This window comes from Hibiscus syriacus, unplaced genomic scaffold, assembly GCF_006381635.1.
Source record: "Hibiscus syriacus cultivar Baekdansim isolate YM2019G1 unplaced genomic scaffold, ASM638163v2 tig00110940_pilon, whole genome shotgun sequence".
Taxonomy (NCBI): Eukaryota; Viridiplantae; Streptophyta; class Magnoliopsida; order Malvales; family Malvaceae; genus Hibiscus; species Hibiscus syriacus.
In genome coordinates this window covers 325,948-462,044 of record NW_024062923.1, presented here as the reverse complement: position 1 = coordinate 462,044, position 136,097 = coordinate 325,948, and the positions used below count along the sequence as shown (strand labels likewise).

General features: G+C 34.7%; 12 protein-coding genes, 2 non-coding genes and 5 pseudogenes across 15 annotated transcripts; 9 read left to right on the top strand and 10 right to left on the bottom strand.

The window, feature by feature from the left end:
- Positions 1–2,707: 2,707 nt before the first annotated feature.
- Positions 2,708–8,951, top strand: LOC120147463 (annotated as a pseudogene).
- A 3,049-nt stretch (positions 8,952–12,000) lies between these two features.
- LOC120147618 lies at positions 12,001–15,024 on the bottom strand (annotated as a pseudogene).
- A 4,332-nt stretch (positions 15,025–19,356) lies between these two features.
- LOC120147592 (ethylene-responsive transcription factor ABR1-like) lies at positions 19,357–20,486 on the top strand. Its single transcript, XM_039160926.1, has 2 exons — positions 19,357–19,441; positions 19,484–20,486. The coding sequence occupies exons 1-2, from the start codon at positions 19,392–19,394 to the stop codon at positions 20,397–20,399; spliced, it is 966 nt and encodes a 321-aa protein (XP_039016857.1). The 5' UTR covers positions 19,357–19,391; the 3' UTR covers positions 20,400–20,486.
- Positions 20,487–25,008: 4,522 nt separating this feature from the next.
- Positions 25,009–25,135, top strand: LOC120147776. Its single transcript, XR_005518310.1, has one exon. It is a non-coding gene; the product is annotated as a small nucleolar RNA SNORD14 (small nucleolar RNA).
- Positions 25,136–25,623: 488 nt separating this feature from the next.
- Positions 25,624–25,747, top strand: LOC120147782. Its single transcript, XR_005518315.1, has one exon. It is a non-coding gene; the product is annotated as a small nucleolar RNA SNORD14 (small nucleolar RNA).
- A 1,861-nt stretch (positions 25,748–27,608) lies between these two features.
- On the bottom strand, positions 27,609–28,166 carry LOC120147597. Its single transcript, XM_039160928.1, has 2 exons — positions 28,043–28,166; positions 27,609–27,960 (listed from the first exon to the last, which is right to left on the bottom strand). Exons 1-2 carry the CDS (start codon positions 28,161–28,163, stop codon positions 27,803–27,805), a joined length of 279 nt encoding a protein of 92 aa, XP_039016859.1. The 5' UTR covers positions 28,164–28,166; the 3' UTR covers positions 27,609–27,802.
- Positions 28,167–46,316: 18,150 nt separating this feature from the next.
- On the top strand, positions 46,317–51,829 carry LOC120147462 (annotated as a pseudogene).
- A 1,263-nt stretch (positions 51,830–53,092) lies between these two features.
- Positions 53,093–55,884, bottom strand: LOC120147586 (protein N-lysine methyltransferase METTL21A-like). Its single transcript, XM_039160922.1, has 9 exons — positions 55,694–55,884; positions 55,534–55,600; positions 55,251–55,316; positions 54,566–54,659; positions 54,342–54,458; positions 54,035–54,132; positions 53,835–53,909; positions 53,656–53,748; positions 53,093–53,380 (listed from the first exon to the last, which is right to left on the bottom strand). The coding sequence occupies exons 1-9, from the start codon at positions 55,705–55,707 to the stop codon at positions 53,108–53,110; spliced, it is 897 nt and encodes a 298-aa protein (XP_039016853.1). The 5' UTR covers positions 55,708–55,884; the 3' UTR covers positions 53,093–53,107.
- A 4,653-nt stretch (positions 55,885–60,537) lies between these two features.
- On the bottom strand, positions 60,538–61,410 carry LOC120147461 (E3 ubiquitin-protein ligase RNF144B-like). Its single transcript, XM_039160839.1, has one exon. The coding sequence runs from the start codon at positions 61,408–61,410 to the stop codon at positions 60,538–60,540; it is 873 nt and encodes a 290-aa protein (XP_039016770.1).
- A 6,169-nt stretch (positions 61,411–67,579) lies between these two features.
- Positions 67,580–77,845, top strand: LOC120147705 (1-phosphatidylinositol-3-phosphate 5-kinase FAB1A-like). Of its 2 annotated transcripts, none has more exons than XM_039161018.1 (13): positions 67,580–67,686; positions 67,970–68,061; positions 68,295–69,005; positions 69,206–69,943; positions 70,796–70,949; positions 71,107–71,451; positions 72,031–72,927; positions 73,004–73,335; positions 74,239–74,362; positions 74,450–74,620; positions 74,761–76,251; positions 76,743–77,009; positions 77,315–77,845. In XM_039161018.1, exons 3-13 carry the CDS (start codon positions 68,386–68,388, stop codon positions 77,633–77,635), a joined length of 5,460 nt encoding a protein of 1,819 aa, XP_039016949.1. In that variant the 5' UTR covers positions 67,580–67,686; positions 67,970–68,061; positions 68,295–68,385; the 3' UTR covers positions 77,636–77,845. The 2 variants fall into 2 exon arrangements, with proteins under 2 accessions (XP_039016949.1, XP_039016948.1); XM_039161017.1 differs by having other exon boundaries at positions 74,749–76,251.
- A 1,830-nt stretch (positions 77,846–79,675) lies between these two features.
- On the top strand, positions 79,676–87,167 carry LOC120147707 (conserved oligomeric Golgi complex subunit 3-like). The gene is made up of 25 exons (XM_039161019.1): positions 79,676–79,876; positions 80,283–80,366; positions 80,464–80,571; positions 80,729–80,773; positions 80,866–80,940; positions 81,068–81,163; positions 81,571–81,648; positions 81,835–81,920; positions 82,037–82,103; positions 82,205–82,267; positions 82,370–82,471; positions 82,563–82,667; positions 82,762–82,854; positions 83,093–83,181; positions 83,292–83,511; positions 83,931–84,017; positions 84,888–85,004; positions 85,098–85,130; positions 85,320–85,406; positions 85,491–85,553; positions 85,697–85,813; positions 86,050–86,142; positions 86,291–86,416; positions 86,571–86,671; positions 86,813–87,167. Exons 1-25 carry the CDS (start codon positions 79,787–79,789, stop codon positions 86,940–86,942), a joined length of 2,355 nt encoding a protein of 784 aa, XP_039016950.1. The 5' UTR covers positions 79,676–79,786; the 3' UTR covers positions 86,943–87,167.
- A 1,304-nt stretch (positions 87,168–88,471) lies between these two features.
- LOC120147434 lies at positions 88,472–90,892 on the bottom strand (annotated as a pseudogene).
- Positions 90,893–95,179: 4,287 nt separating this feature from the next.
- On the bottom strand, positions 95,180–97,642 carry LOC120147769 (pectinesterase/pectinesterase inhibitor PPE8B-like). The gene is made up of 3 exons (XM_039161078.1): positions 97,306–97,642; positions 96,048–96,617; positions 95,180–95,922 (listed from the first exon to the last, which is right to left on the bottom strand). Exons 1-3 carry the CDS (start codon positions 97,625–97,627, stop codon positions 95,225–95,227), a joined length of 1,590 nt encoding a protein of 529 aa, XP_039017009.1. The 5' UTR covers positions 97,628–97,642; the 3' UTR covers positions 95,180–95,224.
- A 9,233-nt stretch (positions 97,643–106,875) lies between these two features.
- LOC120147442 lies at positions 106,876–113,157 on the top strand (annotated as a pseudogene).
- A 265-nt stretch (positions 113,158–113,422) lies between these two features.
- On the bottom strand, positions 113,423–128,021 carry LOC120147441. The gene is made up of 7 exons (XM_039160824.1): positions 128,008–128,021; positions 115,254–115,797; positions 115,055–115,152; positions 114,560–114,584; positions 114,134–114,254; positions 113,915–114,049; positions 113,423–113,720 (listed from the first exon to the last, which is right to left on the bottom strand). Exons 2-7 carry the CDS (start codon positions 115,702–115,704, stop codon positions 113,504–113,506), a joined length of 1,047 nt encoding a protein of 348 aa, XP_039016755.1. The 5' UTR covers positions 115,705–115,797; positions 128,008–128,021; the 3' UTR covers positions 113,423–113,503.
- On the bottom strand, positions 117,003–118,806 carry LOC120147439 (glucan endo-1,3-beta-glucosidase 5-like). Its single transcript, XM_039160823.1, has 2 exons — positions 118,454–118,806; positions 117,003–118,316 (listed from the first exon to the last, which is right to left on the bottom strand). The coding sequence occupies exons 1-2, from the start codon at positions 118,795–118,797 to the stop codon at positions 117,182–117,184; spliced, it is 1,479 nt and encodes a 492-aa protein (XP_039016754.1). The 5' UTR covers positions 118,798–118,806; the 3' UTR covers positions 117,003–117,181.
- LOC120147460 lies at positions 125,471–127,440 on the bottom strand. The gene is made up of 2 exons (XM_039160838.1): positions 126,581–127,440; positions 125,471–125,516 (listed from the first exon to the last, which is right to left on the bottom strand). The coding sequence occupies exons 1-2, from the start codon at positions 127,438–127,440 to the stop codon at positions 125,471–125,473; spliced, it is 906 nt and encodes a 301-aa protein (XP_039016769.1).
- Positions 128,022–130,180: 2,159 nt separating the features above from the next.
- LOC120147622 (acyl carrier protein 1, chloroplastic-like) lies at positions 130,181–130,947 on the top strand. The gene is made up of 4 exons (XM_039160948.1): positions 130,181–130,319; positions 130,394–130,510; positions 130,603–130,722; positions 130,812–130,947. The coding sequence occupies exons 1-4, from the start codon at positions 130,218–130,220 to the stop codon at positions 130,929–130,931; spliced, it is 459 nt and encodes a 152-aa protein (XP_039016879.1). The 5' UTR covers positions 130,181–130,217; the 3' UTR covers positions 130,932–130,947.
- Positions 130,948–131,472: 525 nt separating this feature from the next.
- LOC120147663 (protein WHAT'S THIS FACTOR 1 homolog, chloroplastic-like) lies at positions 131,473–133,063 on the bottom strand. The gene has a single exon (XM_039160973.1). The coding sequence runs from the start codon at positions 132,898–132,900 to the stop codon at positions 131,494–131,496; it is 1,407 nt and encodes a 468-aa protein (XP_039016904.1). The 5' UTR covers positions 132,901–133,063; the 3' UTR covers positions 131,473–131,493.
- Positions 133,064–136,097: the final 3,034 nt, after the last annotated feature.

Sequence of the window (136,097 nt, the reverse complement as noted above, 5' to 3'; positions counted from 1 at the left end):
AAATAATATAATTAATAGGATGCGTTTGTTTCACGGAATATAAGATTATCAACGTGAATAAGATTACCGGCGGGAATAAGATTACCGGCGAGAATAAGATTATTGAGAATGTTGTATTTTGTGTTTGGTTTATTTAGCATGAATATAATATTACAATATTTGATTAAAGGAATAAAAGATTATTGGAATGCATATTTTATCAAATTGTCCTTATTATATATTTATTTTTAACAAGTTGAATTCTATTATAATTAATTTATATAAATTCTTTAAAAAATTTAAATTCATAAAAAATATATATAATTTTTTTACAAAATTGAAAAGATAAATAAGTTTAATGAAATGATAAAATTTTATTTTAACCCCTGAATTTCATATAAAAATATAATTATGAATTTTTTGTAAATCTAAAATAGTTTAAGGATAAATTTATAATTCAACCTTCGTATAAATTTTTTTATTCAACGACAGAAAAATGATATTTTGGAAAAAAAAATTAAGAGCATTTTAGTACAAAACGCCGGTAATCCAATAATACTTAAGGTGGCGTTTGGTTCGCATGAATCCCTTGGAATTAGTGGGAGCTAGAATCTAATTCCACCACTTTCCCATGTTTGGTTCAAGTTTTCCAAGGGAATTAAAATCCCTCATAGCTTCAACTTTCTATCAAATGAGTGAAAGTGAATTCCATCCATTCTATGATGGAATTCAATTCCCTTGTTGGAGGGAATTGAAATTGGACCATACTACCCTAATCAATCTTTTGGTAACTTATTCATATACTGAATAAAAATATTTTTTTTATTTCGGGTCGGTGAAACTTTATTTTGGTTGGGTCGGTCGAGTTTTTAAGTGATATTCGTTTTACCTTATATATTTAGGAATAATTACAATAATACCCCTTTATATATAATTTTTGCAATTAAGTCACTATTTTTATTGAATAAAAATAACTTTTTTTATTATTTCGGGTCGGGTTAAGTCGGATTTCTAATTCATATATTCGGGTCGGGTCGGGTGAAAATACCCGACCCGACCCAAAAAATATATTTACTTATATAATTAGGAATAATTACAATATACCCCTATATATATTTTTTCCAATTAAGTCACTGTTTTTATTAAATAAAATTAATTTTTTTTATTATTTCGGGTCGGGTCGGGTTTCTAATTCATATATTCGGTTCGAGTCGGGTGAAACTTTATTTTGGTCGGATAGGGTCTCGGATGGAGGTTCCCTTGTTCTCGGTCGGTCAGATGGACCAAAAACCCACCCTACCCGACCCATGGCCATCCCTAATTGGGATGATTTTAACTTATGATGTATTAGCATGATTTTTATAATTTATTGAAATGAATAATCAATCAATAAAATTAAATTTTAATTTTTTTAAAATTTTGTAATAGATTGCTACATGTAATTTATAAAACAAACTAAAATTAAGCAAAAAAAAAAACAAGAAGGACAATCCTGTCATTTTACATTACTGAAATTAAATTCATCTGACATGTCTACGAACTAAACATAATATGTAATTGGATTTCAATTCAATTCCTGTCAACCAAACATAATATGGAATTGGATTCCAATTCCTGACAGATTCCAATTTCTTCACAGATTCTAATTCCCTCATAAACATTCGAGCGAGCCAAACGCCACCTAAGGGAAGGGGTAATCACATTCTCGATAATATACTCCCAAAATACTATTGTTGGGAATAAAAGATTATAGGGGTTGAGAATGTTTGACAACTAATTGAGAGAATGACATTTCATTCCCCGAGTAATGTGAGATGACTTAAACCAAACACGTCCATAGTAAAAATACGAAGTTTCAATATTTATAATATATAATAAGTTTATAGAAACAATCATTTTAAATATAAGAATATTTAAATTTATAATAATATTTCTATACTTTTAAACTTTATGTAAATTTTAAATAACATAATTAAAAACCATGCTTTATACAAATTAACTATATATTTAGAATAATCCGTACACTTTTAATTTATTGAAACCCAAATATACGTAACATTCTCTCACATTCTTCTTCTTCTTCATGTTCTATTTTTTTTTTTACTTTTACTTTTACTTTAAAGAGTTGTGCAAAACTGAAAAAGAAACCCAAGTACAAAATTTTAGTTTTATTTTCATATAAAAAACTATCCAAAAGCTAAAATAATTAAATCTTTATTATTATAAATTTTAGTTTAGCAAGGAAATCCACTGGACCCCATATCACCTTTGTTACCTTTTTTCTGCTTATAAAATTTCTTTCTCTCTCTAATTAGATGAGTTGTATTATATTCTGTTGTCCATCTCCTTCTTTGTTACGTTACCATATTTCTTCTCTCTCTTTCTCTCTGAAATTGCCATTTTAGGTCGAGACCAAAGCAGCCAACCAGGTCACAGAATACACTTAACTTGTTTCTCAAACAAAACCCACACTCTTTCTCTGCATTTTGTTCCTTTTGCCTTTGCTTTTGTTTTCCCCTCTGTTTAATCATTTGTTTATATCATCAATCAAATTCTTCTCTTTGCCCAGTGGAACTGCTGTTTGGGGTTTCGTGTGATGGGAGGTCAAGGGACCAATTTCCCCCCCCCCCAAGGGAAGTTGGTGGTATTATATTGACTTCATTCTTGAAGAAGAAACCGAGTTTTTCTGAGTTGGATTGTTCTGGGTTTTTTGTTGGGGTATTGAGTTATGGACACTGGAGGTCGTCTCATTGCTGGTTCTCATAACAGAAATGAATTTGTATTGATAAATGCTGATGAAAATGCAAGGGTAGACACTCCAAATCTCACTGGAAAAAAAGCTTTTACATTTTTTGGGCCTTATTTGTTAATTTGACGAATCCTAGTTGCTTATTTACTGCTTTATGAAACAAGTTCGCTCTTTTCTGTGTGTATTCCCAAAAATGTGAAAAAGTGGATCTTTTTTGTTTTATTTTATATGCCGTTCATCGTTCACTAGAAAGGAAGTTAGGGTTTTTAAGGCCAATTTACACGATCTAGTACCTTTGTGTGGCTATTTCTAGCGTTAAATCTCTAATATCCAGTTACTTTTTTGGGGTTTTCTGGAGGATACAAATGTTGACTTGTTCTAGTGTGACTTGATTAATAAACATTTGCATAAATTGGTCAATATTTTGTTGATTTAATTGATGGGTTTTTTCTGTTGTTTTTCATTGTATGATTTCTGGTTTTATTAAGAGTGGTAAGGTTTTTCTTTTGCATTTGAGATTTTTGGTGTTCCTTTTGTATAGATTGGGGGCTACATTTGGAAGAAAAGAATAAGATTCTGTTTCTGGTGTAAATGGTTGTCCATGTCAACTTTTGGATTCAGAAATATCCAAATCCTATGGAAATTGACCAATGTTCTAGTGTGACTTTTAATAAACATTGCTTTTCATTTTTTGATATTGACTTTCTGTTGTCATGATGCTTATAAGATTTTTTCTTTTTTTTTTGGGTTCCTTTTATATCTGGTTTTAAGAATATTGCTGGTGTAAACATGTCTTTTGGATTCTTCAGAAATATCCAAATCCTATGGAAATTGACCAATGGATAGTGTGAATTTATTCATAATACTGATTGAGCTTTTCATTTTTTGGAGATATTGACAAACATGTAATGAAGTAGCTTATAACATTTTAATCTTTTTTTTTCAGGATCCTATGTATATATGGTTAAGTTATTGCAAAACATGAATTAATTCATGTCTTCTTATCTCCGTTTCTCTTGGTCTTGCTTCACATGAGACTGCATCACTCTCGAAAGGAGGAAGGTGGAGGGAATCTGGTTTTGTGATGCTATCAAGATCACATATAGATTATTCGAAGTCAAATAAGATAGAATTTGAGGCAAATTTTGTTTTATCTGCAATTCTATTTATTTGCAAATAACATAGAAGTTATTACTTTTGATTGCTAGCTGGTCAAGTTTTGATGTAATTAACTAGTTAGTTTCTAGTACTTTCAAGCTTTTTTGAGATTCAGTGGAGAGTAAACATCATCAGTGATTTTAGTTTTGCTTGATTTGTTGTCACATTTGATTGCTAAGCGTTGATGGCATTCTTTATGGTGTGGTTTTTACCAGATACGGTCCGTCAAGAATTGAGTGTCCAACATGTCAGATTTGTGGAGATGAGATTGAGCTTACCGCAGATGGGGAGCCGTTTGTTGCCTGCAACGAATGTGCTTTCCCTGTTTGTCGAACCTGCTATGAATATGAGAGAAGAGAGGGAAACCAAGCTGCCCACAGTGCAAAAACCAGATACAAACGAATCAAAGGTGAGATTTTCACTGCAGGTATTTGCTACATTGGCAGCCAAAATACCAGTGTCCCCAACTAAAGATGAAACTGCAGGCAGTCCTAGAGTTGAAGGTGATGAAGAAGAAGATGACATAGATGATCTGGACAATGAGTTTGACTACGGCACTTTGGATCCTCAACAAGTTACTGAGGCTGCTTACTGCACGCCTTAACATTGGCCGTGGTTCCCACCTTAATACTTCTGTAATGCTACACACTCAGAACTAGATTATCCTCCTCCTAGCTCGCAAATTCCTCTCTTGACCTATGGTGAGGAGGTTAGTCCTCGTCTAATCTTTTATTTATATGGATTTCCATATTAGATGCAATTTTTTTACACTGTACTGCAAAGGTAATAGTTGCTATGAGAATGTTTTATTGTTTTAGGGTTGGGAGATTTCGGCTGATCATCATGCTATCATTATAACCTCGAATATGGGTCACGGAAATAGAGTTCATCCAATGAGTTATGCTGATCCATCCGTACTCTGTATGTCATATCCTTCTGTTTGTCACAATTTTAAATAAATTCTCTCTAGTCTTGAACCTTAGCATTCCATTGCTGCAGTGCAACCTAGACCAATGGTTCCTAAGAAAGATATGTTTGGTTATGGAAGTGTCTCGTGGAAGGATCGGATGGGAAGAGTGGAAAAACGGCAGAATGACAAACTTCAGGTAATTAAGCACGAAGGAGGGAGTGATGGTGGAAACTTTGATGGAGACGAGGATGCTGATTTGCCAATGTAAGTGACTGTTTAAAGTATACAATATTAATTTGCTACAAGATTAGTATCTATGAACATTGACAGTTTTCTGGCTGACTTTTCTTTTCCCCTTCTATACTGGGGCATTGTATCCTTTGTATCCATAATGTAGTTGCTTTTTCATCCAAAAACAATGGTTCGTCTTTTCAGGATGGATGAAGGCAGGCAACCACTTTCAAGGAAGCTTCCAATTCCTTCGAGCAAGATAAATCCATACAGAATGATATCATCCTTCGTCTTGCAATTCTTGGCCTCTTTTTCACTATAGACTTCTACACCCAGTCAGAGATGCTTATGGCTTGTGGTTGACTTCTGTGATTTGTGAAATATGGTTTGCTGTTTCATGGATTCTGGATCAATTCCCAAAATGGTACCCTATACGGCGTGAAACATACCTCGATCGACTGTCTTTGAGGTTTGTGGTGTTGCCCATTGCTTTTTATGTTTTGTGTTATGGTTATTGACATGAATTTTGGTTTCACATCCATGTTTAATTTTCCTTCATGCTATTTGAATACGATGCTCCTTTCTTTGCTAATTTTACTTTATGCACAGATATGAGAAAGAGGGAAGCCATCTGAATTGGCTAGTGTAGATGTTTTTGTGAGTACAGTGGATCCAATGAAAGAACCTCCACTGATCACAGCGAACACTTTCTGTCCATCCTCGCCGTTGATTATCCAGTTGATAAAGTCGCATGCTATGTATCAGATGATGGTGCTGCCATGCTCACATTTGAGGCTCTGTCTGAGACATCTGAGTTTGCTAGGAAATGGTTCCTTTCTGTAAAAAATTCAATATTGAGCCCCGTGCTCCAGAGTGGTATTTTTCTCAGAAGATCGACTACCTAAAAGACAAAGTCCATCCAACTTTTGTCAGGGAAAGGCGAGCGATGAAGGTGTGTGACTTCTTGTCATGGATTTTAACATGTATTCTGTTTCATTTATTTGGATTTTGAGTTCTATAATTAATCTGCAGTTTCTAAGTTCCAACCAATCTGAGCTTGTATTTACCAACTATGGTTTTTGCTCCTGATAGCATGCAGAGCTTAATTTATTTTAATATACTATTTGATTATGCAGAGAGAGTATGAAGAATTTAAAGTTAGGATAAATGGATTGGTTGCCACAGCACAGAAGGTTCCGGAGGATGGCTGGACGATGCAGGATGGAACTCCTTGGCCTGGAAACTGTGTTCGTGACCATCCCGGAATGATTCAGGTGAAATGGTGTTACGTCTGACTTGCTGTATGGAACACAACACAATGGATGCATGTTTGGGAAATTGGGTTTATTTATTTTATTTGTGATATGTCAAAGTAGCTTATGAATCATCTTTGACTCCATTTATGTGCAGGTTTTCCTAGGTCACAGTGGTGTTCGTGATGAGGAGGGAAACGAGTTACCTCACCTAGTTTATGTTTCTCGTGAGAAGAGGCCAGGGTTTGAACATCACAAAAAGGCTGGGGCCATGAATGCTTTGGTAAGGCACAAGTTCTTTGATTTTCATGTTTCTTACTCTTTTAGCAGTTAACACTTAACAAATGGTTTCAAACTTATCAACTTTCATTTTTGTACTGAAGATACGAGTCTCGGCCGTTCTCTCAAATGCTCCTTATCTTCTGAACGTTGACTGTGATCACTACATTAACAATAGCAAAGCACTCAGAGAAGCCATGTGTTTCATGATGGATCCACATCAGGAAAGAAAGTTGTTATGTACAGTTTCCTCAAAGATTTGATGGAATTGATCGACATGATAGATACTCGAATCGGAATGTGTGTTCTTTGATGTAAGCTTATTTCATTTGTTCCCTGCTAATTACCTGTCATTTCTTTCGTCTTTCAAAACCTAATCTCGTAAAACTAAACCAGATCACCTAAAAGTTAGATGAATATATGTTGGAACAGGGTGTGTTTTCAGAAGGCAAGCACTTATGGTTATGATGCACCAGTTACCAAGAAGCCTCCTGGCAAGACCTGCAATTGTTTGCCAAAATGGTGCTTCTGTTTGCTGTTGTTCGAGAAAGAACAAGAAACAAAGCAAAAGAAGACAAAGAAATCCAAGCAAAGGGAAGCTTCAAAGCAGATACATGCTCTTGAAAACATTGAAGGAGCTTCAGGTAAGGGTTTACTTACAATTCCATCAATCTACTACGTTTCTATCATGTCTTTTTAACACAACATTCTAAATCAGAAATCTTTGTGCCACTGTCAGAGTCAAACTCTCAGACATCTGAGACGTCACAAATGAAACTGGAGAAGAAATTTGGTCAGTCTCCTGTTTTTGTGGCTTCCACTCTTCTAGAGAATGGTGGAGTTCCTCGAAATGCAAGCCCTGCATCATTACTGAGTGAAGCAATCCAAGTTATAAGTTGCGGTATGAAGAGATAAACCGAATGGGGGAAGGAAGTAAGTAAACTGTGAAAAACCTTAGTATATAATATAGGTAAGTTTGTTATATATTAATCTCACAATCATCAAAATTTCGAACTTGAAAACCAGGTTGGCTGGATATATGGCTCTGTGACTGAGGATATCCTGACTGGATTCAAGATGCACTGTCATGGTTGGCGATCTGTGTACTGCATACCTAAAGACCTGCTTTTAAGGGTTCAGCTCCTATTAACCTCTCAGATCGTCTAAACCAAGTTCTGCGATGGGCTCTTGGATCTGTTGAAATTTTCTTGAGCAGACATTGTCCCATTTGGTATGGATATGGGGGCGGGTTGAAATGGTTGGAGCGATTTTCCTACATAAACTCGGTCGTATATCCATGGACCTCCATTCCCTTGCTTGTTTACTGTACCCTTCCAGCTATTTGTCTCCTTACTGGAAAATTTATTGTTCCTGAGGTAAGAACTCACTTTTATCTTGTTTTATGCTCCATACTTGATTAACGTTTGCATATTTATTTTGAGTTGATATTAAAGCATTGATAACTGCTTATTAATCGACCATGTAACAATATCAGGTCTTGGATAACTTTGAATTATTTCTTTCCCATTTATTTCTTTTTAGGTAGGAATTTTCATTGCTAACCTCGAAAAAAGAGAATTTGAATGTCTTATGTTGAATTCCATCACTTGCAGATTAGCAACTATGCCAGTCTTATATTCATGGCTCTCTTCATATCAATTGCTGCAACTGGTATTCTCGAGATGCAGTGGGGTGGTGTTGGAATCGATGACTGGTGGAGAAATGAGCAATTCTGGGTGATTGGGGGTGTTTCATCGCATCTTTTTGCACTCTTTCAGGGTTTACTAAAGGTTCTGGCCGGTGTCAGCACAAGCTTCACTGTGACCTCCAAAGCATGACGGTGAGTTCTCTGAGCTTTACCTCTTCAAGTGGACATCCTTGCTCATCCCTCCCACCACCTTATTGATCATAAACATAGTCGGCGTCGTGGTCGGTATCTCGGACGCGATCAATAACGGGTATGATTCCTGGGGCCCATTGTTTGGGCGACTATTTTTCGCCCTTTGGGTTATTATCCACCTTTATCCCTTCCTCAAAGGTTTACTGGGGAAACAAGACCGGATGCCAACCATTATATTGGTGTGGTCGATCCTGCTGGCGTCGATCTTGACCCTTATGTGGGTCCGAATAAACCCATTCGTCTCCAAAGACGGCCCCGTATTAGAGATTTGTGGGCTGAATTGCGACGACTAGGAAAGTTGAGATAAAAATAAAGGAGAGAAAGGAGAGGTTTGGCTCTTTTGCAATCTATGTTGTGGAAAAGGGAAGTTGTGTTTTCTTGTAGTGTGGTTATGTTTTCATGATGAAGAGTTAAGGTGTTGTCATGAGAGCAAAGCAGAAATTTTGCTAATAATTATGATTATCACATAGGTTGTAGATAGGACCTCATTGTTCATTGTTTTAGGAGTATTTTTCGTATTCATTTATTAAAGAAATGGGGTGTCGACAAAATTCATTCCCACTTTTTTTTTTTTTTGCTTAAATGTTTGTCTCAATTGTTGTAATGTTTGGTATGGACTCGGGAATTCATCCAATGTAATGCTCATAAATTGAAGTTATGAAACCTTTTTATGTGTTTTAGATACAAATGGATGCTACTTGTTTACACTAGACCAAGATCATCATAATTTACTAGTCTCGAGTCCATTTAAAGTAGGCTGATCGGGCCATTGTCTATTTCATAGTTTATATTAGGGAAGAGCATTTCACCTAGACCTGTCGGGTATCGACTTAGATCCAGTCGAGTTGGGTCGGTTTATTTTGAAATTTTGGATTCGAATTGAATCGATTTTTTTTCCTAATATTTACCTTGGAAATGTAATATATCTATTTAATAAAAATAAAGTAATTCTGTATTACTTGATTCAAACTTAGTGAGGGAACTCTTACTATGATCAAATCCACAGAGAAACGATCTTTAAGCTAATTCCTCATGAAAAACATACATATTGGAGTATCGTATAGCACCAAGCCTTCTTTTAATAGAAAATTTATCATATTAAACAGTGTAACAATATTGACCATATATATGATTTTTTTTTACTCTAATATTGACCACATATGTGCAACAGTTATTTTTAAATATACAATAGGACTGATTCTTCGGGATAATTGAGAGGATTAAGTTTTTATGACAATATATTTAGGTTACTTATCATTCTTAGTCCTTCAAACTCATAACGTTTTAAACTTTTAAATTAGAAATATTTACAATTAAATATTTGATGTTATTGTGTTTTTAAGAAGTCGAGCATAAATAAACTTAAGACATGTTTAAGAAAAGCTAAATCTACGACGTTTCCTTCAATTGAATATTGTCAATGTCTATGAGTCATAATCTCATTCTATGAACCAAAGAACAAAGACCACATACGCACAAACTTTGACAGGACAACGGTGAAAGTAGTCCTCAAATAAAAACCTGATCAATCTAGAACAACCAGCCTTATGATGTTTGATCAATGCACATTACATTTACATTGGCCAAAAGTTTGGATGGCATTCCCTATCAATTTCATTGCTCATTTGGAATGACTAAGTTTACAAGCAAAGAAACAACAAGTTAAGCACAGCTTTAAGGTGTTGTTTTGCTTGCTTCATGATGACAGAGTCTATGGGGAAACTGTCAAACCAACCATAATGTTTCCTCAACTTTATTTGTGTTGCATTTTTTAATCCAATTTAGATTATTTTAGATTTTGGTCGGTTCATATCGGATGGTATTAGAAGGATTCAAATAATATCTAAATATTAAGTTTTTCAATTCCAATGTATTAATTAATTGGATTAAAAGTATACTAGTAAGTATTATATTGAATAAAGAGTCAAGTTCAGATATCAATTTGAATTAAAGGTCAAGTTCAGATATACAACCTAACAAAAAAGAGAAGTTTCAAGTACTAAATTGAATTTTCGAAACAAATTTAGATACCAAAGATGGGAATCTACCAATATATCATATAAATTAATTTTTTATTTAGTCGTGCGATCTTCGTTGAAGACTTCATAGCAATAACGCGGCAGCTTTTTTCTTCCTTTTAGACGTCACACAAGACGAACTCTCAAAACAAGCTCCATGAACTTGGCCAAAGCAACAGAAAGGAAATCAAGCATTGATTTTGCAGTGATGCCGGACTCGGACATGGAAGCAGCGGCTCAACAGCTGATGCAACTCGGCGAAGAAGATAACAGAAATAGCAGCAGCGGCAGCAATAACGACGTTGAAGAAGCAAAGATCAACAGAAAGAGATGTTCTGAACAAAGTCAAGACGAGACCACTTCTGCAATGATCGAAGAGATTTTCGGGAAAGAAGAAGAGATTTTCAGACCTACATTTAAGAAGCGGAGGAGGTATCGGTTACTTGACAGCATTTACAAGGACACAAAGCCTTTGAAGGTTAGATATGGCAAGGATTCCTGTAAAACAACATGACTTGCAGCAGTTTTTGTTTTTTCCAGACATTTTTAGCAGTAAAATTGTGCATATTTGATTGCAGAGAAAAGGGTACTTTTTTAGATGAGTTGAAACTTGAAAGTTGAGCACAGTTTGGCATTAATGGCTGTGTTTTGTGCATTCACCTGCTACTCTTTCTTCCTGTGTAGGGATTAAATTATGATTCTCTGACTCTAGCTGCTTCACTACTTCTACCGCATCTTGGCAATGAAATGTTTCTTTTCCATCAATGTTGTTATTGATGATTTAAACCATGAAGCTAAGCTTGTTAAATGAAGATGAAGATGGATTTTTTTTTATTGTATTGATCTGACACTGTTAACATGGTAACAATTTTCTATATAAAACTTCTTTTACTGACATATACATCATAAGTATTTAAATTTTACGGTTGTAATTATATTTATGATTATGATTGTATTTATTTGAATAGTCTAGGGAATAAAAGATAATATCTATTTAAAATCTTCTTTGATTATCAACAATAATAAACCTTATAGGCAATTTCTCAAACCCAAGACCTGTAGAGAACAACTCTTTTAACCATCGAACATCGTCAAAAGATATATTATAATCTTTTATTGACTAATAAACGATTAGATTATAACAACATATAATAATATTATTTTACTATTTATAAAATTTTAAATAATGAAATTAGACCATCAATATAAAATATAAATAAAACAATTAAATTATATGAAAATTTTGAAATTTCAGAACTGATCGTCCTCGTCCATCTCCGGTCTATCTCTAAACTTATTTATTTTATGTACTATTTTTAACATTTTTATGAATTAGAAAAATTCATAATTTAAGATCTTATTCATTTTTATTAATTTTCTATTATCATATAATTATGTCATGTCTGATATTTATGTATGGTAAGCATACACATTATCCACTAAACTATACAGTTTTAAGTGCCAAGAGGTTAATTTAGAGTTTCATTGAGGGCTATTATCTGGAATTAGCATGCAAACTGCAATTAAGGATAAAAGAATGTACTGCTCTCCTATTCCTGAAAGGTAAACAAAAAAGTAAAAACTGTACAACATTTTCTAGTTTGTGTGTAAAACTGTAAAAAAAATTGTCAGAATTCACAGCAAAAACATTCCCTAAACCACAATTAGGGATCACAAAACTGAAAGCCACCAATGGCATGCTGCTGGACTTCTTAACTTGCTTCGAAACCAAAGATAGCATTACCTTAAACATCACCAACTTTGCGAACAAACAAGCAGAGCAGGCATCCACAATTCAAACAACACACCAACCTCTTAAGCGGCGTTTGCTTGGACTGGTAAGTCTGCCCTGGAATACCTACCACGCCCACGCACGCGACCCCTTCTTCCCCTGCCACGACCACGTCCTGAAAGCATGGTGATGAGCAAATCATATAGTGCCGATGATGTTAGAAGGTACAATACAACAAACCAATAACGATAGAACCTAATATGAAATCATTCCATATCATAATAAAACTAGGTGTCTGCTCTTGGCAGTCGCTTATGATAACCAAATCCTTCCTCTCGAGAACTGCACATTCTTCGTCATACGAATTACATCATTCAAATGATTTTTTTTTTGAAAACATGGTTTAAGGCAAAGACGGTAGATAGTTCACTCCAATAGAAACAGCAAGCTGGCAATGAAATTGGAATGCTGAGCAGGCGTGTTTCCTAGAAGGTAGGTAGTTAGCCTTGATATTATATTTGAAATTCATCTCTTATTCAATAACAAACTAGCAGCAAACAAGTACAGCATACTTCGAACTTTATTCCAAATCACAAACTTACCACGACCTTGGGCTGGGGGTGCATCGGACTCACCATAGTCATAGGACCCTCCTCCAGCACCATAGCCTCGTCCTTGACCCCGGAAAGGGTTACCTCTTCCATGTCCCTGACCTCGGCCACCAATACCACGCCCACTGTCCCAACCATCACCATTGTATCCCCCTACTGCACCATAGTTTCCTGAACACGTCAAAGAGGCAGAACATATTCACCAAGTTATATAAACAGTACACAACATGAAAGAAAAGCAAAAAAATAGGAAGTAATGGATGCAAAGATATACCAAAGATCAATGCAACAATAATACAAAAATAAGACAGTATACAATGGCTGAAGAAAAAGGAAAGTAGATAAGTTATTTTCTCCATGCACAAAAAAAAAGGGAGTCATCGGATGCACCAAGGGAACGGCATTGCTTTGAGATAATTATTCCAAATTCAAGTAGCAAAGGGTAATAAAAAGTTGACATACTCAAACTGAAAACCGTATATGTTATAGTAAGAATACCTCTACCCCTAGATCTTCCTCGACCACTTTGTCCCCTTCCTCGCGTCTCTGGTGGAGTCTCAACAGCTAGATGACATCAAAATATCAGATATTACAAATTCATTCTCTCGTTTATTTTCACCTTCGACGAGTACTTGTTTTCGAAACAAGATTGCTTACCTCCATCTTCAAATTCATTTAATGGTTTCACTTGATCAATGGAAAGAGGAGGTTGATATCTGCATTTTAAGAGTAATTAGATATGACCTAACAAGGACAACGCAAAACCAAAGAATGGGAAAACTCAAATGTATTCAATATTTCTCAAGGAAAGATTGAATAAATAGTATTGAGCAATCCATGTTATATAAGAAAATAAATAGAACTACACAGTCGTAAAATAGAAAGATACAATTCTTCATATGAAGAAAAAAAACAAGGGACAACACATAAATGAATCATAGAATGTCTAAATTCAAAGTCAGAAATTAGACTTCCACCTTTGAAACAACTAAAAATAAGTGGAAGCAGGCATAACTGTTTAAATGTAAATGAAAAATTAGATCTCAGTTTTTTACCCTATAGAGGACACATCCAGGTCCTTCTTTGATAATGTAATAGTGATCATTGACACATGGCGGGTAGTCTCCAGACTGTAATAAAACAGAAAACCAATCAAACATAATTTCTATGCTCAAAACACATGGCAAATGCAAAGGACTTAATAAGCATAAAGGAGTCATTGTTTCATACAGAAGGAGGCCTTCTTCTAGTGGTTCCCACATGTCGGTTATATCAGATGACCAATCGAAGTATTCTGATGAAGATCGGGAATTCTCCTCTGAAGACAGAAACCTTGATATAAATGAAGAAAACGACATGTATATGTATATATACATGTAATTGAGAAGAGAAACAGAGAGAGACATCGTCAAGCTACCTTGATTAGCTCTGCAATCATCACAGTCTTATTAATGGCCCTGCCCATCGCTTTAAGAACAATCTCACCGGAACCTGTCTCCTACATAAAATGTAGAGGGGGAAAAGTCAAATAAAAAACAATTTTATTTTATTTTTAGTACTAACATAGAAATATACTAATGAAGCACTGACTAAACCCCAATTACCACAATATTGTCACTATGAAGCATAAAGTTAAATCTCTACAGATCTAATCCACTTAAAGTACCTATGAATCTCCAAATAAATGGAAAACTTTTCAAACTTAAACATGCTCGTGTCGGATATATATTGTCGCACTCAAGTCAAAGTAACAGAGCTACTCATTCTATAGGAAGGGAAGCATTTCATCCCAACAATTCTATTACAAAAGATAACATATTTATAGCTGAGTAAATCAAAAGTGAAATAATAAAATTAAAAGTTAAAAGAAAGAAGGAAAAGGAAGTTACTTTGAGGAGAGTGGTGGCATAGGTAATAAAATCCTCATTCTGCCTAGTGTTGTTATCCTAATTTCATTTTGGTTTATGGGAATCTCTGCTTTTGGCTTCTCCACCCTCTGATACCGATCCATCTCTCTTTTACAATTTTCTTTTTTCCACTACCAAATCTATAGCAAAAAAAAATTCAATCAAAAGAACACAGAAATCAAAAAAAAGAAATTCTGGGTTTTGTTTGATTTGCCTCAACTATCAGCAAAGAGACTAAGAGAGTGAAACTGGAGCTGGAGCTGGAGCTGGAGCTGGAACTGAAACCATACACCCCCTTTTTTTGGTTCTTTTTTTTTTGTATCTGAAGTTTGAATGGAATAATAAATTTCAAAGTTTTAGTGCTCATGCGATAACGTCGGGTAGCTAGAAACGGTTTTTCTTTTTCTTCTTCTTCTTTTTATATATTAAATATGAGAAGTGAGAAGTAAAAGACAAAAAGTATTGTGACGTCTTTAACGAAATTCAGTTCTACTTCGGTTCCAGATTCGAGAGAGAGTAGGTTTCCCCCCGCCCCTATGTATCGCGATATTTACGCCAAATGGACCACTCTCTCATCTTTCTATAGGTATGTCACTGGTTTTTAAAAGTACTTTTAGGGTAATATTGTGAGAATAATATATATTTTATATTTTTATTTATTTAAATAATATCTAAAACAATTTTATTTAGGAAAGTAAAATCATTTTGATAAAGATTCGTTTTTGTAAAATGTGCTTATTCACGTGATAAAATTTTAGTGGAGTTTTTTAACATTGGTGTCATGATCGTAGGGATGGATAACAAACCCGAATCTAACAAGCTTTTGTTAAATGTATGAGTAGTTATTTGTTGATGTGTTAGGTAGCATGCAGTTAAGCTTAGTTAGTTTGTTAGAAGTTATTTTGTTATAAGAAATATATTTTGTAAATTAGCATTTGAGTGTGAATAAATCAAATGAATTATTTATATTTGTTTTACTTTTAACATGATATCAGAGGTCTAATCGATCCATTTTTCATTCATACGTTTGGGCTTTTGTCTTTTCTGGGCCCTTTGCCAAAATCCGTTTCTTCTTTCTCTTTTTTCCTCGATACTCTTTGCTTTTTCCCCTTCAAGAATGTCGTCACCGACGATGTTACCCTCGATGGATACCACCGTAATCGACTTTAATCATCCTTTGTACCTTCATCCTTCCGATACTCCTGGCACAGTTCTCATTTCGCATCAGCTGTCTAGAATTGACAATTATACGATTTGGAGTCGCTCAATGAGAATTGCACTTCTTGCAAAAAAACAAGTTAAGGTTTATTGACGGTGTTTGTTGCCGTGATGATTTTCCACCTCTTCAAGCTCAATGGGACCATTGTAATGCCCTTGTGATACATTTTCTCCTGTGGTCAAGATGGTAACTATTTTAACTATTTTAGCTATTGCTTCTATTTTTTGTTGGTCATTGTTGTATATGGATGTGTTTAATGCGTTTATGCAAGGGGATCTTTATGAATAGGTTTATATGTTGTCACCATAAGGATTTTTCAGTCAAAGGAAAATGTTGTATGTAGACTGCAAAAGTCCTTGAATGATCTAAAACATGCTTCAGGTAGTGGAACTTAAAGCTCATAGAAGCATTATTATCAGATGGTTATATTCATAGTAAACATGATTACTCATTATTCAATTAAAGGGAGCAAGATAGATGGTTTTGTTATTGGTTTATGTTAATAATCTACTGATAACTCGAAATAGTGACTCTCTAATTATTAAATTGAAGGAGATTTTGAATGTTCATTTTAAAATGAAGGATTTGGGTGAGCTGAAATACTTTTTAGGAATCAAGGTGTCGAGATCTAAGGAATGAATTCTCTTGAATCAAAGAAAATATGCTCTTCAATTAATCAAGGATACTGAGTTGGAGGAAGCAAAAACTATGGCTACCCCATTAGAACAAAATTCGAAGCTAACTTCTTTAGAGTATGCAAAACAATGTAGAACAACATTGAAGATGAATTGTTAGAAGACAAGACAACTTATCAGAGACTTATTGGAAGATTGATCTACCTGACTTACACTAGACCAGACATCACTTATGTAGTGAATTTTCTTAGCCAGTTCATACATCAACCTAAAAGGTCTCACATGGAAGTTGCCTTAAGGGTGATCAAATATATTAAGAGATAATCAGGACATAGTGTTTTGTTAAAGGTTGTTGTTGATTGTCAAGTTTCAGCCTATTGTGACTCATATTGGGCTTCATGTCTAATGACTAAGAAGTTAATTACATGTTTTTGTATCAAATTTGGAGATTCTTTAATCTCATGGGAATCGAAAAAACATAATGTTGTAGTAAAATCTTCAGCAGAGGCAGAATATAGAGGTACGACATTAATTGCATCAGAAATTGTTTGGTTGCAGGGCTTGTTTACATAACTTGGCATGAAGGACTTAAAACTTGTGAAGCTTTATTGTGACAACAAGGCTACACTTCAAATAGTTGTTAACCCTGTATATTATGAGAGGAAAAAACACATAGAAATCGATTGTCATTTTGTAAAAGAGAAAATTCAACAAGGGCTAATTCAAACAGAGCACATCTCAACACACGAGCAGCTAGCAGACGTCACGACAAAGGCACTGGGAAGTCAACAATATTATTATCTGAAGTCCAAGTTGGGTCTTGAAAATATTTTCCAACACTCAATTTGAAGGGGAGTGTTAAATGTACAAGTAGTTATCTGTTGATGTGTTAGTTAGCATGCAATTAAGCTTAGTTAGTTAGTTTGTTAGAAGCTATTTTGTATATAAGAAAGATACTTTATAAATTAACATTTGAGTGTGAATGAATCAGATGAATTCTTTATATTTGTTTTACTTTTAACAGTTTTGACCTGATCCGACCTTATTGAAATCATTTTTTTAAAAAAAATCAAATTCAAGTTGAGTTAGATCAGGTTTTCTAGAGGTTATGTTTGGGTCGAGTTTGGCGTCCTCATACAACCCTAAACCCTAAACCACTAAGCTAAGCCCATGACTTGGTAATGGTTTATAACATTATACATCTAAGTTGTTATAACTAATTACAGAGAAAAAAAGGGAAACTAACATGGTTGTAAAGGGATTCGAATTTGGAAATTTAAAATGGAGTGCAAACACCCTAGTCATTAAACAAAGCTCTATATTCAATTACAATTTATAATATATATATATATATATAATCATTCAATTTAGCTTTTTCTTAAATAATAGGTTTTTATATTTTTAAATTATATGTATTTTTATATATAATTATTAAATTAAATTTTTTAATATTATTGATAATTTCAATTTAATGTAATGATTATATATAAAGGAATTATATTTATAACAATTATTAACTATGTTAAAAACTAAAATTATACTTTGGTTGTATAAAAATAAATATCGTTTAAAATATGAATTCAAGCTTTAATGAAATTAAATTTTCAACTATCAAATTTATTTTAGAAATATTAAATCTACTTTTAAACTTATTGAATTTTATTTTATTTTAAATATGATATTAACTATATTTTAAAAAAATATATATGAAATACATGTATTTATAAACCATTCATTAAATTTTCTTAAATAGTTTTGGTGTTGATATATTCTCTAAAAAAATCAAGATTTGATTCATTTTATTGTTTTATTATAATACAAATAAAATATAATACGCTCTAAGACATTAACTAGATATTAGTGTTGATCCAATAGTTGGAGCACGAAACACCCTAAAAGCCTAAGTTTAATTGCCTCTACTTACAACTTTTCCTTTACATTTGTTTTCCCCAAGCGGGGGGCTTAACCCAGAGGCTCAGGCCTTCCAAGGGAAGCATGATGATGTTGGTTTGATATCCGACGACTGTACATATTATTGTTACATGTGTCATCACTTAATTAGATATAAAATAAAATAAATAATAAAATTTATAAAACATCCTCCAATCTGATAGGGACATATATCATCACTTAATTGAAGATTAAATTTATTAAATTATATTAAATTAAAATTATGATCAAATTGATAGAATGTATAAATATTAAGAATCAAATATATAATTATGTCAATTTTATTAATTACAGCACCAACACTTACATTAAATATTAACGACAAGTGACTTAATTGAATGTATTTAAATAGTTGGATGACATGATTGATAAAATTTCAAAATTGATGGTCAAAATGAAAGATAGTAATAATTAGGTGATCAATGATAAAAGTTACCCTAAAAAATAATCATAAACAAATAATCAGCCCAAAATCCAACCAAGCCCAATTGGTTTCGTAGCTACTAGCTACCATTTATGTCGGCTCAAAAGGGAGGGTATCTTACGCGCAAAACCGACTTTGACGGTTCCCAAGCTGTCCAAAAATCCGGTTCACATTAGAAAATGAAATTTACTGTTTGACTTTCTCATTATCCACTATTCCCAATTTGCCCAGTTGCCACGTCACTCTTTTTTCTTTTTTTAAATAAAGTTTCCATTATAACAATTTTAAAAGAGGCGGTTCCAAGTTTAACCGACTATTCAAGTCCCCTGTTCGGCCGAATTTTGGTAGGCCGACAAACTTCGCCTTTATCGTCTATATAACTGTTTTAAAAAAACTTGATTAAGTTGTGTAAGATATTTCCGAATTTGATACTTTCATGTGTGAGATAGATAAAAAGGTGGCGAACAAGAAAGAGAAAGCGCCCGTTGGGCTCGACGACGTCGACCAAGACTTGCGATGGTTGTTTACTCATCAGCCGATGTTTCGAGAAGAAGGATCTTCGTCGTCGTCAATGCTATCGGAGATTAGTAGGGAAAGGGAGATGTCAGCTATGGTTTCAGCTTTGACCTACGTCGTAACCGGCGACATCCCTGAGCTGCCACCGAATGAAAACTATGGTGATTTCAGTTCTAATACAATTGGTGAAAATACCAATATCTGTGGGAAAAAGAGAGAAAGGGAAGAACAGGAAGGTGGCGGTGTAGGTATGGCGGTGGAGGCAAACGCCCCTGCAAAGTTGGTCCAAATATATGAATACAAAAGCAACGAGAACTGCAAAGAAGAACCGAGGAGGAGATACAGGGGAGTGCGACAGAGGCCATGGGGGAAATGGGCAGCTGAGATAAGAGACCCCTTCAAAGCCGCTAGAGTTTGGTTAGGCACATTCGACACCGCCGAGGCCGCCGCCAGAGCCTACGACGAAGCCGCCCTTCGATTCCGAGGCAACAAAGCCAAGCTCAACTTCCCTGAAAACGCCAAACTCATATCACCCCCTCCACCAATAACACCACTAGCAACCCATTTCTCTGTTCCGTCTCATCACTCGGTTCAACTTCAACCCTTTCGAGCTTCCGGCCAGTATATCGACTATTCTCAGTTTTTGGTTGGTTCCGGCAATGATTTTCCAAGTGGATCACAACAGCAACCGAGATTACAGCATCAATCTATGAACCCCTACGACCAAATGGTTTTGTCAACTTCAGTCGGTTTTGATGAACAATCTTCTTCTTCGACACCGACTTCGTATCCTATCGTTTTCCCAATTCAAACGTCGGGTCAGAACCTCAACTTGGGTAGCGGCAGTCAAGGTGGCGGTGTTGGAGATTTTACGGTGCATGCTTGGCCTTCAGATTCTAGTCATCATAATACGTCAACCTCTAGATAGTGTCTTTCTTACATGATCGGCTATTACTTTATTATTTATTTTTGGCGTTTTCCTCATTCTATTCCAAATTATTAACATATTTATGTTTTTTTGTGATATCATATATATCATAATTTGTACGATAATCATTTGTTGATGAGAATATTGTTTGGTACAAACTATACTCATGATTAAAATAACCTATCAATTTTATATAAAAATAATTTTTTTACAAATTTTAAATATAGTTTTAATTCTATCTAAATGGAAGGGGAGGGAATTTAGGAGAAGGAAGAGAAGTATTCTTAGTAGATTTAATGTTCATCGTTTAAAGAAATACGAGCGAATGAAGATGAGCAGTCTTAGTAGATTTAACATCCATCTTCTAAGGAAATATGGGGGAATAAATATGAACATTTTGACCAACTAATCAAATATACTTGGTTACATAAAAACATTTTTTAAATCTAAACATGACTTTTTAATTATATTTTTTGTAAATATTTTTTAAAATTAGAAGTGTTCAAATTACATCAAGTTCTAGGAAAGGCATATAATTTTAATGATAATTACATGTAATAATTTTTATTTTATTTTTTTAGAATTGGAAGAAATGTTCAAATTATATCAAGTTCTAGAATATGGAGGGCCTGTAACATTTTTAGCCAACAAATCCAAAACCTCCATCGGTGCAGCTTCGAGAACAAAGAAAGAATCAAAGAACGGAAGATTGTTCAGCAAGGCTTAGTTTTGTCAGCTTATCAACAACTTTATTTACTTATCGTGGGATCCAATGAATGTTTGTAGGCCAGCTCTTACTTAGTAGCTTTTGAATGGCTCGAACCAAGGAGCAATGTTCGACAGAAACATCCTCTTCGTTTACTAAGTTCACCATCTGGAGAGAATCCTATTAAACGATTATCTTTTCGTGACCTTGATCCCAAATAATGGTTAGTTCAATGAAGAATCCCCCAAGTTTGGTTTGTAGCGAGGAGCAGTAGCCATTATAACATGTGAATTCAGTGATCCAGTTTCCATCACAGTCACGAATGGATCCTTCGAAAGCGCTGCATGGCGGGGAACAAGCAACAGCACCAAATACATAAATCAATTATAAAATCCATTATAAATATTACAGGTTTACGCAAGTCAAAATAGATTCTAAAAGATTTAACCACACGTAATTTGTAAATAATGGGATTCAAACCTATACATTTAAGTGTTCTAGATTTCATCCTTTATCCACCGGGTCAAAACTTCATTGGCATTTTAGTGATATCATATAAATCATAGATAATGTAAAAATCTACAGGGCAAATCATTGAATAGTCCCTCTACCATCATAAAGTGAGCAAATCAAGTTGCCATACTTTTAAAATGAAATTATGTTGATGAAATTGATACTAACGTGTACGAGTTGTCATATATGGTTTATATTATATAGTTGGTTGGACATCAATTCAATTGATATTATTGTTGATATAATATTTAAAAAGTTGTGAATTTAATTTATGTGTTAAGAGATTATAAATATATTAATTATTATAATCTGCATAAAAGATTATGCCATGTAAAAAACATTATTTTATTATATTTTAGTCAGCATTGTCCGTATCCCACCAAATTTGAATTTGATATAAAAAAATTTCGTCATTGTGATTCTATCTCTCAACGAGTTTAATTTATACTTGAACCATTAAATGATTAAACGAAGAATTCATATGGTTCATACTAAAAAAATTTATGAATGGTTTTTATCAATATTGTTATCAATTTTACCAACTTGCTTCTATTTTAAAAGTACTATAAATTCACATGAACCAAGTTATCTTAGTGGTTACAGAGATGATTGTTATTCTTAGAGGTTACAAGTTTAAACACAATAGACTGCATGGGTATTTTTTAAAACAAATATTATATTGTAATCACCTTAAATTAATAAAAAAAATACAAAAATTTAATTGGTTCATTATTTAATAAAGAGACTTATTTGCTTACTTAATGATACTGGGAGGATTTCCCGTATATTTCGTCATAAATCTACACTATCAGTACTTAAAATATAAATATTAATGGTGAGGCATATTTAGGTATGAGTATGGGATTTGAACTCGACGGGTTCTGGCCTGACCTGATTTGGTCGGGGTTTTGTTTAAAAACAAGGTTCAGGTCGAGGTTAAATTTGGGTTTAGGCTGAAAAAAATACCTGACCCAGTCCAAAAAAATATAATTTTATCTTATATATTTATGAATAATTATAATAATACCCTTCTATATTTTTTTCCAATTAAATCACTGTTTTTATTGAATATTTTTTTATTATTTTGGGTCGGGTAGGATCGGTTTCGGATTTTATCTCAAAAATCGGATCGAGTTCGGGTCGGATGAATGATGTAAAATATTCGGATTGGGTTGGCCAAAACCCGACCCATGCCCATCCCTAGGCATATTGCATTATTACAGGTGAAATTTATACCTAAACCTTAAAAAAATAAGTTTGAAAAAACGTATCATGAATTTTGAAAGGTTGATCTTTATAGATCATAAAACAGACTTGTAGACAGACGAAGCTATAGGAATTGGTAAGCCCTTGGCTATTTCTTTTAAATTCTAAAATTATAACTGTAGATGGTGAAATTGCATTCTATCCTATGATTTTTTTTACAATTTAAAATTATAAACTAAATTAATAATATTTTAACATTTTAAAAACTTATAATTTATTCATGTCAACAAATTTATTAACTTTTTCCCTACTTGGAGGATACCTTAGTTGTAATAAATACAAATTGGCATCTTCACTGTTTCGTACAAGAATCCCCTTTATCTCCAACCAGATTCGTTGCTTTCAAACCAAGTTTTTTTGTTCATATGTAACAGCAAACATGACTTGTCGTAGTTAAAAAAAAGGTACACGTAAAAGCAAGATATCGTAGTTTTGACAAAGAAAGTCAAATCATCTATGGATTCGTTGGAACGAGAGGTTTAGGAATTAGTTACAACCATCTTCTTTTTGCCTTTCATTTCCTTTTGGCGTATCGTGTGACATGCGTATAATAAACCAGGTAGGCTCTAGTGCATATTTAGAAGAAAAGTCAAACGCGTCAACCTCGTATCTTAATTTAACGCTATTTATTCTGGGAAATTTGATCAGATTTTGAGATGGTAATATGATTGTAGTTGTTGGCTTTAGCAGGTTGTGTTCAAATTATAAAGATAAGTTATGTAGAAGTTCAAATTAAATAGAAATAATCAAATATACTTTATCTACTTGGTTACTTTAAAAAAATTACTCAAACGTTTATCCTATTATTCCTTACGTCTCCGCAAAGAGATTTTAATAGTAGGTTTATTTATTTATTGTTTTGTGTGTCAGGGAAAGAGAAATGAAGACGTGGATCAAACGTGGACTGTCCGACCTTACTTGGACCTTTCCTGTTTCGTGTTTTGAGGATTCTAAAGTTCTCTCTCAAATCTTAAAGCTCCATCCCACACTTATCTCCACCTCACTTTCACATTTCACTCCCCTTCCTCTTTTTATCCGACGAAAATGTTTTTATTTATATTCAATTAACAGTTTAACGTTCAGTTGTAGATTTTTTTAACTAATAACGACGAGACATATAAATAGTCAAATGATTATTTTATAATTTTTAATAGTAAATTGACTCAACAAATAATGTTCGATATTTAAATGAAAATTATAATTTTTAATAACCAAGAAATTCAATAAAACAACACCCATCGTTTGTATACTTTACCTTATATTTAATTGAGTATTAGGTGTGTTTTTAAATGCGTAGTATTACGTTAATTTTTTTAAGGTTCCTCCACATAGGGATGGGCATGGGTCGGGTTTTTGATCCACCCGACCCGACCCGAGATCAAGAGAGCCTCCACCCGAGACCCGACTCGACCCAACCAAAACAAGATTTCACCCGACCTGACCCGACCCGAATATATGACATAGAAACCAGACCCGGCCTGAAATAATAAAAAAATTATTTTTATTCAATAAAAATAGTGACTTAATTGAAAAAAAATTATATATAGAGGGGTATTATTGTAATTATCCCTAAATATATAGGTAAAATTATATATTTTTTCGGGTCGGGTCGGATTTTTTCACCCTAAACCTGAACCCGACCAGACCCGAATACAACATAAAAAAATTCCGACCCGACCCTAATTTTTTTTGAAAAAACTCATACCCGATCGGGTCGAAACCGATGGGTCGGGTTTAAATGCCCATCCCTACCTCCACATGTCTTGAGCTTTAATTTTTAAAATTGATTTTATTTTGAAATATTTTTTCACCTTTAATTTTCATTTTGTTTTTCAATGATCTGATCACATGGAAAAAAAGTTCAAAAAGAATGTGTTTAAAGCCCAAACATTTGGGTGTTCCTGGCCCAAGTTTTCCATCAATGATGGAACGAATTGCAGCCGTTCTTATGCGTAAACGGTGAGAAATACCCTAATTTCTTAGAATGGCTAAAACCCTAAACTCGCTCTTTATAAATCCCATCAGCACCTAAACCTTCGTTTTCTCAATTTTTTTCCTTTTCCTTGGTTTTTACTTTCAAATGATTTTGTATTTCGTTTGATAAAGCAGTTGAAAAGAAGAAAGGGTCGATGATGATAAATCCAAAGGCTTGTTTCTCAAAGAACATTCGCAGTGGCCGCCTGAGAGCTTTCGCCTTTCGCCGGGCTCGAGAGCTTCTGCTGTTTCACTACTTCCTTGGATGTCTGAGACTTTTCTTTTATCTCTTTTAATTTATATACATCTATATATACAAGCTGATATTTATTTTATAAATAAATTTATATAAATATATACTTCATAACTTAATCGAAATTTGATGTTCTTGAACAGTTTAATCCTGATTCCAATTGTTTGATGCTTTTGATACTTGATTTTTTTGTTATTGGAAAAGCATTATAAGATTATGTCTTCGTAAATAAAAAGATTAGCAGATTCATTAAGCATCGTATTGATCTTCTTTCTGGGTGTTATTTCTTTTATGTTGTTAAAAATCATTTATTTGTTTAATTAGTTTGGTGCTTTGGGCATTGTTGAAACTTATTTGCATGAAGCTGATTCCTGCTCGGCTGCTCCATTACATGATAAGGGCGAGATTAATTTTTCAACAATTACTATCGATTAAAGTGTAATTGTAATTAAATTTGAATTGCTTTTAGTGTTAAGTGTGAGAAGTTAAGTGCAATGTTGGTATGAGGTTAAGGTCAATGATGATAACTTGAAAGGCTTGTTTCTCATAACATTTGCAGTGGCCGCGTAAGAGCTTTCGCTTTCGTCAAGCTCGAGAGCTAATGCTGCTTCAATCCTTCCTCGGATGTCTGAGGCCTTCTTAGGCTTGTTTGTGTATGTTGTCCTTGTAAGGGCTGCCATTTTCTTTCTTACTCTTAATTGTATCATGTCTCTGTTTTGCTATTTGTCTTAAAACAGATGAAGTACAGCTTTACAGATCATTTCCCCCTCACTGGATTGGACTAGTAATATGATTTGGATTTCAGGAGACCAAACATTTCTTGCTGTTCACATCCTTAATAGAAAGAATCCGAACTCGAGTGGAGCCAAATGTTGTCCGGGTGAAGTGTTGCTCGATAGTCAGTTGTGGTAGAGTGGTCTAGTTTTTGCGCACGTTTTCTCTCTCCCAAATTTGCAGTGCTAACCCCTTTCCTGATACAATTTATAGACAGAATCATAAGTTGAAGAATCCGTAAGCTTTCTCTGAAACTCTTAGAGACGTGCACCTTGTTGGATTCTAATATGGATATGAAGAAATATAATAGTTATCAAGTTTACCAATTCCACTTGGTACAATGTAGGATCACTCTATATATCGATAATCTATAAGAACTTTCTACGATCAATGACCATAAGATATTATGTTTTTTAATCATAGATAGTTCCTTACTATTTTAAAATTTTAAATCTAGTTTCTATATTTTAAGTGCAAAATTAAATTTTTATTTAAAATTCTTAATCTTTTCAGTAATACCTGTTTGATTTTTGTTACTTATTGACCTAGTAACTACAAAAAAGGAAAAATATTTTTCAGTCTTTTTACGTTTATAAGTTTCATAAATCATTGAAAAACTATGAACATCGATGATTGAAAATTTTTTTTAAATATTATGAGTTAAATTGATAAAAAAATATCAATATAAAAGATTAAAAATTTCTTTATCTTTTTTATAGTTGTTGTGTAAAAAAATTAAAAGAAAAAAATTCATAAATAGATGAAAAAGATTCATTATGTTAAAAGAATTTATGTATAAATTAGTTGATTCATTTACTATTTAATGTTTTGCTTTTATTTAGTTAGAGATGGATCTATGCGTGCCGGGACGGCAGTACCTTACAAATTCTAAATTTTTAAATAGTTTAAGTATTTGCTCTATATGATCTAATTTCGTATTTAAAAAAAATTAATTTCAAGCTCTTAAATGTATAATATAACTTTCTAAAAATTTACACCATGTTATAAAATTTTATGTTAGTCCATGTATTGATGGTCTTCAAAAATCAAATTTCAACATTTATAAAATATATATATATATATATTTATAATTTTAACGTTGGTTAATATTTGATATATTTTTATTCATGGATAACATGATAATATATTGTTTAAAATGATATTTAAGTAAATTTAATATTAAAATAATTTTACATATTATCTTCTGTTCAAAGACGGTGCACAAAATTATACTAAGAAAATACGGCAAATTTTCAAGAATGAATTTTCACCATTAACCATTTAAAAAGCAAGCCAACTCCAATCGAATGCTGTAGTTTTTAAAAAGCAAAATCAAATTTATGTTTTTCAAACCATTTTAATCTTATATGCAGTTGAAGCAAGGTTCTTTTGTGACTTATTTTCCAATATTTTTGGGAATTTTTTTCATTAATCGCAATGGGGCGTTGCTGTTTACTGTGATATCTAAGCATAATTATGAGGAGTTCAGTTTACTTTTATTTCTCTAAATTTGTTCTAAAGACGAAGGTTTTGGTGAGCATTCAAGTATCAAGCAGCAGACTTTATGAAAAATCTGGGCTCATCTTCTCCTTTATTTGCTGCTTAATTCATCAATTTCGTGCCACTTGCTGCTGCTGCACCATTTATATTTCGGGTGATTAGAGTTTGATGTTCTGTTTAATGACTGAAACATGTAGGTATTTATACGTATCCATTAAACACAAAAACTGATACAATATCCAAGGCTTCTCCATGCATGGTTATTATTTACAAAAAGAAAAACATAAACCCTAGAGAGTATGTGAATCTGATTCTCTATAAGATGATGATTACCTTGTTTTATCCTTCCTGCTATGTAGAAATGTATATATGAAGTGAGAAAGCAATTACTTGTTTTAATATACAAAAATTTGGTAATTAATTATGGATCGGAGGCTTCCTTGTTGCCGGACTGTAGTCCATAGCTACTAATTCATCAACCTTAGCATGATCTTCTCCATGATTTTCCGTCGCCGTAAGCACTTGATCAACGTGAAGTACTTTCTGAGTTTCCTTAGCCACCGGCATATTTCTTGCTGAAAAACAAAACAAAGAGTTCAGATCCGATCTTCTAAAGGCTAAAGCTTTATAAATTCAATTCGAGATTCAAAACTTTACCTGTAGCTGTTGTAGCGATGAAGAAGAGGGAAAAAGCAACAAGAATAAGATGCTTGCAGGGAACCCTAGCCATGGTTGTTTTTTCTGGTTTGTTTCTGAATATGTTTGCTGTGATAAACATCTTCAAGTTGGATTTGTCTTATATAGAAGCAAAATCTATAGTATATCGACAAGTGGTGAATTAATGGACAATGACATCGAGTTTTGTAGTAATTCTACGTTAGTAATGTGGTCTGTTAGAGTCACCATCAATGTCTCCTGCTGTGTTTGCCATGAAAAAGCTATCATATGTACTCAGTTAATGTAACTACGTACCGATCTATGTGTCATTCCTACTGTTATGATTAAGTAATTTATTTTCTCCTTCGTATTTTAGAACTATGAAAATTAAATATTTTTATGTTTCATGTGGAACTTACCTCGGTTTTTCTTTCTCAATCTGGCGTACTCAACTTGTAGACAGAAACAGGGACCGGGGAACAGGTTATAGAATGCATGGCGTGCTGATTTGTGGACCAAAACATACCTAAGTTGCAACACTTATGGCCCTGCATTGCCAATAGAGTAGCAGTTTCTGAACAAGGCACCAACATAGCAATTGACACTGTTCTTGAATCCTTGCACTGATATAGCAAGCACACATGTAATTAAGGACAACACAACATCCGTCGTTGTTTCATAATTGTAATACATCTTCCGGACCTTCTCCATAAACAACTAATCCGATAATCGTAACCAGGGCCGGTTCTAACTTTTTCTTGGCCCGGTGTAAAATTAAAAAAATTGGACCCTAATTTAAAATAATATTAAAAAATATGCAATATAAAATTTTAATTAATTTTTTATTAAATTAAATGAATATTAATTCATTACAATATTCAAAAATGTCAAAAACATACTTAAGCATATAAATACTTATAAAAAACATTGTCTTCGAGCATTTCTTGGTGCAAAATCATTGATGATAGTGTCAACATCAATGTTTTCCAACATATTTTTCTCAATATATAACATAGCTAGTCCATTCAATCTTTCTTGTGACATTGTTGACCTCAAGTAATTCTTCAATAATTTCAGCTTTGAAAAACTTCTTTCCGCGGATGCTACTGTTACCAGCATTGTTAATAAGATTCGATAAGCAATTGAAACATTAGGATAACAATCTCTAGTTTTAACAAACTCAATAACTTCAAGCGCTGACATGAATACATTTGGCAAAGTCAATTGCAACACTTTATTTAAAAAAAACCATCTGCATCAACATCCGACAAATTATTATGAGAAAAAATAATATTAAAATTATTACAACATTCTTTTAATAAGTCAATAAGAAATAAATTTATGGGCCTTGCTTTTAATTTAGTTTATTAATATTTATGAACCATGCTTTTAATTTAGTATATTAATATATTTTTAACGTTATGATGAGAACAATAAGTTAATAAAAAATAAGTTTATGGGCCCTCTTGTATTAATATAAGAAAGTTGTATATTAATATTTATGAGCCTTATTTTTAATTTAGTATATTAAAATATAATAAATTAATATAAATTAAAATTATGAGCCCTGGGCGGGTGCCCCTCTTGCCCCTGCTCAGAGCCGGCCCTGATCGTAACCTCCAAAATAAGAAGAGTTCTAATAAGGATCCCTCCGTCAATCATAGACTCTAGAGTCTTCTCCTCCGGACATATATTTTCTCTTGACATAACTTTGGTAGACTGATGTGATCTGCTAGAATCAAATCTACTTTTAATCGATCATATATATTCAACCTAATAGCCTAAACGTAACAATCATGATCCTAAGTCTGACACGAGCATCAAGAATCTCTATATAAACCCGCACACTAGACTAATGGGTCTCTTCCTCTCCAAACTTTATGGACCAAGAGATCAGACACCATCTGTAGTTTGTAATTTTCCTTGAAATCAACAACCGGAGCTCCCTACTCAAACTAAAAAGAATGAGTCATCTATAACCGCCACAGTTCAAATATTATCTTCAATAATAAAAGAATTTTTAATCATTTTTGCTGTAATTTATCGGAAGAGAGGGAAAGAATTAAGGTTTAAGCTTCTTACTTAACCATATCATTAAATTAAAATACTAAGCAACAGCTATATTGAAATGTTTAAGTTATTGTACACTAAAATCAATAAAACTGATAAAACCCAACATATTGAATCGAAAACTAACAGTTTGTCTGATTCGATCTCTTGTTCGGTGTATATAACGGACACCGGATGGGACAGCAATCGTTTTCAGAGAGGGGAGGTGATCGACAATTTCATGAAGGAAAAAAATCACGTGAAGGGAGCTCAAGTCATAAGCCGGAGGGGTCCTCCTTGTCTTCAAAATAAAAAACATACGCAAAGCATGATTTATACGGCTAATTAAGGCCTTCAGATGCAGACGTTTATAAGGCAGACTAATGCAGGTTTATCACCAAGGATGGATAGACAGCAGTTGATAGTAATCACTACTCTGATAATTTTAATTTTTTATGTTATTGAAGTATTTTTATATATCTTCCTTCTCTAAAATTTTGTAAATTTTCATTCTAAAATTTTATAAGTTCATCTTTAACATAAAACCATATGTCCGTTCCTATTTATTGTCAATAATGTGAAACAAAATCACCAAGAGTGACTTTTCTCAATAATATGCTTCCGGGAACAACAGCACATGAACTTTAGGTCCATGTTGCTTTCAGGATTTTGTTGTTATAATGAAGCTAAGATTATGTTGATTATTTTCCTTTTCTATTGTAACTAATTTTTCCTGTGTAGATTTTTTTACAACGACATACTAACTTTCCAATATATATGATTAAATATTATTATTCTCTTTTCAAAAAGAAATATTTAACAGGATTTATTTATATTTTTTAAACGCTTATTTTGTATCTGATATGAATTAATGTATCTTACTTCTTTAAAATGGAAGAGATGGGTCTGGTTAAGCCCTACCACCGTTTAAGTTTTTGTTTTTTAAATGGTTGATAACCTACAATAAAAAAAGAAGAAGAGAAAAGATCATCAACCTTTCAATCACGTGACTAAGAAAAGTAAGGATTTTATCAAATTATGAATTTATGATAAGATGTAAATAACAATTTCCACATATATTGTTGACTTGAGAGGGAAAAAAACAAAACTTTGTAATTTTTGATGCACCCAGTAGAGGAGTATGGTCCCCGGCAGTGATTAAAAGCAACGCTTTAAATCAAAATGGTGGATATTGTCAAGATGAGACAAAATAAATGTGAATGGGGCTCCCTTGTGCCCCAAACCATATAACAATCTCCAGTTGTTAGTAGATGAAAATGGAAAGATTGTGATCTTGTCTACTCTAATATAAGATTCAATAATTTTGTTTTACCCTGAATTTTCTCCATACTGTTACTCTTTTTATATCAACATTTTTAGAAAATTCCTTCGTAGTTGTAGTTTGGGGAGAATATCTCCTGTCATAGGGTATTAGGAGCCTTGCACCTCTTAAAAACCCACGATCTTTTGACATTACTTTCAAAAGGCCTATATTATTTGTCAGAGTTAAATCTATAGTTCAACGATCGTATTTATTGAGTATATTAACATGCAAGTAGTCATCATGACCGTTAGGCTGTAAACGAGCCGAGCCGAGTCGAGCTTAAGTATTGTTGAGCTCGACTCGACTCGAAAATTCTGAAATTGAGCTCGGCTCGACTCGAAAACTCGCGAGCTTAAAATTTTAAGCTCGAACTCGAAATCCTGAATTAGAGCTCGTGAACAGCTCGAAAAGGCTTGAAATGAAAGAAAGAAAAATTCTTAAACTTAACTCGATTGAAGTCTCAAACTCGAACTTGAACCTTAAATACATGGAAATCTTACTGTATTTAAAAAATCAATACATAAATGTTAATATTATTAATATTTAAAAAAAATCTTAATATATTATATTTTCGAGCTGCTCACGAGCTTTTCGAGTTGAATATCAAGTAGCTCGCGATTTGTCTCGTTTCATTTACAACCCTAATGACAGTACTCATAACACTGGTACTAAGAATCATTATAAATTTATTGATCTTATTCCCATATGTAATGAGGTGAAGTGGAGGTAAGGTAGTAGGCTGCCCCCAACGGGTTGAGTGCAGCTTCCGTGAAAGACCTCCGACAGTCAGAATTATGAATTGCCCACCGTGGGACTCGATCTCACGACTATAAGGTTAAGAGCCTTGCGCTCTACCAACTGAACTGGACAGACAATTCCTAATAATCATTATAAACCGTTTAAATTAGGGACAAACACATGATATTATATTAGATAATCAACTTTAAAAATTTTAGGAGGGAATGAACCTATAAAATTATAGGAAACGAAAACAAACAATGAAATAAAAATATAAAAAATATATAAAATATATACTAATTTAAATTTTTTAGGGGAGAAATTATCCTCACCTACCCCTTCGACTCTTCTCTACCCTAAATCAAATTTTAAGAAAAAATAATATGAAAGATAGTTATTAAATCTTTAGCACCTCATAAAAATATTCCTCTTAGAATAGCTGTTAATACAAATAACAAAAATTCTGCTATAGCTATTTTTATACATTCAATGTACTCTACAGATTGAGGAATACATAGAGTTGAACATAATAAAATAAGAAATTGAGATTTCGTTGAAATTGTTCATCGTTTCTACTTCTTCCTCTCTTTCCTCATATAAATTCTATTAAGTCAATCATTTATATTAAGGGTAAAGTATAGTAATGGTCACTGAACATTTCTGAAGCTTGCATTTAGGTCCTCAACTTTTAAAACTTGCAATACAGTCCCCTAACATTTATTTTGTTTGCAATATGGTCCCCAACTTAAATCACTGTTAGAAAATTAGGATAAATTATATAAACGGTCATTGAACTTTTCAGGCACTTGAATTTAGGTCCCCAACTTTTAAAACTTGCAAAACAGTCCCCCAATAATTTTATTTTCTTATTAAATATAGATGTATAGAAAATATAAATGATTCAATTTATATTTAAATGTATGAATCATTTATATTTTTGATATATTTTATTTTTCTTGTATAAACTAGTATTTAAAATATGTTTATATTTTAATCAAAATATTTCAATATATGAATAAAAATATATTTATATAAATGTATATTTATATTTAGATGTATAAATAAAAAAATATATTCATATATTAATGTATGAATCATTTATATTTTTTGAATATTTTATTTTTAATAAGAAATTAAAATTATTAATTATATTAGAAATACTCAACTTAAGATTATATATATAATCATGAATTATAAATATGAAAAATATATTTATTAAATTTAGTTTAAAAATATAAAAATCTTAAATTTATTCTTTTAAAATATTGTATCAACTAATATTTAAAAAATATATTAAATCTATCAAACAATTTATCAAATATAATATTTTTTATTGTAAAAAATATAATATTTTCCCATCATTTATTGCTTTCAAATTTTTTGCCGAAGTTCAAATCTCATTATTTCCATTTTCCATTATATTCTTTTTTTCTGGCATTGGTCATACTATTAGTCTATGTATTATTGTATATCTCTTAACACAAACGATGGTGTTAGCTTAGTGGTTCCACCCTGTATCTTTCATTTGCGTGACTCAGGTTTGAGTTTGCCCAAGACCCAAATCTTACTTCTTTGTAACTTAATTTTCTTCTAATTAGGTGGTGACATGTGTCACCAATAACATATATCATGATCATGTGTTAACACATGTCAGATCCTGGTTAAATGATTAATTTATTTAATTTTATTTAATTTAGGACCAAATTGATAGCATATATAAATAATTAGGTGGTGACATGTGTCACCAATGACACGTGTCATGATCATGTGCTAACACATGTCAGATCCTAATTAAATGATTAATTTATTAAATTCTATTTAATTTAGGACCAAATTGATTATATAAATAATTAAGACTGAATGTATAATAATGTCAATTCCTTTTAACTGCCACTTCATCATTTGTATCAATTGGTAATGACTAGTGGCTTAGTTGAAACAGTTAAATAATTATGTTGTATGATTGATAAATTTAAAAGATCGATGACAAAAGTAAAAAGGGCTAGATAGTTAAGTTGTCAACCTAGTAGTTTACACTTTTATTTATACATCAAAATAACATTCTATAAATTTAAAATTCGAATTATTTTCAACCTCTTCTATATCCTAACTACTTTTTTTAATTAAAAAATTTATTCAACAGATAAGAATTATACTATTATATTTATATAAAAAAAAATATGTATCACATGAAATAAGATGAAATTAAATAATAATAAATCTGACATAATTGAATTTAATTGAATTATTTTGGAATTTAGGGTTTAGAATGAAATTGAATTACTTTGGAAATTGGGGTTTAGAATGAAATTGAGGACTGTTTTGCAAGTTTTAAAAGTTGGGGGACCTAAATTCAAGTATCTGAAAAGTTCAATAACCTTTTATATAATTTACCTTAATTTCTAACTGTGGTTTAAGTTGGGGGACCATATTGCAAACGGAATAAATGTTGGGGGACTGTATTGCAAGTTTTAAAAGTTGGGGGACCTAAATGCAAGCTTCAGAAATGTTCAGTGACCATTACTATACTTTACCCTTATATTAATGTTATATTATATCTACGAATTTGACAAAATTATTTTAAATCCGCAACCGTACCCGTATTTTGACGATGCGTCTGAAATGGAACCTCATCAAGCCGAGTCATCGGGGATGAGGGGCTGGCAGCGTGCCAAAGCACAGGCAGGAATTGATTGATAATATGACGTGAAATGATCGTTTTCATTCACAACAGGTGATTGCTCCATTTATGTTGCGGTTTGGCACGACCCCATGCCGTAGGAACCAATGGTTCATCACGTGATTCGTGCACCACCCACGCGCCCTCTCACGCTATGATTGTTAATGCTTGCTTATTGCTCGAGGTTTATATTTTTCAACGATATTTACATCAAAATTATGGTGTCAAAACTTGATAGCAATCACAGTACAATGATTTGATTAATTACTTCACTTTTATTAGTTCCCATACTATTTCATGTATTTTATATAAATCATAAAATTTTAATACATTCAAATTTATAACTTTTTTTTTAAATATTATAATAATAACGATAGTAACTGTATTAATTCAATCAGCATTCAAGACATAATGTTTGGATTTGTGTTCATTCAAACTTACTTTTATATATTTGGTTCAAATAAATATTAATTTAATATGTAAAATTTAATTAAATCGTAATACTATAACAATAGCTTACTTTTATTAAAATGAAGCTACCTTGAAAAAAACAAATGATTATGAAACCACCGTGACAGTTGTTTGTTAACATTATAACGCAGAGTACGAATATAGTCACCCATCACATTCATTGAACTTGTAATGATAACAATTAAAAAAGGATTTAGGTATGTATGTATGTATATATATTGGTTAGATTTATGTATGTATGTGGTTCAGAGAGTGGGCGGGCATGCTTTTAAGTGGTGGGTGAAATGCAAATGGGTATGCTCAGAAGGAGCCCATTTGAAGTGTTTCTTTTATGGTTGGGAATACCAGAGATTTATATGCGTAGTTTGTATTCGTTTTCTTACAACATTCAAATTTTATTTACGGTTATTGGTAGTCTTTTAGTAGTTTAATCTTTTGTTGTAGTTCGTTTATCGGTGCAATCAGATTTATTTATATCTATTTTTTATTCGATTTTTTTGGATGAGTTTTATTTTTTCCCTTGTATGGTCATGATCTCAAATGATTTGTTTATCGTATCAATAATTATAAAAAATATTTTAATTATATGTTTAATGTATGAACCTCATTATAATTTTAAATATTTTATCTTTTTAATTAAACTAACTATTCAATTTACATAAAACATTAATTATTTTATTAACTTTTAATATATTCGAAGAACGGTACATCATAGTACAATGAAGCTCCAAATGTAAAATATTACGCAAATACTTTGCATACCCTGAAATTTATAATAATTCTACATGTAATATTTCATATACGAAGACCCCAATTCGATGAATTAAATTCTTCTGCAAGTTTGCTTCGAATGTAAACAGCACTCGAATTTGATCGATCATGTATAGATCAATAAAGATATAATTTAGGCTAGGAATTGGCCTCAAGTTCAGGGCCTGGCCCATAGGTGATCCCTGATATAGCTTTTGTATCCTACAAAGGAGTGTTAAGATCAAGGAATGTGAGATTCCCATGAGAATGAATCCACATTTCCATGTTTAGTTCGCCGAGAATCTCATTTTCGGTAATGTTTTATTATCAATAGTAGATTTTTTTAGGTATATTACCGGAAATGTCATTACCTCCCTTTCCTTAGGTATTGTTGGATTACCGACGTTTTGGACTAAAATGCCCTTAAATTTTTTTCTTTAAAAAATATCATTATTTTGTCATTGAATAATAAAAATTATACGAAGGTTAAATTACAAATTTATCTTTAAACTATTTTAGATTTATAAAAAAAAATTTATAATTAAAATTTTATATGAAGTTTAGGAGTTAAAATAAAATTTTACCATTTCATTAAACCTTTTTATATTTTCAATTTTGTAATATATATATATATATATATATATATATATATATATATATATATATATATAAATTTGATGAATTTAAATTTTTTAAAGAAAATATATAAATATTTTCAAATTGTTAAAAAATAAATATATAATAAAGACAACTTGGTCAAATATACATCCTAATAATCTTTTATTCCTTTAACCAAACTCAGTAATTTTACATTACTATTAAACCAAACAAACAAAAAATATAACATTATCAGTAATCCTATCATCTGATAATTTTATATTATAACTTATATGTAAACCAAAGGCACCTTAAAGTTTGAACTGATTTGGCAGCATTCGTCTTCGAATTTTGAATATTTTAATTTTTTCCCGAAACAAACACGGCCTTCGAATTCTTTTTCGGAGATACTCAAATTCCCGCCAATACTATTCACCATTTTCAAATTGAGAAAATCGCCTCAGTGACCAAAAAAAAGTTATAATATACGATTTTAACCAACTTTTTTTGGATTTGCCAAAATGACCAACAAATTCGCAACGCGAAATAAAAATCGCAACGCGATCCCCAGAATCGCAAATCAGTTTCCAAAATCGCAACGCGATTCTTGAAAATCGCGATGCGATAGTACATATTCGCATTGCGATTTTCCATAATCGCAACGCGAATATGAAAATCGCAACGCGAACACATAAATCGCAACGCGTATCCGTAAATCGCAACGTGTATCCGTAAATCGCAACGCGTATGGTAAAATAATGCGTATCCGATATCGCAACGCGTATCCGTAAATCGCAACGCGTATCCGTAAACCGCAACGTGTATCCGTAAATCGCAACGCGTATCCGTAAATCGCAATGCGTATCCGTAAATCGCAACGCGTATCCGTAAATCGCAACGATAATCCGTAAATCGCAACGCGTATCCGTAAATCGCAACGATAATCCGTAAATCGCAACGAGAATCTGTAAATCGCAACGATAATCCGTAAATCGCAACGAGAATCTGTAAATCACAACACTGAAATTTTGGGTATATAACACTGAAATCATAAACTAAATCCCTAAATCGCAACTGGAATATAATCCATTCTGTGATTCATATAATCCTGAAGAAGAAAAAGAAGAAGAAAAAGTCCCCGAAGAAAAGAAAATGCCACGGGCGTATAACTGGAATATGCCAGAATTACTTCAGATACCGGAAGAAGAGTTGATAAAGAAAGCAGTTGATTGTTACACAAAAGTTATTCGTATCAAGAAAGATGATTGTTTTGATACAAAGGAAGACTTGAAGATAGCTTTATATACGAATGTGTGGAAGATGGCTATCAACTAAAAGTTACAAATCAAGCAAAGATCGTTTCGAAACAAGGTGTGATTGACAAAAACTGTACGTGGCGTATGATTGCAAAGAGAATAAAAGATTGCAAAATGTTTCAAGTTAGGACTTTTATTGATAAACACATGTTCAAGAACCCAAGTTTTTCCTCACCATAGACAGGCAAAAAGGTGTTGGGTGGTTTTCTGGCTGAGTTAATGTTTTGAATGGCAGGGTATATCGGGGACATGAAATTATGACTGACATGAATGCTCGGTTCAAGATTAGTATATCATATTCTCAAGCTTGGAGAGCCAAATGTTATGCCTTGGAATTGTTGAGGGGTCGCCAGAAGCATCGTTTGCCCAACTGCCGGCTTATTGTCACAATTTAAAGCTGAAAAATCCTGGGTCGGTAACTCATATCAAAACAGATAGAGATGGACGCTTTGAGTTGCTGTTTATCGCCATTGGTGCTACGGTTAGTAAATCAATATAATTTGTTGACTCATTTTTGTTAGTACATGCATTTCACATTTAATGATTATATTTCTTGTGTATATTATTTTGTAGATTCGTTCGTTTATTACTTGCATGCGCCCAGTTATTATAGTTGACGGAGCACATTTGAAAGGTCGATACCTTGGAGTAAACTTATTAGCAGTAGCCATGGATGCTAACAATGGATATTGCCAATAGCTTACGGGGTTGGCAAATCTGAAACCTCTGATTCATGGACATGGTTTATGGGGCATCTTAGGGATTGCATAGGTCCTATTAGCAATCTGACAATCATATCCGATAGGGCAAACTCAATTGACAACGCTGTTAGAAGGTGTTTCCCAGATGCTTTTCATGGACTTTGTGGTGTTCATTTGTATAGAAATCTAAAATCAAGGTCTGCTGGTATAAAAAAGCACAAATGGACATACTGGAAGGATGTAAAAGCTTATCGGAAGTGGATTTCAATAAGCATATAAATTGTTTAAGACGTGTTTTGCCTCAGTGTGCTCAAACACTAGAAGATGTCGGGTTTGAAAGATGGTCAAGAGTACATCAACTTGGAGCAAGATATGGTTTCATGACGTCTAATAGTGCAGAATCAATCAACGCTCTAAGTCGTCATTCCCGGAAATTACCCATTACTATATTAATGGAGTTTTTTTCGAGCCTCTATTCAACAGTGGTACTACAAGAAAAGAAACCATGCAGGTATTATTTCTTTGAATTCGTAACTTATCATATTTATATATTTTACTAAGTATTGTTTATTTAACTTACAGGAACATTGGAACATCGTGTTACACCATGGACTGAAAAAAAGATAACGAAACGTGTTGTGAAGTCAACGTCATGGAGAGTTGAACCATGTTCAAACACTTTGTTTCAAGTACTGGATAATAACTTAAATGGGCTAGTCGATCTAATGCAAAGACGTGTAGTTGTATGAAATGGCAAACATCTGGTTATCCGTGTGGCCATGTTATAAAAGTTGCTCTTCATTTAAACCAAGATGATTCAAGCGCATACGCTATGGATTGCTACACTACAGAAGTTTATCGACAGACTTATGCCGAGATTGTCTACCCTATTCCACATCCTTCTGAGTGGGACATACCAGATGACTTACAAACAGTTTTGCCACCAGCCATGGACAGAAGGCTACCTGGCCGACCAAAAAGTCACGATCGTATACCGTCTAAGGGTGAAGAGAAGAAGAGATCGACATGTAGTCGGTGCAAGGAAAGTGGTCATACAAGGTGACATGTGGATCACCAGTGCCATCAAAATCATCTTTTCCTCTACCAAAATATGGATCCTCATCAAAATCCAAAGCTCATATGGTGTCAAGCAAAAGGCAATCATCTTTAAAATCCCAATCACGATTGGCTTCACCTTTTGAGACTGTTAACTTAGGTGATTTTTAAATGCAAACGTTGTATTATGTGGATTTTATGTGTGAACTTTTAACATTTTCAGTTGAATTAATGACTCAGGCCAACCATTTTGACTTAACCAACTCTTGTTATTCAGTTGTTATCACTATTAGGCATGCATTTGACTATCGCAACACGGAAAATACAATCGCAACGCGAAATGAAAATCCCAACATGAAAATCGCAATGCGGAAATGAAAATCGCAACGAGAGAATCGCAATGCGAAATGAAAATCGCAATGCGAAATGAAAATCGCAACGAGAGAATCGCAATGCGAAATGAAAATCGCAACGACAGAATCGCAATGCGAAATTAAAATCGCAATTAAATCGCAATGCGAAATGAAATCGCAATGCGAAATGAAAATCGCAACGAAAGAATCGCAATGCGAAATGAAAATCGCAATGCGAAATGAAAATCGCAACGAGATAATCGCAATGCGAAATTATAAACGCATTGCGATTTTCATTTCCGCATTGCGATTTTCATTTCGCATTGCGATTCTCTCGTTGCGATTTTCATTTCGCATTGCGATTTTCATTTCGCATTGCGATAGTCATTTTTGCCTTCAACATAATGCAGATTGAAATCAACAAAATCAACCATTACATTTCAATCAATTAAACAAGCACAAATAAGAATTATGTTCACATCAATTACACAAATCAACTTTTACAAATCATCTTTTACAAATCAATTAAACAATCAAAAAATAAGCAATAATTCTTATTTCCGATCATCTACTATTGAATCAACTTTTACAAATCAATTAAACAATCAAAAAACAATCAATTAAACTATTGAATCAACTTTTGCAGCTCGACATCATTTTCACGCAGTTCACTTCTGAGATTAACCTGCAGAAACCAAACATTTGTTCAAACAACACTTTCTACACATCTAAAACCTACAAACAGCAAATTATTGAATTCTAGTTACTTAACCAAACATTTTCAAACCAAAAGTATATAAACTTACCAATTGTTTATGGACATTTTTATAACGCGGATGCAGGTAGGCAGCGTCTCGTATATATCGATTTAGCCATATAATGCCGAAACCACAAGCCTACTGCAGCTTTATCTCTATCGGTGGGAGGTAGATACTTGATGCTTCCGTCTCAAACGCTCCAACGCCAAGCATACGAGAGGACACAATCTCCTTGGCTCCGCTCGTTTGTTGTGGCGCGGTCTCGTCTCTAATAACTAATATTGAGCTTCTTTGGCTTCTTGTTTCCAGAACGAGTCCAATAATTGATCCAAGAATTAGCCAAATGAGAGCTCCATCCTTAATAACATCTCTTAAATCAGCCAATGATATGTAATTTATCATGATGTCATACACTATTGTCTTAAGGGATGGGAGCTGAAGCTCGACGAGAATCCATGTTTACGTTCCAAAACAGGATAAACACCTGCAATCATAAGTAATAATCATTCATTTGCGCACTTATTTCATAAAACCTTTAAACTCAATCTAAAATAAATACTAACCTTATCGACCTCCCACCATGCAGGATAAAGTTTAGCTTGTCCATGCCAAATCAATGATTCTCTCGTGCATTCTTCAAGTGAACGCGTGAAAAGACGTCGGCATTATTGTATATCGTATATTTTTATTTTCTTAAGTTTCTTATTATTAGAAGACGTGTCACCCACGCATCGATATGCTGTTTTACAAAAAAACATATATTAGTGACTTACATAAATTTAAAAAAAAATTAATCAAATTGAAATATAAGAAAAATATAAGACTTACCCCCCATCGAAATAGCCATTGTCTTCGACCCTAATAATACGCCCCACCAGGCCGTTCAAGCAACAAAAAGATATCATCGGTGAGCTTGCATATGTCGTGAAACCCTTGCTCCGCTCATGTAGATAAAAATCACTGCGGTCTTAGCCCAAGGGTGTTATCCAAATTGTGTCCGGTAGTGTTCCCTCTCCTCTTCAGATACCGGTATGGTATGGCCGTAACTCATACGAGAGCCAACTTGAATCCATCATGTCCGGCACGTCAGAGGGTTTCTCAAGAAGCCTACATATGACGCCATGTGATCGGGCTCTTGAATGGTGGGAGGGACCTCTTCAATGATGACAGTGGCCTCTTGAACGGTGGGAGGGGACTCTCGAGGAATGATGGGGGCCTCTTCAACGATAGGAGTGGACTCTTGAGGGATGACAGGCGAGTCGGGCTTCTTGCGGTGTCTTCGCACTATTGGGGTGTACGGAGACTTAATAGCACTGCACGCTGTCTGATGCGTGAACTCCGTCGTGCAAGCTAACCCGACGTAAAGCATCCACTATATCGGGCCGCTAAATAATTAAATACAAAAATCAGTAAATAAACAGACATGATATTTAAACAGTGAAAACAAAGACAAATGTTTCAAACTTGCATTGTATTCACCCAAGTCATTATTCTATCATAGTTCACAATGTATCAGATAACAAAGAAAAATATGTTTCAAACTAATACCTGAAGTTAGTATTTGTCTTTGTTTTGTCTATTGGTTGAAGTATGCAATCCATTCAAGTTTCAATTTGCAGAAGAGAAATAGTTTACTTTCGCAACACGAAACTTAAAATCGCAACGCGAAACCAAAATCGCAACGCGAAATTAAAATCGCAACGACAGAATCGCAATGCGAATGAAAATCGCAACGAAAGAATCGCAACGCGAATGAAAATCGCAATGCGATTTTGGTTTCGCGCGATTTGTCGTTGCTTTTGGTTTCGCGTTGCGATTCTGTCGTTGCGATTTTCATTTCGCGTTGCGATTTTGGTTTCGCGTTGCGATTTTAAGTTTCGTGTTGCGAAAGTAAACTATTTCTTTCTGCAATTGAAACTTGAATGGAATTTACTTTCAACCAAAGACAAAACAAAGACAAATACTATTTCACAGTGTTAAAGAATACACAGTTAGCAGAATTGGCAGCAACCGAACAAATTTACTTTCAACCAAAAGACAAAACAAAGACAAATACTATTTCACAGTGTTAAAGAATACACAGTTTAGCAGAATTGGCAGCAACCGAACAAATTTACTTTCAACCAAAAGACAAAACAAAGACAATACTATTTCACAGTGTTAAAGAATACACAGTTTAGCAGAATTGGCAGCAACCGAACAAATTACTTTCAACCAAAAGACAAACAAAGACAAATATATTTCACAGTGTTAAAGAATACACAGTTTAGCAGAATTGGCACAACCGAACAAATTTACTTTCAACCAAAAGACAAAACAAAGACAAATATTTCACAGTGTTAAAGAATACACAGTTTAGCAGAATTGGCAGCACCGAACAAATTTACTTTCAACCAAAAGACAAAACAAAGACAAATACTATTTCACAGTGTTAAAAATACAAGTTTAGCAGAATTGGCAGCAACCGAATAAATTTACTAAGCAATCTAAGTGAAATGGCTAATCTAAGTGAAATTACGAGTAAATTTATCATTAAGTTAAATATGGAAATCTTAAACTTACCTCGTTGCGTAGAGTATGAACCTCATTCTGCAACGATACTATCATCTCGTAGAGCGGCAACCTCACCACGTAAGTTGACACCTCCACACGCCATGCACCATCGTTATGCGTAGAGTACGATCTCCTCACGCAAGGCATTGACCTCATCAGTAACTCCCTGACTCATCCCGTTGAGGTGGAGGTGGAGAACAGGAGATAGGAGCGTGGCATCTTTGCCGGTCGCCTATCATGAGGTGATGGGGAGAAGAGGCTCGATGATGTGACGGGATAGGTGATGGCTCGTTCTAGAGGTGTATAGTCGGGTCGATCGGGTGATGGCTCTAGGTGAGGTGATGGCTCTCGAATTGGAGGAAGTGGATGCTCATCATCCGTGCCATCAAAAAATTCTGACTAGCTTGCCACCATCAGTGGCAAGCTCTTCCTCCGGGTGTCAGTCTTTGTAATGGAATGTGGCCTCCTAAAATATAAAAACTCAACAAAGTTAAACGTACTATTAATAACTGTTTATATATTATATGAAAGTATGTGTGTTAACTACTTATTTATTGGGCTATGTTAAGTCTTCCCAATCCACAGAGTTTCCTCTTCCAGGAAATAGCCCTGGAATATCATTTGACGTTTTATTGCATATGTACGCTGTTGGGGAAAGCCCGAATATCCAAATCTACAAACAATATAATAACAAAATTAGTAATTGTTAAATAATTAATTATAATTTTAGAAACATTATATAGAAATTCTTACCTTAAAGGCCCAAACAAAGCTGACAAAGTGTATTTGGACCCATCGCCGCAAACTTTGCGGTCATCAAAGGCAGACGACAACTTAGTCCAGGTAGCTTTCCATATATCGAACCCCACGGAAACAGATTCCATGCATTCAGGTCCTCTACCAATATTATTAGCTCCGATGAATAGGTTGTCTGGCCTCTCTGCCTAAAAAGCCGGCATACACAAGTAGTAGAAGGCATACTCGGACACATCGACGTCTTCCATCCGAGTGAAACCAGCTTTTTATTAAATAATTTCTTCAGGTCGTCGACATGTAGGTTCGGCTTCCATTGACTCATCCGAAAAACCCGGGATAACCATGATGGGCGGGCGATATGACGAGTGTACCGGCCTACATCATCGTGTCCGAATCGTAGAGTGATTAAGCAGAACTCCTTCGCCAAAGCAAGTATCGTGGTGGAAAATGAACCATATCTCTCCTCACCACGTTGTATACTGTCGGGTAGATTTGATGTCATGGTCTGAAGCCACAAATGGTCAAATTAGCATCTCCACCGGATGCTGTACTCTCAGCCATGGCCCGAAGCAGGTTTCCTCAAACAATTGTCTTTGAGCAGGTGAAAGCTTCTTTGCAATTGTAGTGGCAGGCTGACTTTATTTCTCAAGGTCATTGAGCCGAAAAAATTTCTACAAAAACAATAAACATACCAAGTTAGATATACCAAAAATACACTGTGAAGATATACCAAAACATAAACATAAAAGTAGTAGTTTATTCTGAAACTAAAATTTGCAACACTGTTTTGTCTTTTGGTTGAAATGAAATCGCAACGAGAGAATCGCAACGCGAGATGACAATCGCAACGAGAGAATCGCAACGCGAAATGACTGTCGCAACGAGAGAATCGCAACGCGAAATGAAAATCGCAATGCGATTTGGTTTCGCGTTGCGATTCTCTCGTTGCGATTTTCATTTCGCGTTGCGATTCTCTCGTTGCGACAGTCATTCTCTCGTTGCGATTTTCATTTATCTCGTTGCGACTCTTCTGCAAATTGAAACTTGAATGGATTGCATTACTTCAACCAAAAGACAGAACAAAGACAAAGACAAATACTAACTTGAAAATCGCAACGAGAGAATAGCAACGCGAAATGAAAATCGCAACGACAGAATCGTAACGCGAAATGAAATCTAAGTGAAATGGTTAATCTATTATTGAAATGACCAGTAAACTTATCATCAGTTTCAATATGAAAAACCTACAATAATGCAACATTTCAAAATAAAAATAATTAAAAAAACTAACCATCGGAGGTTGATTTCCATTTCTGAATATTGTGAGGGATTTCTGACCGTGAATGGTTGTGAGGGATTTCGCCGGAGATGGGGACGGAAATCTTCGGAGATGGGGACGGATTTCTTCGCCGTAGAGAGTGAGAGATGGAGATGGGACTGAGTTGTGATTTTAGGTTTTAGGTTATGAGTTGCGATTACGGGATTTTGTCTTAATATTCTTTTGTAATTTGAAAATAAATACGCGTAGCGATTATAATGGCGCTTTAAATATCGCGTTGCGATTTACGGATACGCGTTGCGATTTTATGTATATCGTTGCGATTTACGGATACGCGTTGCGATATACGGATACGCATTGCGATTTACCCATACGCGTTGCGATTTACGGATACACGTTGCGATTTACGGATACGCGTTGCGATTTATGTGTTCGCGTTGCGATTTTCATATTCGCGTTGCGATTATGGAAAATCGCAATGCGAATTTCTACTATCGCATCGCGATTTTCAAGAATCGCGTTGCGATTTTGGAAACTGATTTGCGATTTCTGGAAACTGATTTGCGATTCTGGGGATCGCGTTGCGATTTTATTTCGCGTTGCGATTTTGTTGGTCATTTTGGCAAATCCAAAAAAAGTTGGTTAAAATCGTATATTATAACTTTTTTTGGTCACTGAGACGATTTTCTCTTATTATTATCATAGGAAGGAGGTGAGGGTCTGGGTCTATTTTGCAACGATGTGATGTTACAAGTAGAGAAGCGACCTCTTCTTCTCCTACTCCTTGCTATCGTTACATTGTAAAAGGAAAAAGCTCTACTTTGGTAATAGGGACAACAAAAATATCATAAAAAGTTTTTTAAGCTGATTCTGATTCTCACTGCATCATTTCCATGCCGGTGAAGGCAGCTGTAGAACGGTAGAGAGAACAAAGAAAAGCCGTGCCTTTTTTGTTGTTTTCCTTCTTCAAAGAATTGGATTTCATTCTCTTTGGTTTGAGTATCTTTGAGGTATGGTGTAATACTAAGGTTGGTTTACTTGGAAAAAAAAACAAAGGTTTTTCTTCTTGCTAAGAAGGTTAAGCAATGACAATGGCATTTCGTTTGGTGTTTTTTGGTTTCTCTTCTGTTTGAATTTGGCTTCGAGGGATTCTGAAGATGGTAAGTTTTACATTCTGCCTTAACTTTAAAAAAAGTGTCTCCTTGTTTATTACTCCATGGCTCTCTATGTTTATTTTCTGGGTTTTGTTTGGGGTCTCTGAAAATGTCAACGTTAACAAGTTGGAACCTTTTTCTTAACATTTACTGGAAGTTGGTCTTGCTTTCTCACTTCAATGGCTGCTGGTTTCGTTTATCATTACAGTTACGGTTCATGCTAAAAGCGACAATATTTTGGTTTAAAACTTTTCATTTTCTCTTTCAAAGGGTTTTGAAGAAAAATTTGATTCTTCACGTACTGTCTGTCTGCATATTTTACAATGGAGCTAACATTCAGTGCTTTTATCTATGCAATGTAATGATGAAGGAACACACTGTTGGATATAAAGAAGTCGTTTAGGGATGTGGACAATGTACTATGACTGGACCGACGCAACTTCTTCAGATTTTGTGTTTGGAGAGGGGTCACCTGCGACAATGTCACCTTCAATGTCGTTGCACTGTAAGTTTCAGACACTTTAATTTGGTGTCATTGTTTTGTTCTTTTTAACTGTCTTTGCCTTTTGTCATTCTTGATGGTAAATTTTTTTTGTTTGATGAACTTTTGATTTCCTTCCTTTCATTCAGCTGATGTTTGTTTATTGTTTGGTTTTTGGCTTTGTAGTAATTTATCAGACTTAAATCTTGATGGGGAAATCTCACCAGCCATTGGAGACCTCAAGGATCTTATTACTCTGTAGTGTTCTTTAACTATTTTTTGTTTGAAAAGAATTTTGTGCATGAGATTTGGATGGATTTGAATTGGGATATGATAGAAATTTTATATTATTCGATCAGCGACCTTAGAGGAAATCAACTGTCTGGACAAATCCCAGATGAGATCTGCGACTGCTCGTCTTTGAAAAGCCTGCTTTAACAGAAAAGAGCTCAAGATTCTGATGTTGTGAATGGTTTTTGATGATGTTCAGTGGCTTGCAAGATGGATTGAACATTGCTTGTGTTATCAGGGACTTGTCCTTTAATGAGTTATATGGAGACATACCGTTTTCGATCTCGAAACTGAAACAACTAGAACTTCTGTAAGTTATGTTCGAAGCATTTCTTACATTAATGTAACAATTGAATTATTGGTTCATTAGATGTATTTGAATTTCTTCTTTTCTAATTGATGTCTAGGATTCTGAAAAACAATCAGTTAGTTGGCCCAATCCCTTCAACTCTGTCACAGATTCCGAACTTGAAAGTTCTGTAAGTTATTTCATATAGTTTCTTAACATCGTTGTATATTTTCATATAGTTTTATTCATTCCTTGACTTATGATATTGGTTCCAGGGACCTGGCACAAAATAGACTGAGTGGCGAAATTCCGAGGCTCATCTATTGGAATGAAGTGTTACAGTATCTGTGAGTGCAAAATGTTGCCACACCCTTTCTTTCTATTGTAAAACAATTCAATTTGAATATTTTTCCCATATAATGATATCATCTCAAGAATTCTTTATCCTGGGTGTTTTTAAATCTTTTCTTTTCTCATTGTTTTAGTGGTTTGCGAGGAAACAATCTAGTTGGCACGCTTTCTCTGGACATCTGCCAGCTAACTGGTCTATGGTACTTGTAAGTTTCCTTCCATTATTGAACATCCTTTGTTATGTCTTTTTACCTTCCCGAAAGTAAGGCCTTTTTCTGATCTAACTTTAAGTTACATTTTTTGAAGTGATGTGAGGAACAACAGTTTGACCGGCAGCATTCCTCAGAATATAGGCAATTGCACTGCCTTCCAGGTCTTGTATGTACTCGTCATCTAGCTCGAGAGGCTAAATGCTTTCAAACATCTAGATCAGTTAACTAAAGAAATCTTTTTTTTTCATGTGATCGGCAGGGATTTTGTCCTACAACCAGCTAACTGGTGAAATTCCATTCAATATTGGGTTCTTGCAAGTAGCTACATTGTATGAGCTGAAATTTCCCATTTGACAAAGACTGTTGCTTAAAAAAGTTTCAGTTTATTAATTGCTCTAATGTTGATTTTTGTGGTTAGATCATTGCAAGGCAATCGTCTTTTGGGGAAGATACCTTCCGTTATTGGTTTGATGCAGGCACTTGCTGTATTGTAAGTGTATTTTGTTTGTAAACTGCACTGAAGTCCGATTCACTATCATTCAAATTCTCTCTTTATTATGTGATAGAAAATCTTATTTCATGTCAATTTCGCAATTGTACTATCCAGGGATTTAAGCTCCAACAAGTTAACTGGACCTATACCTTCAATTTTGGGGAATCTGACCTACACTGAAAAATTGTAAGTTTGTGTTATGAAACTCAAAATACGTTGAAGTAGCTGCTAATGTTTTTCTTGAATGTATTTTGATGGGAATACACCATACACTGCAGATATTTGCACAATAATCAACTGGCTGGATCAATTCCGCCGAAACTGGGTAATATGTCAAAGTTGCACTACTTGTAAGATTACATGGTCTTTGTTTATCTTGCGCATTGCCAGTGCCAATTGGCATCTGCCAAATATTTGTGCCATGTGATATCTAGTTGGCCATGTAACATATTGGTTATCTTGATTTTTTCTTGTACAGGGAACTGAATGATAATCTCCTCACGGGGCATATTCCATCAGAGCTTGGGAAGTTAACAGAATTATATGATTTGTATGTTAGACTTTCCTGGTTGTTGAGTATATGTTTGTTCTTAGTGTGTCGTAAGCACTGATACTTTTTCTTTTACAGGAATGTTGCTAACAACAAGCTTGAGGGACCTATTCCGAGTAATCTTAGCTCATGCACAAATCTCAACAGCCTGTAAGCACCAATCTTATGATTCAAATTCTGTAACTTCCGTTCTTCTAAATTTGAAAACCCTTAAATTTGTTATCTATTGATTGATTTGATGACAGTAATGTGCATGGGAACAAGTTGAATGGAACAATTCCACCAGCTTTCGAGAGATTAGAGAGTATGACTTATCTGTAAGCATCGTTCTTGCTATGTTAATGATTTATTTGGTAACACCAATCCACCAAATGGAGCCTAAATGATTGGTTCAAATGTTCATCATCTGACATATTTTATCCTTTTAATTTCCTTAATCTTTTTCTATGATGAAGCTCATCATGCTAATCACGTCGTCTTACCTCAGGAATCTCTCCTCTAACAATATCAAGGGCTCTATACCAATCGAGCTCTCTCGAATTGGTAATTTAGATACGCTGTAAGTATTAAGTGCCTGAAGGTGTTCTTCTTTTCTCGTTTTATTGGTGTTCTTACTTCTTGTTTGTTTTCTCCAGGGACCTCTCTGACAATGAAATTAGTGGCTCTATTCCTTCACTTGGTGATTTGGAACACCTTCTAAAGTTGAGTATTTATAGAAAACGGGATCTTGTTTAAGTGCTTCGCAGAGATTTTTGTCTTATTAATCTTTCTATTTTATGTAGGAATTTGAGCAGAAATCGTTTGACCGGAGTCATTCCGGAAGAATTTGCTAATCTTAGAAGTGTTATGGAGATGTAAGATAGCTTAAATTTTTTCTTTCATTACTAGACCGATCTTTTCCATTACTAACTTCTTGTCTCATCCTTGTAATCTGTAGAGATCTTTCTTATGATAACCTATCAGGCGTGATTCCTGAGGAGCTCATGCAGCTTCAGAACATGTTCTTATTGTAAGTTGATCTGTTGGCCATTTCTGAACATTTAGGTGCTGCACAGAACATGCATGTGTATATCTTTACAAGTATAGTATATATTTATATGAAACACCAATAGGTGCTGTAAAGAACAATGCGTCTGTATTCTTATAGTCTGATGATTTTGAACTGCCAGGAGACTGGAGAACAATAGTTTGTCGGGAGATGTGATGTCATTAAGCGGCTGCATGAGTCTTACGATCCTGTAAGTTGACGAATGACGATTCACTATATTTTTTTTAATTTTTATTACAGCTTTATTTAACAATAGACGGTAACACTGGCATCATATGACCCTATAAGTCTTCTGAAACCTTGCAGAAATGTCTCCGACAACAACCTTGTTGGTGTTATACCCACCAACAATAACTTTTCAAGATTCTCACCTGACAGGTTTGATTTTCCAATTCGAATTTTGAGCTTATGTATATCTGAGCAGAAAAGCTTGGTTTAGATGCTGTCTTTTCCCTGATAAAAGCTAACTTAGAACTGACCACTGTCTACAGTTTTATCGGAAATCCCGGGCTTTGTGGCTATTGGCTCTCTTCTCCATGCAATGAGTCTCATCCTATAGAGAGGTTAACTTTTTTCATCTATTTTGAAATGATAAGAGTGCCAATATTTTTAATATCAAGTTCTTTGGTTCTATTTAGATGAGTATTCATTTTGCTCCTCACTCGATGCAGTTGTGATATCCAAAGCAGCTATCCTAGGCATTGCTCTTGGTGCCCTTGTGATTCTTCTGATGATCTTGTTCGCCGCATGTCATCCCCAAAATCCTCCGCCTTTTCCAGATGGATCGTTGGATAAACCAGGTGCCTTCTCTTTTTATGCATAAACAAATGCAAGCTTTGACTCGAAGTTTGTCTAAAGATGCTTTATTGACTTATGGACTTGTTAAATGCAGTTACTTACTCGAGGCCAAAGCTAGTGATCCTTCACATGAATATGGCTCTTCATGTTTACGAGGACATCATGAGGATGACCGAGAATTTGAGCGAGAAATATATAATTGGCAATGGTGCATCAAGCACGGTATACAAATGTGTACTTAAGAATTGCAAGCCCGTTGCCATCAAGAGACTCTACTCTCACTGTCCACGGTGCTTAAAAGAGTTTGAGACAGAGCTCGAGACGGTAGGGAGTATTAAGCACAGAAATCTGGTCTGTCTTCAAGGATATTCACTTTCTCCTTCCGGGAACCTTCTTTTCTATGATTACATGGAAAATGGCAGTCTTTGGGATCTCCTCCATGGTTAGTTTTATATCCATCATCTGGTTAGTTTTATATCCATAATCCATCATTTTGATAGGGGGTTTACTTTATTTTGGGTTGATTACATTATGATAGGACGCATAATTTGCCTACCAGATTTTGTCCAAGGCAGCCGACAATGCCGTCATGGAAACCGTCGATCCAGAGATCACTGAGTCATGCAAGGATCTTGGGGCGGCCAAGAAAGTGTTTCAGCTAGCCCTTCTATGCACCAAGAAACACCCGTCGGATCGACCAACGATGCATGAAGTGACACAGGTCCTAGGAAGCCTGTAACCGCCAGACACCACCAACAAAACAGCAAGCGTCGATCCAACTGACACCTCTTCCGTCAGCCAAGGTCACGAGATACAAAGACGAGTGTGTAAATCTCAAGACTCCACACTTGGTCAATTGCCCATCAATGAGCACCTCAGATGCCCAACTGTTCCTAAAGTTTGGAGAGGTCATATCTCATGAACCATCAATGTAGGATCAAAATATTCCGGGTATGAGCAGCAATGAGGAAAATATCATGGGGAAATGTGTATAAAGACATTGTGTTATCTCAATTATTGTAGGTTAGTACCACAAATTAATATGATGGCTGTGTAGATTGTACAGTATGAAATTATGGTGGTAATTTTGTCCTTGTCTCCAATGGGGTCTCTCTGACACGGGCAACTCAGCTTCTGGCTCGGTTGGGCCTGAGTTGCGCAGAGTTGGGTGGGGTTGCAGTTGCAGGTCTCATTATGTGCATGACCAGCAATAATGCACCGAGGAGCCTTAGCTGGGATCTGCCTCTTCTGAACCTTACCACTTATCTGTTGTACATTTTGACTGCTGAAACATCACCATTGATCTGCCTACGTGCCACCATATTATAATTATCTTATTCTTGCGGGTTGTGCTTTAATCCAGCAACCGGACAGGGTCATTTTCAGACCGCAAAATCAGTAACGGTTCCGGTTCGACTATTTCTGAAATTAAAGGAGCCAAATGACCAAGTTTTTCATCCATTTCTCAACTTAATAGCCAAGCAAATAAGTCGTTAAATTTTAAAAAAACTGTAAGGACGTATAGTTGACTTTGTAAAAAAAGGAAAACATTATGGAAGCTTGCTCAGTTTTGTGCTCAAGTCTTCCATATATATATATATATATAACCACTCATGAAAATTCAATGCATATTTATAAAATGCTATTTTACTCTTCAGTACAGTGAGAAGGCACATCACAATTCCAAGGAGAGAACATGAACAATAAAACAAACATAAAATATACCAAAAAGTATACTCTCTATTATGACGTAAATACTGAACTAATGTTAAGTTGTTTACATTTGGGAAAATTTTAGCCCACAACAATACCTGGAACTTTTAAGTTATCTTTACGTCACGTAGAAGTCGGGCAGCCATTGAGCCGTATCTTCTTGCCTCCCATTCACTAAGCTTATCATCGTGGAGTCTTGTCAATGGTAGATTGTCTATCAGAGAACTATTTTCGCGGTTCTTCTCATCTTGACAATACTGGAACTTTAAGTTATCTTTACGTCACGTAGAAGTCGGGCAGCCATTTAGCCGTATCTTCTTGCCTCCCATTCACTAAGCTTATCATCGTGGAGTCTTGTCAATGGTAGATTGTCTATCAGAGAACTATTTTCGCGGTTCTTCTCATCTTGACTGGATTTGCTTGGTTCAACCTCGTTAACTTGGGGGTCAATATCCTGAGCCGTTTTCTCCAGCTTCTCTGTGCTAATGGCACACTCTGCCTTCTCTGCAGAAACCGCAGGGGACTTTTGCTCCATAATGAAGAGTTGAATACTCGGATGTTGGTACTTACTGTCCATCTGCATGAGTAAAAAACTAATCACTTCATGAGTGACAACGAGTTTCACAACAACGAGTTTCGAGAATGGAAGAGTTCAAGATAAGTTTAATTTGAATAATAAAGGACCGCCCTTGAATTGGTCATCGGCATCTCAATACACAAATTTGTTAACCACAAATGATCGTGCCGGTTGTTCATAGTGGCAGTCTCCGGTCCGGGTTAATATCAAGCACCACAGATGGTAAATCTTGTGGCATTCCATTTCAATTTTAAGAAAGTGTATAAATTGTGTACCTTGGCTTTTGGGACAATCTTCACGTCAAAGAAATTTTTCCAGGTTTGAAGCATTTGCTCATGTACACTAGTAGAACGGATCTCATGACCCAACTAAACAGAATATTGGAAAGCAAAAATGAGTACAATCACCGAATAAATCAGTTCCAAAAGAAATTTTGGAAAATGTATAGCAATACCATAATTGTGGTTTTTGGGCCTGATAATGCGATAATCGTTTGTAATAGAGGTTCCACGAGATGCTCCGCATAAACCTTAAAAGGCAAAGAAGCATCAGTCCTATATTTGCAACTATTCTACAGTTTCATGTTACTACAAGAAAACTACAAGAATGACATAAAAAAACTTTCGGAAGAATCTATGCATCTGGAAAACTTACGACATCTGTGCCGATAATGTAGTCAATGGTGGAGCAACAGCTTTTATATATCTTCATTTCCCCAATCCAGCTCCGCAACCTTAATTGATCCAATGAATCTAAACAACACATACTACCACATGAGATAAAAAGAACAATTCTGTCTTATTCCCAATAGCATTGCCAGGTAATTGTCAAATAATTCCACTGCCACTTAAGTCAAATTGTTCGGCCAAGATTCATTATGGCACTTCTGTGGGCAAAGGGAAAAAAAGTGAAAATTAAATGAATCTTGTAAACTAAATTAGAAGAACTAAAAAATCCTCACCTGAATTAGAATTCATCTGCATGATCCTCGAGCTATTGCGTTCTACATTTCTCCTCAACAATGGCACAACCTCGATTTGGTCTGTGGAAACTACATCACATCCTAGCAATGCCATTCCTGGAAACCACAATTGAGATAGATTAAGCAATGTCCGAACAAATAATGCAGTCACAAAAGACTTCCTCCATAACCCGACCACGTACTAATTATACAGAATTACTCACCAAACCCTGCTACTCCACAACCTGCTCCAAGTTCAATAACACGCTTTCCTTTTAGTTTGGATGGGCAAAACCTTCCCTTTCTGCAATTCTTTTCCTAAACAATGAAATAATTCAGCATCGTTAACTACTGTACAGAAAAATAGTCAGAAAAAAAGCCCGAGACATTTAATTTTAATGAAATGAAAGGAAAACCTTGCTCCCAGTTGAGGACAAGATGTTGAAAGAACAGAGAATATGAATTGTGGTCTAGACTATGTTATATTGATTTTCGGCCTTACACAAACTATTTTAAAAATTTTCAGGGAATGTAAGATTGGCAAAATAAGCATGTAACATCTTCAATCTCATACTGAAGAGCTGTGGGGATCTGCAATGTATATATCTAATAACTTGAAGTTATACTTGTGGCCATTTGTGGTATGAAACCTTTGAGCATATCAGGTAACAATGAACAATCCTTCTAACTGGGATACAAGTTTCTACTATCGGTACTAGAACTATAGCCAACATGAAAATGTAATGCTAAGTGTTATTGTTATACCGTCAGAAATTTGGGGTAAAATGAATACAGTAAATTTGGGTATCAACATCGATTTAAACTCAACTCGAACAAAGGCCTCAGTATCAACATTTCGAATATTACAGACGCAGTTAAAAGAGAAACGAAAATGATTGAAACGAATACCAGAAATTTGGCAAACACCATAGATGTGTCCCAAACTGTTGTTCCCAAATGTTTGGAATTAGGATTCTGCCACAATGTAGGAAAGTTTCAGGAGACAATATAGGATAACTACAACTAAAAAACACTACACTATTAAGCTCGCATAGCTGAATCACAGAATCAACAAGCAAGATGCATCACCGACACACATAATTTCAAACAACAATTTATTGCTCAGCCTAGGCAGATAGTTGATTTGACTGAAAAATAAAACCTCCCAAGAGAAGAGATGGAAAAAAATAACCTGAGAGAATTGTAGTTGATGACCCAATACTTCAAAAGTAATTACGGATGTACTTGGAGAGTTCAACCTAACACGAAACATTTGTAAAATGAAATTTAAAAAATCAATATTTATTTCATTATAACAATCGCAGGAAACTAAAGATGAATGGTATGGGCACCTATCAGCCTCCATTTTATCAACGTTTTCGCCCCCAAAGAGAAGCAAAATCCCACCACGCGATCTTTAACTTCAGACGATCTCAAGCTCCCAAATGCTTAATATGAGCTCTTGAATTGACGATCACCGCTGGAATCTAAGTTCCTTTGTTTCTAGGTGCGTGAGCAGGGAAAATCGCAATGCTTTCTTCCATTTACTCCATGGTTATGAAAGAGAAAGGCTTTGTTAAGTAAAGGCCAGACTAAATCAGACCAGTGATTGAACTGAGAAACGATTTGGGTTTCTCAGACCAAATCTCTTCTGGATTATGGGCCATAGAATTTGTGATCTAAAGGTGTCACGTCCAATGACAGTATCGGTTAAAAGATAATTATTAGGTGCCCTTGGAATTAGGGGAATTAGAATACAATTTCATCACTTTTCTATGTTTGGTTTAAGTTTTCCAAGGGAATTGAAATCCCTAATGACTTCAACTTTCCATCAAATGAGGGAAAGTGAATTCTATTCATTCTATGATGGAATTCAATTCCCTTGTTAGAGAGAATTGAAATTTGACAATACTACCATCATCAATCTTTTGGTAACTTATTTATATATTGAATAAAAATATTTTTTTATTTCGGGTCGGGTCGGGTTTCTAATTCATATATTCGGGTCAGGTCGGGTGAAACTTTTTTTTGGTCGGGTCGAGTCGGTTTTTTTAAGTGTGATATTCGGGTTGGGTTGAGTTCGGGTTTAGGGTGAAAAACACCCGACCCAAAAATATATATAATTTTACCTTATATATTTAGGAATAATTACAATAATACCCCTCTATATATAATTTTTTTCAATTAAGTCATTGTTTTTATTGAATAAAAATAATTTTTTTATTATTTCGGGTTGGGTCGGATTTCTAATTCATATATTCGGGTTGGGTCAGGTGAAACTTTATTTTGGTCGGGTTAGGTCGATTTTTTAAACTGTGATATTCGGGTCGGGTTCGGGTTTAGGGTGAAAAATATCCGACCCGACCCAAAAAAAAATATAATTTTACCTTATATATTTAGGAATAATTACAATAATACCCCTCTCTCTATATATTTTTTCCCAATTAAGTCACTATTTTTATTGAATAAAAATAATTTTATTATTATTTCGGGTCGAGTTTCTAATTCACATATTCGGGTCGGGTCGGGTGAAACTTTATTTTGGTCGGGTCGGGTCTCGGATGGAGGTTCCCTTGTTCTCGGGTCGGGTCGGGTGGATCAAAAACCCGACCCATGGCTATCCCTAATTGGGATGATTTTAACTTATGATGTTTATTAGCATGATTTTTATAATTTATTGAAATGAATAATTAATCAATAAAATTAAAATTTAATTTTTAAAATTTTTATAATATATTGCTACATACAATTTATAAAACAAACTAAAATTAAGCAAAAAAAATAAGAAGGGTAATTCTATCATTTTACATTACTGAAATCAAATTCATCTGACATGTCTGCGAACCAAACAGAATATGGAATTGGATTCTAATTCAATTTTCTGCCAACCAAACAGAATATGGAATTGGATTCCAATTCTTGACAGATTCCAATTCCTTCACAGATTCCAATTCCCTCAGAAACATTACAGCGAGCCAAATGTCACCTTAGTCTCTTGATAATTGAACGCTTACACCCTTGACATTTATGGTGCTTCAGATCTTCAAGAAACAACAATAATTCTTTTACCACGAATATCACTTGATTCGTGCTACATGTCTAGATTAGATCAAGTAAGATAATGATATAATTTAGGTTTAATACAAAATAAGTGTTCAAACTATGTCTCAAAAAGCGTTTTAGAGCCTAAAGATTTTTTTTTGCTGAAAATAAGTGCTTAAAATTTTCTTCGTTATAATTTTAGATGCCTAACATTTTCTCTGTTATTATTTTTGGTACCCAGGTATTAATCACCGTTAAAAACCTCGTTAAATGACACATGTTATGTTCAGATAATTTTAAGATTTTCTTTTTTTAAACTTTTTTTAAATTAAAAAAAAACTCCTTCCAACCCCACCCCACCCCACTCCGCCGCATTGTCCTTCCCCTTCTCTTGTGCTCTCCCCATCATTCCCTTCGCCCGTGCTCTCCTAATCAACGCCATGCTTCAATTAATTATATTTAATAATAAATTTGAGTTGAATTTGATAATAAATTTAGGATTATGGTTAGGGATTTATGTATTAGGTTTAAGGATTTATGTTTAGGAATTTATAGATTTAGGTGGATTTGGTGTTCGATCGGTTGCAAAAGTACGAGGGTTTTGTTCGTGGGTGGTTGGCCGATTACACGTCGTTGGGTGTTCGACAGATTGACAGCGTTGATGGTGGCCGACAGTGGCAAAGGAATTAAAATTAATGTTTTAAAAGTTTTGAGTTTTTTTTATTAAGATTTAAAAAAAATTAAGTTTTTTTTTCCAAAAAAATATTTTTATTTTAAATAACAATTCTCAAAATTACTAAAACGTGACACATGTGACTTAACATAGAAAAAATTAGACACATATTATTAGTGAAAAAATCTTAAGGTACTATAACATTTTTCGAGACGTAATTTAATCACTTGTTTTTGTATTAACCCTATAATCTACGTAGTTAATCTCCAGCCAAAATACAAAATTGAGGGAAAATGGAGGCCTCATTAATGGCATCATCTCTGGAGTGGATAATTTGCTTTATCAATCAATTCTCAAAATCAGGCATCACTAACAGCAACCTCTAGGACAACTAACGCACCATGATCACTGTTAAGTTCATTAGGGAAAGCAGGTCATGTGTTATTTCTAGTGCATGAAAGTAGAACATTGTACCTTTGTATTAGGGGAGTAAATGAACATATTGTCCAGTAAATTGTTCGTTAACCGTTTATATAATGTTTGTTTATGTTCGTTTATTAAGCTAAATAAACGAGTATGAACATATTTTTTATGTTCATGAACATAAACGAACAAACACGAACAGAGATGTGTTTAGTTCGTTTATGTTTATTAAGAAACTCGTTTAGAAGCTCACTTATTTCTTTATATTTTGAATATTAGTGAAGGTATATACTAAATTGAATATATTGTGAAATTTGGAGTTTAAACTATGAATTCTAAGAAGTTTAAGCACTAGTTGTGTAGTTTTACCATTTTTCGATTATAACACAAAAAACCTTTTCCTATCACTCTCTTTTCCTTTTATTATAAAGGAACGTGTTTGCGAAAGATAAACGAACATGTTCACTAACCAATCTATTGATAGACTAATCCAGATTGAGTACTGTAAAGGCAAGAGCAGTCCTCCCAATCCAGTTTACTTCATTCGCAATCGTCAGAATTCGAACTCTTAACATTACTTAAGGAACCTAATGCCTCATTTCACTAAACAAACTGATTGATGGTATGAATTCTATTTGTTTGCTTTGCGATTATGTGAATGGAAAATTTTACTTTATTTACTTATGTTTTCATGCATAATGTTAAAATTAGTCTCTATCGTTTATAATAATAGTCATTTTAGCTCTTATTATTTCTTTTGGAACATTTTGACTTCAACGTTTTATTTTAGAATAAAAATGTCTCTAATATTTGATCAAATAATCACTTTGATCCTTTTTTTAGAGTAAAATATAAGATCCATATTTTAGAGCGTTAACCATTTGTTAAGTGAATGATTTTCATCTATAAAGAAATTTTTTGGCCTAAAATAAAATGTTAGGATAAAAAAACTTCAAAAAAAAAAAAAAGAAGCTAAAGTGACAATTTAATAAAATATCAGGGAGCCTTTTTTGATATTATGCCATGTCTCCACCATAACTATCAACAACTGACAAATCTTCCTCAATTTTTATTCAAACTCATTACGCCTACATGATGAGATTATCAAAATAATTTTTTTTTATCTGAACTCATTATCGACGTGAAAAGTTTCAAAAAATATAATTGTTTTATTAGAATTTATCACGCGGGTAATAAATTTTAATAAACAATATATTTTATTAGAACTGTCATGCCCACGTGACGAGTTTCGAATCACTGTAGCAAATGCCGTAAATCTCAAATTAATTTTGGAGATGGCCTAACGAGCCAATTTTTCTATCTGTCATGCCTATTAAGCCAATTTTGTCATACTTTCTCATATTTCACTTATTGTACTTTAAATTTTTTTTCAATTAGGCATTCTCTATTAAAAAAAATATTTATTGTCACCAACAGAGTTGGTCAAGTTGCAAGCAGCTTGATATCGTTTAAGTAATGTCTCAAATTCGAATATTTGTGTATGTAGGAGACTCACCCACCAAAATCGAATATACGACACAGATCGAGTCTAGATTAATCATGATGAAGCCCGAGAACAAAAAAATATATATATATACTTATTGTTTAAAAACGATATGATCCATCTCAACCACCACATGCATCAAGTAATTCAACAATGGTGCTATCCGTCTCAATCACAAATAGTTTATTTTGCAAATGATATTACCCAATGAGGTTCTCACTTAAAAGATCCTGAAATTTTTAACCTTGAAATAGTAAAATTTAAGCTGCTCGACAATAATTTGGTATTACTGTATTTTAATTTTCAGAAATATTTATATTTAATATTTTCTATTAAATTATGCTAATTATACTCATATGGACATTTACCGCAAGTACTACAACTTCACATGTAAGTAATGATAACAATAGTAATAAAGCCATGTGAAGCACTGGAGTTGTTACGTTGGGACGATGAACACATGATTTTATGTTAGGGATGAATTTAAATTTATAAAATTCAAAAGATGAAAACATGCTTTTTAATATAAAAAATACATTAAAAAAATCAGAAATTTATGGTGATTTTAAATTTTTAGAAGACGAATGCCCTGCTGGTCTTCCTCTCGGTCCATAGCAAGCGTGGGTAACGCTGTTAATTGTTCCTCCACAATTGTAACAAAACGCCTTTCCACACCTGCATTTGATATAATTGCAACCAAATGATCTTCCAACGTAGTTTTTGCAGTAAGGGCATCGTTTCCATCTTTTCTTCTTCCCAGCCAAACCAGCAAACAGAGCATCCGGGCCAAGGGGTTCGAGTTTCTGAAACTCGGCGCAGCTGAAACCAGAATGCCAAGGTACCTTGCACAGCACGCAAAACTTCCTCTTGCAAAAAGGACATTTAGATTTCTTGATAACCCTTTCCCCGTCGTTGATCAACAAAACCGAGCAATCATTGTAGGGACAGTAGAATTTCTCGGAGCCGAGGAAAGCAGATTCACAGAGGGAATTTCCCCATCTATTAAACAAAGCCCTCGGTAGAATCCCGCGGCAGAATTCAGGGTCCAAAACCCCTTCGCAATTCAGCTCCGGACATTTAATCGTCGAGCCCGCGTTATCGTCGAGCTTGGACTCGATGTACTTGACGGTGCATTCAGCGCAGTAAACATGGGAACAACCTTTGATGTCAAAACAGTCATACACTGGCTTCGTCTCCGTACAGATGCTGCAATCATAGCCATCGCCATCGTCGTGCATTGATGCTCTTGGAGTGAAAATTTTGTCTTCGTCTTCATCGGTGGATGAGTCTTTTGCAACGGGATCTCTGCATGTGACGCTGTCGAGAAACTTACCCAATTTGCAGCCAATCTTTCTTGTTTTCTGTTTACACAAGAATCGAAGAGAAATCAACTTTGATTTGAGACAAGGGCTTATAGAGATACCCATCGAGACTGGTTTTCTCAGCTCAATCAAAGATGCCAAAGAAAGAAGAGAGAAAAATAGAAGAAAATACAAGGAAATAGTATTTGATATTATACTTCGAGAATCGAGACTCAAGGATTTGTATATTTGTAAAGGAACTAAATACAAATATATATATATATATGGTATAAAACTGTGACAATTATTAAATTATACTTCTACTATAATTTAAATTTAGTTAAAGGATTTTATAAAAAAATGATTAAAGAATTATTGTTAATTTGTTATCCTTTTAGGTTTTCCTAACCCGACCATGAGTAGTAATTATACAGAATTATGTTTAACTCACCCAACCCCATACGAACGAGGGTATATTCATATTCGTTCATTTAACTTTAATCGTGCAAACAAACGAACACGAACAACTAAACGAATCAAATTTCTTGTTCATGTTCGTTCATAAAAAAATTAGTTTGTTTGTATTCGTTCATGTTCGTTCGTTTAAATGATAAACGAACGTAAATGAACACAAACGAACGAACGTGAAATTAATTGGGTTGATATTTGAAAAGCTTTTTTTCCCTTTTCAAATAATTTTAAGATTTATATTTTTTTAATTGACTTGAGTACGAGTTTAATTAATTGAGTATAAAAATATTAATAGGTTTAAGGTTAAAATTTATCAAGTCTTGATATTTCAAAGGGGTTTGGAGAACATAAACGAACGGACATAAACAAACATAAACAAACGAACATAAATGAACATAAATGAACGAGCATAAACGAATAAATTATCGAACGTTCACTAACGTAAATAAACAAACGAGCCTTTTGTTCGTGTTCGTTCATTTAATTAAACGAACTTAGATCTTATAGTTCGTTTAATAAATAAACAAACACTAACAAATGTTCCCCAAACGATTCATTGAACGTTCGATTCATTTACATGCGTACGAGAGGTTGGAGAAAGCCAGATCCACTAGATTCATTCTATAAAGGCTCTTCACCTTTGTGCACCCAATCCTCATACTTGTACGTAGAGTCAGACGCGGGTTGGACTCATCAGGTGGTGCAGGTCCCTAAAGTATGTGCATGATAATCCAATATCGATCCAAATATTCGATACGTCTCTAGGATGGGTACATAAAGAGTACAATTTGGGTACGTATAGAGGACGTTCCATGTTGAAGGGATACAACTGAAACTAATTAGGTACGTTCAGGGTCGTGGCTAGGTTTTCGGGGGCCCTGTACAAATTCTTATAAAGGGGCCTATTTTTTAGATATATTCGATTTTGGGGCAATAATAGTGGCGTTTTTTTTGAAAAAACGTCGCAATAGGTCCATATATAGTGGTGTTTATTAAAAAAACCACCATATATATACTTTTTTGGGATTTTTTGGGCTTATGCAATAATAGTGGCGTTTTTTGAAAAAAACATCGCAATAGATCCATCTATAGTGACGTTTATTAGAAAAACGCCACTATATATATACTTTTTTGAGGGCACTGCACAGTCACGCAGTTTGCGCCGCCAAGCCACGCCCCTGGGTATGTTGTAGAGATTTTTGAAGACGTATCGAAGATGTCGTTTGATTTTCACGCACATACCTATGTTATTTTTGAGTGAATGCATGTAAGCAAACATCTTATGACCGATAAGATTTGTCTCGTTCGAAACAAAATTAGTGTCTGTTAAATGAATTCGATCCATAACACGTAATGTAGCAACAAAAAACTTGCATATACGATTTTCAATCTCGTACCAAATTTTCTACAGATTTCACTCATTGTTTTTCTCTTAGAACAAGAGATTAATCAATATCCAACGTCCCCCAGATGATGCCTTCGCTTTTGCTCAATCTCTGGCCTCTTTAGTGCTTGCCCGCTAGCCTTCGATCGAGGCCTAAGTAGAACAAAAAGTAACATTTTCTTCCTTTTCCTCGTCTTTCACCAGTTTTGGTAAATTTGCCTTTCACATCAGTGAAAATCAAACAGCAGTTTAAGCTAATTTTTATTTTTCTAAAATTTGTTTTCGTGTCGATTTATTTAGTTTCAAATTTATTTATATTTGTTTTATACTCGTTAAGAATTTTAAAATTATTTTTATATTATTTTATTTAAAATTATGAGTGTTCATTCATTTAATATTTATGAACACTAGGGATGTAAACGGCAAAACTTTCGAGATAATGTTCTGGAAGAAATTAATTCACGAGCTAATGCACTCCCAAGATTAATTGCTCAAATAGGGTGAATGAACGTGTTGCATGGCACATGCACGTCCCAACACATAGGTCGCCATGCTTTCCGGGCGACCTTGTAGGTCGCCATGCACTCCGGGCGACCTACCCTTGCTCGCTCGGGATGCCCTCGCATAGATCGCTCGGCTGCCCTCGGATTCCCTCGCATAGCTCGCTCGGCTGCCCTCGCATAGCTCGTTCGGATGGCCTCGGTCGGATGGCCTCGGATGCCCAGCGTGTTGGGACGTGCATGGCACATGCAATCTCTTGTAGCTCACCGGGAAGACATGGCGACCTAGTATGTCGCCCGAAAGGCATGGCGACCTACGACCAACACTGTGGATTTCACCTTATTTGAGCAATTAATCTGGGGAGTGCATTATCTCGTGAATTAATTTTTTCTAGAACATTATCTTAAAAGTTTTGCCGATGTAAGGCAAACTAGCTCAAATTTAACAAATTTGAGCTCGACTCAATATACAAAGCATGATACTCGACTCTAGTTTGATCGAATATCAAAATATACTTAAATTCGATTATAAAAAGTCGAATGTCATTTACATATAAATAAGGACCAATATCAACAACTGACGGATCCTCCTCCATTTCTTAGGTTTCCATCAGCGCTCCAACAGAGCTTGCTTGTTATGACAAAGGGATCATCACAGCTTTGTTGCACTAAAACGGCAAACAATTAGGAAGTATAGGAAAAAAAACCATTTTCACCTATTGTAAATACAGTTCTGTAAGGGAGCCTTGATGATCTTATTCCATCCTGAATGGGTGACTCACCAACTTGCAAAATGCAAATTACTCAAAATTACTCATGATACCTGACGATTCCACTACTAGATCGAAAGATTTAGTTGAGCATTCGTACTTATAAAGTCGTAAGCCACATCTACTGCGAGTATTAAAACTTCACACATAACCAAAACGCAAACTCCTAAGGAGAACGAATGCAGGATCAACAGTGGGCTCCTCCTAGAACAAGAGGATTCAAATTGAACACTGATGGTGGCGTTAACACGCGGACCATGGCAGCATCCGGAGGCGGAGTTTTACGAGATATCAATGGTAACTGGATTGTTGGTTTTTGCAGGAACATTGGCTGCTGCTCGGTCCTTCATGCTGAGTTGTGGGCAGTGCTGCAGCTCGAAGTGGAAGTTGACAGCAAAGAAGCTGTTCGTTTGTTGACAGATCCATTTGCAAATTATGAGACGTAGATCTTAAGAAGGATTCGTGATTACTTTCATCGCCCATGGAATTGGTCGATTAACTACATCCCTCGCACAGCGAACAATTTGGCTGATGCCATGACAAGTATTGGCTCGCAGGAAGACCTGGGATTGCACGAATTCCAGAATCCCCCGAATGATGTTCGTAATCTGCTCACGGCCGACCAAACCAAGCTGAGGAGAAGCACAACACAGTGCTAGCTTTATGCACTTTTTACTTGTTACCAAAAACAATAATAATGGTAATAAAGCCATGTGAAGCATTGGAGTTGTTACGTCTAACGAAGGCAGTTATAGCAAGCGAGGGTAACGCTGCTGATTGGTGTTCCTCCACAATTGTAACAAAAAGCGTTTCCACACCTATATTTGGGTCACGAGTTTTCTTTTGACGGCATGTGTCTGTCCTCGCTCAATTCTTCTCGTGATGGTAGGATGAGACTACAGTTAAGAGAAAATCAAATTTTCATTGGTCTGGTTTGAATATTCTTCTAGTTGTCCTCCTATATATCTGGTGTTCGGAAACGTTGGAGTAATTTATCTTTATATGCCATTACTTCACCTATTTACACTTACTCATCAGGTTGTCACTAGTCGCTCATTGTTATATTTATGATTGTCCTAAATATATATATGATATTGTTTTAAATGATGTCATTTATGGCTAATACATGATAGTATTTATTCTAAAGACTCTAAATCATTTGATAATGAATGCTCATACACTCGTACAAACGATGTGCTTGATCCCGAGACCTTAAGCAACAATAATAATCCCTTAATTACTAAAACTGTCTGGTTCGCACCATAAATCTAAATATAAAATATTACATATATAACTTTGCCAAATTAAATTCAAATAAATTAGTATTATTTCAAATCAAATTTATCTAGATTTGTGTAACAAGCTTTGACAACTCCAACTCAGACTCAAAATTCTGACTATAATTGGCCGTGATTACAACTAGACATACATAAAGTCGGATAAAAAATCGATCCGGATCGGATAAAAATTGATCCGGTTTTTTCACCTAGCAAAAAATCCGGATTTTAAAAAAACCAATTCGGATCCTAACCGGTTTGGAGGGTCGGATGGTGTAACCAGTGTAACTGATTTCGGTTTGAAAAAAATCATTTTTTTAAAAAAAACCGGATATAAAAAAACCGGTTTGTAGCCATGATGAACAAAAAATTACAAAAATAAGAATTAAAAGATGTTTAGGTGTTGTGTAATAAGATTTGAGAAAGTTGTAATTAATCAAATACATCCCAACCTATTTATACATGTTTAGGGTGGTAAAATGATGATTTTTTTAGAAAAAATCTGTCAAAAAGCGGTCACAAAAACCCTCTCAACGGCTAGTTTTTAAAACCCCATACCGGATTTTTTTCGGATAAAAACTTATTTTTATCCGATAAAAAAATCTATCGTCCATTTTTTCCCCAAATCAGTTATACTATCCGGTTAAAAAAACGGTTTTCCCAAATCCAATTACGGATATTTTTTTATATAAAATCAAATATTCGAATTTTTTGTGTACCTCTAATTACAACCTTATTTCACACATACGTATATGCATGGGATTGTTGACTTGTCACGCACATGACAAAGTCAGAATCTTGTATAGTGCCACATAATTTAATCCTTTTTTTCTCCTTTCCTTCTTATTATAATAATTATTGTATTTATTTCCATTTTTTTAAATCTATTGCCAAACTAAAACCCACTGTGATGAAAGAAATTGATTAGCCTTCAAGCGTGTTTAACGTTTATAATTATGAATAAACTTCAATTTTTCATAATTATATATTTTTATTTTATTAATATATTAATTTAAATAGATATCATAAAATAATTATTTTCATTTATAATGTCAGAATTTAATATATTATATCAACAGATTATTAATTAAACTTCAAATTTTTTAATATATATTTATTTATTAAAAAATAATCCATAAATAATCAATTTTCTTTAAATATATTAAAATAGTAATACAAGTCCAGGCTCATCTTCCTTAAAAAATTGCAATGATCAATTACACGTTGATACATTATTAAAATGCTTTCAAATATAAAACTTCTGACTATTTTCTTAAATAATGATTTATACTTATAACGTAATTTATTTTTGATATATAAATTTATAAATATAATATTAAAGCTTATTTAATAAAATATTAACTAACAGCTGGTTGATCTATTGAACACTAAATTTCTTAAATAAGATCAAGATTCTTTGACGTTTGTAAGTAGATCAAACTAGGTTGAGAGTATCACTATAGTTTTTGCAGTATTCGATTTGGATTAGTCGGTAAATAAATCGGATACCAATGATTGAAAAGCCTTAAAAATGTCAAGGTTTCGAATCTTGGCATTTGCGAATAGAGCAAACTAGGTTGAGACCTCTACAATACGTGATCTAGATTAATTGATTAATAGACCGGATACCGGTGATTAATTTAAAAAATATAGTATGATAAATAAAAGGTAAATAAATAATTTGTCTCCATCTCTATTTTTTTTAATTTTTTAATTTTCATAATATTTAAATAAAATAGTTTTTATATTGAAAATCACCCATTTGTATTTTATTTGTCATGGAAAAAAACAAAAAATAATAATATTTTTTTTACAGGCGAGATGCGGTCCATAAAAACTAAGGACCGTTATTATTTGCAAAAAATAAATAAGAAAAGAAATCTGCTTAAAAAGAAGGGATAACAACAAACAAACGAGGAGTACAAAAGAAGAAGAATCAGACTTCACGGGAAGAAGAGAAAAAGAGCGAAGCTGGAAACCGGAAGTTAATTGATAAGAAGGTAGAATTCCTTTTTATTTTTGTTTAATTTATGAAGTTTATATAGTCGTAATTTGTTTTAGTTATTCATTTTCCTTCTCTTTGGAAAATTAAATCAGCAATTCTTTGTTTTTTGTTCAGATTTTCCGTTGTGAAAGATCTTACTGAATTGGACTTGTAATTTGATTAAATCGATCTTTTTTTCACATCGATCTCAATGATAATTAGCAGATTGATATAGTTGGTTGGGTTTATCAGTACCAGTTTATTGAATCTCGAATAACGTGGTTTATTGGATCGAGCAGGGAAGAGAAGCTACTGGTGCAGGTAGAGAAGAAGAAGAAGATATTGGAATTTAGGGCCTTCGGATATTAGGATTTGAGGTGTTATATTCCAGGTAATCTTAATTTTCTTTTGGAAATGTATAGTTAATCTTATGCTTTTCGTGTAATTATAAATTAATCGCTCAAGCTGTTTAATTTTGTTTTAATCAGTAAAGTCAATTCCAATATATATTTTCCCTCCACTATCAGTTAATAGAATTTCTTTCAGTTTAGATTCATAAGCTTTTAGAGTAGTGGTTTTTGTTGTAACCTACTCTGATAATTTGTTGTGGTTACATATGGGCAGGGTACAGGGTGTAGTGAATTTCTGTGGTTGTGGTTGTTTTAGTGGCAAATGAATGAATTATGATGACTGGGATCAGGTGGGATAGTTGTCAATGGGCACTCCAGACAACAAATTATCTGATCTGGTTGATATAGTTAAGTCGTGGTGGATCCCTAGGAAGAGTGAGCCACCGAATGTGTCGAGAGACTTTTGGATGCCCGATCAGAGTTGTAGGGTATGCTACGAGTGTGATTCCCAGTTTACAGTATTTAATCGTAGGCATCATTGTCGACTTTGTGGCCGAGTTTTTTGTGCCAAGTGTACAGCGAACTCAGTTCCTGCTCCATCTGATGAGCCAAGAGATGTTCGGGAAGATTGGGAAAGGATTAGGGTATGCAATTATTGCTTCAAGCAATGGGAACAGGGTATAGCAACTATTGAGAATGGGACTAAAGCACCTAGTCCTGGTCTTAGTCCATCACCATCTGCAACAAGCTTGGCCAGTACCAAGTCCAGCTGCACTGGTATTAGTAGTAGCAGCACCGTTGGTTCTACTCTGTATTCAACTGGACCTTACCACCGTGTGAATTATAATTCTGTTCTTAGCCCTTGTGGATCTGCTCAGATGAATGGAGCCACTGAAGAAAACAATGAGACATTTGGGTCGAGCACAAATCCAAGTTCCACCACAGTAGATTCTTCATCAAACCATATTGGCTTTTGTGTTAACAGGTACCTTCGTTCTTGCTGATGTATTTTTGATTGAGAACAAAGTGTTTTTTACCTTGTGTTACCTTGTCAATTTTTCTTCAAATTCAAATCACTCAGCCTGCCTTGACTGAATACATAATCTCAAGTTCTTGTGCGTTTTATTTAGTATTTTCAGCTCTTGATCAAAACTTCATACTTTTTTAACTGTTGTGTGTGTCCAGGAGTGATGATGAAGATGATGAATATGCTGCATATCGTTCGGATTCAGAATCAAGGAAATATTCTCATTCTGAGGATTATTATGGTGCAATCAATATTGATGAAGTCAATCGTGCTTATGGATCAGTTAAAGTTCATTCTGATGGGGAGAACCTTGATGCAAAATCTCTTGATGATTCACCATTAACTGAGATTTCCAATAAACAAAGCGTGGATGAAATTAAGAAATTTGAAGAAGTAAATGGGCAAGAGAATGCCGTACAAGGTGAAGCTCCTGCTTATGAAGTGGATGGTACAGATTCCAAGCCTGTGGATTTTGAGAACAATATGCTACTGTGGCTCCCTCCTGAACCTGAGGATGAGGAGGATGAAAGAGAAGCTGCTATATTTTATGATGATGACGATGATGAGGGTGCTGCAGGGGAGTGGGGATATTTACGCTCTTCAAATAGCTTTGGCAGCAGGGAGTACCGGAGTAGGGATAAGTTCGTTGAGGAGCACCGGCAGGCCATGAAAAATGTGGTGGAAGGGCATTTTCGAGCTTTGGTAGCTCAGCTTTTGCAGGTTGAAAACGTCTCTGTGGATAATGAGAATGGCGCTGAAAGTTGGCTGGATATAATAGTTTCTTTGTCATGGGAAGCTGCAACACTTCTGAAGCCAGATACAAGCAAAGGAGGTGGAATGGATCCTGGAGGATATGTGAAAGTTAAATGCATAGCTTCTGGGCATCGCAGTGAAAGGTAATATCACTGAACTCATTAAAAAATTGTTAATGTTTTATGTAAAGAATGCAACTTCACTTGTTTTATTGAGCGTCATTAGAATAGTTCACATCTCTTAGTGTGTGACAGCTAACAGAACAATCATACAGACGATTTTGTTTTAGTAATCAACTATATTATTGATTTCAATACAGTTATGCAAAGGTAACACCAACATCATTTATTTATTTTTCAATGTTACGCATGAAGAATTCAACTTCACTTGTTTTTATTGAGCAGCTTTAGAATAGTTCATAATTCTTAGCATGTGGCAGCTAACAGATCAATCATACAAATAAGTTTTGTTGCTAGCAATCAATTCTATTGTTGATTTCAAGACAGTTAACTGTATATCATGGCATGAGCATACAATTATCAGGTCTTGACAAATATTTAGTTGTTATATTGCCCAATATACCAATTATGGTTCATTCTTTTCTCATTTTGTTGACGGTTACTATCGAACTGGTTGCAATTCTTTGAATTTGTTGTGCATGAGTGCATGCCTAAAGTTCTTTCTGCAAATACATCCCATCCTGATCAACTACTGTTTGTGAATTTCCTTCATATTTGTATCTGAACATTCAAAGAGAATGCTTTTGTAGTGGTTTTTAGTGTTCATTTGGGGGCAAAAGAGAGAATAATCGTGAGAGATTGTTGACTTCTTTTGTGTGGTAGTTGTACTATATACTGGTCTTAATGGAAAAAAATTCAATTAATGATCAATGTAAATGTGTTATCAAAAGAAGGCTTTATACTTTATGTATTCCATCTACTGTCTAATTATGCTGATGGACATATGATTCTTTTTTAATCCCTTTTCTTTTCTAGTGCTGTGGTTAAGGGAGTTGTTTGTAAGAAAAATGTGGCTCATCGTCGAATGACATCAAAAATAGATAAACCTCGTTTTCTAGTCCTTGGAGGAGCTTTGGAATATCAGCGCATTTCTAACCACTTGTCAAGTTTTGATACATTGTTGCAGCAGGTTTGTATTTTTAATTGTTCCCATCTATTTTTATTGTTTATTAACTCTGGGTTCCGAAGAAGGTTAAACCATGAAACATTATTTTGGTTCCCACCTTGTAGTACATGAGGCTGTTAGGGCTAAGTTTTGTTTTTACGACCTTATCCTCTTCTTTCAGGAAATGGACCATCTTAAGATGGCAGTTGCTAAAATTGATGTGCATCATCCTAAAGTTCTTTTGGTGGAGAAATCCGTGTCCCGGTACGCTCAAGAGTACCTTCTTGCCAAAGACATATCACTTGTTCTTAATATTAAGAGGCCACTCTTAGAGCGTATAGCCCGCTGCACTGGTGCTCAAATAGTTCCCTCCATTGATCATCTAACATCACCAAAGCTGGGTTGTTGTGATGTGTTCCACGTGGAGAAATTTCTTGAGGAGCATGGAAGCGCTGGGCAAGGAGGGAAGAAATTGACAAAGACTCTAATGTTTTTTGAGGGTTGCCCTAAGCCTCTGGGTTACACCGTAAGTCCTTTCAGTATACACATACACATCCATTCCCTAGTTATAAAAATTTTTGAATGGAAAGAATCATTATTATTTATTTGTTTTATTTTGGTTTTATTTTACCTCATTTATATTTTTCATGGTAATGTAAGATGCATGATATAGACTAAAGACATCGCATCATCAACAACATAAACACCTGAAAAGAAACTAGAGAAACAGTAAAAACAGAAAGAAACCATCTGGCATTTCTCCATAAATCTCCCACCGTAACATACTTTTCATTATTCAGATATTCTAAATTACATCAACTAGAGCATCATGTTGTAGCAACAGCCCACTGATATGCTCTTTGTCATGTATGATTTCTAGATTGAATTTAAAATATATTGTAGCAGAAATTATGCTGCATTCAGGTTGATTACTAATTGTTAGGATGGTAAGATGGGTAGATTTACGACTGCATAAATCTCTGTCAGGTCATGTCGTGCCACTAATATACCCATACCCACAAAACAGACTTGATAACCATTGTAAAATGTTTTTCCTAGATAAAAATGGCGACACTAAGATGGTCCTACGCTTAATTTGTTTCAGATTTTACTCAAGGGAGCCAGTGGAGATGAGTTGAAAAAGGTGAAACATGTGGTCCAATATGGTGTCTTTGCAGCTTATCACTTGGCTCTTGAGACATCATTTCTAGCTGATGAAGGTGCTACACTTCCGGAGCTCCCTTTAAAATCTCCTATAAATGTTGCCTTACCTAATAAACCATCAAGTATTGACAGGTCTATTTCCATCGTACCTGGTTTTACCATCTCATCATCTGGGAAACCCATTGTTTCTCAACCTATAGATGAATTACAGAAATCCAACAAAGCTATCTCTGTTAGACCATCATCTGCCAACATTGAACTCCCTTGCAAATATTCTGCGTTCAGTTCATCTTGTTTGTCAGAAGGTACTCACACTCAAATTACATCCAAGGAATCTCCCTCGGACTCTGTTGGGATTAGTGATTCACTGTCTGATTCAAGGGAGGATATATCTTATAACCATCTTCCCTCCCTAAATCATGCATTTAGCAAGGTCGGTGGAGTGTATCTTAAAGGATCTGTTCAAACACCAGCTAGCTGTGGAGAAGCTGTAATGGGTGACCAGTTTGTTTCTTTTTGTCAAACGCTATCAGAAGCACCTGAGCAAGGTGGTGGCAATTATCTTGCTGATGGCAATATGTTGTCTGCAAGTAATGTTGGTGGCCCAGAATTGGCCTCCTCAAAACCAGAGGCTATTAACGGTAATGAAGAGGTGGCATCCTCAAAGGAAGAGTTTCCTCCATCGCCTTCAGACCACCAGAGCATTTTGGTATCCTTATCAACACGTTGTGTGTGGAAGGGAACTGTTTGTGAGCGTTCTCATCTCTTTCGAATCAAATACTATGGTAGCTTTGATAAGCCTTTAGGGCGGTTTTTACGAGATAATCTGTTTGATCAGGTAATTGTTATTTCATGTAGAAATCCTATCCTCCTCTTTGCGTCCTATTAGTAAAACTTATGATTCTTCTTATCAGAACTCCAATTGTCATTCGTGTGAGATGCCATCCGAGGCACATGTTCATTGTTATACTCATAGGCAAGGTAGCCTGACAATATCTGTTAAGAAACTACAAGATCCTCCCTTACCAGGAGAACGGGAAGGCAAGATTTGGATGTGGCATAGATGCTTGCGGTGCCCTCTGGTCAAGGGATTCCCCCCAGCCACTCGAAGAGTTGTAATGTCTGATGCTGCCTGGGGTTTATCCTTTGGGAAATTCTTGGAGCTGAGTTTTTCGAACCATGCAGCTGCTAGCAGAGTTGCTAGCTGTGGTCATTCCCTTCATAGGGATTGCCTTCGATTCTACGGGTAAGTTTTTACTTAATTAACATGAGTATAACGAATATTAGAGAATAATGATTACTGGTTTTAATGATCACCTGTGAAAATGGCACTTGTGGAAGATTGGTCTTTTTTATTCCATTTATCTGATTTCTGTTTAATCTATTAGCAATCCATTTGCTTTCTCTGTGAACTATTCACTGAATGTTAGTCATATGTGTCGTTTTAGTAATATTTGGTAACATATTGATTCTCATATAGGATTAACTAGACTCACTTTGTTACTATCTAGATTAACCCTGTAGTTATAAACTTTGTTAATATCTATACTAACTAGTGATGTATTTTGTTTTTACTGAAATGAAACTAATTGGACTTATTTCCAACAAAAAAATATTCCATTTGACTTTAGAATTGAGCAATTCTGCTCAGTTAGGGAATTTTGAGACATTGATGGTTTAAGTTGGCTTTTGAAATTCATTATTCTTACTCGGAGGATTGATACAGGTAGCCTGGTTACGTGATATGCCTTCATTAGTTCTCAAGTTTCCTTGTCGCTATTCTTACACTGTATAGTTTATTGGCCTAAAAGAGTTATAAGGAAAATGATATCATTATGTAATTGAGAATAAGGGCATATATCTATTGATACATATGTACGAGGACTCCACGTTTAAGGACTGCCTAAACTTGCCAAGCGGTTTTTGCCCCCAAGATAAAGTACTTAATCACCTTGAAGCCCTAGGATTGACTCTCCAGTCCATTTATTACCTTCTGAATGATGAGGTTTATTTTCCATGGGGGGATGGGAAAGGAAGGGTAGGGTAGGGAAAATTAATGGTACAGATTGTAAAAATCAGAACACTAGAAATGATTAAAATAATCAGTTTCCTGTGGTATCATCTTATTATACTGTTTTATTGTTTGCAGTTTCGGGAGAATGGTTGCTTGTTTTCGATATGCTTCCATTGATGTTCATTCTGTTTATCTTCCACCTTCCAAACTGGAATTTAATTGTGATAATCAGGAGTGGATGCAAAGTGAAGCAATTGAGGTTTGATTATCATAAATCCTTGTTCCTGTTCATAAAGCTATTCTTGAATCACAAAACACATACAAGTTGGTTTATATGGTTTTGCAGGTGAGTAACAGGGCAGAATTCCTATTTAGTGAAGTGTACAATGCAATTCAAAAGATTTCAGAGAAATTATTAGGTTCACAGTTCAAAGATAGTGGTATAAAGTTTACTGAAAGAAAAATCTGTGTCGAAGAACTGGAAGCGATGCTGCAAAAGGATAGACAAGAGTTTCAGGTAGTTGGTTTGAAATTCACCATCTTCACCCTGCTCTGTCACTTATGCGTTGCTGTCTGAATGTTAGTTTGTTTCTCTTTTCCATAAAATCAGCCTGATCTTTACTGTCTGGTTTCTTATCCGTTTAGGAATCTTGGCAGGAAGTGATCCGTAAGGAGGTAAACGTTGGCCAACCTGTGATTGACATTCTTGAGATTAATAAGTTGCGGAGGCAAATACTCTTTCTTTCTTTTGTTTGGGACCAACGGTTGATACATGTATATAGTTCAATCAACAATAATGTCCAGGAACTTATGAGCAGTTCAATCCCAAATCTTGGACTGAAGCCTGTAAGTTCTTTGGAGAAGCGTGTTGAGATGAATGTCGCTCCTGAGGCAAGTAAAACCTTTAGAAGTTGCGACTCTGCTGTAGTCGAGACCAAGCCTGCTATGGACATAAATCATGGAGGCAATACTGATGAAATTAGCAAGCGCGGCGGAGATCACAACGAAAAGCCTATGGACCAAGAGTACCATAAAATTAAGGAGGCTGAACTTTCTCTTACTTCTAGTGCAACCAGTTCTCTAGAATCTGGAAAAGTTGTACAGAAGGTCCTGTTGGAAGGGGAATTTCCGATCATGGAAAATTTATCTGATACCCTTGAGATCGCATGGACCGGCGAAAATCACCCAGCTGGTGTAGTTCCCAAGGAGAATGGTTACTCTGTTCCTGGTTCAGTCTTGACAGATGTGTCAGCTGCAGTAGATTCAGATCTGGGATTTTGTGCTAGTGATCCTAATGAATTAGAAGTGGCTCATTCTTCTCAGTCTGCTTTGCCTACAACGGGGCTTGAAACTATGGAGAAGTCTATGAGCCGGGCAAACATGCAATTTCCAAATGTCTACTACTCATTTAACAAGAAATCTTTATTCAATGCTCAAAAACTCAATATCGGTGAGTATAATCCAGTCTATGTCTTATCGTTTAGGGAGTTGGAGAGGCAAAGTGGTGCCAGGCTTCTGCTTCCTATTGGTATTAATGACACAGTAGTGCCTGTTTATGATGATGAGCCGACTAGCATTATATCATATGCACTTGTGTCATCAGATTACCACTCACAGATGTCTGAGTTGGAGAGACCAAAAGATGCTTCAGAGTCTGCAGTTTCGTCGTCACTTTTTGATTCAATGAATGCACTCTCAATTAATTCTTCAAATGGATCACTTGGATCTGGTGATGATAGTATCTTATCTTTGTCTGGGTCATTTAGCTCCCTGGTTTCCGACCCCATCTCATACACACAGGCTTTCCATGCCAAAGTTTCTTTTACAGATGATGGCCCCCTTGGGAAGGTGAAGTATTCTGTAACTTGTTACTATGCAAAGCGGTTTGAGAGCTTGAGGAGGACCTGTTGCCCTTCTGAGATGGATTTTGTACGTTCTCTCAGTCGTTGTAAGAAGTGGGGTGCTCAAGGTGGCAAGAGCAATGTTTTCTTTGCAAAAACTTTAGATGATCGGTTTATAATCAAACAAGTTACAAAGACAGAGCTAGAGTCATTCATCATGTTTGGACCAGCTTATTTCAAGTATTTATCCGATTCAATCAATACTAGGAGCCCAACTTGCCTGGCAAAGATTTTGGGCATATATCAGGTATTATTTATTAGTATCACTTATAGCTATATAGCTTAAATTGTTAACCTCTCTGAAACGAAGTTGGAATTCATGGGTGATGTTTTGGCTAATAAGTTCAGGAGAAAAATTGTTTTAGTAGCCCAAAACGTTCGTTATCTATTTTTTTCCTGTCTTGTCAATTATGCTTTCCTCTTCATTTACTGCGAGAAGCACATTTTAAATGTGATGTCTTAGAGATTTTGTTTGTTTGTGTGCATCTCCTTACTAATTTAAACATGAACTTCGACATTTGTTTAGATTGTGGTGTTTAACACTTGATGTTCTGATGTTAGAAGCCTGAGAATTTAGCTGCCTAAGTACGCATCACTGAGAAGCTTTTCAATTTTCCTGTGATTCATATGTTGTTTTAACTGAATCCAAGTTCCAGATCTAAATTGGGATTTTCTTATTTTGTGCTAAATTTACCATTATTTTTGTTTAACATTTCTTCCGGCATCATTGTCTTGAAGGTTTCAGCGAGGCACCTTAAAGGAGGGAAGGAGTCAAAAATGGACGTTTTAGTGATGGAAAATCTTCTCTTCAGACGTAATATTACAAGGCTTTACGACCTTAAAGGATCCTCTCGATCAAGGTATAACCCTGATACAACTGGTACCAACAAAGTCCTTCTGGATCAAAATTTGATTGAAGCCATGCCGACATCTCCGATATTTGTTGGAAGCAAGGCAAAACGGTTGTTGGAGAGAGCTGTCTGGAATGACACTTCCTTTCTTGCTGTAAGTTACTTCAACTTCTCATTTTGATCCCACGGTGCTTACTTCACTTATTATAGGGTAAACTTTGGTAATTATCATACTGACCTGAGAGGAACAATTGTGGGTAATATAGGACAGGGTTGTTCTCACCATCATTATATTTTCAACATTCAATTAATGGTGACGTTCGCTCTGATATCTTTGCCATGGCATGCATATGAGCTAATTGAATTGATCCGATGGTCACAGTAATGTTTTCCGATCAATTGGTCAGAGTTGAATGCTAGTATTTTTTCTAATAATTATATATGCTTTTTTTGGCACAGTTGATTGATGTAATGGATTATTCATTACTGGTTGGTGTGGATGAGGAAAAACATGAGCTTGTTCTCGGAATAATTGATTTCATGAGACAATACACATGGGACAAGCACCTTGAAACTTGGGTGAAGACCTCGGGCATACTTGGCGGAACTAGAAACGCACCTCCGACTGTGATCTCGCCCCAACAGTACAAGAAACGGTTCCGAAAAGCAATGACTGCTTATTTTCTCATGGTGCCAGATCAGTGGTCGTCTCCTTCGACAATCGTTCCTAGTGGATCACAGACTGATCTTTGTGAAGAAAATACACAGGGTGGTAAGTAGCTCTGTGCGTTGATTGATAATGTAAACCTATTCTCTGATACCTGGACTCGTGATGAACGCCGAACATGGGTATATCCATTTTCGAGTTATTTGCATATATTTGGAGTACCATACATCGTATTCGCGTTCGAGTATGTCTAAAACTGTTATCAAGCTTGAATATTTTACTAAAAAAATGAAGATTTCAGGTAACAGAGCTTCTGCCTTGTCGCCTCGACATGTAAGCTCGATCCCCATTCTCTCTCTATTTCTTCTTTTCTCTAAAAAAATATTTTTGCCTGTTTATCCCCTTCCTTCCGATTGTAATTTTGAATGGCTGCGACATTTGTATAATCATCTATATATGCATCTGCTAATTGTTCGTTATAAAGAGGAAACATGAAAAAGACTTGTCATCATTCATTTGTGTATATGAATTTCATTGCATTGATTTGTAAATGTATTTATTCTATATACCTCCTTTGTACCCTACTGGTTAGTTTAGTTTAATATATATTGAGATGGTTATAGGGTAGAACAGTATTCTATACATATATTACCTTATAATTATCTTAAATTATTTTTAAAAAAAGCTTGTTTATAAGCTCGAGTATCAGTTAGCTTATTAAAATTGATATTTTTATAAAAATAATTGAAAAGGATGAATTTATTTAACTTAGAATCTTATCATGATTTTAACTAAAATAGTATATATGTTAAGATATAATTGAGATTAATTTATTTAATAATACAATTTTATAAATATTACTTATAATATCAAATAAAAAATTACTAATGAATAAAGTAGATTTGTGCGATGAAACAATGTAAAGTATTTATGAAAATAATATATATATTTTTAATTTAATATTTGAAATATTATTTTCGTTCGACGTTCAATAAAAATATATCAAATGTTATATTTGTATTAATAATCTTTTATTGGACAGTGTACACAAATGGTCCCTCAGCTATATGATATTATTTTATTAAGTCCATCGACTATTAAAAGTTATAAAATGGTCATCCGACTATTTATTATGTTCCAAACTCGTCATTTTTCGTAAAAAAAATGGCGGTTGTCTAAGTTGGATGCTAATATGATGACTGAGATATGATAGTCGTTTAAAATTCTAGGATCATATTGTATCCTATCACAATTAACATGTTAACGTGCAACTCAGAATACTGTCAAATTTTTAACGGAAAATGATGAGTCTGGAACATAATGAATAGTCAAGTGACATTTTGTAATTTTTAATAGTCAAGTGATTCAACAAGGCAATATTCTATAGTTGGAGTACTATTTTATAACTTTTAATAGTCGATGAACTTAATAAGATATTATCCTATAGTCGAGAGATCATTTATGTTCTTTACCCTTTTATTTTAAATAAATTAAAGTAAGAGTTAATTTCATCATGTCCCTAAACCATGACTCTCATTTCAAATTAGTCCTTAAAATTTTAAATATTTCAATTCCATCCTTAAACTATGACTCTCATTCTAAATTAGTCCTTAAACTTTTGAACATTTAAATTTTATCCCCAAACTATAAATCTCATTATAAATTGGTCCCTAAACTTTTAAATCTTTCAATTTCATCCCCAAATTCATCCAAATATATAATCCATTTCAACCATAGTTTAACCTAATTTTTTTCCAAACATATAATAATATAACTTGCCTAATGATTTCATTAAGTAGAGATGTGATTAGTATATACAAATAATTTAGTATAAAAATGAAATATTTAAAAAGTTTGGGGATCAATTTAGGATGAATATCATAACTTAGGGATGAAAATGAAATGTTTAAAAGTTTGAGGACTAATTTAGAATAATAGTCATCGTTTAAGGATGAAATTGAAATGTTTAAAAGTTAAGGGACTAATTTGAAATGAGGGCCATAGATTGGGGACATATGATGCTATTAACTCCTAAAGTAATAATACAACTAACGGTTTAGAATAGGATACGGCGTCGTTGAATTGAAAACAGTACTTGAAAGGTCATCGGTTTTAAGCCTTCACACCACGTCAAACAAACAACCGGCTTTAAAATATGGCGTTAGATTCAATTACCAGCATCGTCTGATGAACAAAATCAGGTAGCTAAGGTCCGTCTGGTCCAGTAGAACCAGACTCTCTACAAAACTAAGAAAACAAACAAAATGGCAACGAATACAGCAGCTACACCTCCGAATCTCCCCAAATCTGGAGCCATTTCCAAAGGCTACAACTTCGCTTCTACATGGGAACAGGTAATCTTACTCCCTCGTTTCCTCTTGAACTTACTCTTCAGAACTCAACAGTGTCTGCTTTCAAACTTCACGATTTTAGCCTCTTCTACTCAGATCTGCTTTGATTTTATCTCTATGAACTTAAAAAAAACTTTCAGCTTATAACTAATTTGAAAATTTGATTTTAATTTTTTTAATCTTTAAATCTAGCAATTAAAAGATCCGATCTCTTAACCGGGGCCGTTATTGTAACGTAAATGTTATCACATTATTTTTTAAAGTAAAATGCGATTGTACTGTTGATAATTATCGGAAGACTCGAACACTTTTTAGTTTTAGGATCGGATCTGTGGTGTGGAACTGAATGCGTTGTTTTAGATTTGGTTTCTTCTTCAATTTGATTTATTTATTTTGGATTTGTGTTTAGAATGCGCCTTTGACGGAGCAGCAGCAAGGAACTATCCTAATGCTATCTCATGCTGTTGCCGAACGGCCGTTTCCGGCCAATTTGGTGAGGAATTATGTTGCTTCTCGGTTACTTTTTTTCTTCTTCTTTTAATTGCATTATGAATGTTTTGGTGAAAGATGTATGGATTATGCTGATGTAGGCTCAAGAGAGAACCTATGGGCAAGATACCGGCTTGTCTGTTTCTACAAAGGCTAACGATTTCGTTGATTCTGGAGCTATTGAAGCAATTTTGGTCAATACAAATCAGGTAAATAAAATTTGTTATATATCTTTGTGAATTGTACATCTAATCTTACGTGGATGGTTACATTGTTTTTTCTTCTAATAATCTAATTCTGCTAAGTTTTAATGAAATTGACGCATTTGGATCTAAAGGTTTTGCTTCGTCTCCTTTTCCTGTGCAGTTTTATAAATGGTTCACAGATCTTGAATCGGCCATGAGGTCGGAGGTTAGTAGCGATATCTTGTTGCAAAATATTTGTTCATGGAGTAATTTTGTTGAATATTTGTTTACTTCTTCTTATTGATTCTCTTACTTTAGACCGAAGAGAAGTATCAGCACTATGTTAATACTCTAACAGACCGCAAACAGACTTGTGATGGTATACTTCAACAAGTACGTCCATGTTCTGTTTTATTATTTTATATCTCTGTATATTCTCTCATATGCTTTGCTGGCTATTTATTAAGTTAGATCTATCTTTTCCTTGTGATTTCTAAGCTAAGAGTACACTTTTGTTCAGGTGGATGAGACCTTAGACCTTTTTAATGAACTACAGCTGCAACACCAAGCAGTAGCAACAAAAACTAAAACACTTCATGATGCATGTGATCGACTGGTATGATTTTTGTTTGCATGGTTTGGAATCTAGTTTTATCTTCTTGTTTCTAGCTTCACTTTCGGCTTTATGTTCAATAGCTGTAATTCACTTGTCTGTGAGATGGAAAATTTTGGTTTAAATTAGTCAACTGTTTAGTTTTAAAAGTTGCGCGCCGGGCGCAGCGGGGCGGTGAACGGCGGGCGCGTGCTTCCGGCGCATTTCACACTTTTCCAAGAGGGCGCAGGCGCTGTGCTTTATGATTATCATATCGTTTTGAGTACAAAATATCTTATGTAATTAATTTATAGGGTTTTTAGTATAAAAGTGCGTCTCGCCTATGAAAGGCTCCAGGGACCCTTTCTTCCTCGGTGCACCTTCTAAAACTAAGGTCAATTGATTGCATCACCATCTTATTCTTATTGCAGGTCCTGGAGAAGCAAAAGCTGATTGGGTTTGCTGAAGCACTTCGCAGTAAGCTCAAGTATTTTGATGAGTTGGAGAATGTAAGGTTTGAATGCTATCTTAACCAGAGATCAGTTTACTTTCAGTTTATATATTGCTTATTTGTCCTGGTTTACACCCTTTATCCTTTAGGATTTATGTCAATATATATAGGGGTCTTGATGAATTTCTGTTAGTGCAATAGTTCTGAAATTCATGGTTTGTCTAATTTTACCTCTTGTGTGCAGATTACTTCAAACTTTTATTCTCCAAACATGAATGTTGGAAATGAAAACTTTTTCCCACTTCTTAAACGGCTGGACGAGTGCATATCGTAAGTTACATTTGTACTTAGTCCAGCTTTGCAAACTAGTCAACAATTGCTTAATAATTGTCCCTTTGTTAAGTAATTGTTATCAAAATTTATTATTGAAATTTTTTTCGTTGTAGGTATGTTGAAAGTAATCCGCAATATGCAGAATCTAGTGTTTATTTGCTAAAATTCCGTCAACTGCTGGTAAGGAGTTATTGTGGCGATCTATGGATTGTTTTTATCAAATGAAATGTATGCATATAAATAGATGATCTACTAAAATATATGGAAACCTGTTTTTACAGTCCCGGGCCCTGGGTATGATCCGCTCTCATGTGCTTTCTGTTATGAGAAGTGCTTCTTCTCAGGTAAAATATCCATCTCTAGGTCAAATTTACATACATGGATATGCTTTTATAGATGGATTAATGGATTAATGCTTCCAAAATGATTGTTCTTTCCATCATCAGGTTCAGGCAGCAATTCGGAGCAGTGGTGGCAACAAAGCATCTCTTTCTGAGGGTGTTGAGGCATCTGTAATTTATATCCGTTTCAAGGCAGCTGCTAGTGAGGTAATGGTTTCCTTTTCTGGTCTGAAAGCTGTCACATGTATAGAAATATGACTCTCCTTCAGAAGAGATCACTAACAGTTTGCATTTGCAGCTTAAGTCGGTATTAGAAGAAATTGAAAGCAGAGCATCAAGGAAAGAATATGTTCATGTTCTTGCTGAATGCCATAAATTGTACTGTGAACAGAGGCTTTCTTTGGTGAGTGGATGATTTATCACTACCACTCGCATACACCACTTAATGTAGTATTTGAACCAATTCTTAATGTTTCCGTTAATATATGCTTTTTTAGATAAAAGGCATAGTGCATCTGCGAATATCTGAATTTTCCAAGAAAGAGGGTTTGCCATCGTTGACTAGATCAGGATGTGCTTACCTAATGCAGGTATGGTCAACTAACTGTCCTTATGTTTAGTTCCTGTATATGACTATGATTCTTGGAACTTCTGATCGGCTGAAGCAAAACTTGTTACTTAGGGCATACACTCTCTGCACATTTTATATGTTTGGTGCATCAGATACAATATCTAGCCTGAAACTTCAAGTTTCTTACACTGGTGTTTGTAAATTGAAGACAGTACTACTTTATATTAACTGGGGTCTACATGTTGTCATGGCCGCAGGTCTGTAAACTAGAGCACCAACTCTTTGATCATTTTTTCCCTTCTTCTTCAGAGGATGTTTCAAGTTTGGCACCATTAATAGATCCTTTGTAAGTTCCCTTCTTGCCTATATTGTAGAGCTTTCTTTTCTCTTTCACCGTATTCATTTTGTTTCCTTATTACATGGCTTAATGTCTTACTAAGTCATATTGGATTGCAGGTCTACATTCTTATATGATACATTACGTCCAAAACTCATTCATGAAACAAATGTTGATTTTCTTTGTGAGCTGGTTGATATCCTCAAAACTGAAGTATTGGGAGAACAGCTTAGCCGAAAAAGTGAGTCATTGGCTGGGCTACGTCTTACATTAGAAAGAATTTTGGCAGACATTCACGAACGCTTGACTTTTCGTGCTCGAACACACATCCGTGACGAGGTCTGTTTATTGCTTATTTATCCATATATCTCTTTGTGTACATCTCATAAATCAATGTAAGCTACCAGCACTTTACCTTATTGAGGAATAGGATTATTTTTTGGCTACTTGATATTTGCAGTAGTTGATTGGAAATGAAGTCTTGGTTTGTTTGTCTGATAGATAGTACTAGAAATCAAATGATTGTCAGTGACTTCCTTCTGCGTTATTGAAAGCACAATTGTTTTAGTTGTCCATAACTTGAGATTGAAGCGAAACTTGCTAACAGTTACATTCTATGCTTACGATGTTAGGAACAATTATGTTGTGCTTTTTATTTGGAGTGTGCATGGCTGGGAATGCCACACATCGCAACACGAAATTTATTTTCATCCCATATTTGTTCTTTTAGTTGAATCATTGTCTTCTTTCTTACACAGATTGCAAATTATATCCCATTTGATGAAGATTTAGATTACCCTGCAAAACTGCAGCAGTCTGAAGATGTGAAGACAGAAACTTCTTCTGTAAGTTCACTAACACTTTCCCTTATCCCCGGCTTGTAGATAATGATGTGTCTTTAAATCTTCATTTTCTGGACAATTTTCAAATTTGCAAGCCAATTTTTCCTGCTAGTCAAGGTTGCTCTTTCTGGTTCAGGCCCTTGTATCTATGCTCTTTGTAACCATTATTTTAGAACTTCCTACAATTTGCGTTTATTTGTTCCCTCCCTTTTCTGCCCGGACATAAGTGTTTAGCTATATGTTTGTGTGTCTGTTTAGACTTTGTTATTACATTACCCAACACGCTAACAATAATACATTGAGTTGCAACTCCATTGTTTCCATTCCTTTAATGAATGAAGCATGTGCAATATGTGGATGTGACATCTCTGGCATGAGTTTTTTCCCTACATAGAAATAATTGTAATATGAAATGGAAAAATTTGTATATGAATGGGAACAAATTCGTCATCCTGTTGTACTAGCCCTGTGTGCGGTTGTTTCAGTTGGTTAGCAAACATGCAAGTCTAAAATCTACTTGCAGACTTGCAAGTGGAAGCACTTAGCCTTTGCTTGGTACGAGGGATAGAAATGAGGAAGGATGGAAAATTTGTTAATCAAATGGTTAAGATTCATAACCACTTTCTTGCTTTGAATCTTAGCCATTTGATTAACAAATTTTCCATCCTTCCTCATATCTATCCTTCATACCAAGCAAAGTCTAAGTGGTATGCAATGTCTGCAGCTTTGACATCTGGAGATTGATGTTAGCCAGATTAGTAGGACAGCACTCATGTCTGCTTGAATTTTACTTAATGTTTTCCCCTTTTGGAAATACAATTACATGAAATTAACACTTCCATCTGTGATAATGCTTTTCTTTTTCTTGCACAGGTTGATGCAAATCCATTTGTATTCAAAACTTGGTATCCACCATTAGAGAAAACAATATCTATTCTTTCAAAATTGTATCAGTGTTTGGAACCGGAAGTCTTCACTGGCTTGGCTCAGGTGCTTTTGAATAATCACCCTTGTTCAGTTTCTTATCTAAACATTGCCCTTTGTGTATTCTGTTAAATAATTAATTTGTGCTGTTTTTCTCAGGAAGCTGTAGAATTTTGTTCCGACTCTATCCAAGTAAGTTAGCTGAATACCAGGCCTAAAGTTATTTTCATTTTAATGCTGTAGAATGATGCAATTTCTTCACGTGGATAAGCATGTTGGCAGGCATATTCACTGTTTAGCGTGTTCTAAAATAAACAGTGGGCTTGCTTGGATATCTAACCATTGGCATTTGTCCCTCTTTAATCTTTAAATTTTACCTAGAAAGCAAGCAAACTAATTTCAAAGAGATCAACACCAATGGATGGACAGCTCTTCCTTATAAAGCATCTTCTGATATTAAGAGAACAGGTTACCTTCATTATTCCTCTCTTTTGCTCTCTTTTTATTAGGTTCTTCAATTGTTAATGAACGGGATGAGTTTTTGCCTTGCAGATAGCACCATTTGACATAGAGTTTTCCGTTACACACAAAGAACTTGATTTCTCTCATGTGCTGGTAAGTTTTCCGAGCCTAAATTTAGAAGCTGAAGCACTTTTTGAGTTTCAGCAGATACTGGGAAGACGAACAACGTTCAACCCTTTTTTTTCATTCATATTTTACCTTTCTTTTACTTGGCTGCTTTAAAATGCCTTTGATAGGAACACTTGAGACGGATACTTGGAGGCCAGGCATCATTATTTGACTGGACCGGATCAACATCATTAGCCAGGACCTTATCTCCCCGTATTTTGGAAAGTCAAGTAGATGCGAAGAAGGTTAACAATTTACCTTTCGATTAATTTATTGATAGTTCTCAACGAGTCAAAGTGGCATGCGTTTTTGGTGCATGTTGAAAATAATCTTCAATCTTCAACTATTTATGTTTCTCCTGCAATTACCACACTAACTCCAATGCCCCCTCCCTTCTTTCCCCCCCCCCCCTTTTATGATTGATGCTGGGAATTTGCTTGGCCATCAATAGTGTGACGCATTTTTTTCCGCTTACTTTCAGGAGTTGGAGAAAAGTTTAAAAGCAACTTGCGAGGAGTTTATTATGGCGGTCACTAAGCAAGTTGTGGATCCTATGCTTTCATTTGTTACCAAGGTATGTTTTTTTCTTTTTTTCTTTGGTTGGTCTTTTCATTACTTCAGGATATTAGAATCTTAAAAGAGTAGACTGTAGACTCCTAATTGAAATAAATTAAACTTTTAAGTGAAATAAAATTCCTGACTGTTGGCAATGTCTACAATAGGTAACTGCCGTAAAAGTTGCATTATCTACTGGTACTCGGAATCAAAAACTAGACTACGTTATGGCCAAGCCACTCAAGGAACAAGCCTTTGCTACTCCGGAAAAAGTGGCTGAACTTGTGCAGAAGGTGTGTCGAATCTTCAATTCATGTTTTGCTGGCCTATTTTGGAGAGGCTACCGTTTGTGTTGGTTTTTTGAAGATTTGCCATTTCTTTTAGTGGCAACTCTGTTTATACTTTGAGTTTCGATTCACCGACTGATGGATTTCATCTCTCGAACAGGTAAATTCAGCCATTCAGCAAGAACTTCCACAGGTGCTAGCAAAGATGAAGCTTTATTTACAGAACCCATCAACACGGACAATTCTTTTCAAACCAATCAAGTAAGATGCCATCCCAAATTTATTAAGTAATTTTGGATACCACCCCGAGTAGTTATCTAATATCGAAGTGAGTTTCGAATATTTGGATTCTTTAGCAGGCTTATCGAACATCAAATTAAGAAAATTGTTATGTTTATCCAGGATAAATATTGTTGAAGCCCATATCCAAGTTCAATCACTCCTAAAATCAGAGTATTCTTCAGAGGAAAAACTCACCATCAACATGTTGGACATACTAGAACTGGAAGCGCAGCTCGACAATCTCCTTTAGCAAGGTATCAAAGCTCATACAAGTAATTTTCCTTGATCCAAACATTCAGTAATTTTCGGCGATATCGCAGTTCGGCTGTTCATAAGGTTATATTGATAGATAACTAAAAGAGATATCATGTAAAAAATGGTTTAATTTTTTCTGAACAATCATTTGTTAAGTAATTTCCATTATCCATTAGAACTAATAAGAAAATGAGATGGCCCCAAGTTATATTGATGAGCATCCTCGGGTTCCAGTTCCATTGCAGGGGAAGGTTTCACACTTTTGACTTCGAATGCATAATAAGGGTGAGCGTTTGATCGAGTCGAATTGAATCAAAAAAGTTTGAGTTATTCGACTTGACGAGTCTTATTTTATAACTTGAAGTTGATTTGAAATTTTTTCGAATCGAGTTGTGTCGAATTTTCGAGTTTCTATTTACACTTAATGGTAAATATTTATAATATTATGATATATTCAATTTAAATGATTTTTTACAACCATATACATTTTATATTTTTTTCATATGTGATGTATATATAACATACAGAGTTGAGGGATTTAACTTAGACTTGAAAATCAATCTACTAATTACTAAAAATTTCAAGTTACTATTCGAGTTATATTTTACAACTCGATTTAGATTTTAAAAAATTTCGAGTGAAATCGAGTTTATGAAATTGTAACTCGAAATCAATTTGAATAGAAAATATCGAGTAAAGAAATCGATTCCCTGCATACGTATTAAGTTGGGTATGACCACAAAAATAGTAAGAATTCGAAAATTTTGGTAAGGTAGGTCGACCTTCACCAATCACACATAACACAAGAAGGAATCACCTACCTATTAAATAATTGGGTTATGTCGGCTAAATATTTGGTTCCATTCCAATTATGGAAATAATCTAATTAGCTGGCCCTCGAATCATCCATGGGCAAAGAACTTCCGTGTTCGTACATGTGGTTGGTAATAGATTTTTGTAACCAAAGGAGAATAAGAATCCAGCAACCTCAATACATTCTTTAGAACACAAATTTTCCGATTATGGCATTTTAATTTTCTTTAGAGCAAAATGAGAATGATCAGAATCTTCCGAGGTATGTAAAGATGGCAGTCGGATGAGCATTATTGAGCCTATATTAACAGCCTTGTTGGTATCTCTAGTGGCCGAGTCAATAAACGGTGGGTGTCGGGTGGCCAACGTTGAAGCCAAATAGAACCGCGGTGCAGTGCCGACGACAACAGGTAAACAACAGACCATGTTGCGTTGCGTCCATTTGGGGCTACAATCTACATGGACAGTCCGTAGACTTGGAACTTTGATAATTGATTTGTCTAAGACCCACTTGCTACACCACAAACTTAAGCTTTGAAAAAGACTCGGGATCCATGTGGGATCTGACATGTGAAGTGAAAAAAATTCCCTTATCTTATATCTACACTACATTCAATAGCTTCACGACCTTGTAGGCCACGCTGAACTAGACTTCCATTGCATTGTTAGAAATCAAACAATGAAGGACTAAAGAGGCAATTTATATATATCATCAAATCCCAGCATCATATGGGAAACCAGTAGAATCCAACCAAGCTTCACCGGTAATCAACTCCGACAATGTAAAATTATAAGCATCCTCGATTTCCATCACGTGGTAACCGGTCCAATCGACCCGGTTTTCTGTCTCCGAACCCGGTCCATAATTTCCATACTCTCCATAATAAAGGGTATCCAAGCCTTCATCCTTAGACCACTTGGTCCATCCACTAGGACTTATAAAATCACCAATATATGATTCAATGTAAACCGTCGTCGAATATATCCTCCATGGCCTCCTAGGTAGCTCTTAACAGTTCTTGAATTCCCGTACAGTTCGTCGGTGGCGAGAATCGAACAGTTTTGGATCGAAATCCCGGTGTTTTCATCCGGGGTGTCTCGAGATTGCGCCGTGATCACCGTGAACTGACGGGCCATCGGCATTCGAGTGATTATGTTACATGCTTGGAAAATTACCACCGCGTTACCGAATATATAATCTATGGTGCCCGATATGTCGCATTCGCGGTAAAATTGTCGGAAAGAATGAGCATATAACGTGTCTTGGTAACCATTGATCGAACATTTGTATAATGCGGCGAAATCGGCGTTTACTCGTAATGCAACCGCTTGGTGCTTCGCAGGGCCTGCGGTGTTCTCGATTGTTATATCCCGAGCCAAAAATCCTTCACCAGATACCGCTGCAATGAGAACCAAATAGTTAAATCGCAATGTTTGATTTAAACAGTTTGAATCATATATAATTGAGTAAACTACGAGTTTAGTACATAAACTATCAGTTTTAGTCTGTTTTAGTACATAAATTTAAAAAAAAATCATTTGTTTCATTTTTAATACCCGTAGTTAAAAACTTAACGCGTTTAGTACCTAAACTATCAGTTTTGGTCATTTTTACCGTTTTAGTACCTAAACTTTCAATTTGTTTTCAAAACTATGTTCAGTTTTTAACGAATACTAAAGTAAAACAAAAACTAAACATTATGTATGATTTTGAAAAATCGATTAAACCGATCAATCTCGTATTTTATGTTTTAATAGGTTTTCATTCGATTTAAGTCTTAATTAACCTTTATCGAATAAACTCAAATGATCTGACTCTTAAATGATTTAAATATAAATTTATATAAAAAATTAAAACCCTAATTAATTCAACTTAGATTTACTTAATTTGAATAAAACCTAAAAATAGGGTAAATTACATGTTTAGTATCTATATTATCAATTTTGATCCATTTTAATACTAACGCTTTCAATTTAAACTTTCATTTTTTTTGAAATCATACCTAAAATTTAATTTTTATTTCATTCTAATACAATCATTCAAAATTTAATGTTAAGTTTAAAAAATTGAAAGTTTATATACTAAAACAGACCAAAATTGATAGTTTAGATACTAAATGCGTAGTTTGCCCTTGAATGTATAATAAACATTTTTGAGAGATTACCGAGAGTTGCAGATCTGAATGTAGTCCACCCATCAACCACACTTCTATTACCAGTAATGAAAGTGGCATCATTTCCATCTCCAAGAAGAACAATGTTGGTTTTGTAGCTTGGGATTTCCACATTCTCTTCATAAACTCCTCCTTTAACGTAGATTATGACTCTGTCATCGCTATTGTTCGGAGCAAAGCTTATGGCATCGTTTATGGTACTGAAATTCCCCGTTCCGTCAGCCGCCACAGTGATCACCTCGCTCGGATCGTATTCGTCTCGTCGCCGCTCTGCAAAACCCGTCGAGCTTTGGGTTTCAACCAGCTCGGAAACCCCAGCAATCGACGTTTCTTATGGCCTTTTTTACCCGATTTGGGAATCATCGAAAGGGAGTTGCTTACGTGTTTGTAAATATTCCCCAGAGAGTTCACCAACACGGGTTTGAAAGACCCGGACGCTGAATCCAACCCTTCCAAACACGTGTTCTTGTTCGTTAGTGCTGCACTGAGATAGGATCTTGCATCGGGCAGTTGCTTCGAATCGCCTGATTTGATTCTCGACACTGATTTTTTCAAGGAAGACAGTGTGATCTCGTGGAGCTCCTTGCAATCCTGCATTGTCCCTCTCTGTTTCTCGACGATGTCGTTCGCCTTTCCGCCGTCGGAGAAAGCGTTCGTGAGCTTTCCGGCTTCGGATAACGCGGTGTCGAGTGTTTGAAGAAGGTAGTTTAGTATGTTGGGACTGATGTTTATTGAAATGGAAAGCTTCAATGAATCGAAACAAGCGTCTGGGTATGGTGTTGATCGACAGAAGTTCCGTATGGAAGAGAGACTGGAGTCTAGGTTTGTTGTTGAAGAAGAGTTTACAGCTAAAGTTGAAGAGAAAGAGAAGGTGAAATAGAGAGTGATGAAGAGTTTGATAATGGTGGTAGCCATGGAAAGGTGGTGGTTGCAGAAGGTTAAAAGATCTTTGCTTATTTTATAGGAGAACCATGAGATATCAGACAAGTCAAATTGTTGAGAATTGCGACTGAGAGACCATATTGATACTTGAAAAAAAAATGTGTTCACTGACATGTTCTTGTATTTAAATAAAAGGTTAAATTACGGGTTTAATATCTAAACTATTAATTTTGATCTGATTTAGTATCTAGTTTTATGGGTAAATTACATCATTCATTACTCAACTATCTTATAACTCCTATTTTGATACTAAAAGTGTAAAAACTTTCATTAGGGTGAAATACAAATTTGATAATTGAACTTTACTCTCTCTCCTATTTCACTCACTGTACTTTAAATCTTTTCAATTTCCTCACTAAACTTAATATATTGGGGTTTTTTAGTCACCCATCCGTTTTCTCACTAACACTGTTATAAATGGGCTTTTATATTGATGCAAAACGACGTCGTTTTGGTGTAATTTTTTTTAAAATAGCGTTGTTTTAACGTCATTAACTCTTTAACGACAGAGTGACCGAAAAAAACCCAAATGTACTAAGTTCATTGAGGAAATTGAAAACTTTTAAAGTTTAGTGAGTAAAATAGGAGAGAGAGTAAAGTTTAGTGATGAAATTTGTAATTTACCCTTAAATTTAACTACTCAACTTTCAAATTGCTCCTATTTTAATCACTCTAATTTATTTTGTTAATATTTTTTGACATATTATTTTTATTATTATTTTATTAATATATAATTAAAATAAAAAATAAATTTAAAAGTTATAGTGATTAAATTAGAAGTAATTTGAAAGTTAAGTAATTAAATAAAAAAATTAACTTTATGACCAAAATAGGAGTGAGAAGGTAGATGAGTGACGAATGATGTAATTTACCCATAAAAAAGGTGTCACATGTAAATCCGTTAAGTTTTTACTAACGAGATACTAAAACAAAAAAAAAACTAAACATATATGATTTTGAAAAAAAATAAAAGTTTAAGTATTAAAATAAACCAAAACCGTTAGTTTAGATAATAAAAAATAATTTACCTTAAATAAAATTGTGAGTTCAGAGCTCATTAATTGATTGCAGTGATTGAAGAAAACGGTATCTTTTTCTGAGATCTTAGGTTTAAGAAATTGTTTATAAAATATTCGTTATTAATGATAAAATAAAATTATGAATAAACTTTATTTTATAATCATTTTATATAATTACTTTATATATATATATATATATAATTGAATTTTATGTGATTATTAGATATCTCGAGACAAGAAAAATAAATGTATTAAAAAGTTATGAACAATAGGGAATTTAATTGAATTTTAACATTATTATGTGACTTTGTACCTGTAACAAGAATACAAAGTTAAATACGGTGCTATTATTTTAATAACTTTGCAGAAATGTCTAAATTTAAGTACCAAGGAAAACGCGGAGCTTTGATTGTACTAAACAAAAAAAAACTAAAATTAATGTGATTAAAAAAATAAAATTAAGTATTAAAATCAAAAAACGTTATTTTTTAATATTAAGAATAATTTACCTTAAATAAAAAGTTTTTCAATCAAAAATGATTAAAAGAAGGTATTTTTCGAGATAGGTTTAAGAAATGTTTATAAAATATTCGTTATTAATGATAAATAAAATTATGAATAAACTTTATTTTATAATCATTTTTATAATTACTTATATTATATATATATAATGAATTTTATGTGATTATTAGATATCTCGAGACAAGAAAAATAAATGTATTAAAAAGTTATGAACAATAGGGAATTTAATTGAATTTTAACATTATTATGTGACTTTGTACCTGTAACAAGAATACAAAGTTAAATACGGTGCTATTATTTTAATAACTTTGCAGAAATGTCTAAATTTAAGTACCAAAGAATACGCGGAACTTTGATTAGTACTTGTCAACTAATTTAAGGTTAAGAAACGATAGAAAATAAGTGTGATATAAAAATGTCATAAAATTATAATATTTTTTTATCAGACGCAATTTAAAACGTTAATTTTTTAATATTTTTTTGTTGAATCGAAAATATTATAAAGAAAGTTTTTAACCGGAAAATGATAAGAAAAATATTAATATTTTAGATTCATCCAACCGCAATTTAAGGGAAATGTTAATTGATTTCTTTAATTAAATATGTATGTATTTTTTGGGGTAAATTATGTATTTAGTACCTAAATTATCAGTAACTAATTTTTTTCAAAATCATACCTAACGTTTAGTTTTTGTTTTATTCTAGTACCCACCGTTAAAAACTTAACGTGTTCAGTACCTAAACTATCAATTTTGATCCGTTTTAGTACCTAAACTTTCAAAAAAAACATTAAATTTCGAACATTGGTACTAAAATGAAACAAAAACTAAACGTTAGGTGTGGTTTTGAAAAATTAAAAGTTTGTGTACTAAAACGGACCAAAACTAATAGTTTATATACTAAACACGTAGTTTTACCTTTTTTATTGGTTAATGAATGAGAAGATGGTGATGTAGGAAGATTGTTGGGGCAATGCCATGAATAAATACAAACACATAAATGAAGGTGAGGGCTTTATCATGGGCACCCATTTTTCTTCACATGCATCTCATGTCAAATAATTCAGTGCTGCCACAGTTTTTTTAAATTAATTTTTACTTTTTCAATCTAACAAGCCATATTTAAGAACGAGTACGGTAATGAAATTGTTATAATCGTAAGGGTAAAGTATATAAACGGTCCCTTGATAATAGAATATTGTTTAATTAAGTCCATCAACTATTAAAAACTATAAAATAGTCATCCGATCATAGGGAGTTGCTTTTTTAAGTCTCTTGACTATTAAAAGTTACAATATAGTCATTCAACTATTCATTATGTTCTAAACTCATCGTTTTTGGTTAAAAAATGACGACAATATGAGCTTTACGTTAACTTATTAACTGAGATATGATAAAATATGATCTCATAATCTCAAACGACTATCATGTCTCAATCAGCATGCTAACGTCCAACCTAGATGACCGTTAATTTTTTTTTAAAAAAGGACGAGTTTGAAACATAATGAATAGTCGAGTGACCATTTTGTAACTTTTAATAGTTAAAGGACTCAACAAAGCAACTACCTATAGTCGATGGATCATTTTATAACTTTTAATAGTCAAGGGACTCAATAAAATAATATCCTATAATCAGAGGACCGTTTGTGTACTTGACCCTAATCTTAATTAGCATAATAAAATTAAGCAAGTTGACGATTGTCTCATGGTTGCTCACGGGATTATGTCAATTGCATTTCACTTTTGTCCCTTCATAAATAATAATCACATGCTTAGATTCTTTTTTTCTTTTATAATTTTCTGCTTAAGCCATGACTAAACATCATGTTAAAAAAATTTGCTCGATTAAGCTCGTTAAAGTCTCGAGTCGAGCTCGAATTCAAGTCGAGTCTACCCGAATCGAGTTTTTATCGAATTTTGACTAAGTCGAGTTTGAGCTACTCAACTCATTAAGCACTCTTAATTGCAATTTTTCAAGATCATCGTGACACTGTAAACCGTATCCTCAACATAAAATCATAATTTTTTTTTAAATTATATTGTAATGTCCACAACTGTAATATTAAACTTTTTCCAAATTTCATTTATCATTTAATTAGTTTGAAATTAATTAATTAATTGAATTAATAAAAAATGTTTAATATATATTTTAAACCTAAACCCATAAGGATCCATGCATATTAAAAATTAGGGTAAACTATTGAACTTTGTATTAGATATTCACTTATCATGTTTGGGTAATTTAAATTTTTTTAAAAAATTATATATAATGTTATGTTTTGGTCATCCGTGATTAAAATAAATAGAATTGTTAATGTGGTAAATTTTTTATTTTTCAATGATGACGTGATATTACTTTATAATAACATATTAATTTCGTTCTTTTTTTTAATAAATGAAGATTAAAACGAAATCAAAATGTAACATCTAATGAGACATCTAATTTCGAGAACCATTCAATTAAGAACTCGTCTACTTAATCTAAAGTATATTAAATTTGAAAGGAATGGCTAGTTAATGGAAGGCTATAATACAACACCCAAAAATTTTCAATTAATTATTGACCAAATACGAATCAAACGATCATAATGATTAAAAAATTATTATTATTCTGAGATTTTGGATATAAACACCACATATATAAAGTTGTATGAACGTTTAATGTCAAATATTTGAAATTTTTTGAACAAATTATCGTAAAATGAAAATAAACATAACTTTTATAAACGAAAGAAATTAAACACAAAATAACACCATATGTCGTGTTATACTACAACCAAATTAAATGATGGTCCATTGACTGCTAAATTATACCACTAATCCTGCAGTATATGTAACCCCAGTCGACGGCAACCACAAGTCCCCTTCAATGAACTGAGCCACAGTAAAATTCCCGGCTTGAGCCGAGTTATTCAAAGCATGGTAGCCGGGCCATTGAACCCTGCTCCGGAGATCGGCACCGGGGCCGAAATTCATGAACTCGGCATAATACAATGTGTCCAAAGCAAAATCTTGGTTCCATTCAAGCCACCCTTGTGGCCTTATAGAACTACCGATGTGTGATTTCATGATAACGGTTCTTGAATACAGTTTCCAGGGCCTCCCAAGGTATGTAGCAGTCGAGTTAACATTAGGTAACAGATCCGTATCGGCTGTGATGTTGCAGAATTGGATCGAGAACCCCGTCGGCTGGTTCGGATCTTTCCGACCTTGCGCGGTGATCGTGTTTTTCTGATTCGGTAGGCCTTGCTTGGCTAGGATTTGGCAGTTTTGGAACACAACAACCGCGTCGCCGAATATGAAATCCACGGTTCCGGTGATCTTGCAATCACGGAAGAATTGACGCATCGTGTGAGTGTAGAGGGAGTCTTGGTAGCCCCTAATGGCACATCGGAAGAAAACCGAGAGGTCGGAATCGGATCGAAGTGCTACCGCTTGGTGTTTCTCGGGTCCTGCCGTGTTCTCAAATGTTATGTCCCTTGCTAAGAATCCTCTTCCACTTACAGCTGCATATTTTAGGACAATAACATTACTATTGACATCAAGTGAGAACTTTTAATTTTCGAGTCGGAATCGAGACGATCGGAAAATCGAATGTTACAATTTCATTAAAAAAAAGTGATGCACTCACCAAATGTTGCAGATCGAAACGTGGTCCAACCATCAATGAAGCTTCGGTTCCCCGATACGACTGTCACGTCCATTCCATCACCGATCATCACAAGGTTCCATTTCTTTTTCTTGATTTCCACATTCTCTTTATACATACCCTTTTTAACGTAAATAACAAATCTGTTCATACTGTAATCTGGAGCCGCCATCACAGCGTCCATTATAGTCGTGAAGTTCCCGGTCCCGTCTGCTGCAACCACGACATCAGCCGTTACCCCATTTGCTTGCAACAATCTCCGGTCTTCCCTCTTGTACCACGTCGGAAACCGGGTGTTCCTTGCACTTCCCCGGCCACGGTTAGTGGCGGAGACGGCGGCTTCGTTGGACTTGGAACTGGGACCTGGGTGCACCATGGTGAGAAGGTTACTGACCAGTGAAGTGACTTGGTTCAGACTCACGGAGACTACCGTTTTGGCGATGCCGTTTGTACCGTCGAACCCTTCCATGCATGTTTGCTGATTCGCCATTGCAGCACTTAACCATGTCCTTAAATCAGAAGACACGTCACCAGTGCTGTTATGTTTATTACCTGCAAATTTGGAAATTATATTGTTGAATTAAAGTTAACTAGAGGCCACAAAAGTTTAATGGGTAAATTACATATTTAGTACTTAAACTATCAGTTTTGATCCATTGTAGTACCTAAACTATTATTTTTTTCAAAATCATATCTAAATTTTAGTTTTTGTTTCATTTTAGTACATTGTCGTAGAAAACTTCACGCGTATAATACCTAAACTATCGGTTTGATCTATTTTAATACTTAAACTTTCAATATTTTCAAAACTTAACGTAAATTTTGAACCAGAGTACTAAAATGAAACAAAAATTAAAGTTTTTAACTGTGAGTACTTAAATGAAACAAAAACTAAACTTTAGGTATGATTTTAAAAAACTGAAAGTTTATGCACTAAAACGGACCAAAACTCAGGGTAATAAAAACATAATTTACCTAAGTTTAATATAGGTAAAATTCTTCTTTTGCCCCCTCTTTTATGTTCAAAATTCAGTACTGCTTGCTTTTAAGTATCATGCATGCATTTTTCTGTACTGAAATGGTTGCTCTAAATAAAAATCTATATTAATCAAAATAAATAATGGCGTCGACTATTTCAACAAAACAAAAATATTATAAAGCTAGTGGCATAAATAAAAGGTTTGAGAAAATATAGGGATGAAAACCGCAATTTTACCAAAAAGGGTTTATGGTGAAGTACCTGTTGGATTCTGGGAAGCAGACAGGGACCAGCTAAGTTGATCAGCAGAAAAATCCAGGAGATCAAGGCAATCAGAAATGGCATTAGAAAGTCGAAAATCACCAAAAAGGTTGCCAAACCGAGAGACGATGGGTGTCACTTTTCTTACAGCATCGATGGTGGTCCTTAGAGAGCCAGCAAACTCGGCCGCCGGCACAGCCAAACACTCGGCTCCGAAAAAATCATTGCCGCTTCTGCTGCTGCCGGCGTGCGAGCAGGCGCAGAAACAAAGAGCCACAAATAAAACCTGCAGAGAGAATGAGGGTGAGGGGAGATTTGGCATGTTGGAGAACGAAGCTTTGTACTTGGAGGTTGAAGAAAGAAGCTTTGCATGTGGTGAAGATGACAGAGGGAGAGAGTGCAATGAATATTTATGGAGATTTAGACGGAGAGGAAGGTGAGGGAATTAAATGGGGAGGTTGAGTCTTGAAGATGACTGTTGACTTGGGTGACCTGAATCATTGTTTTTAGCGACTGCATTTGTGACTTGCGTCGGCGGTGAATCCATTTTATCTACATAAATTACTATTAATGTTTTCTTCAGTGAAATATTTTGCAGGACCATATTAATGACATCAATTGTAGCACCATATTCATGGCTTCTTTTCTCAGAAGCAGACTAAACCCTAACTGACTATATCAGTGTGACCCCCAAACGCGTTTTACAGCTTGCTTCATTCATTCCCCACTATTCATTTGTGGGTAAATGACTTGTTTAGTAGCTAAACTAATCAATTTTGGCCTGTTTTGATAGAGAAAATAACCTCAGTGACCGAAAATGCCTTGTAATATACGATTTTGACAAATTTTTTTTGGATTTGCCAAAATGACCAAGTAAATCGCAATGCGATCGATAATTCACAACGCGATCTCCGGTATCGCAAATCAGTTTCCAGATTCGCAACGCGATAGTCGAAGTTCGCTTTGCGATTTATTCCAAATTCGTTGCGATAGACGAAGTTCGCGTTGCGATTCATTCCAATTAGTTGCGACAGGCGAAGTTCGCGTTGCGATTCATTCCAATTCGTTGCGATAGGCGAAGTTCGCGTTGCGATTCATTCCAAATTCGTTGCTATAGTCCAAATATTGTATTTGTTTCTTAAGAATTTTCTCTAAAGAGATAGAATTCGCGCGGACGTGTCGAAGACACGTATTACCACGACCACGACCACGACCCGACTCGAGACGGGACGGCGGCGGCGCGCGAGAGTCCCCCTTGTTCTCTATCACTCAACAAGGAAGTGGGAAAGCCAAGCCTTAAATACCATTCCCAATAGTGTTTCCAATACTATGTGGGATTGAGCATTACCAACACTTGTTTCCAATACCATTACCTTCATTGTCTGTAAGAATTTAATTTTGAAACTAAAAAAATATTTATTCGAATAAATAACTTACCATTTGAGGACTTTGATGGAAGAAAAATATTAACCAAACAAATGCAAAGGAGACAATGATGGAAGTTTTCAACCGAGGATGCTACGAAAACTAGCTGATAATGACACAAAGGAAACATATCGAGTTGTTTGGTCATCATCTACTCTTTGCAAGTAAGTCATTTGAACACTATAAGAATTCGAATCAGAGTTAGTTTTAGCAATTACTTCATTTATGATCAAAGTCCTCAAAGGGTAAGTTATTTATTCGAATAAATATTTTTTTAGTTTCAAAATTAAACTCTTACAACAATGAAGGTAATGGTATTGGAAACAAGTGTTATAATGCTCAATCCCACATAATATTGGAAACACTATTGGGAATGGTATTTAAGGCTTGATTTTCCCACTTCCTTGTTGAGTGATAGAGAACAAGGGGGACTCTCGCGCGCCGCCGCCGCCGCCGTCTCGTCTCGGGTCGTGGTCGTGGTCGTGGTCGTGGTCATACGTGTCTTCGACACGTCCGCGCAAATTCTATCTTTTTAGAAAAAATTCTTAAGAAACAAATGCAATATTTGGACTATCGCAACGAATTTGGAAGGAATCGCAACGCGAACTTCGCCTATCGCAACGAATTAGAATGAATCGCAACACAAACTTCGACTATTGCGTTGCGAATCTGGAAACTGATTTGCGATACCGGAGATCGCGTTGCGAATGAGGTTATTTTCTCGTTTTGATATTTACATTTTTTATTTTTTTTCAAAATCACGCATAACGTTTAGTTTTTATTTCATTTTAGTACCATGTTAAAAATTTAACGTAAGTCTTGAAAAAATTGAAAGTTTATGTATTAAAAAGACTAGAATTGATAGTTTAGGTACTAAACATGTCAAGTTTTTAACGACATAGTATTAAAATGAAACAAAAACTACACGTAAGATATGATTTTAAAAAAACTGAAAGTTTGGACATTAAAACGAACAAAACTTTATGATTTAGGCACTAAAAACTTTTAATTATTTTATCTAAAAATATATAAATATATCAAAAATGAAAATTTTATTATAATATTGGTAGGGACATCTTGGACAGCTTTGAATCCTTTTCATGTGCATGGTTCCATGGATCTAATCTTTTTGAAAACTTGCAGAGAATAATTTCATCTGATCATGCAGTCTTTTTCCTATTTCAATTAAACAATGATTCATCTTTGGTTATTTTCTTCAATTTTCAAACAAATATAGACATGGCAAAAGTATGTTTGACCATAAGATTGTCCAAGTTACTACACCGACTCGGCTTGGACAACAGGCAAGTGTCGTCGAATTCCATGTTTTCTCATCAAATCCTTTTGGGTAAACTATGGGGATAGTCTCCTATGTTTAGAATTTGTCTTATTTCGGTCACCAATTTAAAAATAAGGGAAAATGGTCTCTAATATTATCGATCCGTTTGATTTTAGTCCCTCAGCCATTAATTTTTGTTAACCCCTTTTGTTTAAGTCCCTAACATGACTGAGAGACTAAAATCAAACGAGGGTTAATGATTGAGAGAATAAAATCAAATAGACCAATAATGATAGGGACAATTCTCCTTTAATTTTTAAATTAGTGACTGAATTCGATCAGAACAAAAAACATAAGGGACTATTTACATAGTTTATCCAATCCTTTTAGCTTTCGATTTTCGACTTGATATACTCAATTCCTTTTACCTACTCAAGTTGATATCTTTTATTTATTCTTCAAAAATAATCAAATCACAGATAGAAGGATGCTATGACAACGATTATTAGGGTGCACCTGAACAACCGCTCAAGGTTCTCATCTTTTATAGAACTTCTAATTTTTTTATTATATTTTTAATTTTTATAATTGAGTCATTTTGTTTTAAAATATTAATTTTTTTTATAATTGAGATCCCTAAATTTTATAATCCTATTTTTTATCTTTGTAATTGAGGCCTTTAATTTTTTTAATCTCACTTTTTTACTTTTATGATTGATGATCAACACGGAATCAATATATACAACTTGCTTCCTCATTCTCACCTCCCCAATATTAGAATTTGGAAGAAGATGTTTCATCATCAAGAAATCAAATGGAATTAGAAACTCTAAGTTTTTTTATTAAAAAATAAAACAAGTTTTGGGATCATTTCATGATTCAAAAAGAAAAATATCATGTCATAATATCGTCAAGTATTTAAAGGCAAAGTGACCAAAATATGAATAAATTGAAAGTTTTGTGAATAAATTACAATTTCAAAATTTTAATGATTAAAATAAGAGTTAGAAGAAAGTTGGGTGGTGAAATGTATAATTTATCATTTTGTATAAAAATATGATGAAAACATTAAATTTATCATTTTAAAGATATATCGAATTCTAGTCGCTTTCTTCCTCCTCCTCTTCCCTCTTTCCTTTTTTTCCTTTATAAATTGTGTCAATTTTATTGATCAATCTAACATTTTTTTTAATTTTGTTTAACCGGCGACGGCACCGATTTTGATGTTGGTTGCCGCCCTCCGATTATCTTTTTCTTTGTTTTTTAGTTTTTTTAATAATAATAATAATAATGTCTTTGTTACATATTCTCTACCTTTATGACACGTTTTTCTCTACCTTTTGGTAGCTTACAATTTTTTGTTGTTATTTTCGTTTATTTTTTTTCAGAATTAGATTTGACTTCGCCATGACAGATCAAGATAGCGCTTATTTGTTATCATGATGATCTTCCCTCCTTTGGACCCTCGAATTGATTTGGATATACGCGTTTTGCGTTCGTGGATAGTTTTTTTATGTCGTTTGACTCTGATTTGCGATTTATCGGTGGCCTTCAATAGTTTTACTCACTTTTGTGGTTCGTTTAACGATGCAGATAGATTTGTGTTTATCTTTATTTTGTTCGAGTTTTTTGGTTAAATATTAAATTTTTTTGCTTATTTGGTCATTGTGTGATCTAGGTGATTAGTTTTTATGTCAATGATTATAGGAAAATATTCTAATTATAATTTTGTTTACGATTACATTATATTTATAAATATTCATTATAATTCTGAATATTTTTTATTTTTAATGAAACTAGCTGCTTTCATAAAAAAAATACATCAAATTTACTATCACTCAATTTAACATGCACTGATAAATTCGAACGCATGAATGAATTAACTAAACGACATGACTTTTAACGTAACCTATATTGCATTTGAAAGGAATGGCTAGTTATTGGAAGGCTACCTATTTGATATGGCAATAACGGAAAATGAGTGAAGTATAACATCCAATAATGTATTTGGTGATTATTATTTTTTGGTTGCCTCCAGTTCCAAGACTTAGTCCAGACTAATTTGGACCGACCCGGATTACACACCTGATTTTGATAGGTGAGTCTTTTAGCAGGGATTTTCTGTATACAATACTCGAATATTCTGAGACATTGCTTAAATGGTATCAAGATGCTTACTACTTGAATTAACCCATTGATTATTTGGTGATTAATTTAGTATACAGCGATTAGGTCAAAAATTAAGTCTCAAATTTGACAACCATATGATATGATACTGACTTTGATTAGTGCATATTTCAGTTTTCAATTAATTATTGGTCCAACATGCATGTGATTCCACTTAAACATCATTATCTTTCGAATTTTGGGAAATCAATAAAATTTAATTTTAATTTGGTGGGCTTATATGTTAAATAGTATAATTCAGTAGTCCATGAAAAATATAATATCTAAAATTACAATTTTTTAAAAATAAAACAAATGTTGATTCAATTTGTATTAATATAATTTTAAATGTGTAAATTTCGAGTTTAGGTAAATCTTTACATAAAATGTATTCCTCAGGGGATAGACTTAATTAGTGATTTGGTAGATGCAAGACAGTTTCTAATTATGAACTTAGTTGAATTGGGTTAATACTAGGAATGAGCATTGGTTGGGTCGGATCTGATTTTCAATCCACACGACCCGAAAATTATAAATCCTCCATCTGACTCAAAAAACATACACATTCCACTTGACTTGATTTTTTGAGATAAAATTCAAACCGGATCCGACTCGAAATAATATATTTATAAAAAAAATTATTTTTATTCAATAAAAATAGAGATTTAATTAAAAGAAAATAATATATAAAAAGATATTATTGCAATTATCCTTAAATATACAAGATAAAAGTGCACTTTTTTTGGTCGGGTCTAGTCGGGTATTTTTTACCCTAAACCCAAACTCGATCCAACCTGAACTTGAAATTTTATTAAAAATACGATATGATCGGATCGAATCATATTGAAACCCATTAAATTCGAGTGTCATGCCAATCCCTACTTAATATAATTAATTAAGAAGAATTACCGAGGAGCCTACATATGAATAATATTTCAATTTGCATAAATATGGATGGCCCCATATTATATATAAAAAAGAAAATAATATCCATGGCACATCCATTTAAAGCTTATTGTACAAAGAAATAAGTGCAAATATACTTCAATCCCTAGTGAATCGAATTGAAAAGTTAAGGGTAAACTAATCTATTGTTCATCAAGTTATTAATCCTTTATTGTTTTAGTCACCAATCTTTTATATATATATAAAATCGCCACTAATATGATGCTTTTGTATATTCTTGTTCTTTATTCTATAGCAGCTTAGTTGTTTTTATTTTTAATTGAATGGTCGTTGTAATGGTTCATACTATAACCGATGTGGGATGCTGTTAAAGTTGTAATGGTTCTTTATGTAGTTATGTGTATCTCTAGTGTGTCGCGGTCGAGTATTTAAGGTACGACCCGAATTTAATTGACAGGTTTATAGTGGTAGAGCGGTCGATCTTGTGTTTGACACCATGGGAATGCAAGATCCTGCATTTAATTGGACTGGCTTTGGTTGTTGTTTCTGGGCTGGTTTCTTCATTGTTGGCAAGGAAGGTTTAAGCCCAAGATTCCCCTTATTAATAAAGGAAGATAGTAATTGGATAGGGTATCTATAGTTAGGGATGGCAATAGGTGGGTTTTTTTGTCAACTCGACCCAAAAATATGCACCTTTCATTCGAACTCGACTCCGACCTAAAAATTTTATATCCTTTATTCGACTCAACCTGACCCCACAAATATATATCCTCTACCCGACTCCGATCCAACCCGAAGGATTTAATTTTAAAATAATAATTTTTTAAAGAAAATTACATTATTATCCTTGGGTCGGGTCAAGTCAGAGTTGTTTTCACCCTCCACCTGATACTGACCCGAACCCAAATTTTTTTTAAAAAAATTGACCCGATCGAATTGGATCGGGTTGGAACTCGTCGGATACGGGTGAAATTGTCATCCCTATCTATAGTATAGGTCACATCCAACCCGATTTAACCTAATATATATATTATTTTTATGAGGTAAAATAAGGACCTAATTAAAAGAAATAGAAAGAATTATCATAACTATTCCTAAATATTTAAGGAATAATTATATTATTATCTCATATCGGGTCAAGTAGAATATTTTTCACGCTATTCCGACCTGATATGATATTATTATAAACACCCCTAGTTGTAAATGATATTCTTCTAAGCTCACATAGAATCTAATTGTGCAGATATAGACTATATCCCTGACATTTAATAATGGTTCGCCCATTTAATTTGAATCAAGTAAGCGTATGAAAGTTGTGCATGTCTGCATGGTTATCCAATCATATTTCACATAATTGACACTTGGTAATCATTAAAATATTGAATGTCACGTTTCAATAGAAAGTGACAAAAGAAATAAATATAAGAAATCCAATTATTAATATCAGTAAATATTCATGTTTTAATTATAATAATTATGCCAGAATAATATCAAAATCAGCTGTGAATTAACAGAATTGGTATCAAATTGCTTAGTCCAAAGTCTCCCCAATTTGGTGTAATATCATGCTAATTATTATCATGTCGTGGCACGAATGAAGTGATCTCCATAGTAAATGAATTGTTGTTATTCTTAAAGATTCGGGTTTGAACATTATAGATATCAGGGGAATGAGCGTTCAATGTTGAAAGATTGAGAGTTATTTTCGAGTAGACACTACCTTATATTAACACCAAATTATTCAAATAATAATAATAAGAGAAAATAACCTCATTGACCAAAAATGTCTTATAATATACGATTTTAACCAATTTTTTTGGATTTGCCAAAATGACCAACTAAATCGCAATGCGATCGATAATTCGCAACACGATCTCCGGTATCGCAAATCAGTTTCCAGATTCGTAACACGAACTTGGACTATCGCAATGCGAACTTGGACTATCGCAATGCGAATATGTAAATCGCAATGCGATAGTCGACTATCGCAATGCGGACTTGGACTATCGCAACGCGAACTTGGACTATCGCAACGCGAACTTGGACTATCGCATTTACTTCGACTATCGCAATGCGAATATGTAAATCGCATTGCGATAGTCCAAATTCGCGTTGCGATAGTCCAAATGCGATAGTTGCGATTTATTCCAAATTCGTTGCGATAGTCCAAAATCGCAACGACTGGTGGTATTGCATTTGTTTCTTAAGAATTTTCTCTAAAAAGATAGTATTCGCGTGGACGTGTCGAAGACACGTATTACCACGACCCGACCCGAGACGGGACGGCGGCGGCGGCGGCGCGCGAGAGTCTCCCTTGTTCTCTATTCACTATTGGGAATGGTATTTAAGGCTTGGCTTTCCCACTTCCTTGTTGAGTGATAGAGAACAAGGGGATTCTCGCGCGCCGCCGCCGCCGCCGCCGTCCGTCTCGTCTCATCTCGTCTCGTGGTCGTGGCCGTGGTCGTGGTAATACGTGTCTTTGACACGTCCGCGCGAATACTATCTTTTTAGAGAAAATTCTTAAGAAACAAATGCAATACCGTCGTTGCGATTTTAGACTATCGCAACGAACTTGGAATAAATCGCAACGCGAACTTGGACTATCGCAATGTGAATATGTAAATCGCAATGCGATAGTCAAAGTTCGCGTTGCGAATCTGGAAACTGATTTGCGATACCGGAGATCGCGTTGCAAATTATCGATCGCATATCGATTTAGTTGATCATTTTGACAAATCCAAAAAAAAAAAATTAAAATCGTATATTATAAGATATTTTTGGTCACTGAGGTTATTTTCTCTAATAATAATATCATATTGTGTATTGATTTTTCTCTAGATAATAAATTTTTATCTACATTAATAATATGTTAAACGTTGATCACTACAATAGTACGGTTGTTGATCTCTTTATCGATCAATGATTAAATATGAAGTTTTTATATACAATTTTAAAAATATATAAATCCATTACGTACTCGATTCTAAATTCAATCCGACAATTGAATTTACCTATGGATGGTTATGGGTGGGATTGAGTTTTCGATCAACCCGATCCGATCCGAAAATATATACCCTTCATCTGAAACATGCATTACCCGAGTTTAGAGATAATTTCACTTGACCCGAATTTAGGGATGATTTCACTTGACCCGAACCTAATCTGACTTTTTGAGATAAAATCTAAATCCGATCATACTCGACCCGAAATAAATATATTTGTAAAAAGTATTATTTTTAAAATAGGGATCTAATTGAAATATATATATATATATATATATTTAGGGATGATTTCACTTGACCCGAACCTAATCTGACTTTTTAAGATAAAATCTAAATCCGATAATACTCGACCCGAAATAAATATATTTGTAAAAAGTATTATTTTTAAAATAGGGATCTAATTGAAATATATATATATATATATATATATATATAAAAGATTAATATTACAATTATCCCTAAATATATAAAGTAAATTGACATTATTTTCGGGTCATGTCAGATATTTTTTATCCTAAACCCAAACTCGACCTGACGCAAATATATTTTCTTAAAAACTCAACGTAACTCAACCTAAACTCAATTTTTTTAAAAATCAAACCTAATTAAATTAGATGGAATTAAAATCCGTCAAATTCAGTTATCATATCTATCCATAAATATACGTTACCAAAGATGCAACTTTTACGAAGGAGAGGGTTGTGTAAAGGTAACTTGTCCCTGGTGGCAGAAACACTGCTACCTAAACATGACAAGCTCGTGGAACTAAACTCAAACGCATTACAATTTTTTTTTCTGTTTTCTCTTGTGAAGGTTCAAGATGCTTGGAAATGGAGTTGTTGGGATTCTTTCCGAGTCGGTGAATAAATGGGAAAGAAGGGTTCCTCTCGCCTCATCGCATTGTGCTCGGCTTCTACACAGTGGGAGCGCGAAAACCGGAGTAGACCGTATAATCGTGCAGCCGTCGACGAAGCGCATACACCATGATTCACTCTATGAGGATGTTGGTTGTCAAATATCAGATGACTTGTCTGAATGTGGTCTTATTTTGGGCATCAAGCAGCCATAGGTGCCGAGCTTCACGGTTCTATTCTTTACATTTTACTGTCTTTTGTAGTTTGGGAACTCCTATATAATTGGTTGGTTTTGCAGTTAGACATGATTCTTCCCGATAGAGCCTACGCCTGCTTCTCTCATACTCACAAAACTTAGAAGGAGGACATGCCATTGTTAGATAAGGTAAAAATTCTTGTGTTTGTGTGTTTGTATGACTATGAGCTATCGTATGACTTTTGTCTATGTCATGAATGTAGATCCTTGCTGAGAGGGTATCTTTGTATGACTATGAGCTTATTGTTGGGGACATGGTAGAAGGTTACTCGCTTTTGGCAAATATGCTGGCCGAGCAGGCATGATCGATTTCTTACGCGGATTGGGACAGCGTATGCTCTATGACCCTTAATGCATCCCTTTGTATATGTGAAGATGCTGAATTGTTTACAAAATTTTCAAGGTATCTATGTCTTGGATATTCAACTCCCTTCCTCTCTCTGGGCACATCATATATGTATCCTTCTTTGGCTGCTGCAAAAGCTGCAGTGATCACTGTGGGTGAAGAGATAGCTTCTCAGGGACTGCCATTCGGAATATGTACCGTAGTCTTCGTGTTAACGGGTTTTGGAAACGGTGTTGGAACTTCTTCGGTATTTTCTTTTTTGTCAACCATTAATAACAACACGACATTCAATCATGTGAGCATCAATTAGAATACGTATCTGTTGTCCTGCTTCAGATACCTAATGTATAAACTTGCCTAATACCAATGTTTTCTTTTAGTGGTAGTGTTGCTTTATAGGATAAATCTGATGAACTTTCATCAAATTGCATTTAAATTTGCAGTTTCTCTTGGTGCTCAAGAGATGTTCAAGCTTCCTCCTCGTACTTTCGTTGAACCAAGCAAACTACCAGAACTCTTCGGGAAGGTTAGTTTCCATTTGAGCACTCTTTGTATATGCTTAATGTGGCATGTTTAATCAAAGGCTATTCTTATCTTCATATACGAGTTTTTACCCACCTTTGACACCGCTCTTATCGAAAATTTCCGATCATTCTCAGGGAAGGAATGTTACATCAAAGAGGGTCTATCAGGTTTATGGTTGTATAGTGACTAGTCGGGACATGGTGGAGCACAAGGATCCTTCAAAAATGTTTGATAAAGTAATCCCCTCTCTCTGTTCCTGGTTTAGTTCTTTCATTGATACTGAGCTGTTTATCATATAATGCTAACTTCGGGTACTCTTTTTCTCATTTTCTCATCAAATTTCAGGCAGATTATTATGCACATCCAGAGCATTACAATCCCATTTTCCACTAAAAAATAGCCCCATATGCATCCGTGATTGGTAGGTGATGCTTTTTGCCGGCAACATATTTCAAGGCAAAGACTGTCACTGAAATCTGCATTTTTTGTGACAGTGAATTGCATGTATTGGGAGAGAAGATTTCCAAGATTGTTGAGTACCAAGCAGATTCAAGAGCTAAAGAAGAAAGGGTGTCCACTTGTTGGGATCTCTGATATAACATGTGATATAGGGGGCTCAATAGAGTTTGTCAATCAAACCACATCAATCGACTCACCTTTCTTCAGGTATTTCAATGCTAGTTTCATCTTCAAAAATGCATCTGATATATACTTCACCTTGATTTGATACACCAGATAATCTTTCCAATGGACACTTGAACAAGAAAAAGAAATACACTGTATTGGTAATTAACTATCTAACCGTCAACAGTTGACCTCATTATCTCCCTTAATCAAGACCGTTGATCGTAATTGTTGGTCAACAGGTATCATTGAGTGGCCACTTATTTGATCAGTTCTTGATAAATGAGGCTCTGGATATAATTGAAGCAGCCGGTGGTTCATTTCAATTGGTGAAGTGCCAAGTAGGCCAGAGTACAGATGCCACGTCTTATTCAGAACTTGAGGTAAGTATTATAATTAGTGCTTTAGGTTATTTGTGGCTATGGTTATGCCATCGAACTAGTGGTAGCCGTTCGGGTAAAGTACAAAAATGGTCCTTCAACTATAGGATATTATTTTGTTGTATTTTTCGACTATTAAAAGTTATAAAATGATCATCTGACTATTCATATGTTATGAACTCGTTCTTTCTTGTTAAAATATTGATGATAGCAGGTTATCGTCTAGCTCATGTGATAATCAATTTTTAAATGAAAAATGATGAGTTTGGAACATGTTAATAGTCAGGCGACTATTTTGTAAATTGTAATAGTCAGGAGACTCAACAAAGAATCGGCGCACTATAGCTGAGGGACCATTTATGCACTTTACCCTAGCCATTTTTAGTTTCAACTTTGTTCTTGATTAATATAGTTAATTGAATCATATGTTCTCAAACTATGACTCTCATTTCAAATTAGTCCTTAAACTTTTAAACATTCTAATTTCATCCTCAAATTATAACCTTCATTCTAAATTAGTCCTTAAACTTTTAGAACTTCCAATTTCATCCCCAAATTCATCCAAATGTATAATCCATTTCAACCATAGTTTAACCTAAATTTTATTTTTTTCAAACATATAATAATATAACTTGGCCTATTGATTTTATTAACAAGAGATGTGATTAGTATACATGTATAATTTAGGATAAAATTGAATTATTCAAAAAGTTTGGCGACTAATTTAGAATGAAGATCACAATTTGAAGATGAAAATGAAATGTTCAAAAGTTTAAGGACTAATTTAGGATGATAGTCATAGTTTAAGGATGAAAATGAAATGTTTAAAAGTTTGGGGACTAATTTGAAATGAGAGTCATAGATTGGGGACGTATGATGCAATTAACTCTGATTAATCTATAAAAAAAACATTAAAATTATTAACCTTTATTCATGGTTTCACTCGTGGTTGCGTGATCATACCAATTACGTGGTTCATATATAGGCATAAGTTGTTATTTTCTTAGATGAAGAGAATTTCAATTCATCAAGAATTGAAAGTGACTTTCAAGCCGGAATTCCTTGGCTGTATTCATCACAAGAAGCCGTGTTGTTTTTTGTAGGTTGGTGCAGATGATGGTAACGTTCTGGATCAGATCATTGATTCATTAACTTCCATAGCTAATCCAAGTGAGAATCATGGAATCCGGAATCAAGTTATGAACAAGATTTCCTTCACAGTTGATAAGTTACAGGAAACTGGGATGAAGCAGGAATCCGACTCGAAAATGAAGACATCGGTTCTCATACTCGGTGCTGGCCGGGTCTGCCGACCGGCCTGCGAGCTTTTGGCATCCATCGGAACTGGTTCATCTCGCCAATGGTATAAAACGTGCCTCGGAAATGATTCGGAAGAGGAAATGGATGTTCGTGTTGTTGTTGCATCTCTGTACCTTAAAGATGCTGAAGAGGTCATAGTTTAGAGATCCCCATTTTCAGTCTTTTGCACATCGAAGTTTATGTTCTGATGATATTATGGATTTTCCAGATAATTCAAGGGATTCCGAATACCACAGCTGTTGAGCTTGATGTTACTGATCATGGAGCTCTTTGTCGGTATATTTCGCAGGTAATATCTTGTTGTGTACTTTGATTGGTAAGCCTTTTGCTAAGTATGCTTCATTGTTTGCAAGGCTGAGATCATTCTTTCTGTGCCATGAACACAGGTTGTGGTCGTTATCAGTTTGTTGCCAGCTAGTTGCCATGTTGCCGTGGCAAACGTGTGCGTCGAGGTACTTTCTCAACCATAATTCGGCACTTGGAAAATTTCGAGACGCTAAATATCTTTTTTTTTTGTCGAAATAACATCTCTTCATGCAGCTTAAAAAGCATCTTGTGACAGCAAGTTATGTTGACAATGCCATGTCAATGATGGATGAAAAGGCCAAGAATGCTGGCATTACAATTCTTGGTGAAATGGGATTGGATCCAGGAATTGGTGATCTTTCAATCTATTCATGCTAGTGTTTTGCCTTCGATAACAAAGCATTAGACACCTTCGTCCGACGCCTTGTCGGACGTGGATACGAAGATATGACCATCCTAAGACCGACCCAACGCATAGAAAATGTACTGATGGATTAAACATGCTGTTTCCTGCTTTTCAGATCATATGATGGCAATGAAGATGATAAACCAAGCACATCTCAAAAAGGGCAAAATAAAGTCTTTTACTTCCTATTGTGGAGGGATCCCATCTCCAGCGGCTGCAAATAATCCATTAGCATATAAATTCAGGTGCATTTGGTTCGGTTTTGAAGTTAGAAGGCCAACTAATTGCTTCCACATTGATATTACTCATATAAATGAACGGAAATCATTAGAGTTTCATGTTTAGCACCATTCTTAAATGTCAGTCCATTGGCAGTTTCTGACTGAATCGTAGAATTTTCAGTTGGTATCCAGCCGGAGCTATTCGAGCCGGGCAAAATCCTGCCACATATAAATCTCAGGGTGAAACTGTACATGTAAATGGTAAATTGTTAACTTCTTTAACATGTCAAAGAAAAATGTCGTATGCATCCATGTAAACTTCCTTTTATACTATCATGCATGTGTTAGATCACCCTTTTACACAACACACACATATGATTATTGATTCCAACTTTTGGATTTTCCTTTCATTGTTTCACTTAGCCGATCATGTTTTCAGGGAATGACCTCTATGATTCGGCTGTGAAATTCCGGATACCCGATCTTCCGGCTTTTGCATTGGAGTGCTTGCCTAATCGTAACTCATTAACTTACGGTGATCTTTACGGGATCGGACAGGAAGCATTCGGAACTCTCCGCTATGAAGGCATGGAATGCACCTCTTTTGCTAATCTTATTCTGTTTAAACTTCAATGCTAGAAACTTGAATCTTAATATCGTTATATTTTGGACAGGTTTTAGTGAGATAATGGCCACACTTGCAAGAATCGGTCTATTCAATGATGAAACTCATCCACTTCTGCAACATGAAAATCGACCCACGTTTAGAAATTTCCTCTGTGAACTTTTGAAGTTCCATACCAATGGCATGGATGAAGCTCCTGTTGGGGAAAAATTGATAACCGAAAGGATCGTTGAACTCGGACATTGCAAGGAGCGAGGAGTTGCAGTAAAGGCTGCCAAAACAATCCTGTGCGCCCAGTTTACATTCTAATAACAATTATCTGTTCTTTTGACATGACAATCAAAAGTTGCAGACTAAAACTCTCATCTTTTCCAGGTTTTTGGGACTAAATGAACAGACAGAAATCCCCGTTTCGTGCCAAAGTGCATTCGCCGTAATATGTCATCGCATGGAAGAAAGGCTTACTTATTCTGATACAGAACAGGTATATATACGTTTCTTGTAAATAAAGGAAAACAAATTTGATGAGGAAAATGTAAGATTTAAGTTTTTCACAAGCTGTTTGATTGAATTCTCAGGATATGGTTTTGTTGCACCACGAGGTGGAAGTAGAATTCCCCGATAGCAAACAGACTGAGCATCATTCGGTGACACTACTGGAATTCGGGAAGGCTAAGAATGGGAAAATGACATCTGCAATGGCCCTTACTGTCGGTGTTCCAGCAGCAATCGGAGCTCTGGTATTTTTACTCTTCTTTGTCTTATACATCTAATCCGGCTGAAAGCTCTTCGAATTTAACTCGTTAGTGATTCTGATGGCTTCAGCTTTTACTTGTAAATAAGATCAAAACACGAGGTGTGTTGAGGCCTATTGTTCCTGAAGTTTATATACCAGGTAATTTTCACCATACATATTGCATATTGATTCTTGACCGTGGGATATATTAAGCTTAACTAAGATTGATTTGTGGCAGCTCTGGATATTGTTCAAGCCTATGGTATTAAACTGATGGAGAAAGCAGAGTGATCAATATATATATATATATATACATATATATTCTTGTGGAGAGTAGACATGCTGGTTCTAAAACCAGACATTTCAAAGTAGGAGAAGATGGTGCCAATCTCTCACAACTTAAGTGCATATAAATTATTCCGTACCACTGCTACAAAGTATATAATGTGTATATTCTTGTTCAATTCGTGCCAAATATTTGTATCATCTCAATGACCATATGAGCCATGTAAAGGAACATATGCATTACTTGAATGCTATTGCTTGCTAGTACATGTGAAGATATAATGAGATTAGCCTTTGCTGCTTCAGTGGAATCATGGATAAGAAACGCATTATTTCACTCACATTCCTTACAGTTTTGCCTTAAATGTTAACCAGCACAACCATATCCCCACCTTTTGGCTGGTCTCCTACTCTCCTTACAGTTGATTCTCCCCCAAGCAAACCAATAACCTCAATTTCGGCCCTATCGAATGTTCTAGGGTTATGAGAAACAGTTAACAAAACTAAGTTGTAGGATCCTGACCATAGAGAGTATCTTAAAGGATAGAAGAACTAAGGATCCACGACGCTATTTGTCGTTCCACTTCTTCCCAGTTATGTACTTTGGTCACCAAAGGGTGTTCTTCCGCTGATTGTGTCTTACACCATGGATACGAGTTCTCGAAATCAAACAGCAGAACTCTGATGCCAACCTGAGCACACTCAAGAGCATATCTCGGGTTATCATCAATTAGGATTTTGGCTCCTAATGACCTGCAAGAAGAATTAACTCGCCGAGAAAAAAAAAATCAGAAATAACTTCTCCAGGGAATTAATAAACTCATCAAGACAACTACCGCGGAGAGATGCTGGTTTACTTGCATTATATAAACGATACAGAACAAACATGCTTGAGATTATTAAAGAATTCATGGATGAAAGTAAATGTTAAGGGCTTATGTGCATACCGGCATATTTTCGACTTAGGTCTAGATTTGCCATCAAGAGCAAAATGGTTGCCAAAGTGAATCTCCTGGAAAAGTCCAGGATAGTGCTTCTCTAACCACTCAATTGTATGGTCCTTGATCACATTCTGCCGAGACCTAATCATAAATTTATGAAAAACCAGCTTATGAACAGAGGTCAAAGACAAAGACATTATTAACGAAGATAGTACGCACACATACGTCACGACCGAAAGGCTACAGAATCTTGATAACTTGTGAAGGGCCATATGAGCACCTGGGAGGGGGTGGATACCTTTCTTGAAATATGGTGTCTTGAAGAACTCATGGACACGGATATCGGCTGTCAAAACAAGAAAACAGGACATGTTCTGAAATACTTTTTAGCCAGAGCAGACTCAACAGCAGGTAAAGAATACGTGCAAAATGAAGAAACATTAGCAAGTTCGCAAAATTTGACAATTGATATGTATTAAACTTAATCAGATACTATTCCTTTTTCCGGATGAAAAAAGAAATTCCTTGAATCCCTTCTTAACATGGATCTACTTAGCATGTTTACTTAAGGTTGAAATATCAAAGAACAAACCCACAAAGGGCTACATCTAGGTTGAGAACAGCGGAATTAACAAGCATGTCTAACGATACCTTCATCGCGAGAACAGTTCCATATCTGTAACAAAAATAAACAAGGCATTAGAACATTTATTGAACAAGCATAACCAACATCAAAAAAAGAGCTGATTATCAAAAGCAGAAAATACAGGGACAAAAGTAAAAGCCACTAAACTAAAGATTCCATGTCCCCAACTGCAAGGTAAAACAATAACACAAGACTGGACTCTGCAGCTAAAAACCCAATAAACCCTTTACATATGCCTACACCAAACATATATAGATATTCATGGCATTAAAATGAGCTTTTGGAGATCAATGAAGAGCCGGGTTTTTTTTTTTTTTTTGTTTAATATCTTCTTTGGGTATTTGCTCTTTGGGGCTTACCATCCTTTTCCAACTTAATTGAAATCAACATTAATTGACTTACAGTACCAAAAGAAGGCCAATTATTCTCGGTCTTGACTTCATTCTACTACTATTCACAGCAAAAAGTAAATAAATAAATTGTGAAAAAAGAAGTGTTACCCTGAAAAACTCGTACACATGGTACTCTGAAACTGTATGATTCAACGAGTACCGATCCGCTATAAATCTATTCAAAGCCGACACAAAGTTTCCTAGTACTGCTTATACCAAAGAGCCAAGAAAAAAATTAATAATTGCGTTAGAAAGTACATATTCTTTCACGCCAGAAAAGGGAAGTGTTGGCAGGAAAAAATTGTACCTTCATCGACATCGACAGCAACCACGATTTTCTCCGGCGACGGCTTGTCGGGAAAATCAACAGTCCCCCTCTGAAACGATCCGTTAGAATCAGCCGCCGTCTTTGCCATTTTCTGGGGTTCATTATGATTAGATATTTCCAACTCGCGCGTCAATTGGGAAGCAAAGACGACTGCTTTCTGATCCCAGTTTATAGGGGATTTCTCGAAACAACTCTTGATACTCAAATTTAACCCAGTAGCCGCTTTGTTAAACTTAAAACCGCCGCCGCCGCCGCCGCAGACATTGTAATTATCGAGTGGTACGAGTTTGAGCTGCCGCTGGTCGCTCGGCAACGAGTGGAGCTGCCTCGAAAACGGACCGTTACGAGCCGAAAACGCCATGCTCTTACGATTACAGTCAGAGATTTGATTGAATAACGATCGAACACTGCCACTTTGCTTCTTTAACATAACGAAGCTCTTCACATCCCAGCTTTTCCCACCAGGTAAACGGAGACAAGCAATAATGATTTTGCAGCAAAAAAAAAAATCATTAAAATAAATCTATAAACTAATATAAAATCAAAGAAAAGAAAAAGAACCCCAGAAAAAGTAGAATTTGAGACGGAAGATAAAGTAGGAAAAACAAAAGCGCCGCCAAAAGATTTATTTATGATGAAAATGAGGGATTTTTTTTAAGGATACCCACAAATTAAATTTCGATGAAAATGAATATTTTTTTAAAATAACATTTTTTTTAAGTAAAAATTTAAGTTAGAGGTGGTTATATAGTTCTGAAATAGTACATATTTAAGACGTAATTAAGATTTATATATGAATTTATATATTGTTTTTCAAGAGTAACGGTCATAAATCTCAACCGTTTGTACTAACCCTCGTTGGCTAAAAATAATATTTTTTTAATATTATTATAAGACATTATGTTTATGTTGTTCTAATTAATCTAAAATGATTATAAGTGATAGCCGTTAATGCTCAAATTCTAAATCTCTAAAGACAACATTCATCCCTCTAATCTATGTGATGGTTTGATTCTTGTTGTTCATACTTTTTTAATTAAGGTAAATAATACCATTTATCATTAAACTTTATTCTTTATTCTATTTTACTCATTGTACTTTTAATATTGTGAATTTACTCGTTGAAATTTTAAATTACTCTTGATTTGACCACTCTGAATTATTTTATTATTACTTTGATATAACATGCTATTTTTATTATTATTTAATATTAAAATAATTTAAAATAAATAAATTAAACCTAAATGGTGATTAACAATGACGAGAAGGAACGATGATTGTTTTAAATCATTTTAAATTTAATAATAAAAAATATTATTTTTATATTTAATAATATATAAAAATGTCATGTCATAGAATAGTAATAATAAAATAATTTGTAGTGACCAAAACACGAATAATTCAAAAGTCTAATGAATTGAAAGTGCATTGAGTGAAATATGAGATATAATAAAATTCAGTGATGAATGGTGTAGTTTATCCTTTTAATTATTAGTAATTCATATATTATTTAGATACAACTATTCCAACCTAAGATTTCTAAAGAAAAATAATGCTCTCTTACACTATGAAGACTATTTAACGTTTCTGTAAATTTAATGGTTGTCACACTTATTATTTGTAATATTATATAAATTTTAATTTTAGATATTATAAAATTACAAATAAATAAATTAAAACATATAAACTAAATTCATAAATTAAATATAATGTAAGAAATAATAAAAAGAATATAATCTTAAAATTAATTGAATTTAACAATGAATTATTAGTATTGTAAATGGTTAAATTTCAATGTAAAAACAAGTTTAAAATGGTCAACGGGTTCTAAGAAAAAAAGTAACTTGAGAAAATGAAAGTGTCGATTGCCTGTTTTGACTGCAGCAAAGGCAATGAAAGGATTAAAATCAATGAACACCGCAGATAACTAAACCCACAATCCCCAGAATCAAAGATGCAAACATGGCTTCGATTTTCGCAGCCGAAGATCTGTAAACAGAAGGAGACGCCTTTTGTTTTCGGGTGTCGATCATGATCTCGAAACGGCACGGCGGCTTCGACGGATCAACGGTTGTGATAACAGCCAGGTTGTTAAAAGAACATGCGCCTTTACTTTGATTCGTGGTCTGAAAATACGTGTTGAACGCATAAGAAGCGTTGCTTTGAGCATCGAGGTTCCCACACGAGGAACCATAGCCGAGGCTGGTGCAATCGCCGTTCTCGCAAGCGTAGGTGATGCTCTGAGCCAACGTGTTGGGGTCCGAGACGCCGGCCGAAGGCGACATCACGCACCATTTCTTGGCTAAATACTTGACACCTTTGGCTGGCACGATGGGACGCCCATTACCCATATCCAGTGGATACTTGATGCTTCCATCGTATTTAAAGATACCCCAATGCCTCTCGAAGTTCCCCGGCAAGGTGCTCTTATGGTCTTCGTCGATGAGCGAAAAGATATAAACATCCGGTGGTGTTCGCCGCCGTGGACTGCCTTGGCCTTGGACTATACGGTCCAGAAGTGCTTGGTTGAACCTCTTGGCGTTCTCGACGTTGGCACCAGGATCACCATCAGTCGGCCAGCCAACTTCACCGATGACGACCGGCATACGTCCGAAGCCGTTTTTCTCTAGAGCCGAAATGAGTGTATCGAAGTTGGCATCGTACACGTTGGTGTAAACGATGGAACCGTCGACGAGGGGCTTAGCAGTGTTGTTGAAGAAAGCATATTCTTTGGGGAAACTAGGGTCTGCTTGCATACTAAGAAAAGGGTAGATGTTGATGGTGAGGAAGCCACCGTTGTCTTGAAGGAACTTGATGATGTTCATCATTAGATTCTGGAGTTCGGGTCGGAAATATCCGCCTGAAGGTAGGCCGGAGTCGGTCTGGTAGACGTCGGCGTTTAGCGGGATGGTCACCTTCACTTGCTTGCCTAGACCGGCTTTGATAAGAGCTGCTTCAATGTTTTGAAGGGCTGGAAATATTGTACTCACGAACTGATCTTTGTAGTCCTGTAGGAACGGTTCATTGCCTATGGCTACCGACCTGCAAAGTTGTGATGATACACTGAATATACAATTTATGTATTATACAAGGACTAAAACAGAATTTAACCTAAAACTACTTGTTCATGCATTTTACGTGAGGAACATTTTGTACACATAATTTGTAAAAGAATGCACCTTATATCAGTCCCATAGCTGGATATATATTTGGAAACATTTTGTTGCACCCATGCCTCGGCATTTCCCACAGCACTAGCAAGCGAAGCCAGCATGTAATTTGGTATCCCAACCATAACTTGGATACCCGACCTGCCGAGAGCCTTGAGTGCACCGGGATCAGCTTCGAACAGCTTCACTTTGTTGAACCCGTTGTCTTTCAAGAGCCTGACCACTATGTCGGCCGGCAACGGGTGAGTCGATTGCAGCCCCCAGTTGCAAGCCAACCCCGAGAAACCCTCGGCCAAGCCTCCATACCCTAGCAGGCAAAGAAGACTGAGCAGGGACCAATGGATTTGACCCATTTCTGGAGATCAACGTGTGAGTCTGTGTATCTGCTTTGAGGTTTGCTTGCATGTGCTTATGTATGCAGTGGTTTAGGGTTTAGAATCCACATGAGGTGGGGGAAATGTGCTTTTACCAATGGAAAAGGGAAGGCAAGGAATTTCATGTTAAAGACTCAACAAGGAACCAGATTACAAAGGAAAACTCAAATTCTCAATTACCTGTTGCAAGTGTTCGAACCAATGATCTCACGGAATAACAATTATTCATTTAATCAATGAGATAAGTTGGTTCGTACAATATTCACTAATCCTTAAGTTGATGATTATATTATCGGAATAATATGCTTATAATTATACCTTACTATAATTTGGAAACGTTTGATGCACTTAATGGGCAGAGGTATTGTAAAGCAAGAAAGGTATAGAGTGAAAATGGCGGACATCATTACGTGCATGGATATTCAATTGGAGCCAAAAAAACAAAAACAAAAACCAGCATACAAGGAATGGTATGCTTACTTTGGAACAAGGATCTTTGTTTGCATGGACGGACACATTAATTTCGAGGTTAAAACAAATTTTCAATAGAAAAATCAATAATATATAGTAATTTTAAAATTTTAGAGGGGACAACTACCCCAGCAGCCCCTTCCTCAACCCATCCATGTTTGTTTGGTCTTACAAAAGTTTCATCTTTCATGGTAAGTCTCTTTTTGGATGTTTCTCTTTGCCACGTACAATATACCCCATTTAGTTACAAATCATTTAATATTCATTTTATATTGGTTTAGATTCTACTTTTAAATGTTAATTTGATATTTTATCTGGAATTTATAAGTTAAAATTTTATTTTATTCAAATTTAGATATTAAATTAAAAACTATCTCATTTTACTAACAATCTAACATTCTACATCATCAAATTAACAATATTTAACACCCCACTTATCAAAATGTTATAAATCAATATAATAAGTGATCAAAACATTACTTTTTAAAATTTAATAGCTAAAAAGTGAATACTTATGAAACAAATATGACAATTTTGGTAGTTTACTCAAAAAGATATAGAAGAAAGTAGACCCGCCCATTTAAGATTGAACCAGGCCGACTAGGTAGCCTTGGGCTCGACGGCCGACACCAATCAATTATGGGTAAAATTGGGCCAATAAATCAGATAGGTAAAAAAATTAGTCCATTAGACTATCTCTAAAATTAATTTAGGGTCTACGATAAATGCTACAGTGCAGGGAAAACTCGTCATGCCCACCTTTGCCAAAACGGTAATATTATTCAAACTTTTTATGCCGACGTGACGAGTTTCAATAAAATATAATTTTTATTAGAATTTATCACATCATGGTGGAAAATATGAATAAAAAATATTTTATTAGAATTTATCGAGTTTCAAACCAATTTAACAACTGTTGTAGATCCCGACGTGACGAGTTCTAATAAAATATAATCTTTTATTAAAATTTATCACGTCAAGATGAAAATTTTGAATAAAAAATATATTTTATTGAAACTCGTCCGTAAATCTCTAAATAACTTACTTAGGACCAGTTTGGCAGGGCTTTCGAAAAGTAATTTTTAAAAGTGCGGTAGAAAAGAACTTTTAAAAATACTGTTTAGAATTATAGTTTAAAATTTGTGTGTTTGGGATCATTACTAAAAAGTAAGTTTGAAACGTGCATTATAGATATTATGTTGTAAATTAAAATTATAGAATTTAAATTATATTTACAATTATTTATACTATGATATATAAAATAAATCACTTAAAAGCATAATAAAAATATAAAATAAATTAAAAGAATTATTAAATAATAAATTATTAAGTAATAAATTATTTTTTAATCATGTTAATATTAAATTATTAATTATATTAAATATAGAACTTAAATTGTATTTATTTTTAAATAATTAAAATAAAATGTTAAGTAATAAAATATTTTTAAGGACGTCAATATTAAATTATAAGAATAAAATAAAATTATATAATTGAGTGTATATTAATATGAATAAAATTATAATTTGTCCCTAAACACAATATTAAAAATGAAAAAAACTACAAATCCTAGTTTAAGAGAACCTTGCTGTAGGCGATAACATGCAAGGAGAAGCTTGCTGTAGGAGATAACATGCAAGAATTGCCATGCAAGCACACATTTCATCCTCCTTGTTTAAAGCCATGGCTGGTAATTAATAGTGCTCGACTTTTATTTGATTAGTGGTATACTACAATCCTAGTTTTAAAGATCGAGGATGAAATGAGGTTGTGGGTTGTCTGATTAAAATGGTTTTTGTGGCAGGATGGGCACAGTTCTTGCCCGATTTGTAGATATGAGTTGCAAACGGACGACCATGACTACGAGAGCTGGAAGGAGCGTGAAAAGGAGGCTGAAGAAGAGAGAAAAGGTGCCGAAAATGCTGTTCGCGGTGGTGAATACATGTATGTGTAATCGTGTCGGTCACTGCTCTTATTGGATTTATACTCGATGTCAATGATATTCCATTATTGTATTTAAACACATGACTAAGTGGTATAATAAAGATTCTGATAATATCTGTCTGATGGTTTTGACATGATATGGGTTTTTTTATATATATAATCATCGGTATCTGATTTGATCAGTATCGTAAAAGTTTATGATAGAGAACCAATTTTCCTAACGGTCGCTCTTTGGTTCCCCCGGCCGTTTTCCAATGACTTTATTTGCCAAGGAAGCAGCTTCGTCGGGGATCATGCCGTTATACAGGGGCACGATCCATCCGTTGATCCCGAACATGGCGTTCGTGGGGTACGTCGAGAGCGTTTCGAATCTTCACACGGCGGAGCTGAGGTGCAAATGGCTGTCGAGGCTGGCCGATGAAGTGTTCAAGCTCCCGAGCATCGAGAGGATGCTGGAACAGACAGGGGAAGAAATGGAGATCATGAAGAAGACGACCGGGTTCTACAAGAGGCATTGCATCTCGACTTTTAGCATTAATCACAGTGATGAGATTTGTGAAGAGATGGGGTGCAAGTCTTGGAGGAAGAACAATTGGCTGTTGGAAGCTTTTGCTCCTTATAACAGTAAGGATTATGGAGAAGATAAATAAAATAATTTGGATTGTTATGTATTTATCTATTAATTTATACAATGACTGAATTAAATAAAATCGGTAAATTACGCAAATAGTCTTATGATTATATGATATTGTTTTATTGATTCACTTGACTATTAAAAGTTATTAAATGGTCATTCGATTATAGGGAGTTGCTTTGTTAAGTCACTCGACTATTAAAAATTACAAAATGGTCATTCAACTATTCATTATATTCCAAACTCGTCCTTTTCCGATAAAAAGCTAACGGTAATATGAGTTTAACGTTAACATGCTAATTGAGATATGATACTCATTCGAAATTATGAGATCATATTTTATCATATCTCATTCAACATGTTAATGTATAGCTCAGTCTCTCGTTAATTTTTTAACGGGAAATGACGAGTTCGAAACATAATAGATAGTCAAATGATCATTTCGTAACTTTTAATAGTTAATGGACTCAATAAAGTAACTCTTTATAGTCAGTTAATCATTTTGTATCTTTTAATAATAGGATCATTTATGTACTTCACCCAATAAAATGTTAATTTTTATGTTAAAATTTGTTTGATTGGCTTTATTTATGAGAAAATTATCCATGTATGTATATATTTCCCATTGTTGCATATGATATTATAATAGTCGGTCTAACCATACGATTCAAAGCTCAATTGCCCGTTTACTCAAAACGTACTTTCACATTGGGAGGCAGTGGCGGATGCACTAAGCCCCATAATGCTAAGTAGTGCATCCCTATTATTTTGAAAATGTGATTAAATTTAGCTTAAAGTGTTAAGGAAAAAATAAAAAAATTACAATTTTTGCATACCTATTAATTTTAAGAAAAAAGAATTAAAATTTTGGACTCCCATTTTTAAATTTCTGGATCCGCCACTGATAGGATGCATCGATCTTTTCGTTTTATATTATATTGGATTTAATTACATCACATGTCCTCAAATTATGACTTTTATTTCAAATTAATCCTTAAACTTTTAAATATTCCGATTTCATATTCAAACTATAACTCTCATTTTAAATTAATCCTTAAAACTTTGAACATTCCAATCCAAACTATGAATGCCATCCTAAATTGGTCCCTAAATATTTAGATCTTCCAATTTTATCCTCAAATTCATCCAAATATATAATTCGTTTCAACCATAATTTAACCTAAATTTTATTTTTTTATTTTTTCATACATATAATAATATAACTTAGCCTAACGATTTTATTAACAAGAGATGTGATCAATATATATGTATAATTTAGGATAAAATTGAAATATTCAAAAAGTTTATGGACCAATTTAGAATGAAGATCATAGTAATGAAATTTTTAAAAGTTTGAGGACTAATTATTTAAGGATAAAATTAAAATGTTCAAAAGTTTAAAGATCAATTTGAAATGAGAGCCATAAATTGGGGACGTATGATGTAATTAACTCATTATATTGTCACTGTAAAATATTTTTAACGATTATAAGATATATACTAATTTATATATGAAAGACTTTCAATCATTGTGGTAACTACAGATGTATTAAACTACTCAGCCATACCATGAAGCTATGGGAAAGGCTGATAGAGGCTAGGTTGAGACAAGTTACTAGGGTTTCGGAAAACCAATTTGGCTTTATGCCAGGCAGGTCTACCACGGAGGCGATTCATCTACTTCGACGGCTTATGGAGAAATATAGGGAAAAGTCTAGAGATCTTCACATGGCGTTCATTGACCTTGAGAAGGCTTATGATAGCGTTCCCCGCGATACGATCTAGAAGACTTTGGAAACGAGACAGATCCCAACTGCATATATCTGGGCGATTCGTGATATGTACTGTAGATCTACTACATACGTCAGGACTACAGTTGGCGACACCGCGGCTTTCTCGGTGGAAATCGGACTCCACCAGGGGTCGGCCCTTAGCCCTTACATCTTCGCCTTGATTATGGACGACATCTATTGTGCGACACCAGACGGTATACCATGGTGTATGCTTTTCGCTGACGACATTGTCCTAGTTGCTGAAATAAAATCTGAGTTGAATAGTAGACTGGCTACCTAGAAGACTGCTTTGGAAGAAAAAGGTCTAAGGATCAATATTGAAAAGACAGAGTATTTATGTTCAAACTTCAGTGGGAACTAAAATGATGAAGATGTAGAAGTATGCATAGAAGGACACATTCTACCCTAAAAGGATTGTTTCAAGTACCTAGGATCTATGATACATAAAGATGGGGTGTAGATGATGACGTTACACACCGTATAAAGGCGGGATGGCTAAAGTGGAGGACCGCTACTGGAGTTTTGTGTGACAAGAAGGTGCCTCTAAAACTTAAGAGAAAATTTTATAGAATGGGAATAAGACCAGCGCTGTTGTATGGATCAGAATGTTGGGCAATCAAGAAGGATCACGTAAGGAGGATAGAGGCCGCAGAAATGAGAATGCTTCGATGAACATGTGGTAGGACTCTGTGGGATATGACAACAAACTCTGCTATTAGGATGTCCTTGGGGGTGGTGTCTGTTTCCGAAAAATTGAGGGAGGGAAGACTACGGTGGTTTGGGCATGTCCTTAGGCGACTACCGTCAGATGCGGTCAAGAGGGTAGAGTCGATTACAGTCGATGGTGCCAGAAGGAGAGGACGACCAAGGCGGAAGTGGGAAGTGGGAAGACTGCTTGAGATCTGATTTGATGGATTTAGCCCTTACCAAGGACATGACCTCTGATAGGAAAGTATAGAGACTTAAGACTAGGGTAGTCGAGTAGTGTGGGTCACATCTATAGGGTGTATCATCTCTGTCTTCTTTTAATGCCTTTGTAGTAATTCCCATGACTTCTACTTTTTATACGTTTCTGTTATTGGTATTTATGAAGGCTTAGAACTGGGCTTGCTATCGTTGACTTCTGTGTATCATTCTCTTCATGTTTCCTCCTTTAAATTTAGTCAGGTCTTACGTTTCTGTCTATATTCATATAATTTTTTCGCAGGGATTTATTTGCAGGGATTACTTCCCATTACAAACACGCATATGATATTAATGACTACATATGAATACTGTTCAACTATGTATTTATGTATTTATTTATACATGCATTGCATTTTATCTATATTTTTAATTTTCTGACTGCCGAAGGTCTTCCACGGAAGCTACTCTCAACCTGGCGTTGGGGGCAGCCTACTACCCTACCTCCCTCTTACCCCATTGCATATGGGAATTGGGTTTTGTTGTTGTTGTCGTCAATCATTTGACCATTGAACTTTCAAACATTCCATTAAACATCATGCTCGAATATAAAATCTTTAAAAATAATAATACCGACATCACTTAATTAATACATTATTTTCCCCATTTTTTTAATATTCAAATATTTGATTTAAAGATAAAAGTTTAATTGATAGCATGTTTAAAATTAACAAAAATAATTAATAATATTACCAATTATATTTTTATTTATTTTTAACCCAGACAAGTAGAGGGAATAGATTCTGAAATTAAAAAACATGGACTAAATTTCAAGAAATGAAGAACGCAGGGACTAAAGGCATAATTTGACCTTTGATTAATTAAAATCTTAATCAATCCTCGTCAATTAAGCCAGCCAATGCCAATCCCCATCAATTTCTCCAATGTCCATGCTGTGAATCACACAACAATACAAGTCAACAAACACACAGAGGATAAAAAGGTAAACTCATTAAATCTAAAAATAAAAACAAAAACTTTTAAAAATCCATTTTCATTTTAAAACCTAAATTATGTTAAATATAAACCGAAAATACATACGACTCAAATCAAAATAAAAATATTAACAATATCAAATATACTTTGGATAAATTATGCGTTTAGTACTTAAACTATCAATTTTGATTCATTTTAATTTTAATTTTATTTTTTTAAAGTCATACCTAACGTTTAGTGTTTGTTTTATTTTAGTACATCACCGTTAAAATTTAACGGCATTGCATCTTTTATGAGTAAATTAAATTATTCATTACTCAACTATATTTTCACTCCTATTTTAGTATTAATATTTAAAAAGATTTTAGTTTAACTATTTAACTTTCAAATTACTCCTATTTTAATCGTTCTAATTTATTTTATTATTATTAATTTTGACATGATTTTTTAGTTATTATTTTATTAATATATAATTTAAAATAAGGAATTAAATTTGAAAAGTAGAATGATTAAATTATGAGTAATTTGAAAGTTAAGTAATTAGATTAAAAAAATAACCAAAATAGAAGTGAGAAGATAGTTGACTGATGAATGATGTAATTTACCCATAAAAAAATGTTTCACGTGTAAATCACCCATTAAATTTTTAACGGCGAGGTACTAAAACGAAACAAAAACTAAATTTTAAGTATAATTTTGAAAAATTAAAAATTTAAATACTAAAACGAAATAAAAATGGTAGTTTAGGTACTAATCACGTAGTTTACCCATAATTTTTTGGCAAGGATGAAGGTGGCATCTATTGGATCCAGCTTTATTATGTTTAACAGAAAACGGGGCAAACTTACTATTTTCTTGGTGAAAATGAGGTAAATTACTGCATTTTAATAAAAGTTTCATTCTAGATTATGGATTGAATTTATACTAAACTGCCAATGTATGAATAAGCATGGTGAAAAATCATGGTAATTTATACTTTTTTGAACTTGTTGTCTTTGAAATTTTGGGTACTATTACTTACCAAGGTAAGGCAGAACCCTGGATGTAGGTATCTGGGACAAGATCATCGAGATGCTGCCCCATGACGCTGTCATTTGCATTCAACCAGGCAGGGAATTCCATGGCTTGATCAAATTCATTCAAGAACTTGAACCAACGTGCCGATGTTACTAAATTCATGGTGTCATTCCACTCCATTTGATGCTGCTCTCCTAATGATTTCATCTCCGCCATTCCCTCGTCGTCCACAGCTTGATGCAAGCATCCCCCACCGTAGAATTCAGTCGAATCAGCCCCGGTTCCATGCCCCACTTCATGTGGAGCCGCAACAGATAGAGTCGATGAAGATGAAGATGAGGGAGATGAGTGGATTGAAGGGTTTTTTCTGTTGTGGTGAAAGTCAAGGTTTTGGCTTGGTAAACTGCAGTTCAAAGCTGGCCAAGTGTATGTAGACAAGTTGTTTGTGTTTGATTCAGAGTGGTGTGATAATTGCTGCTGTTGTTGTTGTTGCTCATTGGCTTGTTTCATGGCAGCTCTATGGAACTTGAGCGCAGTGACAATTTCTCTCCTGGCTTCAGCCATGTTAATCAGCCTTTCCTGGTAAGGCCTGCTGGTGTGCACTCTCCTCCTATTCCTAACCTGTTTCCTGTGTTGTTGAGGTGGTGGTGGTTCGGGTTGCTGGCCGTGGCTCTGTGCTGGTTCACTAAAACCATCTCCAAATTCGGTCAAATTCCGGCCACCGAAGCCATCAACGGATTCAGGGTCTTTGGTACATCTTGCAGAGACGAGTTGCCTAACCAGGCTACGGATATAAGCACCAGAGAGATGAGGCTCCTGTTTGAACCTTCTGTCAACCCCTGGCTTGGAAGATCGACCCTTCATATCTAAACTTTTTCTTCTTCTTTTGGATCTTTTTCTAATCTCTGAGAAACAAAGTACAAAAAACGCTGAGAGAAAGAGGTGCAGGTGGTGCAGGAGACTGAAGTTCCCATGCACCAAGGGGTGTTATAAATACAAGCTAGGGACTGACCTAGGGTTCCTAAATTGTTTGGATTTTTCCTAGTTTTGGCGATTGACATTTGTTTACCTTCATTACAAGCTTCAAATGGGGCAGTTAGGCTTTGGAGTTAGGACTCTCCTTTATTAAATTGCCCCTCCTTTTCAACTACACACATTTACAAAGAAGCTTGCATGTATTGCTATGTGTAACTATTTCATGCCAAGGTCAATTACTTAACATTACACAGGGTTTCTTTTGCTATTACTTGCATGTTTAAAATCTACAAAAGAAACAACATAGAATAAAACTGAGTTAGAGTTTTAAGCTCGACTCAAAATTAAAATCTTGAATTGAAGTTCGTAAAAGTTCGAAATGAAAAAAAATCTTAAACTTAACTCGATTAAAACTCAAACTCTAATTTGAAACTTATATGTATGAAAATTTTATACTTAATTTAAAAAAATAATATATAAATGTTAATATTGTTAATAATTTTATTTTTTTAAAAAATAAAATTTAATTTATTATATTTTCGAGTTATTCGTAAGATTTTCGAATCTATTCAAGTCTATTATTAAGTAGTTTATTTTAGTTTGTTAAAAACTCAAATCAAGCTCGAGTTCGAATAAATTTATTCAAATTGAATATTTATCGAGCTCTAATAGAATTAATCTCAAATAACTCATAATATGTCTCGTAGCTTGTACCACCCTACCCATGTTATGTGAACGGAGACAAGATCTGAATTTCCCAGGAAGGATTCAGCAAATGGTCTCTACTTTATCTTTTATCTGAATTTCACATCTTGAGTTTTTACCGGTAATATATGAACTTACAATAGTTAAAGACGAGACTGACAGAGGAATCTCCATTCCTGTCGAAACCGGACAAGATTTTTGGACCTGGAGAAAGGAGACAGCAATGCTCCATACCATCGTCTCCAATATCTTTTTTCTTGGTAAATTTTTACCTAAACATCATCTGTTGTCAATGGAGCAAAGGTTGCATTATTTTACTGTATCTCATGCATGACCATCTCATCTGTAGCAGTAATTTCTCTGGGTTTCTCTCTGTAAACGGTGAAATCCCTTTGCATGGAAAGTTGGGCGTCCAAAGCGACGGTAATTTGGGCAAGGGAGCTGTTTTTACATAGGAATATTAAATGTACAACGTGTTTGTGTTTACTTTCTTGTCAAAAATCATCTCTTTTTCTCACTGATTTAAAAAACTCGAGGTGGTAGAATTGATGATTCGAAGGCTTAAGAATGGGGGAGGGAGGGACCGCCTGCAAAACACAGACGGACATGATGTGACGGCTCATGATCGCACGGCTGTATTTCCCCCACTCAATGGAGGTTGGTGGGCGGGGAGCCATTTGCTGACAAATGGATGCAACGCGGCAGATTCTTGAAGCTCCACGTCAAAGCAGGTTGCCGCGTGGGAATGCGAGGAAAGGGACGATGACAACTGGCCACCGCCGAGAAAAAGCCTGCACCTTTATATCCCCTTCACGGCTCCGTTCACGATTGTCGCGTTTTGAACAAGACGGTGGAATTAATTTGTTTGGATAGAAAGCGAAAATAACATTGGCGGATATATAAATATTTTTTAATATATTTTTAATATAGTTTTTTTTATATAATTAGACACAAATAAAATTTTAGAGTAAATAATATTAATAAAAGATATAAAGAAATTCGGATACGTGCCCACCCTAGATGCCATGTAGATCCGTCACTAATTATGAGTTATAAAAAAACATTGACAAATAATTTATCGTAAATTAAAAAATATTAAACAAATAAATGTATATAAAAAAGGAATAACAAAAAATAATATTAGAATTCTAGAGGTGAGATCGTGATCATGCAGCCTTCTCTCACATTCATTTTCATCTCCATTTTAGCTTTCAAAGGTCCAAATTGAAAGGTAACTTTCCGCCATAACTGCGGTGGAGTTGGTGGCGGTGGGACCATTTCAATTTATCAACCTGCCACCAACAAACAACACATCACAAAAACCCCCAAGGCAAGAGTGCAGACCACAGCAGAGCAGCATGTTAAATTTCTGGAACCCTTTTTTATTACATCCATACGTGTGTGTGTATATAGCTCTGGTTATGGTTTTGAATCATGACAAGTTGCAGCCAATGAGAACCCTCCATCTCCAATCCTTTTCTATGCCAAGCCACACTCTCTCTGAATATAAAGGCCGAACAGATCACTTTCCTTCTCACCCTTTTTTTCCCACTTGAATGCAACCACTGAACCACATGATAGGAGCTTACAAATCTGTTGTTGACATGCATGAGTGCATGCTGCTACATACATAGTTGACATGCATGAGTGCATGCTGCAACATACATTGTTGACATGCATGGTCTACCATAGAAGGGATCAGCATAAGCAGACATTGAACATCCATGGAAGTGACCGCCCTATTCTAAAACTTACTAAAAAACCAAAACCAAAACATTGTAATCATCATCAGATCCTCATGTAACTCCCCCAACACTTTCTGACATCGTCTTGAACAATGTATCTATTTATATCTGCAAACTATGTGTGTTCCTTCATCAATTCAATACTGGTAAAACTATATCTCTCTCTCATTCATTTGAGCCTGCATTTTCGATTCTAATTAGTCGACCAAGCTTCAAATGGCTGTGTTTGCTTCAATCCCAGCATGTTCATTAGCCAGCCCTGCTACAATTTCATTAGCCAAGGGATCCTATTCTCAGCACAAAAGCTTCTCTACCACGGTAAACCCTTACCCCTTTCTGATCTAATAAAATGTGCATCGAGACGATCGAGTTGAATCGAGTTTCAATTGCAGGGAGGTCCCGTTGTATGTAATGGACTAAAGCTTATTCCAAAGATTCAATTCTCAAAGCAGACAAACAAGCTTTCTACTCGATCTAGCTGCTTTAAAATACCAGTTTCGTGCTCTCTTGTAAGAAACATAACTCCATTGATTTCTTTTTTTGCTCATTACAACTTTGTTTAAGCTCATCATCTTTGATACGTATTGGATTTTTCGACTAGGCCGATCCCGAGACGTTGAAAACCGTCCAAAACACCATTGCTAAGCAGTTGTCGATCGATGTGAGCTCGGTGACTCCTGAAACCAAGTTTGCTGATCTGGGTGCTGATTCCCTTGACACGGTATTTTCATCTCTTCAAGACGAATCCCACATTTGTTTTCTTCATTACAACCCTTTTTTTATCAGCTCCTTGCATCAAATTCACTTCAGGTGGAGATAGTGATGGCATTGGAAGAACAATTCGGAGTCTCAGTCGGAGAAAGCGGAGCCGAGACCATTGCAACCGTCCAAGACGCTGCGGACTTGATCGAGAAAGTGAAGGCTCCATAATAGGCCACTTACAGGAGTTCTTTTCTTCCTTTCCATTTTCCTTGACCAAGAGGCCAATTTTTGTTACAGGGTGATTTGTAGCCTGTGACTTGTCTCTTTGTTCTTTTCTATTTCATGCAAGCGAGAACAAAAATAATAAAAGCCAATGAATAAATATATGCATGAATCAATTTGAGCAAGAATCCAACCTCTTGTATATCCTATCAAGGGTGTTATTGTTGTAATTTGACACGGAGGTAGCATTGTTGATGAACCACCAAGCAGTTCCAGATACAGGAAATTCACAACTCATGAGCTTAGAGGAGTGCTTCAAGGGCCTATTCAAACTGTGAATATCTTTACATTTATTATATCCAATGCATATTATGTTGTTAACGCCTTTTTAACATGTAATTTATATTAACAAGTAAGATAACAACTAAAAATACAGAGTAAAACACTTACAAACAAATAACAAGGAGGCAATAAGCTTTGCTTAAAAAATCCATTTTAAGTACTGGCATATTTGAACTTTCAAACTCAACTGAAGCGACACAAACTAAATGTGCAAAAGAAAATAACCTCAAGTTTTATTTGTGGCTTTATTTGCATTGCTAACATGAGGAATCTCCAGCTCATCATCATTGGTTAGTGAAACAGCCTCTAAACCTTCCATGATTTCCTCTTCCTCAAAATCCGCATGTATGTTTTCCATCTCGGTATCACCCTCAATCATATCCTTTTCCTCAATTATATCTCTTTCCTCCATGGCTGACAGGTCACCGAAAGTAGGAATCTTTTTCTTCTTTCCTCTATAGCCAACAAAGCTCAGGACCTTTTCCTTCCATAACACCAACGGGCATTTCTCAATCAGCTCAGAACCTTCATAAGCTTCAGTCAAGAAAACACTGAATCTCTTCCCCCTTTCAGAAACATAAAAGATGCCAAAATGCTTCAAAAGAAGCCTCATCAACTTCTGCGGCATCACAAGCTCCCGTCGGAAATGAGTGAGATGATCGGTCACTAATCTCTTTTCAATAGTAAAGCTAAGTAACTCGTGCATAACAGCAACTGCTCTCTTATCAAATTCCAATGAGCCCGCTTTCAGCTCCCTAGCATCCGCATAGGGAGACAAATAAGACCTCTTCTGAAAATGCTCGATCTTCCCTCCATGCCTATACACCTTCTTGTAGTTAGGAGGGAACTTCAAAGGAAAAGGCAACGAAAGTACACCTGGTTCACGTCCAATCCCATCCTTCAAACCCAATGCCTTCTTCTCCACCTCTGTAACAGCCCAAGCAGGATTCCAATTCACAAGCTCCAGAAACTCAACCCCATCTTTAGATTTTACCACCCTAAAATGTTGTGGATACTGATTCACCCACTTGGTCCTAAACTCAACTGGCAAACCAAAATCTCTCCTAAAATTAGCAATCTTATCTAATTGAATCCGTTTATCGACCGACATCATCAGAATCCTAGTAACATACTCGACAGCTTTGGTTGATTGTTCCTCAATCAACCTTTCCTCTTCGTCCAACAAATCCTCAGCTTCTTTAGTCATCCCGCACCATAAGGCTCCCCTTTGATCCTTATATAATTCGAACAACTTGGGACATTTATCGATGAAGTCTGTTATTTTATGGGGTTTCGGTAAATTGATTTGCTTCCTGTATTGATACAATGACCTCACGGGGATAACCATCTCCGTTTCTCTCTTTATAACTTCCATCAAAAACAATACCTTAGATAATATTTTCCATTTCTCTTTTATAATCTCGAGATGATGAATTCGTTTGCTTTGGCTGCGGTCTTGGACTCGTCTACTGGAAGTCATTGGTCTAATTTGAAACCGTCCAAATAAGGGTTGTTGGTAACAGTTTCTTCTCAGAGACAAAAGATCAAACATTTGGTAAGTGTTTGAATGTAGCCGCTGGATACGTACTGATTTAATCAATAAAACTTGGTCTATAATAAACTGCATGGCCATTGCTTAAGCTTGATTGCTTTTTCAAGCTTCCTGGAAGGTATGGTTTGGGTTCAAAACAAGTCCGTCAGGAATTGGTGGGGGGGGGGGTTTATTTTTTTACCTCGTTTTCTGAGTGAATAAATATAAAAGGGAAAAGAACAAGTGAAGCTAGAGCTGAACGATGGCGGATAAGGCAGTGGACTTGAGGTTGGAAGGGAAAATAGACGGCGGCGATGACGGCGATCAGAACGCTGCGGAGGCAGCAGCGGCTATCATTAATTTGTCCGAAGAAATGGAGTGAAAGATTTATATTTATGCATGTACTTTATTTATTTATGAGTTAATTACATTATATGTCCTCAAATTACAACTCTCATTATAAATTAGTCCTTAATATTTATAATATTCTAATTTAATCCCTAAACTATGACTCCCATTCTAAATTAGTCCTTAAACTTTTGGGCATTATAATTTCATACCTAAACTATGACTCTCATTCTAAACTAGTCCCTAAACATTTAAATATTTCAATTTCACCCCAAATTCATCCAAATATATAATTAATTTCAACCATAGTTTCACCTAATTTTTTTTCTAACCTATAATAATATAACTTGGCCTAACGATTTCATTAACAAGGGAATGCTTAAAAAGTTTGGGGACTAATTTAGAATGAATGTCATAGTTTGGGGATGAAATTAAAATGTTCAAAAGCTTGAGGACCAATTTAGAATGATAGTTATAGTTTATGAATGAAATTGGAAAATTTAAAAGTTTAGAGACCAATTTAAAACAAGTCATACTTTGAGGATATATTGTGCAGTTAACTCTTTATTTATTTATACTTTATGTATGATTTTTTTCTGTCTAATTATGGATTCCATCCCTTATTTTATGAAAATTAGAAACTCATTCATTTTATATTACGTTATCATATTTTAATCCCCATATCTGATAAAAACTGAAATTTTAATTAACTTATTGGTAAATATACGAATTTTAACTTATTTTTTATGAATTTATTGTTCATAAATTTCTAAATGGTTGGGTTTTATTTATTTATTTATTTATTTTGTATATATTATATTTTGACCAAAAACAAATGTTAAATTATTTAAACGTAGAATATTGTTTTTCAACATGTTTTAACCGAGCAAACAATGCTTGTTATATATTTTAATATATATATATATATAGGTCAAACTGTTGCCCACGATTACCAACAAACGCGTAACATTCTCACCTATCACTCCATTTCATCCGAGAAGTTATATAGTATAGCATTCTTAATATATAATTAAAAAAAATATTATTGGTTTTGTTATTATTTAAATAATAAAATTGATAAAAAAAAGTTAAATAAAACATTATTATTTATATCTAAAACATCAATATTTTTTAATATTTCCGGTAAAGTGTCAAACAATAATAAAATCGATAGAAAAAATAATAAAATCGGTAGAAATAATAATGTTTCTTGTAATTTTTACCAGTTTTATTATTTAAATAATAAAAAAATCGGTAGCACCTTTTTTAGCCGTATATTAAGACTGTCGCACGTGATCATTTCCCACTTCATCCACTATTACATTCTCAACATTCTTCCTTTCCCTTTACTTGATGTTAGGGGTGTTCAAAATTTCGGTTAACCGATTGAATTGATTTTTTAGTCAATCGATCGGTTAATTTTAGATTTAGTCGGTTAGCGGTTAATGATATTTTCAAAGTTTGATTATCGGTTAATTTGGTTCGAAATCAGTTAACGGTTAAAGAAAAAAACCGATTAATAAAATTTTGAAAGTCCGGTACAATTGGTTAACCAAACCGACCGATTGAACACCCCTACTTGACATACATATTTTCCTTTATATTAATATATGTGTTAACTTCCTAAAAATGCTACATTTAAAGCCTTTTTTACTTAAGTTATTGTTTGTTTAAAAGCTCATTTTAGGATCATGTAGTTGCATATAGTTGTATTTGTGGTGGTTGTACTATTTTATTTCTCAATGGTGATGTTTGAGGGAAAGGTGCAGTTTGTCTATGGTGTGCAGGGAATAGCAAGAAAAAAGATTCTTTGGGAAGTAATGCCGCGGCATCACACGTTGCTAGAGCAGATTGAAATGCCTTGGCATTTCTGGCGCAGAAAAGGACAAAAAGATATTTCTGCATCAGGACAGCTGGCACTGGACAGCTGTCCCTGCACGTGGAGGACTGTTGTAACCGCCTGCCAGAGCTACCAATGGACCACTGCCACTTGGAGGATAAGATTCATGAACAAAATGTGATTCTAGGGGTATGAGGGGTATTTTGCACCCAACAAACTCATCATTACCCCTAGATATTTTATTTATTATATATGACACCTCATGGGAGAGAGAAGAAAGGAGAGGGAGCACACGCATAGAGCAGAAAAATCAGATTTTTATTTTTTTTTTTCCTTTCTTCTTCCTTTGAATATTCCTCCATTGATAAAGCTCCAAGGAGTGGCAAGCTAGGCGTCGAAAGGAGCTAGCGAGCTAGGTGGTTCGTGGTGGCCGAGAGGAGACCTCCGGTGGCACGTCGAAGGCTTCTTCTCACTTCCCTTTTTTGCTGCTATTTCTTTATATTATTTTGTGGGTTGTTGGAACGAATTTTCATGACTTTGTGTTTGGATATTTCGAACCCCACCATGAACTAACTTATTTGGTGGCGGTTGGTTGAATGGTTGTTTAAACTTTATTTTTAATGGTATATTTAAGTTTATTTTGGTTTTTTATTTGCTTTGCTTATGAATGCTTCGCCATCTAGGCTTGTAAGAGGCATGGAAATGTCCATCTCTTAGATGAAGGTTAGGTATTCGGAAGAATCCTAAACTAAAAATACTTGTAAGTATTCGGAAGAAACGCAAGATAAGATCCTCATAAGCAATGGGTTATGGTATTTTCAAGGGGCTTTGAACCGGCCTAGGAATATTATAACTTAATCCCTTAGATCTCGGAAGAGACTAGGATATGATTTCAACGACTAAAAAGGGTGTTTTTATCAATAGGGTAGGCTGTCCAACATCGTTGAGTGAGAGCAGATGCCTTGGCATCCTATTCTATTAGGTTCTTTAGAACACCTTAGGAAAGCCCTGTCGAGTAAGTAAAGACCAGTTAGCTTAAATATACTTGAGAAATAAGTTTAGAAACCTTAGACCAATCCCTACCATTCATTTCATTGGAAGCTTGTCACGT

What these genes read in the sequence shown, in the direction of transcription:
- LOC120147461 (XM_039160839.1), bottom strand. Translation starts at nt 61,410, where the DNA reads ATGGGTATCTCTATAAGCCCTTGTCTCAAATCAAAGTTGATTTCTCTT.
- LOC120147663 (XM_039160973.1), bottom strand. Translation starts at nt 132,900, where the DNA reads ATGGCCATGCAGTTTATTATAGACCAAGTTTTATTGATTAAATCAGTA.
- LOC120147439 (XM_039160823.1), bottom strand. Translation starts at nt 118,797, where the DNA reads ATGGGTCAAATCCATTGGTCCCTGCTCAGTCTTCTTTGCCTGCTAGGG. An exon ending in AGCTATGGGACTGATATAAG is followed by an intron (nt 118,317 to 118,453) that starts GTGCATTCTTTT and finishes ACAACTTTGCAG; the next exon opens with GTCGGTAGCCATAGGCAATG.
- LOC120147705 (XM_039161017.1), top strand. Translation starts at nt 68,386, where the DNA reads ATGGGCACTCCAGACAACAAATTATCTGATCTGGTTGATATAGTTAAG. An exon ending in TTGATACATTGTTGCAGCAG is followed by an intron (nt 70,950 to 71,106) that starts GTTTGTATTTTT and finishes CTCTTCTTTCAG; the next exon opens with GAAATGGACCATCTTAAGAT. An exon ending in TGCAAAGTGAAGCAATTGAG is followed by an intron (nt 74,363 to 74,449) that starts GTTTGATTATCA and finishes ATGGTTTTGCAG; the next exon opens with GTGAGTAACAGGGCAGAATT.
- LOC120147592 (XM_039160926.1), top strand. Translation starts at nt 19,392, where the DNA reads ATGTGTGAGATAGATAAAAAGGTGGCGAACAAGAAAGAGAAAGCGCCC. An exon ending in AAGAAAGAGAAAGCGCCCGT is followed by an intron (nt 19,442 to 19,483) that starts TGGGCTCGACGA and finishes ATGGTTGTTTAC; the next exon opens with TCATCAGCCGATGTTTCGAG.
- LOC120147597 (XM_039160928.1), bottom strand. Translation starts at nt 28,163, where the DNA reads ATGTTTATCACAGCAAACATATTCAGAAACAAACCAGAAAAAACAACC. An exon ending in CATCGCTACAACAGCTACAG is followed by an intron (nt 27,961 to 28,042) that starts GTAAAGTTTTGA and finishes TTTGTTTTTCAG; the next exon opens with CAAGAAATATGCCGGTGGCT.
- LOC120147586 (XM_039160922.1), bottom strand. An exon ending in ATCAACTACAATTCTCTCAG is followed by an intron (nt 55,317 to 55,533) that starts GTTATTTTTTTC and finishes ACATTGTGGCAG; the next exon opens with AATCCTAATTCCAAACATTT. An exon ending in GCCCAAAAACCACAATTATG is followed by an intron (nt 53,749 to 53,834) that starts GTATTGCTATAC and finishes TATTCTGTTTAG; the next exon opens with TTGGGTCATGAGATCCGTTC.
- LOC120147622 (XM_039160948.1), top strand. Translation starts at nt 130,218, where the DNA reads ATGGCTGTGTTTGCTTCAATCCCAGCATGTTCATTAGCCAGCCCTGCT. An exon ending in TACCAGTTTCGTGCTCTCTT is followed by an intron (nt 130,511 to 130,602) that starts GTAAGAAACATA and finishes TTTTTCGACTAG; the next exon opens with GCCGATCCCGAGACGTTGAA. An exon ending in GTGCTGATTCCCTTGACACG is followed by an intron (nt 130,723 to 130,811) that starts GTATTTTCATCT and finishes AATTCACTTCAG; the next exon opens with GTGGAGATAGTGATGGCATT.
- LOC120147707 (XM_039161019.1), top strand. Translation starts at nt 79,787, where the DNA reads ATGGCAACGAATACAGCAGCTACACCTCCGAATCTCCCCAAATCTGGA. An exon ending in GGCCGTTTCCGGCCAATTTG is followed by an intron (nt 80,367 to 80,463) that starts GTGAGGAATTAT and finishes ATGCTGATGTAG; the next exon opens with GCTCAAGAGAGAACCTATGG. An exon ending in GATGTGCTTACCTAATGCAG is followed by an intron (nt 82,855 to 83,092) that starts GTATGGTCAACT and finishes TCATGGCCGCAG; the next exon opens with GTCTGTAAACTAGAGCACCA.
- LOC120147769 (XM_039161078.1), bottom strand. Translation starts at nt 97,627, where the DNA reads ATGCCAAATCTCCCCTCACCCTCATTCTCTCTGCAGGTTTTATTTGTG. An exon ending in TGCTTCCCAGAATCCAACAG is followed by an intron (nt 96,618 to 97,305) that starts GTACTTCACCAT and finishes CCAAATTTGCAG; the next exon opens with GTAATAAACATAACAGCACT. An exon ending in GTTTCGATCTGCAACATTTG is followed by an intron (nt 95,923 to 96,047) that starts GTGAGTGCATCA and finishes TAAAATATGCAG; the next exon opens with CTGTAAGTGGAAGAGGATTC.
- LOC120147441 (XM_039160824.1), bottom strand. Translation starts at nt 115,704, where the DNA reads ATGTTAAAGAAGCAAAGTGGCAGTGTTCGATCGTTATTCAATCAAATC. An exon ending in ATGTGTACGAGTTTTTCAGG is followed by an intron (nt 114,585 to 115,054) that starts GTAACACTTCTT and finishes TTTTTGTTACAG; the next exon opens with ATATGGAACTGTTCTCGCGA. An exon ending in CCTAAGTCGAAAATATGCCG is followed by an intron (nt 113,721 to 113,914) that starts GTATGCACATAA and finishes TTCTTCTTGCAG; the next exon opens with GTCATTAGGAGCCAAAATCC.
- LOC120147460 (XM_039160838.1), bottom strand. Translation starts at nt 127,440, where the DNA reads ATGAAGGGTCGATCTTCCAAGCCAGGGGTTGACAGAAGGTTCAAACAG. An exon ending in CAGGGTTCTGCCTTACCTTG is followed by an intron (nt 125,517 to 126,580) that starts GTAAGTAATAGT and finishes TGTGATTCACAG; the next exon opens with CATGGACATTGGAGAAATTG.